Below are 144,179 nucleotides of genomic sequence, written 5' to 3'. Positions count from 1 at the left end.
GAACATTCTCTCCGGCCACTAGACGTGTGTGTCCCATGTTCTGGATAACAGTCCCAGAGAAGGGGCCTCCACGGGAGGCTGGTCACATTTCCAAAGATAGGAGAGCTTGAGAAGGAGCAAGGAGAAGCCCAAATCCGTCCCCACAAACACACCCTGAACTTTCCATGCACTGTAAGCAATGTCTTCAGGCGCTAACTTGTGAAAGCTGTGAGTGGAAGAACCTAGAAGCCCTCTCCGCCTCTTCCATGGAGCCATGAGAGGGGCTGGAATCCCGCGAGCTCTCTATAAACAGTTCCTGCTGGCAGCGCTCACCACTCCCTAATTGACTGTGCTGAAAATTATTCCTGATGCCCCCAAAGTGAGCTTTTATCTTATCACAGCTTGGTAAATATTATGATAAGTTGTGGTTTTTATTACCACAGAAGTATACATGTTAACTTTTTCATTTATGAGAGGGGTGGCCAGAAAAATCTCTGTGGCGAGCACTTGAAAGCAATTACATCCTTGTTATTTGGAGATTTGGCCAGATGTCAAGGGAGTTTATAGCCAAACCACTACTTTGGTGGTGTTTTGTCCCCCAAAGTAATCCAAAAATTAATGTACCAGAAGGAAATAATATGTTTGTATAGCACATTGTGGGAGCTGAGGCTTGCTCTTAGAAGGAATACCGTGGAAATTCTTTTACCAATAAGGAGCAAAGGTACATTTTGGGAGTGTGTTTTGACTTGGGTTAATATGTCTTTCTTCAGTCCATAATACTTCTGAAACAGTAGAAAGCTCAGAAAAAATGAAAAAATACTATGCTATGTGTGTTTGTGTGTGTGTACAGATAGGTAGCTATCCATCCCCCGAATTAATTAACTGGCTGGCATCAACAAGAATAAACTGCTCCAGTAAAACTCAATTTGAGAAAACAAAGTAAGAATTTCTCTTTCCCAATTCCCCTACAACAGCAGCCTTGTGGTATGTAGCCGTGTGAAACCTCTGAAGACAGGAAAGTCTTTGGCCTCATCAAGTCCACTTTGATGTCACTGCTGGACTAATCCCAGCAGAGAAAATCTGGGTATTTCTGGAAAGAACCCATGTGACAACCATCTCCAGAACCTATGAAACCTGTAGAACTTTAGTACATTGGAGAGGTTCTTCTTTACACCCAAAGATGGCTTCTTAAACAACAAGGTCCAAAAGCTGATGAGATTTTAGCTAAACTCAAGTAGCTTGGTTTGCTTTTCTCACATAGGTAACTTGTGAGAAAATGTGGCAACTTGTCCACAACCTGTCAGACACATTTGCTCTGTTGTGATCAAGGACCTCTTTGCATTTTTAAGTTTGATAACTTAGTTAAAAACAAGAACAGTGAATAAGTCCACAAAGTTGTGCACACAAGATGTTTGTTTCTTTGTTTTTAACTAATAAAGACAGATTATAAACAACTAAAATCTAAGAGACAGATTAAATATTCCATTGTTGTTAAGAAGATAGGTCGTTATGCATTAAAATGGAAAGCTATTCACCAAGTGGAAAGATAGTACTTCACAGAATAGTCTGGCTCTCTCTTCTTCCCTTCTAACCATAATATATAATATTCTTCTAACCTAATATATATATTCTGACAATATATATATATATATATATAATTCTAACCATATAATATATATAAAGTAACCTTCTAACCATATATATATATATATAATATGTTCCATGAACATTAAAATATGTATAGTTTTGTATATTCCCATATGCATAAAAGTTCTGGAAGAGTGATATGATATGAGCCAATCTTAGGGGGAATTTGGATCATGGAGGGATTTTTCACTTTCTTCATATTGCTTGATTTTTTTTTTTTTACAAAGTGCTACACATTTTCAAAAACATTTTAGTTGATTTTTTTTAAAAGAACAAAATGATGGTCACTTGGTGAGGGATGAAAAGAGAGAACAAATGGAAAAGAACATCTTTATGTGCTATCTTCCATTCCATCAACTGAGGACCCATTAAGGAAATGGAAAGAAATGAAACCCAGAAAGATCATATCAGACCAAAGACTCTTCTGCTCTAGACTTAGCTGTCACTTTCAGATCAAATGCTGCTTTGCTTAACACAAAACCTTGGTCCTTGGTTACTCAGCCAACTGATGAATCTACAGAGAAACTCAGACTTAGAAATTCTCCTAATGTGTAGTCAATACCGGTGGCAGCAGAGACCACCAACTCAGTCTCTGGCTTGATGGAGTCTGCCATCAAGTCAATTGATCCAGCAAGCCCAAGCTCACCTAAAATCCCCCTTCTTGGAGCATCTATTTGCCTCTGGAATGCTCTGGACATTTCATTTTCATAACAGCTGTCATTTATTAAGCACCAACTATGTCCCAAAGACTGTGCTAAGATTTGTGTGTTACCTTTTATCTTCACAAAACATTTGGAGATGGAGATTATTATTTCCATTTTACAGATGAAGAAACTGAGGCCCAGGGTGCTTAAGTAACTTGGCTAAAGTTATAGGCTCACAAGTGACAAAGCCTATACCTCAATCTCTGCCTGCCTGCCTTTATTTTCTAATTTTCAGGCTATTTGATGCAAGGCTTCAAGTCCTATCTACCTAGTGACTGTGGAAAGCTACTATCTCTGAAAATCTCCAATGTAACCAAAGACTTACTTATTCACCTGCAATATCAGTAAATTTTTCCCCTTGGTTTGTACAAATTGCTGTAGCAATCAAGATGCATGCATCCCATTGTTCTTTGACATTTAGATATTACAAGCCTTGGATAGTTTTTTAACTAAGGCAGCAAAATCTTTTCACAAATGAGTTCACTTCAGGGAGAAAAATCTGTTGGCAAGGAAGAAACTATAACTTGTCAAAGGCATCCATACTATTTTTTTGCTAAATTCATGTTTTCCCTTGTCAAACAATAGACAAGCATAAAGACTTTTATAATACTCATTTTTTTGTGATTCACTAGCGATATCATTATGATATAATAGTCTCTTGGCAATAAGGAATAATTTACAGATTTTGAGGATGAGGCTTTTAATGATAGTGCTTATAGGATGTTGACTCATGCAATCTTTTTCTGAGTTAAATTCTTACATCCTTTTAATAAAGTTAAATCATAGTAGCATGCAGTAAGTGCTTTGGTGCTCTCTCAAACATCCACTGCTCCCTTTTCCACTGTGCTGCAGTCAGTGCTTCAGGAGGTGACTCCAGCTCCGGGAATGGACTCTGAGCAGTCCGAACCAACCACCAGGGGAGCCCTTCCCCTCCTGGTTTAGAAATTAGGAACTTAGGTATAACCCAATCACAGACCATGGCATTCCCCTAGCCACCCGAATTGGTTCTGGAATAAACATGTGATTTCATTTGAACCCATAAGAGATTTAAAGAAGTCCATGGGGGCTTCTTGGAAAAGTTTCCTTGCTCTTACGGGAGACCCACAGAAAAAGCCAGTCTTTTGGTCTCTGGACATTGTCCTGCCTAGGATGCAAGGCTGGGAATAACTGTAGCCACTTCAATAACACCCAGAGAATGATACTAGGATGCAGAAGAGGACTGAGGCAAGAGAATATTAGAAAAGAGGAGCTGAAACTGCTAGATGAAACCAACCTGAAGCCAGCTCTGCCTTTGGGTGTTGTTACCCATGCCAACACAGTCCCTTATTATGTCAGCCATTTTGCATTTCTGTCCCTGTAGCTGAAGCATCCTAACCAATACCGGCCACAACCATTTCCTCGACATAATTCCCACTTTACTGTGATACTGTCACAAAAGTCTTCAATAAGTACCGCCTATTCAGAAATAGACCATCAGCAGCCATTCAATTCCATGAACTAGGAAACTAAGACCCAAATCAAAAAAGGCAGATGACTTAAACCTACCCAGAAATGTGACCTTATTTGGGTTTCAGCTTTCTTGCTTTCTCCATGAGCCTAAGTCACAGCCACCAAATATATTCAAAGAGGGTTTCTAAAGCATTGGTAGCCCATGCAGAAGAGTACAGGCATTGATTTTGTGTTCAGCCTAAACTGAGGCCAAAATCATGCAACTTCCTATGCTGAGCCTATTGATGGAGAATTCTAATCCCAGAACCTTATTTCAGATGGCAAGCATAAAGCACTTTTGTTCTTGAAGATCTTGATAAAGCATTCAGTATTAAAGGCATCTTCCTTTGTTTAGTAATTTATGTGTACTCAGGCCAAATCCATGTCCCAGGTCTTCTACAGCTCAATGTAGCCATGAACTAAATTTTTACCAATGGGATATGAGGAGAAATGATAATATGTAATTTTCAAATCATGTCTTTAAAAGGAAGCACTGGAATCTTAATGATTATTCATTCTGGATGACACATATATGTAGATAAATTTTTTCTATTTTGTATATGTTTGGAATTTTTCAAAAACTTTTTTTTAAGAAAGTTGTTTATCTTCTATTTCTTTCCCCTTTCTGCTTGCTGGAATGGGGACGTGAAGCTGAGATAGCTTTGACCATATGGTGTAGGGAGGGACAACAGAGGATGGTGAAACAATCAGAAAGAAGAAACTTGATCCTGGGAACATATTGAAGGCAAAGCTACCTCTCTGGAGCATTGATTGGCCTGGAATTCTGCAGCAGAAACACAAAAATTTCTATTGTTTAAAGACATGGTTATTTAAGTCTTTATTAAAGCTAAAAGACAAATATCAGAATTAATCATCAGATTTCTCCATGCCTCACAAATCTAGGAGTACCAAAAGAATTTCATTGTGAATAATGCCCAAATGACATTTGCTTCCACTTGCTACTGTAGAACTGGCCAACCATATCTTCAAGATTTCCCAGAAGCATCACAAGTGTGTACAAACAAGATAGGCCAGCTCACCTGTCAGTGATCACATGCTGTCTCTCTATCTGCTACTTCTTCCTGACCCTCCTGCTCCCAACTCCTTCCACTGGGCACTGCTCCCTCCCCACAGGCATTCTAGCTCAGTTGAGGCAGAGACCAGAGTTACAGAGTTCTGTTCAAGATAGGAGAGAAAGCTCCTATGCCCCTTTCATGTTAAATTCTTCTAGGGGTCTCCAAAGCAGGGCTGCTTGAGCCCTAATTCGTGCCAGAATGTTTCTCTGGCACGAATTAGGGCTCAAGAGTTACTTCTATTCCTGCTCTTCTCCTGGGTTCTAAGGCATGTATTTGATGGGGCACAGATGACAAAATCAATTGAGCAATAGCTCCATGCTTTATTTTGCATCTTTTTTCTGATGACCTAGTCTTTGCCTCTGGGTCCAACTTGTCTATCTCATTCCTTCTTCCCTGTGATGCCTTCTCTCCCAGGAAGCCACTCATTTCTTTTGCAAAGAAGTCTTTGGGAGATTCCAGCCTACCAACTGGACAGGAATTCCAAAAACCACTGTTACAGAAGCAATGAGAAACACTAAAAATAGGGTATCTTCATAGTAGAAGGAAGAATGAGCAGACATCAAGGAGGATTTGTGTGTTTGAAAAGGATGTTCCCTTGAATATCAGTCCTAGGTAATATTCAAGAAAGAAAGGGGAGAGATATGGTGGCTCACACCTGTAATCCCAGCACTTTGGGAGGCCAAGGTGGGAAGATTGCTTGAGCACAGGAGGCTGAGACCAGCCTGGGCAACATAGTGAGACTCTGTCTCTACAAAATAAAAAATAAAAGAATTAGCTGGGCATGGTAGCATGTGCCTGTAGTCTCAGCTAATAGGAGGCTCAGGTGGGAGGATCACTTGAGCCTAGGAGGTTGAGGCTGCAGTGAGCTGTGATCATGCCACTGCACTGCAGCCTGGGTGATAGAGCAAGACCCTGTCTCAAAAACAAACAAATCAAACAAAAACAAAAAACAACAAAACAAAAAACAAGAAAAAAAGTTCTGTGGTCAAATTAGTTTGGAAAACACAAATAACTACAGTTGTTCTCCTCTCATGCCTACTGGCCCTTTGCAGTGCAAATTAACCCGATACAATCTCTGAGAAGCCCTGCAATAGCCTGTTTATTTTTATTTGAGCCATTATTTCTTAGGCACATTTGAGCACAGTCTCCTCTTAGGCCCCTGCAGTACCTATTAACATTTTGGGAAGCACCCTTGAGAAAAATGGCAGTTGTGAATTGGAGCAATCGCCTTTTCAACTCTCTGCATTGTGACTTTGGGGATGAGAAAAGAGTGTGTGTATGCATGTGTTAAGCTATCACTTGGGGTGTCAGTGGCTGGTTTCAGTAGCAGCATTAATGTGGCAGCTCTGAGTGGCATAATCCTCCAAGTGGAGAAGGATGGGAACAGGTCCCTAGGGCTGGGAAACACACTGAAATATTTCCCCCACCGCATGCCAGGGTTTCAGTACCAAGAAAGTTGCCAGGGTAAGCTTTGGCACAAATAGCCCATCAGACAGAATTGCTCCTTTTTGGAACTGAGGAATTCACACCCACTCTGAGGCTGGCATGGGCACATGCCTCTCCCAGCTGGTCCCTTTGGAGGAATCACAGCTTCCAGAATGTTTGAGCTACTTGAGAGATACAAGAATCTCAGCGATGCAGTGAAACTGTTCTTGAAACAACACAAATCCATGTTGAAGGCATTTTAAGAGAGAAAATGAAGCACCTGAACCTCCAAGCTTTCATTAAAGAGGCTGTGGAAACCAGAAACTGCAGGAGGATCCCACAGGAAGAATTTCCCCAATCTACATGCCTATATTTGGCCACTAAATGTGAACACTCTGTTAAACAATAGAGGCACCAGGGTTTTCTGGTCAGAAAGAATGATGCAAAGAGCAAGGCAAAGGCTGGCAAAAGCAAATGTTTTGTCCCCTGGGCATCATAGATCTCCCGAGACATGATTCTAAAGAAAGCTTAATTAAATTTAACGAACAAACCTCTCTCCGTGCTAGGAGGCATTTTAATGTGGTATTTCGGTTCTGGGTGGACAAAAATCAGTCTTCCTTGCCTCACTGCTCTCTCCTTTAAATGAAACAAACTTCCTGATGAGTCTCATAACTCTCATGACTGCTCCGGGTCCTCCTGTCTGATGATCCTCTATACAGGGCACCTGACAGGGGGCTTCTCACTAAATCTGCAGGACGCTGGCCCACATAAGTCAGAAGAGAGTGTCCCACGTGAAGGAGAGTGGCACCTTGACCCCCAAGGTACCTCCAGTATCCAGCACAAAGTCTGGTGTAAATAATTTTTTTTTCTTTCTCTTTTTGGAGACAGAGTCGCACTTTGTTGCCCAGGTTGGAGTGCAATGGTGTGATCTCCATTCACTGCAACCTCTGCCTCCCAGGTTCAAGCAATTCTCGTGCCTCAGCCTCCCAAGTAGCTGGGATTACAGGCACGCACCACCATGCCCAGCTGAATGTTTTTGTATTTTAATAGAGACAGGGTTTCACCATGTTACCCAGGCTGGCCTCAAATCCCTGAGCTCAGGCAATCCACCCACCTTGGCCTCCCAAAGTGTTACAATTACAGGCGTAAGCCACCGCACCCGACTGCAAAGAATATTTGATGAATAAATGAAAGGAAGAAATAAATCAAGAAGGAGAGGGAAGAAGGGGGAAAGAAAGAATGAAAGAAAATACATTGAACTAAGAAGAGCTGTAGTGAGAGGAAGCGTCCCAGGCATAGCCCAGTGAGAGGGCAGGAAGGTGAGGCTGTGTTTATTTCTCAGACAGTACTAACAGAACCGTAATACTCCTACTTTGATCAAGTAATACTTTTTCCCATCCCCTATTACCCTCCTCTCCATCTCCCCTGCCATCCCTGTGATTCAGAGAAACTGACTCCACTCCCAGGTGGGTCTGATTGGCTGAGGCTAACTCCACCTTCTTGCCAGTGATTGGTTCAGGAATGGTTGTATGATCCAGTTGGGTCAATAGAATGCAAAGTTGGGTTGCTAGAGGTTTCCAGGAGTGATCTTGCTCTGAGAGAGACCCCGGAAGTGACTCTTCCTTTTTTTGAGGCCCAGAAAGTTTGCTACCATGCTGCTACCAGACTGAGTGTGAGGTCGACACATGGAGGAGAGTGGATTCAAGAGAATCACAGGAGGTAGATGCCACTGGATGAAATCCTCCTCCAAGTCCATCTGACTCCTTGACTTCTAGCTACAGTTCAAGGTTTCTGGATTGGTATTTACAGTAAGAGATACTTAAAAAGAAAGATCTTCAAAGAGCTACACCTGGCTCTGCTTCTGACCGTGTGACCTTGAGCAAGACACTTAGCATCTCAGAACCTCAATCTGCTCAAAGCTAAAATGAAGATTGCAAAAGATTTCTATCTCAAATACTTCTCACAGAATTTTTGAGAAGATAAAATGTAAAATAATGCAAGGGGTTGCAAATCTCAATAAAGATATTATTATCTTTATTTGATCTGATTTTCATTTTTTTCTATCTCCCTAGTCTGCCCACTGGACAATGCTAATATTTGGTAACTTAAGTCTACATTTAACTTCATCATATAGTACTTACTCCCATTCAACCTGTATAGCTATTATTTACACCTGCCCACTTCCAAAATAGATTTGGGGTAGCTTATAATAAAAGCCCCAATAGAATAGAAAAAAAAAAAAAGAATGCAAGGAAAAGGATCAAGTAAGGAAGGTGAGGAATCATTGTCTCAGAAAATCCAAATGCAGAGCTCCTCTAACTGAGCTCAAAACCTTAGTTCTGAGCTTCCTGTCAACCAAAGAAAAAGGGGAACTTATTTTAAAAGCTAATATCATGCTAAGCATTGTGTCAGGCTCTGTGTAAGTTACAAAAATAAATAAGACATGGCTCCTGCTCTCAAAGAGTTTGAAAACAGTAAGAAAAAAAATCCGCCAGTGGAAATAGTAATACAGGCATATTAGATGCACTACAAGTATTGGTAATTACCATCTAGAGAAAATCCATGGGAGTAATGAGGGGAAAGAGATTAATTCTAGCTTTGAAAAGGTTTGTGGGAAGAAATAGTATTTGAAGTGGGCCTTAGGTGGGGTGGGAATCTAATTGGGATTGTGGAGGGGCATTCTGGCATGAGCAAGCATGTGTGCACACACACATTCATTTGTGCATATTAGGGAGAACAGGAGATAAGATTGGTGAAAAGGTTTGAGGTGACTTATGACAACCCCTGAATGTCATGCTCAGGAATTTGAACTTTATTTTGTAGGAAATGAAAAGTCACTGAGAGCGTTTCAGTAGGAAAGTGACATGATCATAGTTGTTCACCAAATAATATATTTTTGGTGGTGTTTCCCCCCCAGAGCTCAAAATTTAAAGTGCGGTTCTGCTATGAGCTAACATATTTCCATCAGAAACTTATCCTTCTCCTGTGCCATTCTGTGTTCACTTGACAATTTTTCATTACATTGATTCTAAGTCAGTTATTCCCAGAGAAAAGACAGAAATTCATCATCTTTCCCTTTATGATTTCCTCCTCTGTCATCAAACACATCAGCAGGCATGAGTTTTATCATAATTCAATTCCTGCCTTCCACCCACCTTAATTACATGCATTTCTACTTGATAATAATTCACTGGAGTATTCAAGAAGATTAGGAAGTTAAACTTCTCTTGGCTTGGCAACTCTCTTGGGAGAGTTCCTACAGCAATGCACAGGACAGGAAACTCATGAGCAAGAGATGATAGGTTTTGTGGCCTCGAAGCCTTGGCATTTCTCCACTTGGGGGAACCATGGAATTCAGCATTGGAGGAGGCTTTAGGAATCAGTGCTTGGGATATAGTAACCAGAAGAAGCACTGATGATGGTTTTTTGCCCACAACCAGCACCAAGAAATTTGCTTTCCCTTGCCCAAGATAATAACCTTGATATCAGTCATTGCCAATAAAGAACAAGTGAGTTGAAATTTGTTGGTAACGCAGGATCAGAATCCTAGTGACCTGGTAAGATTCAAGTTTGCTCATTTTTCCCATGAATACTTAATGAACTGCATTACGTGAACAGCCATCTGATCTAGAGTTAGATAAATGTCTCTAAAGGCCTTCCCTGATTTCTCCCAGCTGAGCTGGATGCCCACCCCACTTCCTCTGTGCTCTCATATGATGTTATGTGCATCTCACTATATGATATCATGTGACCCACACACTGTTATCTAACATTTGGGTACTTTGATGTACACCATAAATATTGCATATATTATTTCATTGTCTCCCTAATGACCCTGTGAGATAGATATTGTCATTATCCCTGTTTTAATGATAAGGAAAATGAAGCAAGGCATGGTTAAGTGACTTTTCCAAAGTCATATAGCCAACAAGTGCTGGAAGTAGAATTTGATATCACATGGTCTGAGGTCAAGCCTTGCTCTGAAGTTCTTTGCTACAATGTTATCATTATTTGTTTCTGTGTCTATGACTCTCCACTTTCTCCTGGCTCTGCTCCCAACATGGGGGCAGGAGAGGAGATTCCCTCCTGTGCATTGGTTTTCACCCCTTCTCATATCCCCATTGCCCAGCATAGCACATAGCAAATGGCAGGTGCTCAACCAATGAAAGGAAGCTACATGGATGAAAACATGAGAAAGTCAAGTGGTAAGTCTTCCTCCAGGGACTCACTGGTTTGTATGGATTCTGTATTTTAATTCTGGTTGATGACCTGTCACATCTTTAGGGAGGAAGCAGAGGGGTCCCTCTGCATCCCTCCTAACTGGGAAATTCCCCCACAGACATCTTCCCTATAAGTCAGGCAATCCAGATGTGACACATTTTCTAGACTATAATGCAAAGAAAAGTTGAAAAAAGAGTTTTCAAAATACTTTTGTCTAAGCTTCCCCCCAATACATGTTATCCCCAGCCAGAGTTGACACATGCAGTTTTATTTGTTAAATAAAAAGGACGCATTTCTGAAACCACGTGTCCAAATCTTTGCACGAGTGAGGATGCCTCCTTGTCTCCAGCCACACTGTCCTATGCTGGCCTCCCCATGGCACAGCAGGGTCCCAGTCCTGGGATCTGGCCTTTGGCAGGACCCTCACTCCCATGGGTAAATCCAAAAAAATTCTGGCCAGAATTTCCTTCCTATTTTGTCTGGAGTTTCTTTCCAAGTGGTACCCTAAACTGGGGGCCAGGGACCAGACGTAATCCCGAGGCATTTATTAGGCTGAGGCTCCAAGGAGACATCTGATCTCAGAGGACAAATGGCTTCTTCCATGTGAGATACAGGAAATACAACAGCTGAAGAATGACCTGTTTTCCAAAGAAGTCCATGGTGAATGACACTGAGAGTCTCAGAAGTTCAGTCAAAACCAAGGGAGCTGGACAGTGTTTTGATCCCCACCTCATGTCCCCAAGATGCCAGGGGCTTTCCTGGCAGAGGGCAGTGCCCTTCAGTGTACTGCTTCATTGTTTCTGTGTGATGACAGAAAACCCAACATGGTAGTTTCAACTATGACAGCAGAATTCCTCCCAGGAAGAGGGAGGCAGATAGGCTTTGAGGATGAAGTCCCTGGGCACAGCAGGAGTACGTGGAAAGGAGGACAAAGAGAGGACCAAGTGTTCAATCCAGCAACAAACAGGAAGCTGGGAGCTGGGAGGAGATGGAATAAAGAAAAGGAGGCTGTCATCAACACAGCAATGGAAGTGAGCTCTTCTCCAGGAACTTTCCAGTAGTGAGAACACATGCAGTACTTTATTTTTCTTTTCTTTTCTTTTTCTTCTCCCTTTTTTTTTGTTTGTTTGTTTTGGAGACAGGTCTCACAATCATAGCTCACTGCAACCTTGACCTCATGGGCTCAATGGATCCTTCCACCAGACCCTCCGTAGTAGCTTGGACCACAGATGTGTGCCACCATACTGGGTTAATTTTTGTAGAAACGGGGTTTTGCCATATTGCCTGCACTGGTCTCAAACTCTTGGGCTCAGCCTCCAAAATGCTGGAATTACAGGCATGAGCCACCACGCTCAGCCAAAAAATGCTTTTAAGAATAAGGTCTAACATTTCCTTTTAAGTTTTTGCTGAGATGTGAGGTCATTGCCTCAAACCTTTGGGAAGCACTTGCTGCCTCCAGAGCCTTGAGTCAGGAGGATCCTGGGGAAGGGAGACATTGGGGTTGTGCCCAACAGAGTGATACAGCACAGAAAAAGGGTGGTAGACACGGAAGGCAAAGAGGAGAAGAGCTGTAGGATTCAGCAAAAACTGGCATTCAGATTGGAGATGTCTGTGGGAAACCCGAGTCACTCCAAGAATCACCAGGAGATATTGAGAAGAACACTGTGTTTCCCTCCATAGACGGGTGAGGACTCTAGATGAAAACATCTCGGGCCAGGCGTGGTGGCTCACGCCTGTAATCCCAGCACTTTGGGAGGCCGAGGCGGGTGGACCACGAGGTCAGGAGTTCAAGACCAGGCTGACCAACATGGTGAAACCTCGTCTCTACTAAAAATACAAAAATTAGCTGGGGATGGTGGCACATGCCTGTAACCCCAGCTACTCAGGAGGCTGAGGCAGGAGAATTGCCTGAACCTGGGAGGCGGAGGTTGCAGTGAGCCAAGATTGTGCCACTGCACTCCAGCCTGGGTGACAGAGTGAGAATTCGTCTCAAAAGGAAAAAAAAAAAAAAAGAAAAGAAAACATCTCAAAGACCAGTCCCAGCAGGCTGGATGACTTGGGAATATCCATGTAGCTACATTTGAATTTAGCATGCATGACATAATCCTTAAAAATGCTATGGGCATTTTTTTCCTTTTAAATATAATATTGGTAATTTTTCTGAGAATAGAATAATTTTAAGCCTCCTTTAGAATTCCAAAATGCCCAAGGGAGGGTGGATAAGAAGTGCATTTGTATCAATTTTTTTCCCTATAAGAAGATTCAGTATTTTTTTAAAGGAGAAATACTTGACTTAGGAGAATCTTGGTTGGCTTCTGATTATCTGGAACAGGAAGTCACTATTAGTCATGACACATTTAGTGATTTACAGGTCAGCTTAAATCAAATCTGATCCATTTCATGTCTTTACTTGTGTGTGTGGTAGGGAGAACAAAGGGCATAAAACACAGAGCTGAGAAACAGAACAGTCAAGGTTCCTGCCCAGGAGAAAGCTGGCACCACATAAGGGGTCCTTCCCATGCTTGGCCCCCTCTGCCACGTGGGCTGTGCTTAGCTTGGGATGCTTATCTCAATACCTTCCTCTGCAGCCAACGCTGTCCACGTATTTGGGTGGAGAGAGGCATTAATGAAGAGAAGCAGAAGAAACCAAACACCTGGAAACAAGTTACCTTTTAGGGCTCAGATGCTCATGAAACTTTAAGAGTGAAATGAAAAATGACAGATTTTCAGGGACTGGATTTTCTCTTCCCTCTAGGACCCCTGAGACACACACACACACACACACACACACACACACACACACGCACACACAGGATCATCCACTAGCCAACTCCTACTTGGCTATTTGAAGTCATTTGCTGACCGCTGGAATTCTGGACTAGCTGAGGCTGAGACAGATAGAAGACACGATAAACATTTCAAAAACCATCTCACAATGTGATCATCAATGTGTAATATGAGCTGGGGGGTTAGTTAAATAAAATGGGAAAGTCATATTAATGACCCTTCTGGCTGTCCAACATAGCATTTCATTTTCCTTTCCAAGGAGGATAACAGTTGGGCCAGCGAATAAATTATAGATGAAACCCCCATCATATGTTTATAAATACACTAACATTAGCATTTTACTTCCTCATAAATCTGCAGCAAATACTCAGGCACAAGATAGAAAGCCCTGTAAAACAATGATATATTCTCTGCTCGCGGGCATTGACTAGTGGCCCATTCACTCCCAGTGCTGTTCTTCAACCACGCTCCCTCCGCTCATGCCCCCTCATTTAAAATCCATTTTAATTTAAAGATGCGCAAGGCAGTGCTCGTGGTACATTTACTCATCCTAGTTATACATCATGGAGCAAGGAAAAGAAAATTGTTTCATCTAGAGATACGGTTCAATGTGGTCACCACTGAACAGTGGAGTAATTACCATATCAGGCCCACTCAAAATGCACTCAGGGTGTTCTGTGACCTATCATTTGCTAATCTGCATAGTGAAGTATAGCTTCATAACTATAAATTGCTGACTTAATTAAAACCAGGACCTTTCTGTCATTTAATTACAGGGAGAAAGGTTATTGCTTAAATGCAATTTTCCAAATGTGATTTCTTAACAGTTATTAACTGCTTCACCATCATTTATTGTTTCAGATTTTTCAATTTGAAAATACTCCCTGTGACAGAAGTAATGACTTCATGAAAAACTCAATCTAGAGGGAGGCTAGCCAGCCCATTTGTTTCTCATAAGTGGAGCCGACAGGAAGCTGGAAAATGTCAGCGAAGGATCCTGGGATGGCTCTCACTTTCAGGAAGTAATTAAAACCCAGAAGCTTATATCAAAGATGGGGAGAGGTTGTGCGCAGACATTTTAAAGGTGGTCTGTCTTTCATATCCTAGCCGGCAGGTGTGTTTGCCTGGTAAAATATGAGGGTGGCGGTGGTGAGGTGGTGGCAGGGAGGAAGAACTGGATTGTGCTAAGGCCAGCAGATAGCAGAGGGACCTGAAAGGGAACCAAGGACTTCACTTTGGGTCTGTCAGTTCCTGGGCACCCATTTGAATGTGTAGGTCCTCTTTGGAATAGTTCTGCATCTAGAATTTCTTCTCCCACAGAAGGTAGAACCGCTACAAGTTTGGACATGGCAGATAGCCACACAGGGAAGAGAATAGTCCACCTTTTCTTCCATCCCCTGTCTTGCTCTAATCCTTGGATAGTTGTGTCTTTTCTTTTTCTCCATGTTTTAATAGGTAGCCCAGAGGCTACGCAGGTAAACTAGAGTGACCAGTATGTGGGTCAATCTAGATAGCCAAGAAAATTTAGCATCCACCAAAGCGTTTCTTTAGTAACAGGGGATTTAACTGTTGTCTTAATTCTCATGTGTGCAAAATGGAGACTCATGCAACTGGTTAACTTAATGCTTCAATTCATGTTGTAGCTCAATCTGCAGCAGAGAAGACGGGACTTTCACTGTGATGGACAATCTAGTCTTTTCTGAGACCCTGACAGCTCTGTGCTAGAAAATTTACAAAAATGGACAAATGTGCTTCCTGCCTACAGGGACCTAAATGTCGGCTCCAGACAGGAGCTGCCTTGCTTACTGGTTAAGGAGAACACTCTTAGGCTCCATTTTCACTTTAGGACTTAAAATTACTCAGATGAAGAAGTGAAAATCCACCCAATTTCTCTCTATGTTAGCCACTTCTTTTGGCTTTATTCATTGTGGCAGATACACAAAAATGACTAATGGGGATTTCATAAAATCTTAGTCAGATTGTTAATAATCCTGTATGTTCTCCATCCGCGGCGTGCTTCAAAGTTTTCAAAGCATCTTCACACACTTTACCAATTTCAGTTCAATTAAGCAAATATTTCAGTAACACAAAGATTAGAAAGGCAGTGCTGCTTGCCCACATTCAATCAGGGGAAGTCATCTGCACCTTCTACAAGGCAGAATTACTGAATTCCTTACTGAAAACATCTTCCTTGCTACCTTGTAGAATCCAATTCTATAAGGTAGCAAGGAAGATGTTTTCAGTAAGGCTGCACTGTAGCCTCCCTCCGCCTTTTTTTTTTTTTTTTTTTTTTTTTGCAAGAAACAGAGACACACTCAAACATGATCAAATTAAGTTAACGTGAAGCTCAGCTCAGCATAAACATTTAGAGACCTCAGGAAATCCAAAGACAGCAACCAAACTATACCGATGCTTCAAGTGAGCTAGAATCAGGAAGGCTGAGATCCAAGGCTACTTAGTCTCAACAGACCACATGGTCCGTCCCCTCAGTTCTACTTCTCAATGGCTTTCTGCTCTTACTTTTCTCTTTCTTGATCATTTCCCCTTCTTCCTCATTTCACACAAGGCAACAATCCTCACTTCTCAGTTTGACCATGCACCACTGTGATATTGTGAAATGTCTGTTTCACAGTAGATAGTGTCAGAATTGAATGGAGTCAGAGAACAACCTCCTGGCCTGCTGGAGAATCTGCTGCAGAATTGGTTGCTGGTGGAGAGAAATCCCCACTCAGTTGTTGGTGACCACAGTGACATGCTCTATGTTGAGTGGCTTTAGCTGTGTAGGAGCAGGAAAAAGACCTTGGGCTTTTCCTATGTATCTCTTAGAATCACCAATGGCCAACATCCTTGTCTCAGTTCAAATTCCTGGAAGAGGTAATCTGGTTGTCTGAGTGCTTCACTGTTTACAAACTAACAAATCATGGGTTACTGGCTAGCTGTGCCTTTGGACAGGGCGAGCAACAATCAACACATTTAAGATGGCAGATCAAGAATTACAATCTTTTATCTGAGAGGTAAGGAAACTAAATCTTGCCAAGTTAAGCAACCTGCAAAGGTTCACATGACGTTTATGCAGCTGAGTCTCATCCACATTCTCCCCCTATCAATCAGTGCCTCTCCCGAGAGCTAGAAATATTGAACTCATTTAAGTAGGAGATGATTATTAGACATATATGTACAACTATAGGTCTTTATATTTATGTTTCTTTTTAGCCATTGACACTTTCCTTCCTAACAATTGACAAGAGTACAAATCTTCCAATTAAAGGCAAAATTGCATTGGCTTAAAGTACGAGAATAAATTATTTCCTTTTGTTAGTTAATACAACTAAAGCTCTCATTTGTACCCTATTAGTGAATCTATTGACTATTAATATCACTTAATCAGAAAGATGGTGGAGGAGAGTAACAATGACTAATACACAGTCAAGATTTTAATTTGGAAGCAGAACACTACATTTTTTTTACATACTAAATGCACAATAGTGACAATTAATTTCATTCTTGGTGTGAGTGCTTTATGTGGAACCCTCATATTGGGTCTAAAAATCTGGCTCTATCATGGACAGAATCCATGGGATGGGATGGTACCATAGATGACTTGCTTTGCTTCTGGGAAGAGGAAATGATTTACATCCCCTTCACACTATCATCACCACCACCACCACCAGAAATGAGATAATTTTATAGAAACATGACCATACATCTTGTAAAATGACTGGTTGCTATAAAACATTGTCCAGGATGGGAATATGCAATTTGCAAAGAGGCCCGGGGAAGACCATTTCTGGATGTGTGTGCAGCTAACTTTTGTGTATTGACAGCCCAGTTTGGTCCACCACACTGTGCCTGATAGCAATGGCTACAAACACAGCAAGCCGCAAACCAAGCCTTGCCCAATCCTGCAATTTAAAGAGATTGCTCATTCAAACTCTCTATAGTTAGGAAACTACACTGATTCTAGACCAATTCCTTTCCCCTCAATGTGTCAGGGTGGTTTTGTTTTTGTTGGCTTATTTATAACAGCTTTTATTACTCACGTACCATAAAATTCACTCATTTAAAGTGTACAACTCAATGGCTTTTAGTATATTCACAGAGTTATACAACCATCACCACAATAAATTCATAACATTTTCATGAACCACGAAAAGCCCATGTATCCCTTAGCGGCCACTTCCCAGCTCTCCTCATATGAGGCAATCACTTGTCTACTGTCTGTTTCTAATTATTTGCCTATTCTGGACGTTTCATACAAATGGAATCATAATATGTGGTCTTTCGTCACTGGTTTCTTTCACATGGCATAATGTTTCCAAGATTCATCTGATTCATGTTGTAGCATGAATCAGAATTTCATTTATTTTTATGACTGAATAATATTTCAGTGTACAGGTGTACAGTTTTATGTATCCATTCACCAGTTGATGGGACATTTAGGTAGTTTCCCCTTTTTGGCTATTCTAAATAATGCTGCTGTGAACATTCATGCACAAGATTTTATATGACCATATGTTTTCAATTCTCTCCATATATTTTGAATTCCCAGGAATGGAACTGCTGGGTCATGTGGTATTTTGGTCATCTTGGGTTGCTATCACAAAATACCATAAACTGGATGGCTTATCAACATCACAAATTTATTTCTCGTAATTCTGAAGTCAGAAATCATACTGATGTGATCAGGTAATGGTGAAGGTTCTTTTTTAGGTTGTAAATGGTCCTCTTCTCATTGTATCCTCATATAATAGAGAGAAGACAGAGAGGGAGAAAAAGCACACTCTCTTTCCTCTTTTTCTAAGGTCACTAATCCCGTTTGTGAGTGTTCCACTTTCATGATATAATTACCTCCCCAAGGCCCCACCTCCTAATGCCATCACATCAGGCTTTAGAATTTCATAAGATGAATTTTGGAGAGCAGACACAAACATTCAGTTCAAACATTCAGCATATGGGAACTCTCACGTTATTCTTAAGAGGAACTTCCAGACTATTTTCCAAAGTGGTTGCACCATTTTATACCCCACCAACAATTCAGTATCTTTTAATAAGTGGATTTTAGAGCTTCCAGCAGCAGTCTGTCCATCCCCTGGCCTTTTTACACTCTGGGAAGCTCATAAAATAAATCTTTATGAGTCCTGAGTAAGACAGGTACCTGGAATCCCTCCACCTACCAAGAGCTTTCAGAAGGAACCTTAAAGAGTACCTAGTCCAGTGTTTTTCAAAGTGTGTTCCCAGAACACTGATTTCAGGGAATGTTACTAACAAAGAACATCTCTTCTTTTTAAAAAAAAATGGTGGTTCTTACCTTGCCATGTATGTACCTGTGCAACAGTCCTGCATGATCTGCATATGTACTCCAGAACCTAAAGTACAATAAACAATAATAATAATAAAATTAGACATAAAAAAGGGAAATACTAAATATAGGTTGAAAAAATTTCTTTTGTTTCTTTTGTTTTGTAATATAAGTAGGAAAGCAAGTAAAACCGAGATATCTGAAGTAGAATTAACATGGAAAGTTTGACGAAACTAATAATCCTTCTGTTAACAACAGTTTAAACAAACCAAACCAAAACTCAAAATATAGCAAATAGGAAAAACGGGAAGCAGGTGGGGAGGAAAAGATTATTATCATTTCCACTTTTCTAATGAAAAATGAAACTGACTTTACTTCCTCTTTAGCAGAAAAAAAAAATGGTGGTTCTTTGCTCAGATGTATTTGGGAATTACTGGGCTAAACCAAGTTAAACAGACTCTTTCCTTCAGGATTTCTCAGAGCTGTTAATATGCTAGTATACAATACATTTCCAAAAGGCAAATCGAGAGTTTCTAAGCAATATTTGACCATAGGATAAAACATTTCCCCCCTCTCGGAGCAGCTTCTAGAAACTGTAATCCTCAGAAGACACAGGAATGTTGGTCTGGTCCCATACCTCTCTGCAGCACCTGCCCTTTTTTAGGAGTCGCTAATAATCATAATCCACTTTGCTTCACATACATTAATTTGAATGATCCTTTCCAAAATTACCTCAAAAAAGTTAAGAAAAAAATCCTTTAAAAAAATCAGAATGGTGTTAGTCCCCTCTCATAGATGAGGAAACTGAGGCTCAGAGAAATTGAGCAACTTTCCTCCAAGGTAGCACAGCTAAACGGTAACAGCACCTGGACTTGAATCCCGCTCTATCTCTCTTCAAAGTCTCCATTTTGACTACTACGCCGCATCCTGGGGACTGTACTCCATATTTTTCTGCTGGATTTGATACCAATTTAAAGTAAGGAATAGCAGGGTCAAGCCAGAGGCCAAACTAGAAATTTAAATATAAAGGTCAGTAAATAATTCTCGAGAGATAGCCTAGGTATTGGCAAGACTGTTACTTCCTTAGACTCATACCCAGCTTCTTACACACACATACACACACATGCACACACACAGCCACACACTCACTTGGACTAATTACTTGTCTTTTCCAAATGGCTGTTTAATCCATAAGTGTAGATTTTTTTTTCAACAAGTGCAAAAATTAAGTACTGAGATATTTGGAGGAAGTAGACACTAGAAAATGCAACCAGGTCCAACTCAACTGCAAAATTACTTCCTTACAGAGCAAAATGACTGGCTCCGACACCCAAGTTGTTTGGTGGGACATAATGGGCAGAGTGAAAGAGGCATCAGTGGGCTGTGGCCTCTGAGGATAGCCATGAATTCCTCTGGATTGTAGTTGCCTCACGTGTATAACCCTTAAAAATCCAACTCACCACATGGCCTAGTATCTGCAAAGAAATAGAAATTTGACATTAACAAAATAAAATCAATTTAAATATTGTCTGCAGTATCTTAAGAGTCAAGATGAGAAGGTACATTAAAAACACTTGGCCGGGTGTGGTGGCTCACGCCTGCAATCCCAGCACTTTTGGCAGTTTACGCCTGTAATCCCAGCAGAGGTCAGGAGTTCAAGACCAGCCTGGCCAACATGGTGAAACCCTGTCTCTACTAAAAGTACAAAAATTAGCCGGGTATGGTGGCTGGCGCCTGTAATCCCAGCTACTCAGGAGGCTGAGGCAGGGAATTGCTTGAACTCGGAAGGCGGAGGTTGCAGTGAGCTGAGATTGCGCCACTGCACTCCAGCCTGGGTGATAGAGCAAGACTCTGTCTCAAAAAAAAACCTCCAAAACAAAAAAGCACATAATAAGGCTGGACATAGTGGCTTATGCCTGTAATCGCAGCACTTTGAGAGGCAGAGGCAGGAGGATCTCTTGAAGCCGGGAGTTTGAGGCTGTAGTGAGATATGATTGTGCCACTTACTCCAGCCTCGGAGATAGAATGAGACCCTGTCTCTTAAAAAATAAATAAATAAAATATAATGAAAACAGAACAAAACATCTTGAAATGATTTTTCCATAACTCCCCCTCTTTCTTTCTACCTCTCACATGTACAGCAGGGCTTTCAAAGGTCTTCCCTTTCCTCACTCTAAGGACCCCAAGAGACTCTGTCTAGAACTCACAGCTTAAAAAGGCTTTTTCTTCTTCATCCTTCTCCTTTCCTTGTCTATTCCTTTCCTCTGGCCTGTAGTTCCCTGTCTTTCCCAATTTAAATCTTGCTTCCTTGCTGGCCTATTTCCCCTACTCCCGTTTACCACTGACGCAGTGAAAGCTGAGGCAGGCAGGTGATCAGGAGTGTACAGGTGTGTCTGTGTCCGTGTGGGGTGGGTGTGTGTAGGAGGTGGTGGGGGTGGACAGTGAGGAGAAAAGACCACAGATACTATAATCAGGCTGCTTCGGTCACTGCTAACATTGTGATGTGTCTGAACACAAAGCCAACTCTAAACAGACGTTTTGAAAAAGTAATACACACTTAAGGCTCCCACAGGACTACCAAAGGAGAGCACTAAGCCTGACCTCCAGCCAGTGTCATAATGAGTCTCTCAGCAGAGCCAACTCAGCCTGACAGCTGCTCCCATTTCTGGCCTCTTGGCCTCCTTACAAATCTGTGAGTTCTTTTGTTGTTGTTGTTGTTGTTGTTTTATTTTGTTTTTGAGACAGGGTCTCACTCTTGTCACCCAGGCTGGAATGCAGAGGTGCAATCACAGCTCACTGTAGCCTTGACTTCCCGAGCTCAGGTGATTCTCCCACCTTAACCTTTCAAGTAGTTGGGACTACAGGTGCAAGCTATCAAGCTTAGCTAATTTTTGTATTTTTTGTAGAGACAGGGTTTCTCCATATTGCCCAGGCTAGTCTTGAACTCCTGGGCTCAAGCAATCCTCCTGCCTCGGCCTTTCAAAGGGCTGGGATTACAGGTGTGAGCCACTGTGCCAACCCTGTGAATTCTTGCATATGAAGGTCTTGAATGCTATCACATGAGTAAAATAATGACGTTGGGCTTAACAGTCTCTTCCACCTGAGAAGCCAGTGATTTTATGAGATCTGTGTTCTCAAAGTCTAAGTTCTTTACAAGGGGAAATCCATACCCTGAATGAGCTGAACTATGGAAACCTTGCCTTTTCTGTCTCACCAGCCCTAAATCTTAGGTCTGGGGTAGTGTTCTATCCAGGGTGAAGAGGTACCACTCAGATCTGTGAGCTCTGCTCTTAGACTGCACCTAATTCTTCCCTTTGGGAAGAAGACACTATCATTTTTATCTGCCCAACATTGCCCATGTCTCACCTCTTCTAGAAACAGATCTTGCTTTTTTGGTGCCAGTCACAACTGCTGACTGGTTACAATGGCTGACCAAAGAAGCTGGCGGAATGACTCAAGGCCCACCAGGGTGTATCCCTGGGGATTTTTCCAAATATAAGCCGGGGAGAAAGAGCTCTTTTGCATCTTTGGTAGGAAGCTGTAAGTATGTAGGCCTGGAGTGGCCCAAGGCCATGTCTCCTATCACTTGGCAAATCTGGTCCAGGGAAATAAAGACAACAGGCAGGGAGCCACAGAAAGGAAATGGGAGAGCATCCACCTGGTGGTGGAGCTCAGGGATCCCAGCTTCTCCCGCCCAGCTCCACTCTACACTTTCTGCAGTTTGAATCTGTGAATTAATGAAGCCCCCTTTTTTGCTTAAGCCAATTTCATTTGAGTTTGGGCCACTTACATCCAAAGAGCAGGCGCATCTGCAAAGGGTTTGGAGGTTCCAGGGACATGCAATGCCCTCTTCTGTTTGTTTGCAAAGTGTAACATGGCTCTAGCTCTTCATTCCTGTGTCTCAGCCTTTTCTGGATGCTTAAATCAAATATCAAATAATCTTGCGACCTTCCATCTCTTCTCTGTCCAGTTTCTGGAGAGCAGCCTCTGCTTGCTTATACTGGGAGCAGCTCTTCCAGGTGTCATTCACTGGTCATGCTCCTCAATCGGAGAGACCTTCGTCTACAAGTTAAAGGACATTTGTAACTGCCACAAAATGCAAATTCAGACTGCTTCCCTTCACTTTCTGGTAACATTACTTAATGTTTGCATTTCTTAGATTTTCACATTAGCCACGAAGTGGTCTACCAGTTTAAAGAAGGTAGAAACTGCAAAATGACTTTTTAAGACCAGGTGATCTGAGAGCTCAAAGGCATTCTTAAGCATGCTTGCAGTCCTTGAAATGTATTCATATAGTATTCATATTGCTTTTACTTATTTGTGCCCAAGGAGTTTTTTTTAATTTAAACAAGAAAGGTGTTAAATCCTCTGCTATTTGGGGAGAACTACAGTGCCAGAACACCCACCTTCTCTCTCTCTCTTGAACCTCAGTGGTATTAGATGGGGTTTGGGAAAGTTTTGTTAGCACTTCTTATCATGACACGGCGACAGGAGAGAAAATGGATTCAAGCTCTACCAGGGTCCCAATGTTAAACTTGGAAGGTGCTCACAGCCACACTCAGCATTACTCTAGGATACTACCTGGGTGAGTCTACTACATGCCTTCACTCACCTCCTACCACTCTTACTGGGTTGCATTTCAGCCTCGCCGGCCTGCTTTTCTTCCTTGAACTTGCTAAACACATTTCTGACTTAGGATCTTTCCACTGTTGCCTTTGCCCAGAATATTCTTTCACCCCTGGCTCCTTCATGATACTGAGGTCTTCAGCATAAGCGTCATCTCCTCAAAGAAACCTTCCTGAACCACCCTGTTCCAGGCTGTTATTGTTGTATAAAAGACCACACAAAGACAGTGGCTCAAAACATTAATAATTATTTATTTGGCTTTGGAATCTGAAAGAGTGGGCTCTCAGCTTAGGAGTTCTCACTCCGGGTCTTTCTTGTGGTTGCTGTCCAATGGGCATCTTGAAGTTTTTTCTGTCATATATCTGGGCTGGGAAGATTCAAACAAGTAGGTGCTGTCAATGCTGCTCAGGCAACTCTCTCTCTCTCTCTCTCTGGTTCCTGTAAGTAATCTGTCCACATGGTGGCCTCATGATATCTGGACTTCTTACATTCAGCTGAAGGCACCTAGAGTGAATGTCCCAAGAAAAATCAGCAGAAGCCACATGGCCTTTTCACACTGAGGGCCACTTCCTTTGTGTCCTATTCTTCCAGGTAGGTACAGAGGCCCCTCAGGTGCAAGGGGAAGGGACATAGACTCTACCTACTAACGGAATCCAAGTATTGAAGTACCTGAAGACTTGCTTTAAGACCACCACACACTACATACTTTATGAAACAGCCTCCCAAGCACCATATCACTTCACTTTGTTATAATTCTTTGCATAGCACATAGTGCTATATGTAATATTTTCTTATTTGTTTATTTTCTCTTTAACCCCCAAAAGAATACAAATTGTGAAAACAGGGGCCTTATGTATCTTATTCACTACTGTTTCTTGGTGTTTAGTGGAGCAGGGCCTGGTACTTAGTAGATAATAAATATCTATCAAATATTAACAAATGAATGAAGGATAAATGGCAAGGGCTATTCTGAAGGGGTATCTCATGGAGATTGTTATTGTGGCCTTCATTTTGGATGACCACAGACCCTTCTCACAACGGACCCTTCTCACCTTCTTTTTTCTACTTCCTTCTTTTTACCTCCCTTCCCTCCCTCCCACAAAATAATTTCTAATCACTGATGTCAGCATTTCAAACCTGGAGTCCTTAGTATAATTGCGATCCACTGGATTCAGCTTTCACCACCTTGTTTTTGAGAACAAACATACTGAAGCATGCCAATTTCATCATTTGAATATGTCAAGGATACTTACACAAGCCTGCACCTTGCTTATTTTACAAACCATAGGTTGACTTGAATCTGTCTTTTGTTTCTTAGAGGTTTTTTTGGTTTGTTTTGCTTTGTTTTTTTTTTTGCTTTCCTTCCAGCCAGATAAGCTGAGATCTGGTCTGTTTCTACCGAGGGATAGTCATCAGTGTACACTTCTCGACATTTCTGTTCCTGAGGTTTAGTTACAGATTTCACAAGCTGTAACATTCTAACTACGTGTCATTGCCACCATTGTCTCTTGTCACAATCCTAATTCTATGTTCTGATAATAAAACTTCATTAGTGTCTGCACCTCCTTTTCCGTACCTTTGAAACACTGCCTTTTGCTGAAACAATTAGCAGCGCTCTGCGTCAGATCACTCGACTGTCTGACAGCCATTGTGAGTGAGCTAAATTGTGAGAAAATGAAAACTTCTGACAATTTCCATTATCATCAAGTGGAGATATTTACTTGTACAAATATTAAAGGTTATTTAAAGATGTAAACGGACTTCATTTCATTAGTGGTATGCATCAGGTAATAATTTAAAACAACTACCCAGCCTCATTCAAATAAATTACCAATTCATTTTCTGAAAGAAAAATGTCATTTCTGTAGGCTGTGTTTTTAACTGCTTGCAATGATAGAAGATGAAAACAAAAACCTATGAATATTTCAGAATAAGAAATGTTCTCAGTCTCATATTTAACATAAACCAGACAAAGGGCTATTGTTCTGAGAACCTGACTGAGATCTGCCCAACCAGAGGAGACAGTGAAAGACCAGTGACATCAAAATGGGTCTAAAAAAAGGAATAGTAGCAATGGTGATTAAATCCTCCTGAATTCCAGTTCTAGAAATTTACTAGAAAAAAATCAGGATGTATGGAAATACCTACCTACAAGGATGTTCATCCCAGAGTTATTTATAATGGCAAAAAAGAAGGTAGGAAATGAAAAAAATATGTATACAAGCCTAAGGGATTGCAGGTGTTCAAGACCAGCCTAGTCAACATAGTGAAACCCCATCTCTACTAAAATATATACAAAAAATTAGCCAGGCATGGTGACGGGCGCCTGTAGTCCCAGCTACCTGGGAGGCTGAGGCAGGAGATGCTTTCATATAGGCATACAATGTGAAATAATCACATCATGGAGAATGGGGTATCCATCCCTTCAAGCATTTATCCTGTGTGTTACAAACAATCCAATTACACTCTTAGTTATATTGGTGATTTTTATTCTTGTGCTTTTATAATGAGAAATATGACAATAATCCAATAACCATTTGCAACTCAATGATGATAGGGCAAGTTACTCTTGCTTAGCTGGGTCAGCTCCTCTTTCTTTCTAGTGCACTGGAGAATATTCCTGGGAGACTCGGTGCATTAATGGTCGTACTATGGCTATTGGCAAAAGAGACATGGAGTGAGTTGGTCTAATGTTATACAGGAAGATGTTTATGCTTTCAGGATTTGGCACCTTAAGGTCAGTCCTTCCCATTATGACCTTCAATAGTAAACCAGTAAAATACTCTCTAATATGCAAATTAAAGTATTTCTTATAGAACCCTCAGGGATGAATTAGTAAGTGCATCGCAGCCCTCCTCTATCTCCTTAAGCTTTACCTTCCCTAGAAAATAATGTCCTATAAAAGATGGGAGTTTTCTCCCTTTTAGGAAGTCCAGGGCTGGTAAGGCATTCCAAGGGGTCAGGGAATTTAGCAACTTCTATCTTGTTGCTTTGCTCAGCAAGATTACTGATTGATTGATTACTCTTCATAGTCCAAGCACCAGCCATCATAGAATATTCCAGCCAGCAGGAAACCAGAGAGGAAATGGGAGTATACCCCAAGGTCACGGGGCAACACTTCTGTTACACCCATTGTCCAGAAGCTGGTCTCATGGCCTCTGGAAGACAGCATTCTGGAAGCCTGGGAAATGTAGTCCTTACACCATATGGTTCGGCTAAAAGTTGGCAGTTCAATTTTTAAGGAAAAAAGAGAAAATGCCCTGGAGAGCAAGCAGCAGCTTCTGCCACAATCATACATGTGGGCATCACAGGGAGACATGAGTCAGAGAAGACAAACCAAGTATAACAATTTGGATCTCTTTTGCATCCACTCAACCTAGAAAGCATTTTCTGGTGCTCACACTTATTTGAAAACACTCTACATACTACAGAATTCTGAGATGTGGCCTCCGGGGAAGAAATAAAACAGCTGCAGCAAATAAAGCAGATGGGAATTAAGAATGCTGGAGGAGCTCCAAAATGCGATTCCATTGTCCACTAAGTGCCCACCCTACAAAGAATGTGTGCTCCAAAATAGAAACTTTATGAAACTTTGAAGCATTTGATTAATGTAAGCCTTCATGAATAATGCAAGGCGGTGTGCCAGGGTTTCATGTGAAGCTGAGAGAGGAGAAAGATTAGCATGCTCATCTTGGCTTTAAAAAAAATTAAGAAAAATTCACAAAGGGAACTCAAGCATTTGGGGGCAAGAGGTGTTACTACTAAAATGGCTTCTGCTGACGTGCTCCCTGCGGTGATGGAGGGTGGGGATTGCTCTCCAGGGAGATGATTCCCTGTCAGAGGGTAGGTACAGTTCCCCCTTCTAAGGACCCCCCCAGGTTCAGTCCTGTATGCAGTTGGGTAAGCCAGTCATGCATGTGGCTGCAAGCAGGCCCCAAAGTTTCCTCTTTCCCCTGAAAATATCTTTCCCACCTACAGGTTTCTGGAACTAGATCTTCCTCCCTCAGACATTCTTTATGTTATTGAATTGTCTTCTGTTGAAATGCAAAGATCTTTCAGAAGGGCTGTACACAGAGATCACTTCGAAATACGACCCTTTCTATTCTGCCTCTAAAACGTGTTTTACACATTTTATTAGGAAATATTTCAGACTTACAAAAGGTATGAAGAATTTTTCATGGTCATAAGTTAAAACTGAAAAAGAATATGCATAGTTACCCAGCTTAATATGTAAAATATTACCAATGGAGTTGAGGCGCCTTTGACCTCTTCCCCAGTCACAATTCCTTTCCTGCTCCTAGAAGTAGCCGCCATCTTGAATACAATGTGCATGAATCCCAAGCATGGGATGTTGCAGGAAATTATGATCTGCTCACTCACCCCCATACATCCTGCTCTTCTACTGCTTCAGGCCATTATCATTTTTCACCAAAGCCATTCATTCAGCACACATCGAGAACGTACTTGGGCCAGGCACCATGACCACTGTCTCCTACCCAGTGTCCTTGCCTCCAGTGTTTCTCTCCATCCAACTTACCTCTCACATTGCAGTCACAATATTAGATCTCTGCTCAAGAACTTCAAATGGCTCCCTATTGCCTATATGCTAAAGTCCAAGCTCTTTAACACAGCATCCAATTCTACGTGAACAGATTGCTAGAGCCACTCCCAGAGCCTTGGAAGGGTTAGGGTAAGGATTAAGGTGGGGTTAGGGTTACCATTAGTTTCACAGTAAATGGGCTCCTGTATACATTTGCATGGCTGCAATAATACATTCCTGTGGTGCATCTTCTCGTTTTAGTGGAAGAAATTTAACAGACTTGTTCAAATCCCAGCTCTTCTTTTGCCAGACCTTGGGCAAATTGCTTTGTGCATTAGTCTGTTCTTATGCTGCTATAAAGATATTACCTTAGGCTGGGTAATTTATAAAGGAAAGAGGTTTAATTGGCTCACAGTTCCAAATGCCTGGGGAGACTTCAGGAAACCTTACAATTATGGTGGAAACTGAAGAGGAAGCAGACACCTTCTTTCAAGGCAACAGGAGAGAGAGAGCATGAGGTGGGGAACTACCAAACACATTTAAACCATCAGATCTCACAAGAACTCACTCTCTATCACAAGAAGAGCATGGGGGAAACTGCCCCTATGATCCAATCACCTCCAACCAGGTCACTCTCATGACATGTGGGAATTATAATTCGACATGAGATTTGGGTGGGCACACAGAACTAAATCATATATCACTTTGCCTCTGAGTTTTCATTTCCTAATGGAGATAAGAACATCTATGAAAGAGACTGTTAACTAATCACCAAAATCCCTTTTGTCCTTCTTCTATAGGTCTAAGATTGTAGCTAGGACATTGCTACCCAGGTAGAGACCCTATTTCTCAACTTCCTGCCAAGCCTGGGATTTGATTCTACCTTATTTAAAGCTAATATGTTAGCTTCTGACTGTTTCACTGGTGCTAATGGAAGATGCAAGACCTTAAGTCAGAGACAAAGGAGTTTAGTGCTCATGACACATCAAGCAGCAGGAGCATCAGCATATTTGCATTGGTTCTTCTTGCCCCAGGTCTCACAGAGGATAATGTGATGGCCCCCGATGGATGTTATGCATGCAGTGGGTTTGTGCTGCAACTGAGGAGCACCAAGCTTGGGGAATCCATCCCTTTTATAGTAAGCAATAAGCAAGCCTATTCATTGTCCTTGGTGGAGTATGTGTTGGAAGGAATGATGAGTAGATGTAATTTCATTTCCTAAGGTAATTGTCTGCATACACAACCCTAAGAAATGGCCTGGGTAAAAGAGCAGTGAGGTCCTTGAAGTTCTGGTGTACTCAGCAAGAAATGTAGGAATCCAAGAGGTCCAAGGAGGACTCTCTCCCAACAGCTCCTTTGAAACTACACATGACCATGTCACTTAGATCTCTATATTAGAATATGAGGCAAGATACGTGTGCCTTCTGGAATGACACCTTAAAAGCCAGCTATGCCTCATTTAATTCGTCTTTCCCCTTCCTGTTGGCTGGTTAATGCAACAACAAGAGAGATTTTGGAAGATAAATATCAAAAAAGCTGCCATCAGCCTGAGTCCGGAATGACTGTGCACAGAAGAGTTGCCCATCAACTTAAACCATTCACTTCAAATTGTCACATGAAAGAGACATACACTTTTTATTCTGCAGGCTGTCTGGAGACGTCATTTGTTAAAGTGACTCAGTCTACCCTTCGCTGATAAAACATCTAATGCAGAAGTGTTGTGAGGATTAAATGAAATTCCAATGGCTAAAATTTGGGCCATGTTTTTGCTAAAACCTTGAGTATGTTATTTTATTAAATAATCACAATAATCTTTCAAGGTAGATGTCATCATCTCTATTTCATAATTGGAGATCAAAGAGATTAAAAAATATTCTTAAGGTTCAAGGACGAAAAAGTAGGAGAACTGGGACCAAATCCAGGGCTGACTGATGCCAAGCCTATGATTGTCTTCCGTGTGCCACACATTTTCCAGGGTTTCACTTTTAGGTTCCAGGTTCTCTCTCTTTTTCTCTCTCTTTCTCTCTCTCTCTTTAGCCATCTCATCTATGGTTGATCCCCCATCTTCTTTTTTTTTCTCATCCCCCCATTTCTTAATATTGATTTATACTTTTGTTCCAGATAGCATACTGTAATGCAAAAAGTATTCAAGTCAGGAGATCCGATTTTTGGTTTCAGCTTCTCCAAGTCCTAGCTGTGTGTACTTGGTCAATCATTTCATTTCTCTGCGCCTCAGTTTTCTGGTCAGAGTTAAATAGATAGATCAGTAATAGTTGTCTTACCTATCTTACACAATAACCAGAAGGTTCAATTAAAATACATTGCATCAAAAGTCTTTACAAATTGAAAAACATTCTAGAAATGGCAGGTGTTACTCTTTACCCCCATCCCATGTGCCAGTAGTTCACAAAGTACAGTCCCTGGACAGCGGCATCAGCGTCACTGGGAACTTGTCAGCAATGCAGATTGTTAGGTCCCACCCAGCCCTGCTGAATTGTGAAATCCGGGGGTGAGGTCCGGGAAACTGTGTTTATCAAGTTCTCCAGGTGATTCTGATGCACACTGAAGTTTGAGAACCACTGTCACATGTGCCAGTACATGCATTCACAGGCACACATACTCATATTCAGGTAAAATCAAGTTAAAATAGATATTAGATTAAAAAGGTGCCATCTAAGAGCAGCCTGTGGATGGTGCTCGGGAGAAGGATGTGGTGAGTAGTGCTAAGAAGAGTCCTGGGAGGAAGGAGTGAGATGACGGCCAGGATCAGTGTCAGGCCTCTCAGTTCAGTGGAATTTCTCTCCTCTTCCCCTAGAGCTGGGGCTGTGAGCCCTGCTATAGCAATGGGAGGAGGAGCAGGAAATGTGGGTCTTAAGGAAATAACTCAATATTTATTAGGACTCTTTCTGTTGTAAATAAGGGAAACCCATCACAAATAGTTTTGGACAAAAATGCACACTTACTGGCTTGCACAACTGAAAAGTCCAGAGGTAGACTGGCTTCAGGCATAAGCTACATTCTGGGTCTCAAATATTGTCATTGGAATCTGTTTCTCTCATTTTGCTGCCTCTAATTTTCCCTGTTATTTTCATCACTCTTGGGGTCTTCTCTTGCAGTGGTAAAAATAGCCAAAAGCCTTCTAAGGCCCATGTTTGAGCTGTTTAGCCACTCCCATAGCAGGAGTGCCTCTTTTCCCATGGTTTCAACAGAAATCCTAGACTGACTCTCTTTGATCCTGCTTGGGCCACGAAACCATTAACATGACTCTGATTGGCCAGACCTAGGGCATCCCCAGTTCTGGAATCCAGCAAGGCCACATAAACTGGGTCCTGAATTATCTGATGGAGCAGAGAGACCTTGAACTGCTCACTTTAGGACTGCCTAGTGAGAGATACATAAAATTTCTCTTTTATTTAAGCCTGTGTGTTTTTGGGTTTCTTTGTTCTAGCAGCTTAGCCTGCATGCTAGCAAACCCTTAACCAAGGAAGCAGTGTGGGAAAATGGACTGGTTGTTTAGAGATCTGGGATCTCATTGGTTCTACAATTTGCTGTGATGTGATCAGTTTCTTCTTGTGTAAAATAAGCCATGTGAATTGAATCTGGGATGCAGGAAAATGGAATTCAGGTTGAGCCAAATGTGGAAATAATCGTATTTATAGTCACTTCTCTGTATCTGTGGTTCTACATCTGTGAATGCCACCAATCATGGATCAAAAATATTCGAGAGAAAAACAATAAAAAATACTACTACTACTATGAGAAATAATAAGTAAAGAACCAACATAGTATTACATCTACTTATATAGCATTTATGCTATATTAGGCATTATAAATCATGAGACTTACATAGAGATGATTTAAAGTATACAGGAAAATGCACATAGGTGATAGCCAAATACTACGTCATTTTCTATAAGGGACTTGAGCACCTGTGGACTTGGGCATCTGTGGGGAACCTGGAGCCAATCCCCTCATGAACACAGAGACATTATATTTCATGGGGTTGTGAGAATTAGAGGAGCTAATGCGTAAACCACACTTACCCTAGAGCCTGGGACACAATAGATGCCCTGTAAGCATGAGCTGTAATCATTATTATTAAGGTCTGATCTGACCGACTGCAGGACGCTGCCTGGAGTGCTGTGTTGACCAGCCTATGAGTCCCCACCAGGACCACATCAGAAATGAGCACCACTGTCACCCAGCAGTATTCTCATGGGCACAGGGGGCAGTTCCTCGTAATGAAGGGATCCTCTGGATTCTTAAGGCCCCTTCCTTTCCAACTTTAGAGAATGGTGTCTATTTATACTAGGCCAGCATAGAGTGTCCTCTTTTCCCCTTTTCCCACACCACCCACACCACCAAGGGCTTCAAGTAAAACACAAACACAGGAACTCCCAATGGCCTTTCACTCTCTGGCAGGACTTTTCTCCACCTACTTTCTCATTTTCTGAGCCTAACCCTTGAATCTGGAGACTTCAGTCTTATGAGAGATGCCTAGACTTCTCAGGCTTCTTTTTTTAAATTGTTTTTCCTTCCCTCTTGTTCTGACTCCAATCTCTCAGAGACTGGAAATTGCTGTGTTAAATGATATTGTCAGCCTGATCTTCGAAGGATGCGTTTCAAGGACCGTGGTCTCTCCACAGTTCCAATTCCATTTGGGGTGATTCCGCCTCTGCTGGCTCCATTAGCCTATGAAGTTCTGGGTCCAAAGAGGAGCCTCCGTGGGGGTTCTGATCTGCTGGAAACCCAATCATTAACACAATTTCGAAAATAACCGAGTCAGAGAATCCAAATCTGAATTTCCATCCCCAATCCCCAATTGTTTGCAGGGAAATGTCGTATTCTGATCATTTTCAAAAGTCACAGAAAGTGGAGAAGTGATGCATGAGTAGGGGCTCAGCTGAAGAAAATAGAATCTACCCTGGAAAATAAAATCCACCTAATTTAAGCAGGGCGTCGTTTGTAGAGGCCAAATCCACTCCAATGGCCCTATTCTTAAGTCTTTAGATTCCTTCTATACTGGAGTTGGCAAACTATGGCCTGCTTTTGCAAATACTGCTGCCACCTGTTTTTGTAAGCAAAGCTTGACTGGAACACAGCCACGCCCATTCGTGCACATACTGTCTATGGCTGCTCCAGCACTTACAACAGCGGAGTTTAGTTACAACAGAGACCTCATGGCTCACAAAGCCCAAAACTTTTACTGCCTGTCTTTTTTCGGGGAAAGTTTGCTAATTTTCCCTGTTCTATATCAATTTCACTTAGCACAGGCCACCATCAGCCAACAAAGCTAGCAACTGCTCCCATCTGCCCATGCGTGTGCTCACTCTAGCAGCTCTGGAAGTGGCACCCATGGCAACGAGTTCAGTCCGAACTGTAATTATGTTCCTCCCTCCGTGGTCTAACATCCTCCACATCCATTTCCACACCCATGGATAGGAGAGAAAGGTGGTTCTTTTGGGGCAGCCATAGACGCATCCTGGTTCTCAGACAGAGTCAGGAATATACAGCTCTGAGCCTGTCATTTTCTTTTCTTAAACTCTCTTGTTTTATGAGTTGAAGTCAGTGTATCCCATAGTGCCATTGGCAGTATGGAGTCCTTTCCTACCATTAGAAAATGTATGAGAAGGGGAGACCCTGCAACTGGAGAGCCTGTACTCATGCAATATGGACACTGTTACTCAGCTCCAGCTAACGGTTGTTACAGGGGAAGGCAAACCTGTGCTGTCAAATCTTCCAGTTTGTTTTGTTTTAATAGGAAGTCATTGCACACTGAGGTTTAAGGCTTTTCTAGCTGGTAATCTTGGACAAGATCATGTGGTTTTTTTAAGCTTGGTGTCCTAAGCTGTCCAGTGAAAGGAAGGAAGGAAAGTAAGAAGGAAGAGAGGGAGGGAGGAAGGGAGGGAGGAGGGAGGGAAGAAAGAGAGGGAGGGAAGGAGAAAAGGAGGGAGAGAGGAAGGGAGGGAGGGAAGGACTATACCTTGCAAGGGTTTTGTGATACTTATGTGTGATAATTCATGTCAAGTTCTTACAATGGAGTCTGGCTTGTGCACAGTACCTGATCAGCAATTGTTAGCCTCCCGTTTTTCACTGGGCACTGGAGAAGGCACTAGATTGGGATCCCATCTTTCTTGTCTATCTCTATCCAGAGGGCAGAATGTTCTATTTTTGTGGCAGGACAGCAAAGCCCATCCAGAAGAGAGCTCCAGGGTCCAAGCGCAAGTCTCTGGAGCTCCTTCTATGAAGGAGTGAGGCAGACAGACCCAAGGAACCTTCCCAAACAGCATCCAAGGCAGATGTTTGTTAGGGAAGAGAAATAAAGAAATAAGTAAAGAGAAAAAGAAGAAAGTAAAGCAGGAAGAAAGGAGAAGGAAACAAAGAAGAGGAGAAAAAGGGAGGGGGGAACTAGACTCAGTAAAAACCAAAGCACAGAAGCATTGTAATTAATATGTAGGAATAGACTCTAGATTTACGGTATAGAAATATTAAAAAACTACTAAGCAAGACTCATATTGCAGATTATAATTAATAGGTAAAGATAGATTTATTGTCAAGCTTAAAAAGCAAACTATAAAATAATATCTATTAAATGATAAAATAATGTATATTAAATGATGCTAATAATGTCTATGAATTTACGTATATCTAACTAGAAAAAAGACTGGAAGGAAAGCCAACAAAATATAAACAATGGTTATCTCTGGGTGACAGAATTATGGATGACTTTTGTTTTGTTTTACTTCTATAAACTTCCTAAATTGTTTTCAATGAAACTGCGTAACTTGTGTAATAAGACAAAATGGGAATTATGAAAAATAATCATTTTGAATGTGAAGCCACTAGTTGAACCTTGAGTTTCAAATTCTTTTTCAGTCTTCCAGCAGGTGGCGCAATGGCAATGTCCGCCTCCTTGGCAGAATTTCACTCCACGATTAACAGAACCTCAGATCTTAGCCCAGGCTGGCCGTAGAGCAGAGAGCCTGTTCTCTGGCGGGGAGGGGAAGCTTGAAAGGGAACACTCAAACCCAGAGGCTGCCTACACTCCGATTGCCGGCTCCATGGCTCAGTTCTTCCCACAGTGGGAGATACAAGGTTTTTGGGTAAATACAATGATACAGGCAGAAGAAATAACGTTTTCTCTTCCTCCATTACCCTCCCTATCCCCTGTAATTTGGCCCTAGGCAAAGTTCAAATTCGTCTTTTTGATGGGCATTTCTAGACTGCATTGGATTTGCAGCTCATTCAAGCCCTAATGGTCAGTGAGAGTTTGGGCTCAAAGCGGAAGGAAAAAGCAGACAATCGTCTTATCTGTAGTGTTCTCTGGTCAGAGGATCTTTAATGTAGAGCATACCTTGTGCATGAAGATGGTGGACACGCTGGCCAGCCATCAGCTGTGGGGAGTGCTGAGACAAAGGGGGACTGCAGCCGGGCTAACCAGTCTACCAGGGGTGAACGAGACAATCTCTCCAGGCCTGGACACTCTATGGGGATGTGCTATTCGTAGCCAGGGCACAGCTTGAGCTTGATCTGGAAGCGGAGAAACCCTCAGAGAATTCAGCCACACTTATCATTTTGAATTTTGTTTTAAATCTTAAATTTCCCCACTCCCAAGAAAACCACTCCAAAGGGAATCCAGCAGGGGAAAAGCCACAAGAGTCCACCAACACGGTCCACATTCCCCGCAGATGCACAGGCACGGATACCATCTGGAAACAAGGAATGCTCTGGGCCCTCACTGCTATTCCTTATAGCTCTTCAGTAAGCCTCCAGTGCCCTTCTCCATGTTGAAATGGAAGGGGGCAAAAAGAAATGACGGAAGGAAGAAAGGGAGGGAGGGAGGGAAAAAAAGGGCCATCACAGCTCATCTTGGCAGAAAGAAGCTAGCAGTCTCCTCCCTCCTTTCCCAGAAGTTTCCACTTACTGATTCATCTCGATTGTGATCTAGATGCCTTGACAGAGGCCCTGCTTGCACGGGGCACTCACCTAGGTTTTGAGAAAAGTCAGTCAAAGCCCTTGACATACAGTAGTTTTCTATTTCAGAGAATCCAGATGATCAGAAGGAACCACATAAAATGACAGGGAATAGGGACCTGTCAGTAACTACCTGTGCCTCTCCCTTCATCCTACAGGTGTTCATTCAAATTCTCTCTCTCTCTCAGACACACACACACACACACACTCCCTGGGGTGCTACAGTAGTGAGTATCCCATGCTATGGGTTAAATTTGTCTCCAGGGTTCATGTGTTGGAAACAATCCCCAGTGCCACTACAGTGTAGGTGGTGGTGGGAACCTCTAAGAGGTAATTAGGTCATGAGGGCACTGCTCTCCCACTGGATTAACGTCACTTTCATAGGAGTGGATTTGTTATCAAGAGAGTGGTTTGTTACAAAAGCGAGTTCATCCCTCTCTTGTGCTTTCTCTCTCTCCCTCTGTCTCACCCTCTTGCCCTTCACCATGGGATGATGCAGCAAGAAAGTCCTTCTCAGAGGCCAGCACCTTGTTCTTGGACTTTCCCACCACTGTGAGAAATACATTCTTACCCTGTGAGAAATACTCGCATTTCTTTTCTTTGTAAATTATCCAGTTTGTGGTATTCTGTTATAGCAACACAAAACAGACTAAGACATCACACAATAAAAACAGCAACAAAATAATGAACACATATAACACTATATATGAATCAGTTTAGCTTAAAGGTTAAGCACTTTGGAGTCCCCCGGCCTAGGTTTAAACCCAACCCTGCTGCTTTCTAGTTGAACATCTCAAACAGACCACCCAAACTCTTTGAATCTTAGTCTGTACATCTGTTAAATGATAATAATAATAATAGCTACAAGTCACACTATCACAGAGAGGACTCAGTGAGATCTTCCATGTAGAGCCCTTGGTGCAGTGCCTGGCAGTGAGCAGCACTCAGTATATATAGACTATTGCTGTTTTCTGAAAGCATATTGATAAAGGGGCAGTCTGGGATTGCCAGGCTGGAGTTTGTTGATGGAAGGGAAATTTTATCAAGGGCAGTGATGCCCAGTGACAAGACTGTTTGGCACTGAAACCATTTTACAAGGAGCTTCCGTATGCCTTAAAATAGAACCCAACACATTGTTGCCACAGGTGTCTGAAGTGGCTATCTGTAAAAAGCAGTGTGATTAGTTAGCTGAAAGGGTCAGCTGCTCTTCAGACTAATAAACCAATGTGGCTCAAGAACCAGCCAGTCAGAAAGAACCCTGGCTCTAGAGCCAAAGCAAGCTCCTGGACATCCTTGGGGTGCCAGGTCCCTTCTCTTGGATTGCAGGGAGTCCAGGGGATCCAGGGAAGGGGATAAGCAGCAGTGACACAGGTGGGCATTTGGCAGTGGCTACTGACCAGCTGATACAGATATAGTTCATTATTTTAATAACCTGCATGGACATGCTGGTGTACCCTGGCTAAACATCAGCTGTAGGTCAAGATATGAGTTTCATCCAGGCACAGTGGCTCATGCCTGTAATCTCAGCACTTTGGGAGGCCGAGGTGGGCAGATCACTTGAGGTCAGTTTGAGACCATCCTGACCAATGTAGCAAAACACTATCTCTTCTAAAAATACAAAAATTAGCTAGGTGTGGTGGCACGCACCTATAGTCCCAGCTACTCTGGAGGGCTAAGGCAAGAGAATCACTTGAACTCGGGAGGCTGAGGTTGCAGTGAGCCGAGATCACCACATCACACTTCAGCCTGGACAACAGAGTGAGACTTCATCTCAAAAAAAAAAAAGATATGAGATTCAATCCCACCCCTACCTGAGAATCTCTTAGTCCATTAGCCAGGGATGACACAGCAAGAAAGAGATCCGTGGAGAAGGTTCAAATTGATTCAGTGGAAAGAAATCTCTCCCTAATTCTGGAAGGATAACTCAATGTCAAAACGGTACATGGTTGGTTCCTATTCTTGTGTAGCTGGTGGGGGCTAAAGTATTCAGAGCCCCACCTTCTAGCTGCTGAGAGTCCAGGAGAGAGCTGTTTCCAGTGAGGATGAAAGGATTGCCCACTAACACACAGGGATCTGTGGAGGTGGGCTTGGTTCACAGGGGTGAGGAAGATGAGAGGAAGGAACTCCTGACCTCAAGTGATCTGCCCTCCTCAGCTTCCCAAAGTGCTGGGATTACAGGCATGAGCCACCACGCTCGGATGAAACTCATATCTTGACCTAGAGCTGGTGTTTGCCAGGGTGCACCTGCAGGTCCATAAAGGTTATTAAAATACTAAAATATATCTGTAGATGCTCATGTGCATGGAGAGAGGATACATGGAAGCCAGTTTCCATGGTCTTGTATGTGGGCTTTCAACAGAGAGGGGCTACCAAGAGAAGCTGGAAGAATGGTTTGCCCACACATTCTTCAAGAGACCCTGGGAGACTAAGGCAGTTGTTCTTCAGAACTGATGAGAATGGGAAAGATCACTCCACCACTGCCAGGTGGCCTCAGTATAGCTGACACAGTGTGGCCTCAAAGCCAGCAGCAGAATGGAGCCCTAGCAACAGGAAACAGAACCTGACTTGGGAGACTTACTGGGCTTTGGAGGCCACACAGGGGCTGAGAGTCCTTGTTTGGTAGCATTTCCAAGACTTTCCCCAAGGTTTTTTCCCAAAAGGTTGCAGGGCTTTGAGCAGGGAACCGGAAGACCTGCCACAGCAGGGAGGTAGGCTAGAGGAACATCTGTCACTCAATGGCAATAACCTCCCATATCTGAAGAGCATAAAGAACAAAGCTGGAGGCATCATGCTATCTGACTTCACTATACTAGAAGGCTACAGTGATCAAAACAGCATGGTACTGGTACCAAAACAGAGATATAGACCAATGGAACAGAACAGAGGCCTCGGAGGCAATGCCACACATCTACAACCATCTCATCTTTGACAAACCTCACAAAAACAAGCAATGGGGAAAGGATTACCTGTTTAATAAGTGGTGTTAGGAAAACTGGCTAGCCATATGCAGAAAACAGAAACTGGACCCCTTCCTGACACCTTACACTAAAATTAACTGCAGATGGATTAAAGACTTAAACATAAGGCCTAACACCATAAAAACCCTAGAAGAAAACCTAGGCAAAATCATTCAGGACATAGGCATAGGCAAGGACTTCATGACTAAAACACCAAAAGCATTGGCAACAAAAGCCAAAATAGACAAATGGGATCTAATTAAACTCCAGAACTTCTGTACAGCAAAAGAAATAATCATTAGAGTGAACTGGCAACCAACAGAATGGGAAAAAATTTTTGCAATCTACCCATCTGACAAAGGGCTAATATCCAGAATCTACAAAGAACTAAAACAGATTTACAAGAAAAAAAACAAAGAAACCCATTCGAAAGTGGGTGAAGGATGTGAACAGACACTTTTCAAAAGAAGACATATATAAGGCCAACAAACATATGAAAAAATGCTCATCATTACTGGCCATTAGAGGAATGCAAATCAAAACCACACTGAGATACCATCTCATGCCAGTTAGAATGGCAATCATTAAAAAATCTGGAGACAACAGATGCTGGAGAGGATGTGGAGAAATAGGAATGCTTTTACACTGTTGGTGGGAGTGTAAATTAGTTCAACCATTGTGGAAGACAGTGTGGTGATTCCTCAAGGACCTAGAAATAGAAATTCCATTTGACCCAGCAATCCCATTACTGGGTATATATCCAATGGATTATAAGTCATTCTATTATAAAGACACATGTACATGTATGTTCATTGTGGCACTGTTTACAATAGCAAAGACCTGGAACCAACCCAAATGCCCATTGATGATAGACTGGACAAGGAAAATGTGGCACATATACACCATGGAATACGGATCTCTTTCTATGCAGCCATAAAAAACGATGAGTTTGTGTCCTTTGTAGGGACATGGATGAGTCTGGAAACCATCATTCTCAGCAAACTGACACAAGAACACAAAATCAAACACCACATGTTCTCAATCATAGGTGGGTGTTGAACAATGAGAACACATGAACACAGGGAAGGGAGCATCACACACTGGGGTCTGTTGGGGGGGACTAGGGGAGGGACAGAGTGGGGTAGGGAGGTTGGGGAGGGATAACATGGGGAGAAATGCCAGATATAGGTGACCGGGGGATAGAGGCAGCAAACCACATTGCCATGTATGTACCTATGCAACAATCCTGCATGATCTGCACATGTACCCCAGAACCTAAAGTGCAATAAAAAAATATATATATAAAGCACAGTATCATTCCTAACTCTTCCCAGCAGAGATAATTATTCCTGTTGTGTAGACAAGAAAACTAAGACCTAGAGAGGTAAAGGGACTTATCCAAGGTTAGTCATGGCAGAGTGGCAGAGCCTATACACACTGGGTCATCATTCCATGTTTTCTGACTGTCAGTTCAGTACTCAATCAGAGGGGGAAACAGGGGCAGATGAGGTGCCTGGGGTGCAAAATGTAAAGAGGCCAGGTCCTTTAGCGTGAGGTGGCCAGGACACAAAATTTAAAGACACTCACAATCCCGGGTCATGAAGCACCACACCCACCTCCAGGCCTTGCTTTAATTACCACTCCCATTCCACGCCAGCGTTGAGGGCTTCACCACAGAAGCCCACTGCTGGCATTGCACCCTGGATACCTCTGGCCCCCATTTGCCTGTTGAGCAAGCCTGGGGCTTCACCACGGGCTACATCCTTCCTCAGAAGCTGCCTGGAATCTCCATCTGTTCTTGTACTCAGGAGAAGGGGAGTGAAGGAGAGTCTTGCCACCAGATATGCCGGGCACCACAAACAAACAACAAAAAAGATTCATGTGTTCAATGGAGCTGAATTTTAATTGATACTTTCTCAAACAGTGGTTCTGAACCAACATCCCTCAGCCCCCAAAGATGATGAAGGGGGTGCGGTTTAATGCCACAATTAGCAGACAACCCCACAACAAATACAGTAAACATTAATCATATTAAATGTTGAATGCAGACTTTGGTACGCTTGAAGAGCAATGGGTTTTTAAAATTTTATTTTACAGAAGACAAAGCAATGATTGTGGAGGAATTATTCCGATGTCAGCGCTGAAGGGAAATAATGTAACATTCTGGAATTTATATAAAAATTACAGCTTTGTTGTGTTTCACACTATATATAGTAATTTAATCATTTGCAGCTGATTAATTTCAGTGAAGGAAAATGTAGCATTATGCATCCCTAATGGAGTTCCAAGGTTTGAATTCTAATCGTGAGTTGGACACAGTTTAAGTCTAAATTAGCAATTAGCTTGGGCAAGGGACGTTTAGGTTGAACTGAAGTCATCTGTTGACATGTCCTGAGTCAACAAGAGAGTAACAGTGAAGATCTTCAGAAAAATGCTTGCCACGGAACACTCTCTGCTGGCTTATTAATTACCATGCCGAACATTAGCAGAGCGTCGTTCCACTTTAGAAAACATTTTCCTGTACATCAATCTCATTTGCTTTAGTCTTCCTCTAGATCTGTGAAGTGGGTGTTTGTGCTCCATTTTATAGTAAGGAAACTGAGGCTCATAGAACTTAAGACCACATTGAGGAAGAGCACCTCGTGGCAGAATTTGAATCCGTGTTCTGGCTTCAAAATCAGTATCCTTTCTACATCAAGATACTTTCTGGGGACAAATTTGACCCATCTTGAGGTCCTCCAGAGCTAAGTGCAAAGATAGTAACAATGCCAGTGAAAGCAAACCTTGGTGAAACTCTCAGTATGTACCTAGCAAGGTGCTAAGCACCTTACAGGTATTAATCAACTTGGTTAATCCTCAAACACAACTAGAGGTGGGTACTGTTCACATCTCCTTATACAGAAGCCTCACGTGAATCAAGTTACTTGTCCAAGGATGCAGCTGAAGTTGAAAAACACAAGGCTGAGGCTTCTTGATCTTGTAGCCCACTTGGGATTTGGCATGTTTGGGTGTGATGGCATATTTTGGGCTAGGAACTAAGGAGAACTAAGGCACGTTTTGGATATTCTCAGATCCCTCTCCCCAACTTCTCCACCCTGCGCTGCTCCAGGAAGGAGGAACTAGGTGGATCTGTCAAGTCTGGTCAGCAGGAGCAACAGCAGGAGAGGAGGTAGAGAAGCCAGTGGTCCCAGTGTTTCCTCTGGCTTTCTCACTGCAGGGCAGTTATGAGTCTGCTGTGCCCCTTACCCAAAGGTCATGGCCACTCTCACTGCCCCTTCAGATCCAGGTGGTCACGGTGCCACTATTCCCAACCCCGCAGAGCTACGCACTCCCTTCTTGTCTTTTTCCTCCAGCCTGCCCTCCCCTTTGTAACTCATTCCTCTATTCAGAAATGCTGACTGATCAACAGACAAAAACACAGTACAAACCCCACCCTTCACATCAAAACTAGAGATTTGGAGTGAAACTTACCAAATCAGCTAGAGTTCTGGCCGGAAGCAGAAGTTTTCAGATAGGTTAAAAAAGAGATTTCCTTAAAAAAATGAAATGACTATTTATAAAGGTGTGGATAGGGTTAAGTGAACAAAGAAATATCCAGGCACCCAGACACTGGAAGAGCAGGAAGCAATTAGTATTCCTAAGGCTGAAAGGGCTGAAGTTGGAAGCCAGGAGGAGCTCCTGACTACTGTCTCTTCCTGCCCTTGGAAGTCTTGCCTGTACCAAGCTCTCATGGGTGACACCCAGCCAGAAACCTGATTGCAGGGGAATGTGGATGGTGCAGGGTTCAGAAGCACCCTCCCAGGGTACAAAATAGGACAGATAAGGTAGAAAGTGAAATGCAGTAGAAAAAGAGGGAATAGCCTATATGTATGTCTTGTATCTTTGCCAAGGCTGGAGGTTAGGAAACATGAGTACTTAAGAGTGTCTTAGTTTTTTACAAGAGAATTTCTTAAGTATTTCATTCCCACAAAACAATGGACTCAAGCAAGGATCATCAATAGATGCTAAAATGATGGAGTGAAAAGTTGGTCAGACAACAGGATATTTACATGATCTCAAATCATCCTCCCAAAGATTACTTGTTAATTATGAAGAAGTAATGAGATCTGTCAGATACTGGCTTAACCAAGCGATCAAGCTTAGCATCTTCAATAACAGGACAAACTATGTGTCCCATCAAGAGATACAGTGGGAAGCACACAACTTCACCTTTGTTGGATTCTTGCCAAAATGCTTATGCTGAATCTAACCAAGAGAAATGATCAGACAATACAGATCCCAGCGCATTCTATAAGACAACTTTTCTGATGCTTCAAAAAGTCAGTGCCTTGAATAGCAACAGCCACAAAGACAGAGCTAAACAGAAAAGAGAGAACTACACAGACAAACTTGGACAAACCTGGCAAACATAATGTTGAGCAAAAGAAGCCAGACTCTAAAAAGAGCATATAAAATGTGATTTCACTTGCATCAAGTTACAAAACACAAAAAACCAATTTAGTCATTAGAAGTCAGACTAAATGGATATCCCTGGGAGGTGTTGTCATAAAGGGCACCCAAGAGAGATTCCAGGGGTGCTAATGATGTTCTGCTTCTTGATCTGAGTGCTGGTTACAAGTGCATACTTTGTGAAACCTCATTATAACCAACACACGTGTGTGTGTGTTGTGTCTGTGTGTGTGTCCATGTGTTAGAGAAGGAGAGAGAGTATTAGTGTGGTAAAAGATTAACAGTTGATGAAACTAGCAAGGTGTTGGGTATATAAATATTCAGCATCATTGTACCATTCTTGTAACTCTTCTCTAGGTTTAAAATTTTCAAAAATAAAAAAATGGAGAGATGATATAAAAACGGTTCGAATCATTTTTGTGAGTGTTGAATTGCATAGAATTGGCCAGCACACTATGTACTAGCAGTGGCCTCTCCAGCAGTTTCCCCTCATTTATACACTTATTTAAATATATGCAAACTATTCACACTTAACCAACATAAAACAAACAACTCAAAACTATTTTGCATTCATCATGGTCCCTAAACACAAGCCAAATACCTCATTTGGTGCTCAAACACAGGCATAGCAAATCTGTTCCCATGCTGAGAGAAAAACGTCTGTTAGACATACTAAGCTATGGCTTAGGATCCACAAAGCCATATCCATGGGACTTTGAATTCTCAAGGGTTATTTTAAAGTGAGGCAATTTTACTAAGCTCACTGTCTTTATTTTTATTTACCTTTTATTTTAAGTTCAGGGGTACATGTGCAGGTTTGTTATATAGGTAAACTTGTGTCACAGGGATTTGTTGTATAGATTATTTCACCTCCCAGGTATTAAGCCTAGTATCCATTAGTTGTATTTCCTGATCCTCTCCCTCCTCCCACCCTCCACCCTCCGATAGGCCCCAGTGTGTCATTCCCCTCTATGTGTCTATGCATTCTCATCCTTTAGCTCCCACTTGTAAGTGAGAGCATGCAGTATTTGGTTTTCTCTTTTTGTGTTAGTTTGCTAAGAATAATGGCCTTCAGCTCCACCCATGTTCCTGCAGAGGATGTGATCTCATTCCTTTTTATGGCTGCAGAGTATTGCATGGTGTATATGTACATTTTCTTTATCCAGTGTATTGCTGATGGGCATTTAGGTTGATTTCATGTCTTTGCTATTGTGAATAGTACTGCAATGAACATACACATGTGTGTTTGTAAACAGAACGATTTATATTCCTTCGCTGACTTTAGAATTCAACCTGTCTAACCTGTGACACCACTGGCAAAGTTGACCAATACTGGAACCTCATTTTGCCTTCAAAGCACACACCTTTGTTGCGGTAGAAGGGAGAAGAAAACTCAGCTCCCTATTCTCTGGTGTTTTCAGCTCCAGGCATAGATTTTTAAAATCCCAAAAGAGGGCAACAATAAAAACAAAAACAAACCAGGAAAGACAGAGAAGCTCTATTTATTTTTGTCTACTCCTGTTCCAAAATGGCACAGTAGCCAGGCAAGCTACAGAAACCCTGATGTAAACATCAGATACAATGAGAAGCAATAGTCTTTCCTCTCAAAGACCACAGTTGCAAAATTCTTATGCTTCTCCCCACCCTCACCCACCCCTTTAACTGCCAAGGATTCAGGAAGGCCGCATGCACTGTGGCCTCCTGGCATCCCTGGTCTGAGAGAGATGCAGATTCTTTCCCCCAACTCTTCAACTTTTCACTGCCAACTGAACAGACACCTTTGGTTCAGCTTACCTGCCAACCACCTGTGAGCCACTCTCTAGCACAGTGCTGGAACGTAGTAGATGCTTGATAAATATTTGTTGAATGGGTGAACTATGGAGAGAAGAGCTGTGGAAGAAGCAGAAGTGGTTTTCATGTAGGATTCTATAAAACTTGGAGGGCTTTTCCCCCCACTTTTGCTGAGAACCCAGCTCTGGAATCCTCAAGGGTGCCATCTCGGGATCGGTACAGTCCATGTGTGGCATGGACTTTAGTATTCTCATCTTAAGTGGCTTGGCAGGCAATTGACATGTGTGATGATCCAGGGTAAGAGAAAAATACCATTGCTGTGTAGCAATTGCAGAGGACAGGCTGATTTCCAAGTTCATGTGTGATACTCCTTTGGGACTCCTTGACATGACTGACTGACTCAGCACGTGTAGGGTGCTGAGGCCCTGAGGCAGCGTAAGACAGAGAGAGAGTTGGTGAAATTTCCGGTATTATTACAATGAGTTCAATTTTGTGCTTAAGAATCTGTATTGAGATGCTATACTAAGTAAATACATTATTTTATTTAAATCTGTACTAGATGCTACACTAAGTAAATACATTATTTTATTTAATTTTTGCAACAACCCAGTTAGATATCTCATTTTACAAATGAAGTGACTAAGACTTGACAAGTTAACTTGCTTAAGTGTGATGGTCATTTTATGTGTCAATTTGACTGCTGTACTCGGTGCCTTGATGTTTGGTTAAACATTATTCTAGGTATTTCGATGAGAGGGTTTCTGGATGAGATTAACATCTGAATCAGTAGACAAAGTAGAGGAGGTGGTCTTTTCCAGTGTGAATAAGCCTCATCGTATCCCTTGAAGACCTAAACAGAACGAAAAGGAGGAGTGAGAGAGAATGTGCTCTCTCTGTCTTAAAGCTGGACTATTGATTGATTCTCTCCAGCCTCAGGACTCAGACTGTTACTCTACCATCTGCTTTCCTGAGTCCCCAGTTTGATGACTACAGATCTCAGGACTTCTCAGCCTCTATAACCTTGTGAGCCAATTCTTTATGATAGATAGATTGATGACAGATAGATACATAGACAGAATCATAGATAGATGACAAATAGATTAGACAGATAACAGATAGATGGATGGATAGACAAATGGGTGGATGGATAGAAAATAGATAGATGATAGATAGATATGGATAGATGAATAGATGGATGGATGGACAGAAAGATAGATAGATAGAAACAGATATATATCCTATTGGTTCTGTTTCTCTGGGAACCTAGACTAATACACTAAGATCCTGCAGTTATATAATAGACACTACTGGCTGCTTGCCTACCAACAATCATGAGACATCCCACTCCCCGCTGCTGGTAGGACTCATCCTCCACTATGTAGACTTAAAATGTCAAATACTTCCCTTCCCAGCTTTCACTGCATTCAGGGCACAGATGTGCACCCCAAACCTTGCTGTGTGGATTTAAGGAGAGTTTGCTGGGGGCTACTGGGAAAGAATTTCTCTCCTTGAAAAAAAAAAAAAAAAGCCACACAGGAGAAAATGCCTCCCTCTAACTTTGTGGAAGATTGTGTCTGCTTTGTGTGGGAATCAGAAACTGCAGCAACATCTTGCAACTGAGAGGGAGAGATTGCCTTCATGCTTCGGAAAGCAGCGGCAGAAAGAAAGAAAACATTTAAATTCAAATAATATTGTAGAGCTGCTGAATTAGCCAGTTCTGAAACCACTCTGCCTCCAGACTTCTATGTGAGATAACAGATAACCTTATTGTTTAAGTCCCTTCTATATGGACATTTGTTTTCTGTGCCCAAGAGCATTCTAATTGATCAGTTGATTTAATTTTCACTGTAAGAGCTCACATCAATGGAAGTCATTTATCTAGTCAAAGGTATACTTATTGTATAAGTTCACTTAATATTCTGTATTATTTATAAATAGTCGAATGAAATGCTAAATATTTCTATTTACCTATGCCCATATCCATCCCTTCATCCATCCATTCCTCTGTCTGTCTGTCTACCTATCTATCTATCAATTGATCGATTGACTGGTTGATTTTTCTGTGGTCAAAAAAGTTTAGGAAATTGCTTCCTACTATTACATAACCCCTTCTGGAGAGCCTCTGAGAAGCTCCTACAGTAAAACAAACAAACAGACAAAACCCAAAACAAAACATAAAAACTTTAACTCAGCACTTTCCTGAGACTTTGTTTAATCCCTTTTTTGGGCACACATTTTTAACAGCAACCCATTTTTGGAAATGTGCATATGACTGGGTAACTACCTCCTATGATTCCCACACACACATTTTTAGAGAGCAATTGTTCCCTCTGAAAGCAGTACTTGTTATTCTGAAGCACTGAAGCGAAGCCACCAGCACACAGAAGCCACTTGGATGTTGCTTAGCAGATGTTTACAGATAGCTTGATGTTAAGTTCTACACAAAAGATATATTTCTGGACTATTGCCTTATTGTTTATGATTCACAACTAAATTCCAGGACTCTCAAGTCTGGCCATCATCCTGCCTGAGCTAACCATATTTGACACAAACAGTTTCCATTCATAGTGGCCACATGCCCTGTATACACCATCCACGGCCCAAGAGGTAATTCGGAGCTTGTGTTTTAACATAAACTTCAAGTCACATGCATACTAACACTACTTCATGAGCAAGAAATTACCACGTCTGGTTCATTGACATTTACTTCTGGGAACCATTTCAATCAGATTAATTCATTTATCTAAATAATCTTCCACTCACTTCACAGCATCAAAACTCACCATACATTTTCTGTTGATGCTTCCAACTTTCCTTTTTGTAGAATGAGATGCAAGATTAATTTTTACCTGGAGTTCACAGATTGAGCCCTTATTAGTGTGTGAGGGAATCCAAATAATAACAAAAGAGCTCAAGAAAAGGGAAAAAGAGTAGGTCAGACGGAGATGCAAATGTCAATCTACTACTGATAGGCTGCTGGATAAAGTGGCTTACATGCGCAGCAGCAACCGTAGGCCTTGTGTTAGACAGGAGAGGTGGCTTACGCAGCAGTAGTAAACAATGCAGGAGTCTTCTTGGCTAATAACAAAGGTTTATTTCTCTTTCATATTACGGATCCACTGTAAGCCAGCTGAGGATCTACTCCATGGCACCTTAACTCGAGTCACAGCAGTTGGAGCAGACTCTATCTGGAACATGGTCAATTACCATGGAGGAGAGGGAAACATAAGTATGGTGAGCCCCACATCGACTCTCAGAGCTTCCACCTAGAAGTGACCGCATCACTTCTGCTCAGTTGTCTCTGGCCACGTGGAAGCTCTCCTACCACAGGCCCCCAACATTGAACCCCAGAGCTAATCAGATGTGTTCCCCTAGAACAGGTATCACTAGAAAAGCTACAGCCTCCATCCCAAGCACAAGGACAAAGCCTATACTCCCACGTTTACCCTGCAGCCAAGAGCAGAGCCAAGCACATGCTCTCTACAAAAAAGCAGACCCCAAAGGGAATGGATGATGGAACTAAATCTCCCCACTTAGGTGAGAGGACAGAGAGTCATCAGGCAAAAGCAGTCAAGCCACAGTAAGATTTTTGCAAAACAGGTTATTCCACTTACTCATTGCCTTCTTTTTAAAATTCGCCACTTCACTCTTGACCCTCTTTATTCTTCAACAAGTTCTACGCCTTCATCATCTACATCTCCATTATCCTAGCCTTCTTTGTTCTCCTCCTCTAAAAAACCTGATCCCAACTCCACGGCTGGATGCCTGACCACATGTGCCAGCAGTCTCGTATCTGAGCTCCAAATGGTAAATCTTTATATTTAGACCAGTCTGAGAAAGGGTTCCTCTGTGATCGCCACCATAGGCTTCCAGTGGGAAACCCTGAGGACGTGGGTGAACAAAGAGATAATGTGCAGCATTCAGAATCAGCAGTTGCTGGTTCAATCTGAGTTTCTCCCCATCAGCACTTTTGCTGATGCCGGTCCCCTCTCGTGGCATGCCCTTTCCTTTTCTTTTCCTTATCCAAATCCCAACTATTCTTCAAATGTCGAGCTCAGGTCCCACCTCCTCTGGGGCACATTCACACCTCTGCAGCCACCGCATAGCCACACCCAACCTACATCCTTGTGCTAACACTTGGAGCTCACATTGTTGTCTGACTTCATGTGTGATGATCTGACTCTACAAGTCACCTTGGAGGATGGGGACAATGCTTTATTTGCTTTCTGACTCCCTGGCAGCACCCAGGCCAGCATTAGGCACACAGCAGCCTCTTGACTGTTTCTGTTTCTGATGCATAGGCTATGTAAGGTGGTTAGTGAGGTCTGCTCCCATCACAGTGAATGGGGAAGAGACTGAGAATCCACCTTTGTCACATAGACATTCGATCATGCTGGTAACACAGGTCTGTGAAGGTCCCGTATTGTGGTGCTGCTGAGAGAGACCCCAAGTTCTAGAAAACATATCACAGATGCTAAGGGGGTATTTCTCAGGTAAAATTGGTGAGAAAGTAAAGAAAAGAAAACACAATTATATTATAATCATTGTATTATTCAGTTCTTCCAGACTTCGGGGTTGCTTGCTTATTTGTATTAACTGTATGCTTTTTACCGGGTAAAGAGGTGGATTTTTGCCCTGTTTATTAGCTAGTAGTTGTACTCAATTATGGCTTGACGTCAGTGACCTTTAGTGACATCCTGATGGTAAACTATCTCTCTTGCCTAAGTTATTGGATGTACCAATAGTAATAATAATAGTAATAGCTAGACTTATGATGAGCCAGTTACTGTTCTACGGACTTTATTTATATTGATCAAATACCTTTTCATAAGAACTCTCTTGAAGTAGGTGCTATGAATGTCGATGTCTTAGAGTCACAGAGAAGCTGAGTTACTTGGCAAAGATTATGGAGCCTGGAGGTGAATCAGAGTCTGAACCCTGTGCTCTGCCTCCAGAGGCCAGGCCCTAAACCTCTACCAGGGATGTCCAATCTTTTGGCTTATCATCTTTTGTCCAGTCATTGGAAGAATAATTGTCTTGGGCCACACATAAAATACACTAACACTAGTGATAGCTGATGAGCCAAAAAAAAAAAAAAAAAAAATCGCACAGCAAAAAAATCTCATAATGTTTTAAGAAGGTTTATGAATTTGTATAGGGCCTCATTCAAAGCCATCCGGGGCCACAGGTTGGACAGGTTTTCTCCACACTAAAGAGCAGGTGAAGCAAGAATGGGAGCATGTGAGTCTTCTAAAACCAGTCACGTGGGGCATGACTTTTGCAGCCACACAGACCTGGGCTCAAATTCTTGCTTTACTGTCTTATTTTAGACAAGTCACTTCACCTTTCTACGCCTTAGTTCTTTCATCTATAAATGGGGTTAAGGAAGATTAATACTATATAATGTGTCTGGCACACAGTAGATTCTGAATAAGTGTTAAGCGTGGAATTGTTCACCCATTGCCTGGTCTTTTAAGATAGGAATCATTAGATCATTGAGATTGCACACCATCTGTTCACTCTTTTCACTCAGTTCCGTGACTAGCAAACACAGGACAAAGCAAGAAACGTGTCAGACAGAGGAGATTTTTAGGTTGGTCAAGCACTGAGTAGACAATCAGGCACCTCTGTTCAACCTCTGTACTCATCAGCCCTCGAGTCCCCTAGTAGACACCAGATTCCACTGGTTTCAGCTTGGAGGAAAGGCCTGTGGCTGAGAAGAAATCCAGTTCCTTGGCATTTATTGTTGTCCCTCCTTAAGTGCCTTCCTTCCCTTTCCCGTCTCTGGTAGACAGATATCCCCCTTAAGTAGATATTTCAAATTTTTCAGTAGGTCCCGAGTCCAACCACTGAGCTACAAACAGCAGAACAAACCTGTGTTTCTTCGTAAGTCCATCAAAAAAAAAAAAAAAAAAAAAAAAATGACAGAGGCCTGGCCTAGCTGCACAGAGGGGTGAGCTGGTTAATTTAGCTTTCACTTCCAAAACTATTTAAGGCAATTTAATAGCTTCATGCAAATAGCCATGTCTGGATATCAAATCATCCCATCCTTGATATGAACCATGGTTTAGTCTGTTATCTCTTTAGCAGGAGAGCTGGGTGGTCAAGTGTGGGCTTGAGGGAGTCTGCCTGGGTTCAAACCCCATACTTGCTGCATGACCTTGGGCAGGTCATTTACCCTCTGTAGTTAAGCTAAATAATGGCCAGAGGTATCAGGTCCTAATCCGTGCAACTGGGATTACTTTATATAGTTAAGTCTCTGAAGACATTATTAAATTAAGGAGTTTAGATGAAGGGGTTATTCTGGTTTATCTGGGTGGGCCCTGGATGCCATCCCAAGTCCCTAAAAAAAGGAGAGGCAGGGTATTGAGCGAATGTGTTCTCTTTCCCGGTCCACGAGGGGGTGTAGTTTTAAGAGCAAGAATTTCCCAGCGCCATGCCTCCCTCTCATCTCTCTCCGTCCGGGAGATTTAACAGTTTATGTTTGAATTTCCTGGGCGCGGGAAGAAACTAAGAGTCAATCACTCCACCGGAAGTTTAAAGGAACTCCTTTCATTGGCCAGAGGAACTTGGGAAGGTGGGAATTTCTTCCAGGATAAATTCCCCTGCTCCTTCACCCATGCTGGAATTCCAGCTTTCTGGAATCCCCTTCCATACTCTTCGTGGAAGTCTTTCTCTTCTCCTTTTCTTCTCTTTTCTCTACATAAATAAAATCACCTTTCTGCAGCACTTCTTGGATCCGATATTTACTTTACGAGCTTACCACGCACCTGCAGTGGTCCCTTCTCTTATTCTTAAGAGGGCAGAGACCAAGAACCTACAACATTCTCTCGGAGGAGCTGTGCCTCACCAGCACCCAAAAAACAAACCAGGTTACAGTACAGGGCTCACCGGATCGGAAGGTGTTTAGTGATGATGGAAGTAGAGAGAAATTTGAGGATGCTGCACTGTTAGCTTTGGAGATGGAGGAAGGGGCCGCAGGCCAAAGAATGTAGCTCCAGAAGCTGGTAGAAGCACAGATTTGCCCGTCAACACTGCAGGGTACAACCCTGCCAACACCTTGATTTCAGTCCAGTGACACTGATGCTGGGCTTTGGGCCTCCAGAACTGTGAGAGAACAAATTTGAATTGTTTTAAGCCACCAAATGCATAGGAATTTGTCACAGTAGCCCTTAGAAACTAGTACACCCTCGGCCGGGCGCGGTGGCTCACGCCTGTAATCCCAGCACTTTGGGAGGCCGAGGCGGGTGGATCACGAGGTCAAGAGATCGAGACCATCCTGGTCAACATGGTGAAACCCCGTCTCTACTAAAAATTCAAAAAATTAGCTGGGCACGGTGGTGCGTGCCTGTAATCCCAGCTACTCAGGAGGCTGAGGCAGGAGAATTGCCTGAACCCAGGAGGCGGAGGTTGCGGTGAGCCGAGATCGCGCCATTGCACTCCAGCCTGGGTAACAAGAGCGAAACTCCGTTTCAAAAAAAAAAAAAAAGAAAAAAAGAAACTAGTACACCCTCTCCAGGTCATGGTATCCATGACTCCAGATGGGATGGGGGCAGGGAGCGCCAGTGACTGAGGTGGTGAAAAATGAGATGGGGAGACTCTAACCGCGAAAACCACAACTGAGCAATTTCCTAGGGACACAGGGCAGGTGTCCACAGATGCATTCCTCGTGTGCAAGAGCCTGGGGTAACTCTCTACGCAAATCCCAGTCATATTTGTGACTTTGCAGTCAAAATCTCATCCTAGAGCAGGTTATTTAGCCCTTCAAAGGCTCAGTTGCCTGAGCTGCAAAATGTGTTAGATGAGACAACAGGCACATAGTAAACACAAGGCTGGTTTCCTTACGGTCCTCTCAAAGAGTGAAGAAGCAGGAGGGGCTTCTCTCATCTTGCTCTCCACTCCCTTCCATTTGAACACTGATGAGGTAAGAAAGTAATGCAAAGTTGACCCCCATAGCTTCACTCCACACTGCCACCACGGCCCCTAATGTCAACCTGCAGACCAGGATGGGTCCTGGATGGAATTCCCATCAGCCATTCAACATCCATTAAGTACATATTTATTGAGCACCTACTAAGTGCCAGGCACTGGTCAAAGCACAGCCCGCATGAAATTTTTTAAAGTAGAACAATGTAGTGCAGGGCCGCTGCCAGCTCTGAAACTGTTTTGCACAGATTAGAGAAGGTTGCCCTTTCTGGGCAAACACAGCCCTGTCGGTACACAGCTTGGCAAACAGGGAGAGCTTTTGTGTAAAGAAAAGCAAGCCTCTTCATCCGAGTGGACAGAGCCTGTGTGGGGTGGGGGGGGGCATGGCTTGGCAAGCACAGTGAGAACTGGATTCGAGCCTTGCGTGCCCCTCATCCAGGTGTGCCAGCTGTGCACAAGCGCCCAGCGAGACAGTATCCCTGAAGTTATGCATTTTTCTTAAAGATAAATGGGTTCTGTTTCAGGGCTTCTCTTTTATTCTATACTTTCAGACTGTGAAAGTGTCTTTTCTTTCACAAAATGAGGGTGAGAGTAGATGGTAGTTGTTTGTTTTACCTCTTTTGTTAAATGTCCTGACTTAGCAAAATAAAGAGTCGACAACTTTCTTCCAATTCTCTATTTCGGACATTTTACTGGCCCATAAAATTCAAAATTTGGGGAATGAATTACTGACTGATGGGAGGTATGACATGGTAAGAAGCCCTCTGTTCAAGCAAAGGAAAAGTCACCCAAACAACATACACCTAGGCAGGTACCATATTCCATCGGTGTTGCTGAGCTGCTATGATCTGCACGACATAATCTTGCAGAACCTGCTGGGTTGCTATGGTTATTTCACCATACCTTTGTGACCCATGAGGTTCATACCACATTGATATTCAGAAAGATTTCTGTGTGTCTCAGAAATGAGCATGCTAGCAATAAATATCGTTGCTTGAATGCAGCTGCATACACACATGAAGATATTTACGCACATAGAAGAATCATTATTTCTTGCATGCTTTGGTGACTCATCTGAAGTTCACATAGCTGTGGAATGGGCAGACCTTGGCTCCAGAAACAAATCTAGATTTTCTCTCTTACGTAGGATCCTTTCAGTTGCCAGAGAACTGGTCTTGGTAACAAAAGGTGAGGATGGGATGGGGGAAATGCGTTGCCTCATGTGATTGAAACATGAGGTGTTTATTTCAGGTACAGCTTGACCCAGGGGTTCAGGGACAGACACTATCTGGACTGAGGTTTCTCCTACCCCTATGCACTCTGCCTTCCCTTGTACTTACTGACCACAGGCTCTTCCCTGGTGAGGGCCCCACCATGTGCTCAGTTGGCTGCCAAATTTCAAACCTTGGATGGAGAGATTAACCTTCCCAACACTTCAAAAAGTTCTGTGTCTCATTGGCTCAAATTAGATAATATACCTATCATGTGAGGGGGACTGTTAGTTCTCCGGAATAAAGTCAGGGTGCATGGCCAGGGTCAGGGAATGCTGCCAGCCAAGCTGAATTTCACTTCAAAAAGGAGTGGGTATAAGAAATTAGTCCCCAAAGCCGGGCATGGTGTTGCGCGCCTGTAATCGCAGCACTTTGGGAGGTCGAGGCGGGTGGATCACAAGGTCGAGATATCGAGACCATCCTGGCCAATACGGTAAAACCTTGTCTCTATTAAAACTTCAAAAATTAGCTGGGCATAGTGGCGCGCACCTGTAGTCCTAGCTACTCAGGAGGCTGAGGCAGGAGAATTGCTTGAACCCGGGAGGCAGAGGTTGCAGTGAGCCGAGATTGCGCCACTGCACTCCAGCGTGGTGACAGAGTGAGACTCTATCTCAAAAAAAAAAGAAAAAAGAAAATAAATTAGTCCCCAAATAGACATCTCCATGTGGCTCTGCCTCCTTCTGCATCCATCCCACCTCCTCCCTGATCTGTTCTCCACTCGGCTCCACCTGCTCTGTGCTCCGAGATGCTGAACCCCAAGGACTTTAACACCAGGCCCCTTGCCAGCTGTCCCCTGACTGGGTCAGACAACGGGAGGCACAAGCAGGAGATCTGAAGGAAGGAGGAGGAAGAGCTTGGGGTATTTCTTCCCTGCATCATCTTTGCCTTAGTACCTCTCCGGAACTCACTCCCTCTGGGTGTTGGTCACACCATGTCTATCAGCCTTTGAGGGAGTAATAGCTTCCTGCTGCTGCTAGTCTCTAGACATCTCAGCATCCTGCGTTTGTTCCTTTGACCTTGACCAGCTATCTGTACGTTGTCCCTTATGTCTTTTCACTTAAACCAGGAGTTAGTAAACTTTAGCCCACAAGCCAAATACCGTCCTCCCAGTCGCCTTTTGCAAAGAAAGTTTTACTGAAACACAGCCATGTACATTGTTTAGGTATGTCTAAACATACCTGTGACTGAAACTACATGTGACCTGCAAAGCCAAAAATATTTACTATCTGGCCCTTTATGGAAAAATTTGCCAACCCCTGAGTAAACCACCTGATGGATCTGGTTTCCTGCTGGGACCCTGTCTATTACATCTTCTTATAAAATGCAAGGAGAGAACACGGCTTCTGCTGTAGGATTTGTATGTAAAGGTTGGGAGATACTAAAATCATGGGCCTAGCTATCCTGAGACTCAAGGGAAAAACCACACAGAGGAAAGACAAGTTTTCTTTTTTTAAAATACTGTGAGCACTGCTCTCTCCTATCCTTGGAGTTGAGGGATCTCAGGGCAGAGAATGCACCCCAGTGCTCCTGTTCCTGTCCCATGCTGATTTAGACAGCACCCCTGAGTGCTCTGACTTCATCAGGGCATGCCAGTGAACAGGAAAATCAATATGTAAAGAAACAAACCAAAACGCTGGATGAACATGGCTAGGTTTAGAAAATAAAAATGTTCTAAATAGATAAACAGTAAGCAAAGTGCTTTGATTTGTACTGTTTTCCAGTCCATAAAACCCTAATATCCGCCAACGTTTCATTAAGAGCTTCCATGCCACTCGGCATGCCTACTGTGGCTTGAATAGATCGCTGCAAAAATGTTATCCGAGCTGCAGACCCAATCTTTTGCAATGTTTTACATGGGTGCTAAATGGGGGAGAAGTCTGATCAATCACAAACAGAACGCCAGTTTAGGGGAGAAGTAAATGTTGGCGTTAAATGAACAATATCTATCATTCTGCAATGTGGTTCCTCCAGTCAATCAAAAAAAAAAAAAAAAAAGGTAGGCAAAGAGCATTTATTGGAGTGAAGAAAAAAAAATGAGTGATGAACACATGCAACCGGATCCTTCAGCTTTCAGAAAGAGAGGGTTTGTGTTTTGAATAATACATAGTGAAATCAATGTTCAAATTATGTTGGAAAATGGTTCATTTGGATTCTTAGCCCCTTCCAATCTCTAACCCGAATAATACTCCAGTTTATGAAATCCTTTCCTAATATATCAAAGGCTCTTCACCTATTGTTGCATTCATTCCCTCAGTGGCCCCTCCTGGAAGCTTGCTGAGCAACCAGCCAGACTGGAATGCGGGACTCTTTTCTTTAATGTCCTCCATTCCTGTGGCTGCAAAGAGGAAGAAAGAGCCCTGGTTGGAAAATCAGCACCTGGAAGTGGATTGTGAGCTTTGAAGCTGAGAGGCCTTGAGCAAATGATTAAATCACTCTCTGAACCTCAATTTCTTTATCCGTAAAATGGGCCCAACACCTCTCACCTGTCCCTACCCCAGGTTCTGATAAAGTCATTCGTCCCACCCCAGGTTCTGGTAAAGTCATTCATTCCATTTGGTGAATATAGCATAGTTTATGTATCAGGAGGGTGCTGGGTGGACCAGGAAGAATTCTGGGAGGAAGGGGTCTCTAAATGCATTCTGAAGAATAAGTTGGTGGGGAGGAGTACAAAGGAAGATATTATCACCACAGGGAAGAAGAAAGAGAATGTGACCCTTCAGAGGAGGTACTGAAAGCATTTTTGCACGGCTAAGTCACAAGATTCAAGGTAGGGTGAGATTCAGGGCAAAAGCCCTGAAAACAAACGAGAGCTAAGTAGGACCCAGATATCAAGGGCCTCCTGGTTCTGTTAAATAATTTGGACTTCCCCGCGAGGACAGTGGGAAGCCCACTGAAGGGTTCCTGTTGGGGACGATGGTCTGCCTCCGTATGTTTTAGGCTACCCCTACCAGTCCACCCCAATAACTTCCAGGTGGAGAAGGAGTTACAGAGGGCCAAATGGAGGCTTGGCATCCAGTGAGAGATGTCAGTGGCTCAGTAGGAGAGAGGAGGCAGGGGTAAGAGGCAGCATTAACAGGACTCCATCCACTGGGGAGAAAAGGGAGAGAAGACATCACCAAGGAAACCAGCGTTCTGGCTTGGACGAAAGGGCAGATGCTAATTCTATTCACTGAGAGGGTGCATGCTTGAAGGTGGTGCCTGGTGCAAGGCAAGGTACACAGTAGGTGCTCAGTAAGTGTTTATTGACTCAAAGCAGAATCTTTAATCTCCTAGCTTCATTCTCCTCCTACCTCTGTTAACATCTCAGCCCCACAACCCCGCCCCAGCTCCACCCCCACCTCATCCTGCACATCACTGCCTGGTAAATCTTCTTAAAACACCAATTTGTCTGTCAGATTTAAATGGCTCATTTAAATGGCTCAGGATTTCCCCAGACACAAGTCAAAGCCCCTATGCTCAGCAGCCCCCACACCCAGCCAGCCTTGCTTCAGCTCTGCTTCTGTCATTGGCCACATGACCTACGCCCCTCAGGGCCTCTGCTGGGGCAGTGCTCACGGGAGCACCCGCCTTTCCTTCATTCTGCCACTGCAAATTTGAATCAGAAAATCACAGTGGGGACCGGAAAAAAAAATGCAATTCCCTCCTGACTCCTGTTGCTTCTGCTAATTCAAGGCAGGCTTAATTTTTTGACATCAGGCAACTCATCAGGTCTGTGGCTGAGGAAGTTGCAAGAGAGAAGAAATAAGAGGTAAATGTATCTAGATTCAAGAGAAATTGGCAAACAAGCTATGTCTTAATACATTCTTCTAGCATATCCCAGATTCTTGGAGTCCTTTTGATTTTGAAACGTTTTTAAAGCATGAGTGGATTATGATTGTCAGAAAAAAAGCAGTTTCTTCCAGGCCTTAAGCTATAAAAACTGCTATTCCTGTTCTCTTTGCAAATGAGCCCACTTTAGTATGCCCTGCTGGGAAATGAAGGCAATTGCTTTATTCCTGGGAATTACCAAAGATTTACTTGAAAGTGCTACCTCACTCGCAGTGGGTAATAAGTCTAAATGAAAAGGAAAACAATTAGCCCAAATATGCCAACCTCAACAGTGTTAATTGGTTGGTTGATTTTGAAAGCTCAATTTTATTTCTAGAATGAAAAATTGCAAAAACAAACAACGAAACCCCCAGTCGTTAAAGTCTGTGCATGAGAAGTCCCTAGGGAGAGCACAGACGGGGCTCCTTTCAGGGCCACCCACATTTGTGCTCGAGCTCACCTAGGACCCTGGGAAAGGTGCCCACTTGGACAAATTGCGTCCCCCAAATTGCAATCCATCAGGCCAAGAAAGCTACAGAGCCACCAAAAATAACAAACAGATCCATGTTCTCTTGTCTGTCCTGCATGCTTCCCATTGGAAATGACAGGCCTCCAGCTCCAAGAAGCCGGCTTCACTGTCCATCCAACCACCAGGCAGCATTTCTCAAGGTATGGTCTAAGAACCACATGCACCTTCATTAGAATCACCTGGACTCCTTATTAAATACGCAGGTGCATGCTACCCAACCCACACTTACCAAGTCCAAATCTCTGGAGGTAGTTCTTTCTTTTCTTTATTTTGAGACGGAGCTTCTCTCTTGTTGCCAGGCTGGAGTGCAATGGTGTGATCTCTGCTGACCGTAATCTCTGCCTCCCAGGTTCAAGCAATTCTCCTGCCTCAGACTCCTGAGTAGCTAGGATTACAGGCATGCGCCACCACACCCGGCTAATTTTGTATTTTTAGTAGAGACGGGGTTTCTCCATGTTGGTCAGGCTGGTCTCAGACTCCCGACCTCAAATGATCTGCCCGCCTCCGCCTCCCAAAGTGCTGGGATTACAAGCGTGAGCCACCGCGCCTACCCAGCTGGAGGTAGTTCTATTCTTCAGCATCATCAGGGTACCCACACTAGCAACACCTCTTTTTCCTCTCAGTCCGTGGGCTTTTTCCTTCAATTGTTCTCAACGTATCCAGCTTAAGGTCCCCAGTCCATTGTTTCAATAACAACCCTTGCTAATATTCTAAACTTCCTTGCAATTCTACTGTGTTCCTCCAGTAAACACGCTCCCCATCCTCCTTAATAACTTGGTCAAATCTTTTCAAACTACAATTTCCTAATTGCCGATCCCCCAACCTTCTTCCACTTGGCCTCACTTCTACTGCTCTGAGATTTCGAGGCTACCAAATGAGATGCCTTTCCTCTTCCAGACACCAACACTTGTACCCCTGTCTACATGGGCCCCTTCCTTCACCTTAACTCAGGATCCCACCCCAACTCCTTCTTGACTATCAACATGTCTCCTGTCTTCTGGGTGTTCAGTCACCTCCTCTCTATCAATCCTTCCCTTTGGCTCTTTTTTTTGCTTTGTAGAGTATCATTAGTGACAATTAGTATAAGTACTCTCTCCAATATCCCAGGAAAAGACTCATTACATCAATGAAGACATACTATATACCTGGCTACCACAATTGAATGTTAACCTGATTGTTATCTATACATCATTTTTTAATGTGTTTCAGTATAGTTTTTAAAACTTATTATAAAAATTATAAAAATTTTCAAATACATTCAAAAATAGAGAAAGTATAATGAACTCCTGCTTACCCATCAGAAAGCCTCAACAATTACAGAATTTTATCAATGTATATATTTATTTTATTTTGTAGACAGAGTCTTGCTCTGTTGCACAGGCTGGGGTACAGTGACACTATCTTGGCTCACTGCAACCTCTGCCTCCTGGGCTCAAAGATTCTCCTGCCTCAGCCTTCCAAAAATCTAGGATTGCAGGCGTGCACCACCATGCCTGGCTAATTTTTGTATTTTTACTAGAGACAGGATTTCACCACTTTGGCCAAGCTGGTCTTGAACTCCTGACCTCAGGTGATCCACCTGCCTCCGCTTCCAAAAGTGCTGGGATTACAGGCGTAAGCCTCCTTGCCTAGTCATATTTTAAAGAAAATTCTGTATATTGGACCATCATATCATGCATCTCTAATTGATAAGGGCCAATTTTATAAAACATAACCTCCAGGCCATTATCAGAGCTAAATAACTGTGATTCCTTAATACCACCTAATTGTCAGTCCATATTTTATTTTCCCAATTGTCTCCACAGGATGTCTACTTATAGTTAGGTTGTTCAAATCAAGAGCCAGACAAGATTCTCATACTGTAGCTCATTGTTTTGCCTCTTAAGTTGTTTTTGTCCTCTAATAGTCTCCCTGCCTTTATATTTTTAAGATGCCATCGATTTCTTGGGCCATTTGTTACATAGAGTGTCTCACACTCTTGATTTGGCTGATCACATCCTTAAAGTGCTGATAACTTGTGTCTCTATCCCCCATATTTCTGGTTTTTTTTTTTTTTTTTTTGAGACGGAGTCTCGCTCTTGTTACCCAGGCTGGAGTGCAATGGCGCGATCTCGGCTCACCGCAACCTCCGCCTCCTGGGTTCAGGCAATTCTCCTGCCTCAGCCTCCTGAGTAGCTGGGATTACAGGCACGCGCCACTGTGCCCAGCTAATTTTTTTGTATTAGTAGAGACGGGGTTTCACAATGTTGACCAGGATGGTCTCGATCTCTTGACCTCGTGATCCACCCGCCTCGGCCTCCCAAAGTGCTGGGATTACAGGCTTGAGCCACTGTCTGGTTTTTTTTTTAATCAAGAATACTTTTAAACATACTTATGTGATAGAGAGCACTTTCAGAAAAACTCTCCATCATCCTCACATCCTCTTCCAGCTACCAACTTTCCTCCTCCCCATCCATGGCTAAATAAGTCTCCAGAAAGCTGCTACGTTTGCTTTCTTAATTTCTTCAGCTTTCACCCTCTCTTCAACCCAGTCAAATCTGGCTTCTGCTCCTGTCACACCCAGGAACTGTGATGATCTCCATACCTTCAAGTCAAACAGATATTTCTTTTATCAATTCCCATCTTATTCCAATTATAGAATTCAGTAGCTTAAGGCAGGAATTTATTTTTACCTCTTGTAGCTCCATGGATTGACTGGAATCAGCTGAGCAGTTCTCACTTGGGGCCTCTCATGGGGCTGGTGTCATCTGAAGGCCTCACATCCCAGATGGCTTCTTTCTTCACATGGCTGCCATCCAGGTTGGATCGCTGGAACAACTGGGGACTGGGATCTCTCCCTCTCTCTCTTTGCCCTTCTGTAGGGTACCTTCACATGGTTAGCTTGGGCTTCCTCACAGCATGGTGGTTTATGGGAAGATAGACTTCTTACATGGGGGCTGGCATGGCACTGAGCAAGTATTTCAGGAGACCAAGGTGGATGTTGCAAGGATTTCTGTGGCCTTGATAGTCACGTAGTGTGCCCTCTGCTTCAGTCTAGTGATTGAACAGGTCCAGCCCCCATTCAGTGTCACTACACAAAGGTGTGAATTTCAGGAGACAAAGTTCCCTGGGGCCATCTTTGGATGCTATCACACTTCTCCTTTGCCTTTCAACAATTATCAGCACCTCTGTGAATTATCTAATTTTTGAAATACACTGACCCCTTGCTCCCGTAACAAGCCACTTTTCTGTTCCCTTTCTACCTCTCTGACAAAAACCTCTCAGTGGTCTGCACAGGCCCCATTTTCCTCTGCCCAGTCCTCCAGGCCTGGTCCTAGGTTTCTTCTCTTCCAAGTCTCTTCTCTCCCAAAACCCTTTCACATGGAGGTCCATGATTTCAATTAATTCCTAAAATGGGCATAACTAAAGTATTACTCGCTCCAACCCAAACCTGTCCTCCGAGCACCATATCCCACCTTCTGGAAACCTCTTCTTGAATATTCCAAAGGTATATTAACATGTTCAACTAAACTCAGAATCGACCCCTTCCCCAAAGTGGGCCCCTTCTGGATTTCTTCATTTCACCTAATGGCATCCTCACTGCCTCCAGTTACACAAAAACTTGAGGGTCCTCTCTCTCTCTCTCTCTCTGATTGAGTCTATTTATTCTATCACCAAAATATTACTTCTAAAATGTTTCTTCCCACTCTTTCCCACCTCCACTGCTGTCACCCTCTATCCAGGCCACCCTCTGGGGCTATCCCTAGAAGAAGATGGGACCCATAGCAACTCAAGCCAGTGCAGAGTTTATCCAAAGTACTGGCCCTTAAAAGGGTGCCACTCTGTACTGGCACTGGCATCTTTTATTGGCTCCTGGAGATATTATTAAACATAGAAACTCAAAATTGAATTTTAATGATGGTTCATTAAAAAGATATTCATTTTGCAGCCTCTCACCTCAAGTGTGGGGCCCAAGGCAGATATTCCATATTCCCTTCCTGAAGGAAAGGCCTGCTAACAGGTCTCCCTTCATCCACTCTTACCCTTAGAACCTGCTCTCCACACAGCAGCAAGAGTAAAAATGTGAATTATGTCCTCTGCTTAAAACTCTTTCATGACTTTTTATTGATTTGGGGATAAAGGAAAAAAAATCCTTAACATAGCTTACAACATAAATAGGAAATTGTATTAGTCCGTTTTCACACTGCTGATAAAGACATACCCAAGACTGGGTAACATATAAGGAAAAAGAGATTTCAGGGACTCACAGTTCCACGTGGCTGGGGAGACCTCACAATCATGGCAGAAGGTGAAAGGCACGTCTTACATGGCAGCAGGCAAGAGAGAAAATGAGAGCCGAGTGAAAGGGGTTTCCTCTTATAAAACCATCAGATCTTGTGAAACTTATTCACAACCACGAGAACAGTATGGGAGAAACCACTCCCACGATTCAATTATCTGCCACTGGGTCCCTCCCACAACATGTGGGAATTATGGGAGCTACAATTCAAGATGAGATTTGGGTGGGGACACAGCCGAACCATATCAGAAACACAGTCTACCCTCTTCTTTATTGTTACAGCATTTTGATGCAAGTAACAGAAACTCAAACTCAATCTTGCTTAAATAATAAGGAATTCTAGTATGTCATAAAACAGAAGTCCTGAGGTAGGGTGGCAGATTGATTCAGCAACCCAACCATTATCAAGGAGAAAGAGTCTTTCCATATCGCTATTCTGTCATTCTTGGTGCTGGCTTCCTCCTGAGAAGGGAAGATAGCTGCAGCAGGCCCAGGCTTCACATCCAGATTTTACAACACTCAGGGGAACATATAGGGGCCATCTTTTCTTGTGACTTGTTCTTAGGAGTGAGGAAACTTTTCTTGGAAGTCCCCCTTAATTTCTCTTTTGCCAGAATTGGGGCCTACCCTTATAACTAAACCAATCACTGCGTGATATGGATTGGCTGTGTCCCCACCCAAATCTTACCTTGAATTGTAGTTCCCATAATTCCCATGTCTGGTGGTAGGGATGTGGTGGGAAGTAATTGAATCATGGGGGCAGGTATTTTCCATGCTGTTCTCATGATAGTGAATAAGTCTCATGAGATCTGATAGTTTTATAAAGGAGAGTTCCCTTACACAGGCTCTTCTCTTGCCTGCCGCCATGTAAGACATCCCTTGCTCTTCCACCATGATTGTGAGGCCTCCTCAGCCATGTGAAACTGTGAGTCCATCAAACCTTTTTTCCTTTATAAATTACCCAGTCTGAGATATGTCTTTATCAGCAGGTGAAAATGGACTAATACACTGGGAGAGGGATTACTACCTGGAAGTGGCAGTGAAGTTAGCATCTCCCGATGCAGAAAGATGTGTTGGAGGACATATGGATTCCTGAACAAAACAAGGGTTCTGTTGGAAGGAAGAAGGGTGTCGGCACTGCTGGGGAGGCATGTCCAGTGTCCCTTACCTTGTACCTCTCCAATGTGATCTCACCCCAGCTTCCCCGGACTCTCTCCACTGCAGCAGCAGGAGCCTTCACATCCCTGTCTGCACCTGCTTCCTTCTATTACAGTCCTTGCACATGCTCGTCCTGCCCCAGGAATGCCTTCCTCTAGGGAAATCCAACTCATCCATCTGTCTGGGAGGAAATACAATCTCTCTTTAACCCTCATAAATTTGTAGTTGGGACAGACTCCTGTTAGCAACAGATTAACAAGGGGAAAACAAGCAAGTTTATTAACACGTGCAGTGCACATCACACACAGGAGAAACTTCAATAAAAGGTATCGACCTAATGTAACTACAAGGCTCAAGATCCAGTTCAAGTGAGTTAAGTACAAAGTGTGAGGGTGGCCATCCCAGGACACATGGACACTGAAGAATAGTGACCGCTGTTCTCAGTGTAGGGAAAAGTGAAGATCATTTGTACAGACAAAACTGGAGGCACTGAACAGAATTACAACATTTTCCACCCAAAGGCTAACATACAGATATAAGATTGACTGGCTACACTCAATTACACTTTAAGGAGTTTGCTTAACATTCTGCAGAGAAGAGGTCACAGTCACAAGGGACTCTGTCTCTGAAGTCATTTAGTCTAGGTTTGAAAGAAGAACAGAAAGTCTGGCAAAATCTAACTCTCAACACAAAAGTCAGAAAGAAACAGACATGCATCAGAGAAGAAAAACAACCGTGTTACATGACTCCGCTTAACTTTTCCCTTTGGCATAATCAATTTTGCAGGCCGTGGAATTTTCTGTTCACAAAGGTCACTCCAAGCAGTGGCTTAGAACTCTGGCTTATACAACATCTTCAACAAAGAACAGTAAATTTTAGAGAAATGACAAGACAAAGGAAAGCAGCTGTAGGTTTCCAGAGGTGGGAAACTACGGGAAGGCAAATACATGGAAGTAAAGTAATGGAGTAGGGTTTGTTTGCAGATCACTCCTGTGCCATATCTGAGTGGATAACAGCTGTTCCCAGTAAAGAAGAATTTATATCCTGTCTTCAGGTGGAAAAGCGAGGGAGGATAGAAAGAGCTTTTCCTCTGTTTGCTGCTTCTTAATTGCCTTTTGCTCAAAAATATTTATGTCAAAGCGGCATATTTTGGGACTACATATTCTAGTTTCTTTCACTTCCAATCTCAGCTGAATGCCTTCCCTTAGGGAAATTCAACTCATCCTTCTGTCTGGGAGGAAAAGCTGCTAGAATAAAAGCAGGCAGAAGAACACGGAAGGACTAGACTTGCTGAGTCTCCTGGCCTTCATCTTTTTCCTGTGCTGGATGCTTCCTGCCCTTGAACACCGAACTCCAAGTCCTGCAGCTTCTGGACTCCTGGACCTACACCAGTGGTTTCCCAGGGGCTCTGGGGCCTTCAGCCACTGACTGAAGCCTACACTGTCAGCTTCCCTACTTTTGAGGCTGGGGGACTCAGATTGGCTTCCTTGCTCCTCAGCTTACAGAAGGTCTACTGTGGACTTTACCTTGTGATCGTGTGAGTCAATACTCCTTAATACACTCCCTTTCATATATACATCTATTCTAATAGTTCTGTTTCTCTAGAGAACCCTAATACATCATTCTTCACCCCTCCTGTGTTCACATTGTTTGCCCCATAAGTCCACTCTGTCACTGGCACATGGCTTGCTTCGGCCAACAGGATGTGAGCAAATGTGATACAGCAGATCTTTATTAAAGCACTTACATATTTCTGCTTAGGCCTTGCTCTCCTGAGTAATCATGAGCACATGCCTGGGCTAGCCTCCTGGAGTATAACTCACCTGGGACAGCCAAATTGTTCTTGTTATCCCAGCTGTGGCCATCCTAGCAGAGCCAATAGCCAACCAGTCCCAAGCTTGTGAGTGAGCAAGTCAAAATGAGGAAGACTGCCCAGCCAACAGCAGCTGACTGCAGAAGCATGAGAGAGCCCAGCCCAGCAGAGATCAGCCAAGCTGAGCCCAGGTCAGCTAAGACCCTGCACACTTGTAAACTACACAGTTTATTCTTGAATGCCGATGAAATCATTGAGATTGCTCATGACAAGGGATTAGCGTGTCAATAGATATCTGATAACAAATGCGGTTTAAACATCCAGCAGTGGAGGAATGGTGCAATACCTTGCAGCAATTAAGAAAGCTGATCTAAAGACTTTACTTCCAGGGATCATTCCTATCGTCCATTACTAAAGAAGTCTCTCTGAACATGTAGAGCACAGGACACCACAAGGAGGAGGCACAACATTCTCCCTGGAGCCTGAAGCCAGCTTTCAGAGGTTGAGGCAGGCAGATCATGAGGTCAGGAGATCGAGACCATCCTGGCCAACATGGTGAAACCCCATCTCTACTAAAATACAAAAAATTAGCCTGGTGTGGTAGTGCATGCCTGTAGTCCCAGCTACTCAGCAGGCTGAGGCAGGGGGAATCACTTGAACCCAGGAGGTGGAGATTGCAGTGAGCCAAGACCGGGCCACTGCACTCCAGCCTGGCGACAGAGCGAGACTCCATCTCAAAAAAAAAAAAAGAAACAAAAAAAGAATTCTGATGCAGATGAATACTGACTGGACTTGAAAAGTTCACAATAGACTGATAAATTGTAGGAGGAATGGGAAGCAGGCTGCAGAACAATGTATGTAATATGATACCTTTTTCATAAAACATATATTTATACATTTGCATATGAATGAGTTGGGTCTGATACGCAAAATGCTGAAAGAGGTTATTTCCAGATGGTAGGATCTGAGGTGATTTTCATTTGTTGTTTATCTGTGTTTTAGAGTTATTGTATAGAAACATGTATCACTTGTACAATTTTCAAAGGGGAGAAAAAAATCTTTTCCGTAGAGTACAGCATTTAAAAAACTTAAAATCCTTTGGCTTATCCATAACAACCCTGAGTGTGTTTCTAGTACTTTTTGTTGACGAAGCCATCATCAGCTCTTGCAGCACCCTGTGCAGCAGACTTGGTAACATCGGCTTGTCCAGGAATCACTAAGGATTGCAGGTAGCAGAACCCACCTGTCTGATCCCACTGGTAACTCTGAGCTCTGTGGATGGCAGTGGCTTCATCTTTTCAGCCCACACAGAGCCAGGGAAGCGTTAAAGCTCCTCTACCTCTAAGAAGGGTGACCCATGAAACTTCAGAAAGCAATGCAGAATCTTTATGTCAATTTTTAGGTGAGAGTCCCTGGCTTTCTTTTAATTTCCAAAGGGCTCTATCAATCTAGGACAGTGCTTTATCAGTTACTCTCTCTTTCTTGCGTTTTTAGGCTCCCTCCCTTTCAACTGGTATCCCCTTCTCCATCTACACATAACCTGGGTGTACCAGGGCCATGGACAACTATGAAATATAATTACCAGGTATATTCATCTGCTCTGGCTGGCATACCAAAATACCACAAATGGAGTGGCTTAAACAGCAGAAATGTATTTTCTCACAGTTCTGGAGGCTGGAAGTTTGAGATCAGAGTGCCAGCGTGGTTGGCTTTTGCTAAGGGTTCTCTTCCTGGCTCGCAGATAGCCGCTTTCTCACTTTCTCACAATTTCCTCACATGCTCACATGACTTTTCCTTGGTGTGTGCATTTCAGGGACCTCTCCCTCTTATAAGGACACCAGTCCTATCAGACTACGGTCGGCCCCACATTTGACCTTTTTTTTTTCTTTTGAGACAGGGTTTTGCCCTGTCACTCAGGCTACATTGCAGTGGCATGCTCATGGCTCACTCCAGCCTCAACCTCCCAGGCTCAAGCAATCCTCCCACCTCAGCTTGGCGACTAGCTGGGACCACAGGTGTGCACCACCATGCCTGGTTAATTTTTTGTATTTTTTGTAGAAATAGGGTTTCTCCATGTTGCCCAGGCTGTTCTCCAACTCCTGGGCTCAAGTGATCCTCCTGCCTCAGCCTCCCAAAGTGCTGGGATTACAGGCATGAGCTGTCATGCCCACCCGTTTAACCTTAATTACTTCCTAAAGACTGTCTCCAAATACAGTTACATGGGGCAGAGGGGAGGTAGTGTTAAGACTTCAACATACGAAACTTGGGGCGACACAATCCAGTCCAAAACACCAGAAATAAAGATAACTTGCTTTAAGATATCAAAGTTGCTATCTTTGTTACACTGACAATAGTCTCCTAACTTACCATTTTTCTCTGGCTGCTTTTAAGATCTTGTCTTTATCACTGGTTTTAAGCAATTTGATTATTCGATGCCTTAGTGGGGATTTCTTCACGTTTCTTGAGCTTGGAGTTTTTTGAGCTTCTTGGATCTGTGGATTATCATTTTCATAAAGTTTGGAAATTTTTGGCATCCTTTTTTCAAATATACATATTTTTTGCTTCCCCTTCACAGACTCGAATTATATATATAATTCCAGGTGGCATATCTCACTTCCTGGGTTCAGTGGGATAGTTCTACCTCCCTGGAGACCCTACCAACCAACACATCTTCAGCCCCTCCCCGCTGCGGTGGGCACAGCAGCCCAAGGAAGACAGAAATGTAAGTGTGTCACAGAGATAACTAATGCTCTTTAATTTTTACAATTCATTCTTGTCTGAGTCTTTTATTTAGGCCAGTTTCTATTGCTATGCCTCCAAGTTCATTAATATTTTCTTCTGATTGTAAAGACTGGGGGACCTCTTTCTTAATGTCCAGTGACCTTTGTCTTAAGATTTGGTGCAATATATCAGCAGACCTAACGAAATGAACATCTAACAAAAGGAAGTTGAAAACTAAATGACTGTTACCTTTCTCTTTGAAATACTGTAGGAATGAAATTTAGATACACTTTCTGATTTCTACAAGACACTGACCATTATACAGGCTGTGATTTTTCTCAGGGCAAGATGCAAGGTGAGCTGGCTCACTGAGAAAACGCATACTAGGGACTTCACAGTTTCTGCTCTGCATGATGATATGGACTAGAAGGAAAGAGACGTTTGCATGAGGGATTTCTGATCAGGGTCAAGCTGTGTTCTGGTCACTGCTGATTTGTCAGCTCGCGGGATTGACGAGCAATGAGTAACTTTGGTTACAAACTATGCTGTACTTACTAATTGTGAGAACTATACTCACAGGAGTCAACAGTAGCAGTTGATGGCAAGACGGCACTCAGAAATGGCATTGACATAATTTAGAACATGAAATCATAAGTGAGACAGCACATGATTAGAATAAAGGGTGAATCGAATTGGCAGAGGGGGTGAACTTGGGAGGAAAGGTGTGGATATAAACTGTTGCTGAAGAAGGTAAGAAGATTGTTCATGACACTAAGACTTTCTACGATACTACAGTGGAGGAGATGCTCATGCATGTGGCTGACCTTATTTAATTCCTAAGTAAGAGAGTTTTGGGTGCAGTGCTGGCTGTTGCTGAATAAGTGATCACAGTGTGCATTGTGCTTCTCCCTTTGGCAATATTTGAATCTTGTCTTAATGCTCAAAATGGATGAGATACAGAGTTTGATAGCAAAGTGACATTAGTCATGAGCTCTTGTGAAGAAAGTCATTGGTTTTTTATCTTCTTTAGACTGTGAGAGTAGACATAAAAGATGGGTTCTGTAACATCTTTCCTTCTTAGAAATTTATTTCCTAGTCCTATGGAAATGGTTGCATTAGATGTTCTCTGTCATTTAATAATATACTTGTGGACTAAAAGATAAAAATGCTACATAAAATAAGCCAATTATGTTAAACAAGCATATCTGCCTTTACTGCATTTGTCATTAGCCTGAATAGAAAGGCCTTTAAAATTGATTTTTTAGAAAGCGTTTGAATGCATTATTGCTATTGTATTTATTCAATAAAGTATTTAATTAGTGAAAACATATTATGTTCTACAATATCAAACCTTCTGTTAATCTTATATGGTATATTTTTCATCCCAGATTTCACAGTTTTGATATCTAGGTTTTCAATTTGTGTCTTTTTTGTATCTTCCCTGGCTCTTCTGAACTTTTAAAACATTTAATACAATTACAGTAATTGTTTTAATTTTCTTCTCCGTTAATTCTAATATCTGTGTCAGTTCTGGGTCAGCTTTTACAGACTGATTATCCTCTTCATTGTGTCTTTCTGCCTTGTTGTGTCTTTGATTGGAGTATAAAAATTGTGAATTTCATTCACCTTGTCAGGTGCTGGATTTTTAAAATTTATTTCTATAAGTTTTCTTGAGCTTTTCAGTCTGCCTTTGTGCTTTGAGAGGCATTTTCTGGAGCAGTGCTCAGTCTAGGGTTACTTATTCCCCACCACTGAGGCAAGGCCTTACTAAGTACCCAGTGCCCCACGATTGATGAGTTTTTTCAGTCTGACCGGTGGGGACAGGTACCATGCCTGGCACCCACTGTTCCTTCTAATCCTTTCAGATGGCTCATTCCTCAGCCTCACATGCAGGCACTGTTCACCACTTGCTGTTGGCCAAGGGGATCCTCTGTGGAGCTTTGGGATTCTCTCTCTGTGCAGCCATCTTCTCTCTGGTACTCTCTTAAGAACCATGACTGACTTGGTCTCTCTGGACACTCACCGCTGTCTTTTCAACTTAAGGAGTCTGCCAGGATCCATCTTTCTCCCTTTCTGCACGGTGGCCTGGCAACTCTGCCAAGGTAATTCTGGGGTGATCCTAGGACTCAACTAGTTTGTTTCCAATGTCATTCATTGCCTAGTGTCCAGTGTCTTGAAAACTGTTGTTTCATATATTTTGTTTGTTTGTTTGTTGCAAATGGGAGGATAAATCCAGTCTCTCCTTCATTCCATTCTATTCAGGCTAATGACAAAAGCAGTAAAGGCAGATATGCTTGACCAGAAGCAGAAGTTGGCAGCTATTATTAATTTATCATTCATTCAAGATATTTGGGGACACCTATTATGAGCCAGGTACTGTACTAGGTTGAGTATACAGTGGTGAGCCAAAAGAATATGGTCCTGACCTCCCAGCAAATCTGTCTTATGGTGATCAGCTTCTGCCAGAAGGCAGTAAATATGCTAGGCCCTGGATTTATGATCATTCCTCTCAAGGAATTCAGAATTAGGAAGGAAGAAAAATTAATACAAAGCTAACTGTGAAAAGTGTATGAGATACAAAGGCTCTGGGCCTTTGTATTTAACAAAGAAGTAATTAATTCTGATTTAAGGTATAAGGGAAAACTTCATGGAGAAGGTGACCTTTGAGTTAGGACATGGAAAGTTCATGTAATTTTGAATGGTGGAGAAGCAGAAGGGAGGTAGAGATGCTCAAAGTGCTTTTAAACATGTGGCAGACACGGCTATCTGGCTTGTTCTCCCTGGCCCACAGAACCCTAATCATGTGCTTCAGAGGATGCTGTATATAGTACTTTCCAGCCCCTAGGAGTGAGTCTTGATTGGTTAAAATTGACCATGGAATTTCCATTCCCCTTGCCTGTCATTGGATCCAGTTTAGGCACATGACACAATTCTGGCCAATGAGATATGAGGAAAAGTCTACTGGGAAAGTTTATTTTCCAAATAGAAGGAGAAAACATTTCTTTCCCCCACTGTTTCCGAAGGAGAAACAAAAACAAAAAACCCTGATTCCTTGATGATGTCCTGAAAACACTGGAATTAACCAATCTGAAACTGATATAACTCATGACTTCTTGTTACATGGGATGCTAAAGTTTTCTTCTTGTTTCAGTAACTTCTTGTTGGATTCTTGTTGTCGATGGTGTTACTTTCAGTCAGATGCAGGAGACCAGCATACCCTAAGCTGATCAGTTAACCCATTTGCAACTAACTTTTCCTTTTCACTGATTCAACCTTCTGCTAAATGTTACTCCTCTTGTTCTGCTTCCTCTGCTTCATCAAGAAGGGAGGTTAACCTAAGGCATAAGACATGAGGATGCACTTAGTCACTCTCCCCAAGCATGCACATGGGGGAGATGTCAAACAACTCTGAAAATGAAAGTAAGCAATTACACAGGACAATACCTTGACTATTCTGTTCCATCACTCTTCCTGATCCTTTGGTTGGGAGGAATTGAACTCTCATGGTAGGGTGGAGGATGAAAATAAATATAAAGGAAAAGAGTGTAGGCAAGCCCAGGGGAAATTATGTAAATTCTTCCGGATTCACAGCAGTGCTAGAATACTCTGGTAATTCCCACAGAAGCCAAGACTACCTCTGGAACAATCTAACTGTTGGAAACCACCAGTGTCTGGCAGGAAGCCAGCTATAACAAGGACAAAAGATAAGCCGTTCCGGAGAGCCTGAACCGATCCCAGGGACCCAGGCCAGCCTGTGGCCAAAGTTGTGAATATGCAAAAACTGTCACCACTCTCCACTCACTTTCCCGTTCCCTTCCTAGTCCCCTTCTTTTTCTAGCCCCAATCGATCGTTTTCTCCCTGTTCCTCCTCCCACTCCTCCTTCTCCTCCCTTACTCAACAATTCAAATCCTGCTGGCCTGATGAGCACAGAAGGTACTAAGCCGCCTACCTAAGAACACTTGCAGCTCAGCAGGGAGCTCTTACACGCCCAAGGTAATGCTTCTCTGTTGCTAGAAATTCAGGCTTCTAGACTGGCTGTGGGAAGCATGTCTGGTCTCAGGCACAGTACTTCTTGTCCCATGCAAAGTCAGCTGGTGGGGAAGCGGGGAGGCTCCAAGGTCTGGATTCCCAGGTCTCACTGCCAGCCAGTGGGGATGTACAGGGTCACAAAGACATTACCTCAAACGTGGAGCTGTCTTCTGCTAGCTCATACAGGACCTTATCCTTCTCTCACATAACTATATCCTCCCATCTAGCTTATCCTACTTACCTTCAGTCTCTTCCTCCAGGAGGCCTTCCCTGATTGATTCTCAAGTCTGGATCGATTCAGTACCCCCAGAGCACTGAATGCCTTTCTCTCTGAGCACTTGTCATGCTGATTTGTGATCCATGGATACTCAGCCAGAATCCAGCACAGACTGACATTTAGCAGGTACTCATTTTATGAAACGAAGGAATGAACAAATGAACATCTGTTCATATACACTCTAGCTCTGCAGACACCATGACTATCTTGTTTGCATTGTGCCCTCGGCGCCCAGTCCAGTGCTTAGGCTGTAGTAGGAAGACAGTAACGATGTATTAATTGATTGAAGGAGGGCTTCACAAGAAAAGGACTTGCATCTATGCTGCTATGATGCCTTTATTACAAGGGCAAAAAGCACATCCCAGACCTTTTTGAAAACATCAGGGATGGAGGTGGGAGGCAGAGCAAGATGAAGGAAATTTTTGGGAGTACAGCAATTCATCTGTCATGGTGGGTTTCTCTCTTCAACTATGGTTTCAGTTTTCTAGGGATTTTATTTATTTATTTATTTATTATTTTTTGAGATGGAGGTTCGCTGGAACGCACAGGACCACTCCCCTTAGGTTAGGGGACTCTGGGTCATATAGAAGTTCCCCGCTTGACCCTCCTCGACGATTGAGTGTACGGCCCGCGTTTCCAGGGGACTTTGCCCCTCTTGGTCTCCTTCCAGGCTCGCATTTGTAACTAGACTCCAAATTTTGCTAACTGGAGTTGAACTGGGTTTGAGAGCACATCTTAGAGCAGGCTCTGGGGCTGAGATTCGGGGTCTCAGTTGGAAGTTGCGGAGGGGCAGCGCCTCAGTTTTTCGGAACTGTAGGAAGTCAGAGGGAATTTCATCCTGAACATCTGTTGCTTGACAAAGAACTTCTTCCCAGTCCTCCTCCGAGCCCTCCAGTCCCCAGCCCAGTTCGCCCGGGCCCGCCCCCAGCGACGAGATCGCTGGGAGGGGCCGACACGAAACCCGAGCCCAGAGCCCCGCGCCCACCGCCCGGGCTAGCGACGTGGCTCCGCGGCCCCGGCCTCCCCCGGCAGCGCAGCGGCCAATGGGCGCGTGAGCGGGGCCGCCCGCAGCTTCCCAGCCCGAGGCCCCGGGCGCGCCCCTCGGCTCGGGCGCTGGGCGGGCACTGGCGGAGGGACTGGCCCGTCCCCTCCTCCGCGCCGGCCCCAACCCCGCCGCCGCCGCCGCCGCCGCCGCCGCCGCCGCGCTCCAAGCCCCCATTCCCGAGCTGCAGCTGCTGTCGCTCGTTCGGCGCCTCCCTCCCAGCCGCCCTCTGCTCGGGACGATGGCGCGCGGTGGCCGCGGCCGCCGCCTGGGGCTCGCCCTGGGACTGCTGCTGGCGCTGGCGCTGGCACCGCGGGCGCTGCTGGCCAAGCCCACAGTGCGCAAGGAGCGCGTGGTGCGGCCCGACTCGGAGCTGGGCGAGCGGCCCCCCGAGGACAACCAGAGCTTCCAGTACGACCACGAGGCCTTCCTGGGCAAGGAGGACTCCAAGACTTTCGACCAGCTCACCCCGGACGAGAGCAAGGAGAGGCTGGGGTGAGGCCGCGGCCGGGGCCGCGCGGGGGGCGGCGCAGGTGCCCAGGGGCCGCCCGGGCGGGAGCCACGCGGGATACCAGCGCCAAAGCGAAAGCGAAATCTCGCGCGCGGCCCCTATGGCGGGGGACTGCCTGGCTCGGCGCCGGAGCTCGGGCTAACTTGCTGGAGGGGGCCGGGACCCCAGCGTGGAGATCGCCGCCGCGCCCCGGCCGGGGTGGCTTCCCGCGGGTAGGCGAGAACGTGGCAGCTGCCGCCGGAGCCAGGACGGCGAGTGCCCGCCCCCTCCCCCGGGTTGCATCAGAAGGGAGGAGAGAGAGTGCACAAAAGAAGAGTTTGTCCGCAGGGGCCTGTTAGTGACATGAGTTGCTCCCCACCCTCTCGCAGTTTCTCTCTTATCCCCCGACTCCCAGGGAGAAGGGCTTGAGACACTCGCCAAGAAGGTCTCGGGGATGAACATAAATGGATAAAAGATGAGGGGGCAGGCGAGGGGCAGGCGAGCGACAGGCTTGCTTCCTGGTCTCGGCCGGGGTGGTCTTGCCTTTTGACTAATCACCCTGGAAAATCTAGCATAAATAGGCCGGGCGTGGTGGCTCACGCCTGTAATCCCAGCACTTTGGGAGGCCAAGGCTGGCGCATCACCTGAGCTCAGGAGTTCGAGACCAGCCTGACCAACATGGCGAAACCCCGTCTCTACTAAAAATCCAAAATCACCCGCGTGTCGTGGCGCACGCCTGTAATCTCAGCTACTTGGGAGACAGGCAGGAGAATCGCTTGAACCCAGGAAGCAGAGGTTGCAGTGAGCCGAGATTTCACCACTCAACTCCAGCCTGGGCTACAGAGTGAGACTCCGTCTCAAGAAAATGAAAATAAAATAAAATATAGTGTAAAATCCGGTTGAGAAGGGACACTTAGTTGGAAATCAGAAACTCGAGGGAGAGGGAATGGAAACGGGTTTCTGTTGGCAGCAGATTCTGCAGAAGCACACAGTTCTTTGGCCACTGGTTTGTTGGTGGCAAAAAGCTAGAGGGTGCTCGCAGTGGTGGTGGATTTTGACTTGGGCTGTTAAAGGCAGTTGAGACAGGAACCAAATCCGGAAAACAAAACTTTGGTGCATTTCAGTACACCCTCCCCAAGTCCCCCTGAGGAGACACTTGGGCAGTGTGCAGGTTATCTGGGGATCCTTGCACAGAGAACCCAGCAGGCAGCCTGGTCCCAGATGGAAGCAGGGCTGGGGAAGAACCCAGCAGCCCTGCTTAGTGGGCACCAGGTCTCAGATCTCCCAGAACCTGATTCCTGGGGGTGGAGGATCTTCATGTTCTGCCACATGAAAGAGAACACAGCCATCCCTGTGTTCCTGGGGGCCTCCAAAGGCCAAGGAGTTTCATTGGAATATGAGGATAAATTCTACCTATTGTGTAGGTGCACCATCTGCCTGCTCTGATAAAAAGACCTTTAAACTTCAAAGTCACCTCCAAACAATTACCTTTTATCTGGCAGAGTATTTTCTCTTCCCGTTTAGGACTTAACAATGGGGGCCATTGATGATTTCAGTCTATTGTATTGCTTTGAGGCACTTGGAGACTAATTTATCCTGGAGCCCTGAGTGGTAGTCACATTGCACTGGAGAGGAGACAGGGAGAGGTTTTGGGATTTGGAAAACTTTATAAGATGTGGTCCTACAGCTTCCAGTTAATGCCTTTATCATGACAGTTTAGCCTCATAGTGAGAACAAGTGATAGTGCAGTTGGTCTGGGTTTGATCCTTGTATCAACACCTTGACTTCATTTATTCATGCAACAAACATTTGAATGGCTACTGTGTACCAGGCCCCAGTTTAGATAACTGGCAGGTACAAAGACGAAACATTATGCTCTAGGCATCAAAGTGCTTGTAAGCAAATGTGGAGGAGAGAAGCACAGACAGACCAGACGTTATGCATGATTGCTGCAATGATGGCCCATAAAACCTTTGGTGAGCACATCCAGGAGTAGGAGCCCCCAGGGCTGCAGGTTACAGAGAGGGGATTGGGGCTGTCACCTGATAGAGAGTTTGTAGGATGACTTGAAGGTTGCCAGGTGTACAGCAGGGGAATGCGTTCCTAAAGAGAGAACAGCCCATTTCTAAAGGTTTTGAAAAGTATTCTGGGGAATGAGGGGTGGTGAGTCTGCAAAGGGGAAGGAAGAGAAGTGGGAGGTAGGAATGGAGGGGAAACCAAGGGCAGGGCAGGAAGGACCTTGGTGAGATGGAGATCAGTGGTTGTCCTGTACGTTGTCAAAATGTCATAACCCCTAAAACTCATTGGCAAAGTCAGGATGGCAGGAGGACAGCACACAGAGAACGTAATCGAGGCAGAGACTAGACCAGTGGCAGGGGAGAGGAGGTGAATGCCGAAGGGGCTTGGCCTCTCTGGATTCCAGGGGGGTATGAATCTAGACACCAGTGGGAAGTAGAACTGGCAGCGCTTGCTCTTGACTCAACGAGGGGGTGAGGAGGGAGGCAGGAATCATGGGGACATCGGGGTCTCTGGACCGAGCCACTAGATGTGTGGTGGATGCACCATTCACTTGTAAGTTAAATCTGGGGTTGAGGCAGAGTGGGAGGTGCTGGAAATTATGGGTCCAGTTTGGATGGGGCTGAGTGTGAGAAGCTGCCCCTCTGTCTAAAGCTTCTGTTTCAGTGGTCCCCTCCAAGACTGGCTGCTGAGAATGTGGCTGGATCTAGGGAACTTTGTAACCATCGCTTGTCAGTTCTGAAACTGTGACAACTCTAAGGCCCCTGAAGACACCTGGGCCAGAGGTTTGCATAGTGGGAACCCGTAGGCTGCATACATTCACAAATATGCCACACAGTCTTAGAAAAAAATGTAAATTACTTGCCGACATTTAAAGTTTGGATGATTTCATATACAGACCCCCATATCTGGTTTCTCTTGACATCTTTAGTCCCATGTGGCAGTCATCATTTGCAGCAGAGTCCGCCAGCCCTGTTTGGCAGCTAGCAGGGTACCTCCAAGTGGCCATCAGTCCCATCGAGAGGCTTTGCTCATTCTGTTACCTGCTGGTGTTGAGAACAAATGATGATGGAGTTGGTCTGGGTTTGTTCCTTGTTTCAACACCTTGACTTCATTTATTCATGCAACAAACATTTGAATGGCTACTGAGTAGCAGCTACCATCTGCCCCAATCTAGATTATTGTCTTTGGGGAGGAAAGGCATGCATTCTCTCCTTTATTCCTCACAACATTCCTTATGAAGTAGGTGTTCAGTTTACAGATGGAGAAACTCAGAGAGTCAAGACATTTGCCCAGGATCATGCAGATAATGGGGACCAGAGGCAGGACGAGGATCCGGGTGTTCTGATGAAAGTGTTGGGCTTCATCTCCATTCTGGCTGCCTTTCTCAGGATCTCACTTGAGATTGTTAAAGAGAGAGGTTAAGATCTTCTTTATTCTTACGACAAATATTTGTTGAGTCCCTACTATGTGTCAGGCTGAGCTGTGTCCTAGATGTTTATTTGGCATAGATTAGATGCTGTCCTTTCCACAAAAGAGGATTATAGAGTCTGATATCGTTAGCCTGAGATTCTGTTTCCCAGTTGGCTTCGGGTAACCCACTGGCATGTCTCCACGGTGTCCCCAGGACTGGAGCAGTGCTTGGCATGTAACTGGGCTCACCACAGCACAATGTTAAAAGAATTCTACTGTGTCTGGCTATGATTTCCTGGGGGAAGACATCTTTTAGTCTTTTTCTTTTCTTTTCTTTTTTTTAAAGACAGCGTTTGTTGCCCAGGCTGGTTTACAGTGGTGCGATCATAGTTCTCTGCAGCCTCGACCTCCTGGGCTCAGGCAATCCTCCCACCTCAGCCTCCTGAGTAGCCAGGGATACAGGCATGCACCACCATGTCTGGCTAATTTGTAAATTTTTTATAGAGTCAGGATCTCACTATGTTGCCCAGGCTGCTCTCAAACTCTTGGCCCTCCACCTCAGTCCTCCCACCTCAGCCTTCTAAAGCACTGGGATCACAGGTCCAACCTATCTTTTAGGATTGAGACCTGTTAAGCTGGCAAATAAAAGGGCACTTTCAAGCTGTTAGTGATGTTTACATCCTGAGAAAGAGGAGCTTGGACATTGGGTTCAGGTAGGAGGTGCGGACATTGATTATTCACTCCTCCCCTTCTCTTCTATACCCTCCCCCCACCTAAAAAATGTTATAGGAGATTTTCTCTATGAAACTAGCAAACTGTACCGATGAATTTGTTTCCCACTTTTTATTAATCAAAGATTAATTGCCAATCAGAATGTCTGTTGACAAGTAAGAAAGTTTGACCACTGAGGCTGATAGAATTCCAGCCCGAAACAAAGAAATCTAGAGTTAGCCTGTATGACCTCCTCCCAGGTAAATGGACTACAAAGGTGAAACTTTTTTAAACAATGGAAATAGCTTGTGGGTGTTTTTGAAGTTCCCTATTGGGATGCTGTCCTGGTTTGGGACCATCTGGTCTAGAGACTACGAAAGTGAGTTTCCAGCCTGAAGTTTGCTCTGGGCCAGCATTTAGGGTGCCTCAGTGGAGTCCAGTGGGAAGTTTCTGAAACCTAGGCCAGCTGCGGAGCTGGTATAGGAGTCTCTACCCTAAGAGCAAAGGATTTAGGCTCCTAGAGCGGCTCAGCTGGTCAAGTTTCATGAATAGATTCCATGATGTCAAGGCTCCTTCAGCGCTGACATTTGTGCTGTGTCCACCAGCTGGTGGTCTCCTGCTTTAGGTTTCAAGTCTTTGAGTCCATGGTGGTGGGATTGAAAAAAAAAAACAACTCATTTGTATCTTTTGATTTACCTAAAAGTTTCCACTTTTTGCATTGAACTTAAGCCAGAAGACCTGAGTTCTCACCTCAGTTTTACCAGATACTGGCTATGTAATCTTAGAAAAGTGATTCCATTTCTTTGGGCCTCAGTTTCCATTACTCCAAAATGAGGGAGTTGGACTAGCGCAGAGAAGATTTAATAGGTTTCATCTTACAGATCAGCTCTGATCCATTGATAGTGGCCATCGCCAGAGCACCGTGCTGAGAATTCAGAGAGCTCTTCTAGGTTTATCAGGACAGAGGGGAGCGATCCATTAGCAGTGTCTGCCCTTGGCACTGGTCGGGGTAAAGCACATCAACCATGGAAGGATAAGCTTGAAGATTTCCTTCCAGCCTCCTTGGATCATTGATTCTGCTGTAGTTGTTTGTGCATTTTAGATTGTGCAGGTGTTTGATCTTTTGCTGGACCAGGATCACACAAGAGTTGATAATAGCCTTGTGCATGTGTGTGGGTTTTATTTTATTTTTTTGTACTGCAGGAAGATTGTTGATCGAATTGACAATGACGGAGATGGCTTTGTCACTACTGAGGAGCTGAAAACCTGGATCAAACGGGTGCAGAAAAGATACATCTTCGATAATGTCGCCAAAGTCTGGAAGGATTACGATAGGGACAAGGATGATAAAATTTCCTGGGAAGAATACAAACAAGCCACCTATGGTTACTACCTAGGTAAGAGGTGCTGCAGGAGCAGTGACACAGCGGGGGCCCGGTTCACAAGCTTTTTGTAGACTCTCTCCTCTCTCATCATACCCACTCCCTTCAGGGAGATGTCACAGTCTCCTAAGTAGAACCGGCTTGTGTAACACCCTCCTCTGCAAACTCAAATGTACTGGCTCGCTTACGCTGAGTGAAGATACAGGTGGGAGGGAAGGAGTGTGAGGGCTAATAAAAAAAATCCTGGCCAGGTATGGTGGCTCACGCCTGTAATCCTAGCACTTTGGGAGGCTGAGGCGAGTGAATCATGAGGTCAGGAGATCGAGACCATCCTGGCTAACACGGTGAAACGCTGTCTCTACTACAAGTACAAAAAATTAGCTGGGGGTGGTGGCACGCGCCTGTAGTCCCAGCTACTCAGGAGGCTGAGGCAGGAGAATCGCTTGAAGGAGGCAGAAGTTGCAGTGAGCCGAGATTGTGCCACTGCACTCCAGCCTGGGTGACAGAATGAGACTCCATCTCAAAAAAAAAAAAAACCTCCCTCAGATTGCAACCCCATCTCAACTTCATCTCTGATGCACGCACGGAAAGCAGAAGGGAGGTGTGTCTGTGGTACACTTTCAAAATGCTGCCTAATTCTGGAGAGCAAGGATTGAGTGGGCCGGAACAGTCAGGGAAGGCTTCCTGGTGTGAGTGGTTTGGAAACGGGGGCCTTAGAGAATGGATTTATATTTGAAGAAGGTGGGTCAACTGGAGGGGCAAAGATGCAGCAATGCATGCAGTCATAAGAAGGGTTTGGATCCAAGACGAACAAGATGGAGGGAATGAAGGAGAAGTGGGATACAGAGGCACCGGGTGCAGACCTGCTGGGTGCATGGTAAGGACAGCGAAGAAACAGGCCCGAGGAGAACCAAAGATGCACGCATGCGGCCAGAATCGGGGAAATCTTGAAAGCCAGGCACGGTGTTGAGACAAGATGTTGGGGTACCAAGGAACCATGTTCTAGATCAAAGAATGAGATGATGAAAGCAGAGTTCTGCAAAGAGAAGTATGGCAGTAGTGTACTCTAAAGCCTGCGCTCTTAACCACATGCAGTAATTCCCCTAATATGCCATGAGGCCTAGCATATTAGGGGAATTATTGCACGTGGTTCCCCTACAGGGTGGCTTGAAGGGACTGATATTAGAGGCATTCTGACATAAAATGTTTTCAAGAACTCAGTAGGTCGGGACCTTTTTTCCCTATGTGTACCATTTGAGCATGAAGGATGAGTGGTCTGGCAGGAAACGCCTCTCCTGGCAGCACAATTTCAAAACATTTCCGCATATATACATCCTGCAGGAAACCCCGCAGAGTTTCAGGATTCTTCAGATCATCACACCTTTAGAAAGATGCTGCCACGTGACGAGAGAAGATTCAAAGCTGCAGACCTCGATGGTGACCTGACTGCCACTCGGGAGGAGTTCACTGCCTTTCTGCATCCTGAGGAGTTTGAGCATATGAAGGAAATTGTGGTTTTGGTAAGATAAGTGAAGAGCCTGGGCTGGAAAAAGACTGGGGAGAAAGCTGCCTTCAAATTTTGACTCTTCCAAAGAGAGAACATTTTTCAGCCTGAAGGGAATTGCAGAAGGACTCTGAAGCGGGGTGTGTTGGAATACCTATCTACCCAGTCAATTAGGCAAGGCAGGCTGGCTGCTGTAACAAATAGCCTCCATTTGTAGCCATTTAACACCATCAAAGCTTGTTCCAGCCAGATGGATCTCCTGGGCTGTTCTCTGAGCACTGTTGGGTGCCCAGTTCTCCTCTAAGCACTCCTGCTTGTGCTCTGCCGTCTTGTAGCTTCAAAGTCATCCTGGCAGCTCCTGGCTGGCTGACAAAGGAAAAGAGAGGGGATGAGAAGATACAGTCTTTCTTTACTGTTCTGGCCAGGGAATGACACATCCCCTTCACTTATGTTCCACTGGTCCTTCCTAGATATGAAGAGGTTGGGAAATCTAGTTTAGATATGTGCCTAGAAAGGGCAAATGGGTTAAGTGAGCAACTAGCTAGTCTCTGTCGCATTTTTCAGTTTTAAGGGAATTAGAAAAAGACTCAGAAATGGAATGCATGGGATTGTTAAAACTGTATGGGAACGTAAAGTAATAATTATGGCTGGAAGGGCTGCTACCCTTTGGGGGTGGGTCTTTGGAGGGTGGGTGGATCAGACCCTGGGCTTTGAGGGATGACTATGCTTGTAAGGCCTCAGAATGTAGTTGCTTGCCATGGTGTTTTGTTGGATCCCAAATGTCTTCATTTTCCATGACAAATAAATGCCATCACCTGTTTTACTGGGCAGATGCACCAAGCCAGTTCCAACTGTTTCAATCCTGGGAAACAGATGGCTAGAGCTTTTGTTTACATGAACTGTAGATGGTTTTAGTTTTCTAGGTGGTGGAAGGGTCCACTCATGCTTCATCCTCATGATCGCCATGGCTGTAAGAGCTGGGCGGTGGCTCCAAGAATCATTTCTCTTTACCACCCAGCATCCATGTAGTGATAGCTAATGCGGCAGAGGACAGTGCAGGTGGGGAATGAGCCACAGTGAATTACAAGCCTTTGGGAGTGGCTCTCTGCTCTCAGGTTGGCTCTTTGTTTTGACCCAGGATGCCACTGAGTTGCTGTGCCAGTGGACAGTAGACTCATTTAATTACTGACCCAATCAAAAAACCTAAATAAGAGGTCAAGTAGGCAAAATATAGAGCATAATACATTAAAAAGTCAGATATACTTTTTTTTTTTAGTTGTCCACTGTTTCACATTTCTCTGACACCAATATTCACAGTCCTGTTAGTGCTGGAGTCTCTTCTTGTGGTCATCTAATCCAGTGGTTCTCACGCTGGGTTTCTTACACGTTCCCCAGCGGGTGTTTTGGCTGAATGGTGGAGTTGGTTGGCCTGGCAGGGCCTCCTGATATTGGCAGAGCACCTCTGAGGTTACAGGTACATCTCACTTTGAAGCAAGCACTCTGCTCTTGAAATTGGGGTGGGGGATTAGGAACAGAAACTATTGCCTGTTTTTTTCAGAGAAGAAACTAGTTCCCAGGGAAGTAATGAGATGAGCCAGATGTCACCAAGCATTTAGCCATAAAAGCTGGATAAAGGAGGGCAATAGAATTCTCAGGCTTCCTTAGAGCACACGGCCATCTTGCATTCTGTTTTACCCTTTGCTTCCTAGGAAACCCTGGAGGACATCGACAAGAACGGGGATGGGTTTGTGGATCAGGATGAGTATATCGGTGAGTGCTGGCCTGGAGTCTTGCTCAGCTATCCCAGTGGGGCCACATGCCTCCACCCACACGTCTGGCTTCTTTCCCCAGACGTCTCTTTTAGCAACAGCTGCAAGTCTGTAAGTCACTCCTGTGAACTTCCAGCCTGCTTGTCACATCAGCCCTAGTGGAGTAGTATCAGGGAAGTATTATTAGACCTCATTCAGTGGAGAAGAGATGAAAAAGCTGGCCCTACACTAGGCTGCCCAACAGTTGGCCCCATGACTCTGAGAGCTGCCCTTTGTCACACTGCCTGGTTTTACCTTTGGAAAAGGGCATTGGAGATCCCATAGACTTACAGTAAAGATAGAGGAATCAGTGTCAGGGCAAAGACTCTAAAACTGGACTGGGTCGATGGGGCCTAGAAGCTCTGAGTAGATACGGCTGTGACTAGCAGAACTGTTTATGTGTCTGAGCTCTGCAGAAAGGCCTTCTTCTTAAGAGAGATAAATGCTTTACAGAGTGCACAATTGCCCAATAATACAGTCATTTTGTGCCTGTCATTTTCCATCCTTCAGTCAGGAGTCCCATAGAGTTAAATGAATGTATTTGGGTCTGAACCCACCATTGCTGGTCAGAGCCCTTCCCGGTAGCCCCAAATCCCCCCCACCCCAAGCCCCGCCAGAAAGGGCTCGAGCAGGCAACAAGGACAGTTCTCTCTGATCCTCACCAGTCGCTATGGCACGTGGCTCCAGCTGCAGGCCCCCTTCTCACGACAGCCCTTTTCCCAAATCTCAACAAAGTAGAAGCTGGGAAATCATTTGATTTAGGTGTTGACCTATGAAAAGAGGAATGAAATATATATACTTTTTGTATAGATTTTTAATCGAAGCCCCTATTACCTTTAAATGTAAAACCCAGAGCCCGAGTTGCCACCCATCTCTGGTTTTGTGGTTGTATTACTTTGCCACCCTAGACACGAGAATAAGTGCCTTCAAGAAGGAAGAGCAAAGTTTCCTCTATTCATTAGAAATTATATTTGATCCTGAAACGAACACTGTTCCTTGTGTGTCATTGGTAACAGACAGGTAGCTCTCGCCACAGTAATTAAAATGATCTTGGTGGCACTCCCCTGATAGAATAACAGATGCTGACAGCTCCCTCATCAGAACAAGCAGCAGAGCCATCCTCTTGCTGGGTGCACGTGCGAGGGTGAAGTTCAGAGGCGTGGACCTCTCACGGTGGCCGTGGGATGGAATGAGACTGACAGCAATGGCTGCATGATTAAAACGAACAATGTAGTGCTTTTGATTGAAAGTGTTTGCTCTGCCTGGCCCTCTAGAACCGTGCATTGAAATGGTGTAAAGTCAGGGGCAGAACTCTTTGAGCGGCTTTGCCTAAAAGAAGCATCTCATTCTTTATACTGAATAAAGAGAGGGAGGTGGAGGCGCTGCGCTTGAAAATCAAATACTGAGTGACTTGCAGTCCGAGAAACCCAATGTATTGACTTGTCATTTCACTTTTTGGGGAGGCTTCTCTTCAGGTGGCAACAAGTGGAAAGCGGATGGTGGGAGGTGTATTAGGAAGGGCACTGGAATTAGGAGCCCTACCTTCTCCACTGATGAGCTGTGTAACCCTGGGGTAATCATGTAATGGCTTTAAGCCTCAGCTTCCTCATCTGTAAAATGGGAAAAAAATTGAGCCCATTCTTGCAGAACTGGATGAAGCCCAAATTAGCTAATACTTATTACAGCTCTTTCCCAAAAACAATGTAGACATGTCAGTTAGGGATCTACCTTGTAGTCAAGGGTCTCGTCTCTTTTTTTCCTTCGCTCACTACTTGCTCCCTTTACCACCTGATTATTTCCAAGCTCTGCTTCCATTACAGAGAAACTGCCCACAGGGTTTCTCTCTTTTCCAAGAAGAGCTAGTGACACACAAACAATGCATAAGCATTTCCTTTTTCTTTTCCTTACCATTTTGTACAATGGGTGATAATGACCCATCTTGTAGAATTGTTATAAGGATGAAATAAAATGACAGTGAAAGTCCCGTGGAAATGATATAAACAATAGGAATACACACAGTAGTTAAGACTCTGGGTTGAAAGCAGAGTGCCCATGTTCCTGTGTGGCCTCCAGCTCATATGAGCTGTGGGTCACTGGGTAAGCCTCATTGTTTTCATGTGTAAAATGGGAATAATAACAGCACTCACTTGATAAGGTCGCTGTGTGAAAAACAAATGAAAAAATGTGCGTAGAGCACTTTATACAGTATCTAGACCATAGAGTTCGATGTTAGTCTTTATTATTAGTTTTCGCTTATGTAGTGCCAGTTTGGGTTGGAGAGGGCTTTTACATCGAAATGGCGCATTTGATCATAATAGCCCCGTGATTTATAAATTATCATCTCCATTTTACAGACAAGGAAACTTAAGGCTCAGTCACCAAACTAAGTCAAGAGCCGGGATTTATCTTTTGGCTTCTAAACTCCGGTCTTTCTACTCTACCACGTGGCCTTCATCAAGGATAAATTATTGCATTATTATCCCTAAGAAACTGCCTACCATCTGTTTGAGTTAGGTCTCTTGATTGGTCATCGCCTTTCCTAAAGCTCAGGAGGCCAAGTTTTTTTGGGGGGGTTTTACCTTCCCACTTTTCTTTGTAACCACCAGCAACCTTCCCTTCTAGCGGATATGTTTTCCCATGAGGAGAATGGCCCTGAACCAGACTGGGTTTTATCAGAACGGGAGCAGTTTAACGAATTCCGGGATCTGAACAAGGACGGGAAGCTGGACAAAGACGAGATTCGCCACTGGATCCTCCCTCAAGATTATGATCATGCGCAGGCTGAGGCCAGGCATCTGGTATATGAGTCAGACAAAAACAAGGTATTTCCCATTCTTCTGGGATCACTGATGGAAGGGAGACAGTTTAGCAAAGATTGGTTTGGTTTGCTTTCTCAGCGATAGCATTGACTCATGTGGCCATGTCTCTATTGACTTTTCCTTCTTGTCCCACAGTGGAAACCTGTAAACTTGAGCTAATACCATGATAACACACAATAAGCTTATTGGGCCTCAGCTTTCCTGGAAAGTCAGCTATGAGCCACAGACTTACATTAATCACATCTCCTGGGATTCCAGAACTTTGTGGGCAGGACACAGATTTAAGAAGTATGCCCCATGTTGCCCTAGGATGAGCTTATCCATTCATTGTCAGCAAATATTTATCAAACATCTGTGATGTGTCAGGAACAAGGAAGTCCCTCCCATTAAAGCCCAGACATCCTCAGGCAAGCTCAGGTTTCTGGCTTTTAATGCCTAGTACTTCAGTATCTATTGATAAACATCCAAATAAACAAATCAGTAAATTTAGAAAATAAGTCCTGCCTATTCCCCACTTTGCTGATTGCCCCTACATTGTCAGATTATGCCAATAGTCAGGTTAGTCAGTGAGGCCATAAGAAGGAAGTGGTATTCTTGAGGGCCAATTTTGGGAAGACCAACACTGCTTGTGGACATGAATGGATTCTAACTTCTGAATTACTCGGGAACTTCCCTGACACATGTTAGCACAGTTTTTATAGCCAGAGGCTGTTCCGATTTGAAGTTTTGCAGTGCAGTCATGGTAGATGAAGGAGGTGCCCAACAGCTTCTGAATTACTAAATATCATATTTTAAATGTTGCATATCAATGAAATGACATGAATATCATGCTGAACTAGTACAGTTATCAGAGCTTCCATGACAGAGTTCTTTCATCTCTTCTATAGGATGAGAAGCTAACTAAAGAGGAAATATTGGAGAACTGGAACATGTTTGTTGGAAGCCAAGCTACCAATTACGGGGAAGATCTCACAAAAAATCATGATGAGCTTTGATAGACACTCACCAGAATATGGCAGACTGTCACAGGCATTCTGTTATTGTCTTGGATGGTTGCTACCAATGTCTAATTTGCAACAGTTGTGTTCCCACAAAAAGCAAGTTTATATCTCAGATTGGGGTATAAAAATTGTTTTTCACTCAGTATTTACTGGAAAATGGACATCACTATTCTTTCAGTAAGATTTCTCTCAAAACACATGAAAACCTTGGAAAATTGCAGTTCTCTCTGGGGAGATATTGGTACAACATGACTTTTTAAAAGTTTTTTTTTTCCACTGAAACTTAAAGGGGAACAAAACTTGAAAATGGGGGAGACAGTAGTATGAAGAGACTTCTGTGTATTTTAACTACCAGATTTTTTTATATTTGCCACTGTTAAATAGTTGGAAAGGGGAAATTCTGATTAAGCAAAAGTGGTATCATCCTAGGTAAGCTTATTTCCGAATAGTCTAATATTTCAGATTCTTCCTTCTTGACTTTATACTCTGAGCTGTTATTGTAAAGCGGGTATAAAACCTCATGCATTTTCTGGTATGGATCTGCTAATATGCACAATAAATCCATGTCTTTGTTTGTTTTTCTATTAAAAAGCAATCAAGAAAGATGATAATGTGAAAAAGAAAGGAATTTAAAGGTAGGAAAAGATGAATATCAGACATTTGAAGAACTATAGGAAAATGATAAACACCAAATATACTTGAGAGAACTTTCTTGATAAGCCAGTAGGCCTGTTCTTTGAAATAGTGAATAGGAATACAGTGCATTTCCTCAATGATCACTGATTAGAATGAGGTGGTGGGATCCTTGCGAAGCCAAACATAGCAGAGTTCTGGGTCGTGTCCCATCCAGTCCACTGATTCCATGACCCTTGGACCCGGCCCCCTAGAACAGGTTATGCCAAGGAATAAGGACAAGGTGAAATTCTGAGCCGTGCACTGAACTGGCAGACACAACCTGTACAGATTGAAATTTCACTTTGTAAGGAGGAAGTGAATGAAATAAAGGATCCCCCTAAAGATTTTCTACTGTGTCCTGTGGTGTTTGACTTCACAGATGCTGTTTGTGACATTATTATTTATATAGCATAGAACAGTGGGGTTGGGTCCCATGAGTATGATGGTAAAGGTTCTGGGGTTTTTTTCATCCAATTACTAGGATGTTCAGAATAGACTCAACATTTACTAATTTAATATATGTATATACTTAATGCCCTTTCTTCTCTAGGTCATTTTAACTATAAAATCTTCCTGAAAATGTTTCCACTGGAAAATCTGGACTTCTTCCCTGGGCTACGAGGCCCAGTAGGAGGAGGCCTGTGGGATCTGGCCCTACTAGCATCATCATCATCTCCTTACCACTCTCCCTTTCACAGCCCCTATATTCTGGCCCCACAGACTGTCTAGTCCTCAGACACACTGAGGTCATTCCCAGGTTGGGCGATTTGCACTTGCTGCCCCTCACATTCAGAATACCCATCTCTCTCACCCTCAGATAATGCATGAGACTTCCTCAGGTAGGCCTTCCAGACCCGACTATTTAAAGTAATCCCAACTTGAATCCATGTCTTACATCCCCATTTTATTTTCTTCTTGGTATGCATTACCATTTATATTCATTTCCATGCCTTCTATCCAAATTGCCACAAAGTGGGGGATTTACAGTGACAGAAACTTAACTCACATGGTGCTGGAGGCCAGGGTCTGAAGTCAGATGTCAGCAGGGCTGCTCCGCCTCTGAAGGCGCTAGGGAGAATGCCTCCTCGTTTCTTCCAGCTTCTGCAGACTCCTTGGAGTTTCTTTCCTTGTGGCTACATCACTCCACTGTGTCATCTCTGCCTCCGTCTTCATAAGGCCTTTCTCTCTCTGTGTCTCTCCTTGGTGTGTCTCTTATAAGGACTCTTGTCATTTGATTTAGAGCCCACTTGGATTATCCAAGATGATCTCATCTTGAGGTCCTTAATTATATCATCCTTTTTTCCAAGTAAGATCACATTCACAGGTTCGGGGCGTCAGCAGGCGGATATATCTTTTGAGGGGGCGCCATTCTGGCTATGACACCACTTGACATCATATTGTTTGGACATTGCTCTCTTTCCCAAGCTAGAATATAAACCAGGGGAGCAGCAGTCTCATTTTCTGGTTTACTGCTGTTTCCTGGGACCTAGAACAGTAGAGTCTAGCAGCAATCAATGCTCAGGAATTATAATGAGTGAGAGGCTGATGGCTTTAATCAAAGGGAATATCCCTCAGGGAAAAAGAATTAGCCACATTGAGATATCATCTCATGCCAGTTAGAATGGCCATCATTAAAAAATCAGGAGACAACAGATGCTGGAGAGGATGTGGAGAAATAGGAACGCTTTTACACTGCTGGTGGGAGTGTAAGTTAGTTCAACCATTGTGGAAGACTGTATGACGATTCCTCAAGGATCTAGAAATAGAAATTCCATTTGATCCAGCAATCCCATTACTGGGTATATACCCAAAGGATTATAAATCATTCTATTATGAAGAGACATGCACATGTATATTTATTGCAGCACTGCTCGCAATAGCAAAGACTTGGAACCAACCCAAATGCCCATCAATGATAGACTGTATAAAGAAACTGTGGCACATATACACCATGGAATACCATGCAGCCATAAAAGGATGAGTTCATGTCCTTTGCAGGGACATGGATGAAGCTGGAAACCATCATTCTCAGCAAACTGACACAAGAACAGAAAACCACACACCACATGTTCTCACTCATAAGTGGGTATTGAACAATAAGAACACATGGACACAGGGAGGGGAACATCACACACCAGGGCCTGTCAGGGGATGGGGGCCTAGGGGCGGGGTAGCAGGGGGTGGGGGGATTGGGGAGGGATAGCATTAGAAGAAATTCCTAATGTAGATGATGGGGTGATGGATGCAGCAAACCACCCATGGCACGTGTATACCTGTGTAACAGATTTGCACATGTACCCTAGAACCTAAAATATAATAAATACATTTTTAAAAAAAGAAAAAAATATTAAAATAGCTATCAATTGCTGAATGGGAAGTTGAACGATTTGCCCAAGATTCCACAATGATTAAATGGCAAGGCAAGACGTCAGCTCTGAGTGTTCCTGACTCCGGAGTTCTCTTCTGTTTAGCTTTGAGTTGTGCTGCTCCAAATCTCAGAATTTCATATGTTTTTTTCTTTATTTCTTTGCTCACCCACAGTATATGATTATGTGGTAAGGAAATGAGAATAACTCCTCTTTACTAAAAATAAGCAGATGGCTTTTTAAAAAAGTTTTTAAGGAATGAGAAGCTGTTTGAAGCTATTTTTTTTTAATGAGAAAATAATATGTGTAACCTAATTATAAGCACAACAATTTAAAAGGAGATAACATTATTTTTCACCTCCAGAAAGGAATATAGTTGATTTATTAAGTTATATGTAGTAAGACATTAAATATATTTGGAGCATTCAGTTTTTCCTTTCAAGTCAGTGCACATAGGAAGACTAACCCTGAAAGATACCAGCGCTTCTGGGGCTGAATTTAACACTATTTAAAGAAAGAAAACCTTAGCTAGGGGACATAACTGTTAACATGGTGATTTGTAAAACCTTAGATTTCTAATAAGGTCTGACTGTTTCAAGGAAAACATATTTTGTTTCTAGGTAACATTTCAAGTCTGATTATGAACAAATGCTACAAAATTGATCTGTAATGGGAAATACTGTAATGTCACAAAGCATTATTTAATGCTTAATGTGACTGAAAGCATTAATTGCTAGGAGCCATAGTCTGTCCAAGCAAAACATGAACACACATTTTGCACCTCTTGTCTCCTACTGTAGGTTTTTGAATGAATACAAGTGTCACAAAAATGTAGTTAGAAAATCTGCAATACCTGAAGGTTTTCTTCACCTGCTTGGATTATGGTAGTTGTTCCCTTGTTAGCAAATGTATGAGTCGTATCTTCTCAGAAGTACCCAGCAAACATTTGCTATGTGGCTGCTTGTTAGCAGCTCAGCTAAAATGTCTCATGGAGTGAGGTAGTGAATGACTGATGGGATTTTTTTTTTGTTTTTTTTGTCATTCTAGATTTATTTTGTCACTTTCATAATAAAATCTCAGGTTTCTCTGAGAGCATGCAATTGAGATTCGGCTGTCTCTGTAGTATTAAAATGAGTTTATAGCACTAGAATTTCCCACTAAAAACCAGTAAGTGCTGTAATGTTCACCATTTTGGCTCACACGGAAGTATTAAAAGTCTGAGCACTGACTGGAAAGCTTGTGTCATTAGCAAACTCATGAGATTTACATGAACTTGGGGCTATTTCCAAAGAAGCCATCCCCATCCTCAATTCTGGTCAGTCCCAGGGTCTGCGGCTGGGCACACATACCCTAGATGTAATGTGTCCCACCATCCCATGTGCTTTTAGTACCTCTATCATTTTTCTTATGTAAAATAGAAAATGGAGTCTGATTCTCCCATAGAAACCCATCAGAGAAAATGGCTGTAAGGATTGGCTACCTTCTACCTCGAAGGTGTTTGTGTAGTGAGTGTGCTTACTCATTTCATTGCTCCTAGGATAAACACTAATAGCTCTGTACCAGGAACTATGCCAAGCACATTCATTCATATATTTCTTTCTCATGTAACCCTCACAGCAGCCTTCAAGATTGATACTTGTAGGAACGAGGAGAAGCTAGGCTATGTTGCGGTAACAGACAACCCTAACACCTCAGTGGTTTAAAACAACAGAGGTATAATCTTTGCTTTTTGCAAAGCCAACTGTGGTCTGGCCAGCTGTCTGTGGTGGCTGTGGTGTGGGGGCTCAGCAGGGCATCTCCACAGGCACCCATATCCACTGAAGATCCCACACAGACAATCCAATGCTGCCACCTGAAAGTGGCCCCTGTCACACATGCTCGTGGCATCAGTCAGTCAAAACAAGTCATCTAACTTGTTTTGAAGTTGGTGGCCACATCTAACTTCAAGGGAGCAGGAGAGTATAATCCTACTGCTGAAAGCACTGGTGAGCAGCATCTGTGGTTACCACAGAACTAGAAAGGGAAGTAATGCCCAAAGCCACACAACTCACAAATAAAATGACTGTATAATTGATTATCCAGACAGGGACACCTTTGCCAATGAAAGGGAGGAGTTTTAATCAGTATCTTCCTGAATCCTGGACAGCCTGCTCTGCCCACTTTGGAACTTGTAAAGACCCATTCCACCCCTCCTCTCGCTATGTTCCTCCCCACAGGTTGAGAAGTCCATGGGCCAAAGGATTTTGCCCACTCAGAGCCAGTGCCACCCGCTTTTCGACCATGCTCCAAGTTCCCATATGATTTCAGAACTTTCTGCCCAAATGACCTCAAGCCTCTTCCAAAGCCTGGGTCAGCCTCTTCCCCAGGTGTATCTTCCAAAAGGCAGGCAATGTGGCAGGTGCACCCATTTCTAGTCCCAAAGGATGGCCAATGGGCAGCTGTTGGGGGGGTGGACTCGATGTGAACCTGCAGGCTGGGGTGTTCACACACACTGCTACGGTTTGAATCTATGAATCACCCCAAAATTCATATGCTGAAACCTAAGACCCAAGGTGATGATATTGTAAACCAAAAAGTATGTTTCAGGTCTCAATCAATATAGAAGTTTATTTTGCCAAGGTTAAGGACATTCCTGGAAGGAAAAAACAAAACAAAACACAGAATCACAGAAACAGTCTGTGGTCTGTGCCTTTTTCCAGGGATGATTTCAAGGGCTTCAATATTTAAAGGGAACAACAGGCTGCAGGGGAAAGAGAGAGGCTATGGAAATCCACATGTTGCAAGGAAAAAGGAGCAGGTAGGGGAATAGTCAATTGTGTATTCCTCCCCTGCTCAGTAAATCGGTACTTTACTTACAATAAGGGGAATATAAAGTAGTTACCTGTGGAAATATTTAACCTTCATCTGTAGGTATCTGCTTAGGAGCAAAGGGAAAGGCAGCTTCTTGCATGACTCAGCTTTCAGCTTAACTTTTCCTTTTGGCAGAGAGAATTGGGATCCCAAGTTTTTATCTTCTTCTCACAGTATTAAGAGGTGGGGCTTTTAGGAGGTGATTAGTTCATGAGGGCAGGGCCCTCATGAATAGGATTAGTGCCCTTATAAAAGGCCTAAAGAGAACTAGCTAGGCCTCCTTTTTTTCCCTTCTGCCATGTGGGGACACAGCAAAGGTACCATCTTGGAAGCAGAGAGCAGCCTTCACTAGATACCAAACCTACCAGGGTCCTGATCTTGGACTTGCTAGCCTACAGAGCTTCAAGAAATAAATTTATATTCTTTATAAATGACCCAGTCTAAGGTATTTTGTTACAGCAACAAAACACACACCTACATGGAGCCCATTGGTAGGGAGAACAATAATAGAGCGACCTCCATTTTTTATTCCCATGATGAGGCCCACAACTATTAGGGGATGGCCTGCCATGATGCTAGGACAACCAGGACTGTCTTGGGTGAACAGAGACATGTGGTTCCCCTACTTAGAAATGGCAGGTAAAGGATACAAATACAGGTTTCTCTAATATAGACCCTACTCTGTTAATCGCTCCACTCTATTGCCTCTCATTCAGGAGCCTCTTAGTGGAACCAACAGGGCTATCACCACCATTTTTTAAACTGGTGGGAAAGCATGGTGCCATTTGAAAATTCAGGACTACTGTGATGAGATGCAGAGTTGGTAGCACAGAAAGACAGGTCCAAAGGCCTGGCTGAATTTGAGTTCTAACTCTGCCACTCAGGAGTGCTGTGATCTCAGCAGGTCACCCTCTTCCAGAAGAGCCTGTTCTGTTGTAGAGTGGGGATCATCATCATAACACCCAGCTCCCAGAGTAGCTGTGCAAATGAAGTGACATAATGCATGTGCAAGGAGCTCAAGGACTAAGAAGTGACACACAAATAAAAGGATTGCCCCCTGTTGCCCCTACTGAGCAGGTCAAGTGCCAGAGGTCTGGTAATCAATGCCTGCAAACACCAGCCTGCTGGTTAATCATCTTTCCACGCTTTAGAATTATTACATGAAGCATTTTTAAAACCTCAAAATCAATCTATTACTAGGTTGAACTGAATGGCGTCAATGACAAAGGAATAGCAATTGGCAATTGTTTTTATCATGGTGAGAGTACTTCAAAGATATTTATATGTGGCAGAGATTTGGAATTCAATTCCATAGCAGATGAAGAGTCTCCATACAGGCAAAAAGCATTCAAGAATCTAGATGGAAAAGGCCACTGGGGATCATGTTTTCCGAATCAGCAAACTGAGGCCCAGAGAGATTAAATCCATGGTTGTGGCACTGAGGTGGAGACAGACCTTGGACTAGAACCTGATTCAGTGTCCTCTTTAAAACCTCAGCATTCTCATCTGGAAAATGGTGATAACAACGCCTGCTGTATAGAACAGCCATGGTGATGGATTGAAGCAACGACCATAAAGCATTTTGTGTCCTCAGCATTCAGCAAATGGCAGCCATTTTTATTATGACCCCCAAGTATGGTGCTTGTGTATTTCAGCATCAAAGATTTATTTTATTCATAGTTACTTCTAGACTTCAACTGATGGCATGAGTGACTGATTGAGGTTATGGATTTAATAGAAAAGTGTTAAAGGTTTACTGGTTTGTTGTTTTCAACATATAAAGAAAGCTGGCTTTACCGCACCAAAGTTCACATCTTCTGTAAAAGGGAGGTCTGAACAGTACCTGCCTCATAAGGTGGCTGCAAGGGCTCAGGGAGGAAAGCCCTTAGCCCCCAGCCCTGATGCAAGCAGGCACTTGATCAATGGAGCTAGATGACTCTGTTATAAAAAGTTTTAATGACTTGACCATCATTTTAAGGGCAAAAATATATGCAAAGGAATCAAAAGAAGTTGTCTAGAAAATAAACTATTTTATGACATGCACAATTCCATGTACAGTATGTATGATTCACACAGAAGCTGGCCTCATCAGCTGCAGGAGGCCCCTCCAGAAGTTTTCTGAAAGGCTTGTTGGCTTGCCGGTGGCTGGATTCACAAAGACATGAACTGGAGAACCAGTGGTACAGACCAAAGCATCAAACTGTGCCAACATGGGATGGCTGAAGAAAAAGCCATCACTGAGGTCACGGTGATCCATTGAGGGCAGTTCCTCAGTGGGCTTAGGTGGAAATAGAGCAAGGAGGTAATGCACACTGGAGTGGCCCACTTTTTCCACAGCCAAGGCAGCCACTGGGATCTGAGGAAAGCCGGTAGGTGTGTGGTAGGTACACCCATTGGCCACCATCAACCCCAGCATGGAGAATGACTGCAAGCTGGTTTTCAGGCCACAGCTCCTAGAAGATTAAATCACAGTGCTTATTCTGGGTCACCATGATGCTGTCTTCCAGCCCACAGGGACCTGTTTCAGTGGCAGAGGTCTCTGGCCTCAAGGGGCCTTGGTTCAAGTCCCAGCTCCGCCACTTAACCTAATTACCTTTGGCAAATTACTTAACACCTCTGTACCTTTGTTTCTTTTTATTTGATTTGATTTGATTTTTTTTATTTTACTTGCTCTGCACTTCCAGAGAAACCTCTAGTAATGAACTATAGAATGATCCCTTAAAATATAGCCTATCTCAATTTAACAGCATAACCTACCTCACAGGCTGACTGTGAGAATTAAATGACAAACATATACCACTTAATATATTAACAGTTCCTAGACATGGTAAGTTCTCATTAAACATTGGCCATTATTAATATATTAGGTTGGTGCAAAAGTCATTGTGGTTTTTGCTATTCCTTTTAATGGCAAAAAATACTTATGTCCATCTATTTCTTTAGCTTCTCATGATGAAAAGTCAGGCACTTTTATGCTAAATGAGAAAGAAAACTCATTTATTATTGATAATAAGTTATTGTGTCTCTCATTTCTGCTGCTAGATATTAATCTCAAAGAACAGGGGCTGTGTCTTGTTCACTTTTTAAGTTTGTCTAATAGGAACAAGGTGACACTTGAGATAAAACTTGGAGGCTGAACAGAAACAGAAATACAAAGCATCGAGCTGAATTACAGCCTCCGCTCCTCTGCACCAAAGAGGCCCACAGATGATTTAAACATTTTAATCATGTTGTCTTCCTGTCTTCTTCTCTTGATAAAAATTATCATTGACTATGAGAATTCATTGTGAAGGAATAATTACAGGTTGTATAAAGTTTGACTACAGGCCAGATGCGGTGGTTCATGCCTGTAATCCCAGCACTTTGGTTGGCCAAGGTGGGAAGATCACGAGGTCAGGAGATCGAGACCATCCTGGCTAACAACAACAACAAAAAAGCCAGGCATGGTGGCATATGCCTGTAGTTCCAGCTACTTAGGAGGCTGAAGCAGTAAAATCGCTTGAACCTGGGAGGCAGAGGTGGCAGGGAGCAGAGATCAACCCACACTGAACTTGAGCCTGACAGAGCAAGACTCCGTCTCAAAAAAAAAGAAAAAGAAAAAAAGTTTGACTACACAAAGTTATTCAGTGATGCACTGTTCATGGAGGGGAAGCAGAAACGAGCTACAAGTCTCCACTCAGGGAGGGCACCTACCATGAGTGTCACGTGGCCAGCCCCACTCAGGGTATACCACTGCCACCCACGGTGCCAGGAGATACGTCCGCTGGCTGACATGGAAAGATGTTCAATGGAAAAGATCAGGTTATGGAACAGCATGTACTGCCCAAGTGATCTCACTCATTATATAAGAACGTATTAGTCTATGTACATATTGCCTAGAAAAAAAGTTGAAAAGCTAGACTGCAAAATGTTTTCAGTAGTTATCTAGCAGTGGAATTGTGGATAATTTTTTTCTTCTTTTTGCTTACTTGAATCTTCCCAAATGAATATGATTTGCCTTTGAAATAAGAGAACATGTTATTTTTTCAATGGCTGAATGTGAATTTTATTTTTAAAAAAGCACTAGAGAGATAAGCAGTGGGATAAATGTGGCTCCTTCTTCCTTCCCCCAAGATCCTACCCCTACTTCCCTGGCTAGGTTCATTAACCCCCAGACTCAGCCCCAGCCCAAACTTGAGGACCAATGAGTCTCCGAGGCAACCATGGCTCAGAATAAGACCAGCAGTGCCTACGATCCCAGCCTGACTTTGTATCCAGCTCCAACCATGGGGCTTGGTCTTATCTTCTCCCCTTTTCCCAAGTTCCCACCTCCTTCCTCGCGTCTATAACTAGGTTCTGCCTGGACCCCTGTGTTGAAGCCCTCCTTTGGTGCCTTCTGAAGCCCTAGGTCCCTCTGGAGCAGGAGGCATGCACATGATGGACCCAGTGCTCCTGGGTCTGTGTGAGGACACAGTCCTGCCTCCTCCTGAGGTCAGGAGAGAAAGTGCCTGTCAGCTGTAGGAGGCCAGTGGGCAGATGGCACAGGTATGCCTTTCGAAGGGGTGAGGCAATTTTTGTCACTCTATAAATAGCATAGAATGGGCCACGGCTTGTGGTCAGTTACTTGGAATATCAGGGCAGGATTCTGGCAGGAAGTCCATCCCCATACTCCCCTTAAACCAGAATAAACACGGGCTTGGCAGCATAAACCTTTGACTGTGCAGAGTCCTCAAGGAGCATCGCATGGGCAGCTGAAGGGTAGTTCAGGCCTTGGGACCCTGCACAAGGAGGCCTCTGACTGTGTGGTGGTAGCAGATTATGTGGTTTTAAGGAGAAATACTCACATTAAGAAACAGAGGCTGGGTGTGGTGGCTCATGCCTGTAATCCCAGCACTTTGAGAGCTGAGGTGGGAGGATCACTTGAGCCCAGGAGTTCAAGGCTGCAGTGAGTCATGATTGTGTCACTGCACTCAAGCCTGGATGACACAGTGAGACACTGTTTCTAAAAATCGTTGTTTAAAGAAAAAAAAAAAAAGAAATAAAAAATACCTTAAATGGGAACAAGTATAAAGTTAAAAAAGATTAAGATGAAACTAGCACTTAAGATTGTACTCTCTGTATCTTTATGAAAATAATTTATCTTCAATCAAGCCTATTTTAATATTGTCACCACAGAATGATTCAGGTATACAGGGCTCAGGAAGACTAATGGAAATAAATGATATGTCAACCATTTCTATTACTGGCATCATGCAGTACAGAACACTGGTTAAAAGCTTAGGGTCATTAGATCTGAATTTGATTCATGGCCCTGTTGCTGTGTGATCTCAATAAGTCACTCAATGTCCCAGAGCCTCAGTTTTTCTCATTTTTCTTTCCTTGAGATGGAGTTTCACTCTTTTGCCCAGGCTGGAGTAAAGTGGCGCAATCTCGACTCAATCTAACCTCCACTTTTTCAGTTCAAGCAATTCTCCTGTCTCAGCCTCCTGAGTAGCTGGGATCACAGGTGCCTGCCATCATGCCCAGCTAATTTTTGTATTTTTAGTAGAGACGGGTTTTCACCATGTTGGCCAGGCTGGTCTCAAACTCCTGACCTCAGGTGATCCACCTGCCTTAGCCTCCCAAAGTTTTAGGATTACAGGCGTGAGCCACTGTGTTCAGCCAGTTTTTCTCATCTTCAAAATGGAAATAGTAACATACACTTGAGTGGATTTTTGTGACAATTAAGGCAATGCATATTTTTTATGTCCTGGCTAATTTCTGGACCCTAAAGATTTTTATGGTTATTGTTGTTTGCTTGCTTTTCAAAATTTGCAAATGGTTTTGGTCTCTATGGGTGGAGACTTATATTTGCCTTTGGGCCAGATTTTTCCCTTATTTAGGAAGATTGCTTGTATCGGGACCCTGGTAACCAGCTAGGGTGTGGATAGTGGTGATTATCAATAAAGGCCACTGTGTTGTTCCTTCAGGTGGTGTCCAGTGTCACAGACATCAAAACTAGGGAGCAGGGCAAGAAGGAACAAGCCAGAGGGATGAAGGGTGGCAACCTTTACACTTTAGAAACCTCCAGGAAAAGCTGAGGGATGCTTCAAAGGGGAGAGGGGACCCGTTCAGCCACAGAGCCAGAGGAAGATTAAGCCAATGAAATTAGCATGGTAAATATTATAAGATGTAACTAATTTTTACTGCATTGTCATAACAGGAATTTACTCAAGAGGTACCACCAGAAGTCTCGCTTGGTCTCTTGGTGGCAATGATTCAAGCATAATCAATTTGTGGAACTAAGATCTCCTCAACTCCTCAACAGAAACTGGTAAATCAATCTAGACTTTGACTTCAGTTTTACCAATTTTAACTGATATAGTTTGGATATTTGTCCCCTCCAAATCTCATGCTGAGATGTGACCTCCAAAGTTGGAGACTGGGCTTAGTGAGAGGTGTCTGGGTCATGAGGCAGATCCCTCATGAATTTCCCCTGGTAATGAGTGAGTTCTCAGTCTATTAGTTCACATGAAAGTTGGTTGTTTAAAGAGACTGGCACCTCTTGCTCTCTCTCTCGCTCCCTCTCTTGCCATGTGATGCCTCCTTGCCCTTCACCTTCCACCACGAATGAAAGTTTCCTGAGATCCTCACCAGAAGCAGATGCTGGCACCATGCTTCTTGTACAGCCTACGAAACCATGAGCCAAATAAACCTTTATTATTTAAAAAATTACCCAGTCTCAGGTATTCCTTTAGAGCAATGCAAATGGACTAATACATTAACTTTATCCTTGGATTTGGTGCTGGTGATACCATCATGTTAAAAGGTTCTCTTCTCTTATACCCTACACTAATCAAAGAGAGACAATACTGAACATTCCACCACAAATTAAATGTGAGTATTCTACAGAAAGGCTGTATACAGTTGGCTCTGCATATCTGCTAGTTCTGCATCTTCAGATTCAACCAACTTCAAATAGAAAATATCCAGGAAAAGGCTGGGCATGGTGGTTCACGCCTATAATCCCAGCACTTTGGGAGGCCAAGGCTGGTGGATCACAAGGTCAGGAGTTCAAACCAGCCTGGCCAACATAGTGAAACCCCATCTCTACTAAAAATATAAAAAAATTTAGCTGGGCGTGGCAGTGCGCACCTATAACCACAGCTACTTGGGAGGCTGAGGCAGCAGAATCACTTGAACCCAGGAGGCAGAGGTTGCAGTGAACCAAGATCACACCATTGCACTCCACCCTGGGTGACAGAGCAAGACTCTGTCTCAAGAAAAAAAAGAAAAAAGAAAGAAAGTATCCAGAAACAAAGGAATAAAAAAATTAAAATAATACAAATTTTAAAAACAGTATAATTATTTACATAGCATTTACATTATATTAGGTACAATAATAATCTAGAGATGATTTAAAATATACAGGAGGATATGCATAAGTTATATGCAAATACTATGCCATTTAATATCAGGCACTGGAGCACCCTTGGATTTTGGTATCTGCAGGGTGTTCTGGAACCAACTCCCTGCTGAAACTGAGGGATAACTGTATATGGTTGTATGAGATGCAATAACAAAAGATCCTGACCTAGACAGAGGCAGGTGGGAGCAAAGAGCTTCTGAGGAACCTAAACCATTGAGGCCCTGTGGCTGGACCACAAGATTGGAAGGGAACAAGGTAGCAGATGAGGCAGGAGAGGGAGGCTGGGCTAAATCACATAGGAATTGGATTTTATCCTAAGGGAATGGGAAGCTTTTCTGTTGGGGGGAGGGAGAGGCATGACCACTTTTTATGTCAAGATCAGCACTCTAGGAAATGGATCAGTGAAGTCAAGTGTGGGGGCAGAGACACTAGTTAGGAAACTACTGAGACACAGAACTCAGTTGAGTGGCAATACTGGAAATGAAAATTGTGGCTTTCAGAGATATCCAAGGACGGGCTCAAAGGACAGATACCTGGCCCTCTCCTGGCTCACTGGCTTCCAGCTCTCACCAAGGTCAGTATTTGGTAGCAGTGGCACCTACAGCAAAAGCACGTGCCTCCACCAACTCCTTCCAGGCTTTGAGGCTACTGATGAAACTTAGGGTTCTTCACTATAAAAAACCACCACCCTCCCTAGGTAGATTTCTGCCTCAGTTACCTATTATTCTGCATGGCTATGACTGTAAACTTGTCCCATTTTCCATTTGAGTATAATTTTAGGTCTAGGTTTTTCAAGTACTTCTAAACCTAGAAGAGATGACCACATAGGTAAATAAATTTATTTAAAACATATAAGCTGTTTTGCTTCCCAAAAAAAATTGCAGAGGCCATTAAGACAAAAATGGAAACAGATAGTTTCTGACAGTCTCCTATTTTGAAGAACCATGACCTGGAGAATGCTGAGTTTTTCCTTTGATTAGCTTTCTGTTGCTTTTTAGCTCATTTGACTTTATTTTAAAGGACAAATGATGTAGGTAATAAAAACAATTTCTCAGAACTCAATTCTAGCAACATGTGAACTTGAGCAAATATCAAAATAAGACTTTACCTCATGCTATATATATTTTGCCACTTGGCAGTATACCAATATTAAAAATGATATTTCCAAACCAAGTTGCCTATCTGTAAATCTAAGAAGCTAATATAACGAGCTAGCAAGAGTTCACATTAGGAAAAAGCCCAGACCCACTTGGCTGCAGATCGCTGCTCCTTCACATTTCAATGTGCATGCACTGGGCTCCCAAAGCGAGGAAAATAAAAATAATGAAAATCATCTACTGTCAGAGCAGAATAATTTCTTTGCTACAGTGTTCTCACAGGAAGTTCATTCTGGTAAATCAGTGTCAAAATGACAAGAAAATCCAACATGTCTCCAGAGGCACAATGTATAACAAGCCAAAGATTCTAAATCAGTATTCGGAAATTGAATGTTAAAGGAGCTAATGAAAAATTCAAGACAAAAAAATGATGGATGTGAAACAAATTCATTAAAACATTTTGAGTAAAAATAAGAAGACCGTGACATTATGCTCAATTAAGAGGAAAATACAATCTTAAAGGGTAAATGTGGTAGATAATGATCTGCTTTTTCAGACATCAAGAGTGGAATCAGCCATTAAAGATGGCTCTGAAAGAGAGACTAGATGAGATAAAAATTGAATCTACACACTGCTGATATCACAACTGTTGTGCTTTTTGCCTTGGCTAGAGTTGCCCTCTCAGCAACAGATTTCCAAGAAAGCATCTCTGAAAAATGATTACTGGATAGTTCAAGCCTCAAAATTAAGCAGGTCAGGGATACAGTAATCATTCCTGGGCACCTGTTGAGAAACAGTGAGAATAGAAGCTTAGAAGAGTGTGGTGATACTTCCCACACCCACAGTGCTCAGTGAAGTCCCCAGTGTCCAGCATCTTGCAATTAGTTATGGACAAGTCCAGGAGAACGTGCACAGCAGCAGTGGAAAACTCTATTTCAAATCACCAGTGTCAGAAAATACTTAAAATCCGTGGAGAACAATTTAGAATACCAAATGTGCTAGAAATAACTGAAGGTGGCAAAATTGGAGGAGACAGAGGATGGTGCATAAAGAGTTTTTCTTTCTTGTAATCACCACAGAGTGATTTGTGAAGTTGAAACAACTTGAATCTCTGCCCCAAGAGGTTACTAAATAAGGCAGGTACCCCAGCTAAGAGGGTTCCAACATCAGTCCAAGCATTTGCGTGGCTTTAAAGCTTGTTTATCATTTGTTTCTTCATGTTTTTTAAATTAACTTTTACTACATAATTAATGCATGCACACTGTAGAAAAGTAGAAAATAGAGGTAAAAAGAAGAAAATTTATGTCACCCTTTATTCCATAAGTCAGAAATAATCAGAATTAACATTTTGGTGTACATCTTTCCAGACTTTTTTAGGACAGAAGATTTTTGTTTTGTCCTAAGGAAGCTGAGATCATATTGCAACTTGCTTTCTTCAATCAATTACATATCATGAACTCATTCCCATGCCAGTAAATATATTTCTTATCATGACTGCCGAATATGCCCTTGTATGGGCAGAGCGTCATTTATTTAATCAATCCAAAGGTAATTTTTAAATGATTTTATTTTTATTTATGTGTTTTTTAAATTTGTTTGTTTTGTTTTGTTTTTGAGACAAGGTCTCTCTCTGTTACCCAGGCTGGAGTGCAGTGGTACAATCATGTCTCACTGCAGCCTCAACCTTCTGGGCTTAGGTCATCTTCCCATCTCAGCCTCCCAAGTAGCTAGGACCACAGGCACACACCATCATGCCTGGCTAGTTCTTATATTTTTTGTAGAAACGGTTTTCTTCCGTGTTGCCCAGGCTGGTCTCAAACTCCTGGCTCAAGCAATCCACCCACCTCAGCCTCCCAAAGTCCTGGGATTACAGGTGTGAGCCACCATGCCTGGCCTGATTTTATTTTTAAATACTTTCAAACTGACAGAAAGGCTTGCAAGAACAGTATGGTGGACTCCCGGGTATCTTTTATACAGTCATCCATTTTTAACATTTTGTCACATGTGCTTTATAATTAACTTTTATTATTTCTGAACTATTTGAGAGTAGGTTGTGCATGTCATGCCACTTTCTCCTAAATATTTCAGTGTGTATTTCAAAGAACAAAGACAGTTCCATAACCACCCTACTGAACTATTTCTAAGAGCCCTTTCTGCACCAAACTGCTGTAATTCTTCATAATAATAGTTATCCCTTTCCTGGTATCATATTTAGATCTTCAAACAACTCTTGGTTCTACTTTGAGCAGGACTCTATATTGGATGTCAAGAATTAAAAATGAATAAAATAATAGTCCTCCCCTTGAGCCACTTACATTCTATTATGACAGACACAAGTAGGTACTTATAATGCAATGTAGTAAAGGTGATGTGATGCTCTGGGCATAGAGGAAGGCCCACAGAACATTGGAAACACAGAGAACTAGCAAATCTCATAGCTGGAGTCAAGACTGATGGAGGTGAACAATGGTGCGGGTGGTGTGCTTCTGCATGTGTGTGCATGCACGTGTGTGTGTGTGTGCTCAGGGAGCATGGAGGGAGTATGTTTTGACAGGTAAAATGCCCGGTTGAGAGCAGTGAGAGATGAGGCTGGAATGGAAGTGAGGCAGAGCCAGAGCCTGAAGGGCCTGGACACAAGATCTAGAGCTTGGACTTGACCCTGCAGGTGATACAGGGTAAGCTGAAGAGAACATGACCAACAAGGTTTGATGGGTCACCCTGGGGGCAGCAGAGAGGTCAAGTCTGAGGACAGCAAGACCCTGGAAGCAGCAAATAAGTTAGTAGGGTATTGCAACCATCTAGGTGAGAGAAGAGTCTGCTTTGAACCAGGATAGTGGGGGTAGAAGCAGTGAGAAGACAAAAGATTCAAGAAATTTCTAAGAGGTGCCTGAGTGTGGGGATGATGGGAAGGGAGGAACTGACTCCCAAGTTTTCAACTTTTCAGAGAAAAAAATCATAAATAATATTACTTATCTCAAGTTGATCTTTATAACAACCCTGTCAGATAAATGGAGCCAACAGCAATTATCCTCATTTTACAGACCTTTAAATTGAAATTCAGAAAGTCAGAGTGACTTTTCAAAGGTCACACAACTAGTCAATGGCACAGCAGAGATACCAAGTTCATCCTAGTATGAGTACTAATGGATGATACAAAACTATTCATAATGCCACAATTGGAGAACCACATATGGATCCGTACCTCACATCGCATGTAAAAATTAACTCAAAATGGATCATACATCAACACTGAAGAGCTAAAACTTTAAAAACATACAGAAGAAAATATAGGAGAAAATCTTAGTTGCTATGGGTTTAACAAACATTCTTAAATAGGACACACAAAAGCACAAGCTATAAAGGGAAAAATCAACACATCAGATTTCATCAAAATTAACACCCTTTTCTCTTTGCTATAGTCTGAATATCTATGTCCCCCTAATTTATATGTCGAATCCTAATTACCAAGGTGATAGCATTAGAAGGTGGGCCTTTGGGAGGTCATTAAGTCATAAGGGTGGAGCTCTCATGAGTGGGGATTAGTGCCCTTATGAAAAAGGTCCTCCTCACATTATCCTTTGATGAAAAAGAAAAAAGGGCCCAGAGAGCTGCCTTGCCCCTTTTACCCTCTGAGGATGCAGCAAGAAGGTGCCATCTAGGAAGCATAGAGAGCCCTCATCAGACACCAAATCTCCTGGCACCTTGATTTTGGACTTCCTAGCCTCCAGAACTATGAAAAATAAATGCCTGTTGTTTATAAACTATTCAATCTAAGGCATTTTGTTATGCCATTCCAAACAGACAAAGACACTCTTCAAAACCCTTTATTGCAAAAATGAAAAGACAAGCAACACACGAGAAGAAAATACTAGCCAAACATATCTGACAAAACACTAGGATCTAGAACATATAAGGTGCACTCACAACTCAATAATAAGATATACAGTACAATTTTTAAATGTGCAAAAGACTTGAATAGGTATTTCACCAAATAATACATACAGATGGCAATAAGAACATGAAAGAGTGTTCAATGTCATTAGTCATTAAGGATATGCAAATTAAAACCACAATGAGATATATATTATCCATCCACTAGAACATCTAAAATTAAGACGGTAGACAAGAAGATGCAGCCAGGAAGAGCTTCTCCTGCTGAGAGAGACCAGAATATCAAGTAGACAAGCATACTCTGAACAGATCTTCTGAGAGGAAGCACTGAGAGCGGATGAAGAGATGATGGAGACAATGGGCCCAAATGGGGAGGAAGCTGAGAACCCTGCGCAGGGTTGCTGAGTGCTGGGGCTTGTTCCTGGCACTAAGTAACTCCTAAGGAAACAGTAAGTGAAATAATTTCAGGGCAGCCCACTCTCACCACAGACCTGCAGGGTCCTAGCTGCAGTAGATCCCACATCACCATGGACATTTAAGTTGGCATGGGAGTTGCCTGCAGAGTTGACAGAAACAGATTCTGAGTCTCTTTGGAGCCCATGGAGTTTGGCATGGGGACAGAGGCAAAGGGACACAGCCAGAGGTGCCCATCCCCCAAGGCTCTCCTTATTCCTCTAAGTGCATCTGACCTTTGTTATCTGTTCGACCTGAAGACAGCAAGGCCATCTTTCCCACAGGACTGGAGTGAGTCTGATCTGTGCATCCCCCATACACCAGCCCCTCCCAGGGTCCCTGCCTGGCCACTCCCATGGGAGCAGGCACATAGCACAGCCTCCAATGCTCTGCCAGAATGTTTATGCCAGCAACCACCACCATAATACTTTTACTGGTGACCCCTGCCACTCTGCCAGAGCACTTTCACTGGCTCCCACCACTGCCCTGCTAGAATACTTTCACCAGCAGCCCCCGCCACCCAAATGGAGCACTTTTGCTACTACCCCTAATGGAGCACTTTTGCTAGCAGCTTGGGAGCATCTTGTCCCCCACCCCACCAAACTCAGCCAGTGTGAGAGGACAAAGCTGTGGGCCTGGTCCAAGTCCTGCTGGGTTAGAGCACATAGCCCAGGAGTGCCAAGCTGAGTATTGGTCCTCTGAAAGCATCCTGAAATGAAGCCAATCAACTATACCCAACTTATACCACAGTCAAACCTTCCAGGGAAATAAAGAACATAAAAACAAAAAGCTCCAGCCAAAGGACAGCAACTTCAAAGGATAAAGGAATACCAGCTCTCATAGATAAGAAAGAACCAGCACAAGAACTCTGGCAACTTTAAAAGCCAGAGTGTCTTTTTACCTCCAAATGACCACACTAGCTTTCCAGCAATCGTTTTTAACCAGATTGAAATGGCTGAAATGACAAACAAGGAATTCAGAATCTGGATGGCAAGGAAGCTGAATGAAACACAGGAGAAGGTTGAAACTCATCCCAAGAAAACAGCAAAATTATCCAACCATTGAAAGATTGCATAACCATCTTAAGAAAGAACCAAACTGAATTTGAAGAACTGAAAAATTCACCACGGGAATTTCATAATACAAATGGAAGTATTAACAACAGAATAGACGAAGCTGAGGGAAGAATCTCAGAGCTTAAAAACTCCTACTTTGAATCCGTGTAGGCAGACAAAAATAAAGAAAAAAAAGGATTTTTAAAAAGCAACAAAAACCTCTAAGAAATATAGGACTACGAAGTGACCAAACCTATTGACATTTCTCAAAGAGTAGGAGAAAGATTAAAAAGCTTAGAAAGCATATTTGAGGATACAGTCCACAAAAATTTCCCCAATCTTGCTAAAGAGGTTAACATGTAAATTTAAGGAATTTACAGAACCCCTGCAAGATACTATGCAAGACAACCCATGGTCATCAGATTCTCCAAGACAATGCAAAAGGAAAAAATTAAAGGCAGCTAGAGATAAAGGGCAAATCACTTGCAAAGGGAACCCCATCAGGCTAACAGTGGACCTTTCAGCAGAAATCTTACAAGCCAGATGAGATTGGGGGCATATTTTCAGCATTCTTAGAGAAAATAAATTCCAACAAAAAATTTCATATCCTGCCAAACTAAGCTTCATAAGTAAAGGAAAAATAAAATCCTTTTCAGACAAGCAAATGCTAAGGGAATTTGTTACCACTAGACCTGCCAGAGGTCCTTAAAGGAATGTTAAACATGGAAATGAAAGAAAGATACCTTTCACCATAAAAAACACACTTAAGTACATAGCCACTAGCACTACAAAGCAACTACACAATCAAATCTAAATAACAACCAGCTAACATGATAACAGGATCAAATCCTCACATATCAATATTAATATGGAATGCAAATGGGCTAAACACCTCACTTAAAAGGCAAAGAGTGGCAAGATGGATAAAGAACAAGACCCAACTATACGCTGTCTTCAAGATATCCATCTTACATGCAAAGGCTCAAAGTAAAGGGATGGAGAAAGATTTATCATGCAAATGGGAAACAAAAAAGAGCAGGAGTTGCTATTCTTATGTCAGATAAAACAGACTTTAAATCAATAATTATCAAAAAGGACAAAGAAAGGGCATTACACAATGATAAAGTGTTCAATTTAACAAGAAGACTTAACTATCATAAATATGTATGGACCCAATATTGGAGCACTCAGACTCATAAAACAAGTTCTTAGAGGCCCAAGAAGATACTTAGATAACCACACAATATTAGTGGGAGACTTCAACACCCCACTGAAGTGTTAGACAGATCATTAAAGCAGAAAGCTAACAAAGATATTCTGGACTTAAACTTGACACTTGACCAATTGGACCTAATAGACATCTATAGAATACTCTACCCAACAACAGAATATACATTCCTCTCATCTGTACACAGCACTTACTCTAAGACTGACCACATGTTCAGCTATAAAGCAAGTCTCAACAAATTCAAAACAGTTGAAATCACACCAACCATACTTTCAGACCACAGTAAAATAAAAATATAAATCAATACAAAGAAGATCTCTCAGAACTATACAATTACATAGAAATTAAACAACTTGCTCCTGAATAAGTTTTGGGTAATGAATGAAATCAAGGCAGAAATAAAAAAAGATTCTTTAAAATTAATGAAAACAGAGACACGATACACCAGAATTTTGGGGACACAACTAAAGCAATGTTAAGAGGAAAGTTTAAAGTGCTAAACACCTACATCAAGAATTCAGGAAGAGCTCAAATTAACAACCTAACATTGCATCTGGAAGAACAGTGAAACAAAAGCAAATCAAACCTAAAGTTACCAGAAAAAAAGAAATAATAAAAATCAGAGCAGAACTGAAAGAAATTGAGATGTGGTAATCCATACAAAAAAGATCAATGACACCGAAAGATAGTTCTTTGAAAGAACAAACAAGATTGATAGAACATTAGCTAGACTAACAAAGGAAAAAAGAGCGAAGATCCAAATAAGCACAATCAGAAATGACAAAGGTGACGTTACAACCAACCCTACAGAAATACAAAAAGTCCTCTGAGACTATTATGAACACCTTTATGCACACAAACTAGAAAACCTAGAAGAAACTGATACATTCCTGGAAACACACAACCTCCCAAAATTGAAGCAAGAAGAAATTGAAACCCTGAACAGACCAATAATGAGTTCCAAAATTGAATCAGTAGTAAACAAATCTACCAACCAACAAAAGCCCTGGACCAGATGGATTCACAGCAAAATTCTACCAGGCGTATAAGAAGAGCTAGTACCAATCCTACTGAAATTATTCCAGAAAATCAAGCAGGAGGACTCCTCTTGAACTCATTCTATGAAGCCAGCATCACTCTATTATCAAAACCTGGCAGAAATACAATAAAAAGGAAAACTTTGGGCCAATATCCCTGATGAACATAGATGTGAAAATCCTCAACAAAATACTAGCAAACTGAATCCAGCAGCATATCAATAAGTTAATTCACTATAATCAAGTAGGCTTTATTCCTGGGATGCAAGATTGTTTCAATATATGCAAATTAATAAATGTGATTCACCACATAAACAGAATTAAAAACTATATGATCATCTCAGACACAGAAAAAGCTTTGGATAAAATTTAACATCCCTCATGTTAAAACTCCTCAACAAATTAGGCATCAAAGGAACATACCTCAAAATAATATGAGCCATCTATGACAAACCCCCAGCCAATGTCATACTGAACAGGCAAAAGCCAAAAGCATTCCCCATGAGAACCAGAACAAGACAAGGATGCCCATTCTCACCACTGGTAATCAACATAGTACTGGAAGTCCCAGCCAGAGCAATCAAGAGAAAGAAAGAAAAAACATCCAAATAGGAAGAGAAGAAGTGAAATTATCTCTCTTCATAGACGATATGACTCTATACCTAGAAAACCCTAAAGTATCTGCCAAAAGGCTCCTAGAACTTCAGTAAAGTTTCAGGATACAAAATCAATATACAAAAATTAATAGCATTTCTATATGCCAATGACATTCAAGCTAAGAGTCAAATCAAAAACACAATCCCATTTATAATAGCCACAAAAAGAATAAGACACCTCAGACTACAGCTAACCAAGGAGGTGAAAGATTTCTATAATGAGAATTACAAAACACTGCTGAAAGAAATCAGAGATGACACAAACAAATGGAAAAATACTGCATGCTCATGATTAGGAAGAGTCAGTATTGTTAAAATGGTCACACTGCCCATAGCAATTTACAGATTCAATGGTATTCCTATCAAACTACTAATGTCATTTTTCACAGAATTAGAAAGAACTTTTCTAAAATTCATATAGAACCAAAAAAGAGCCTGAATAGTACGACAATCCTAAGCAACAACAAAAAAATGACAAAGTCAGAGGCATGACACTACCAAAACAGCATGGTATTGGCACAAAAACAAGCACACAGCCCAATGAAACAGGACAGAGAGCCCAGAAATAAAGCCACACACCTACAACAAAGCTGTCAAAAACAAGCAATGGGGAAGGACTCCCTATTCAATAAATGGTGCTGGGATAACAGGGTAGCCATATGCAGAAGATTGAAACTAGACCCCTACCTTTCACTGTATACAAAAAACGAACTCAAGATGGATTAAAGACTTAAATGTAAGACCTAAAACTATTAAAATCCTAGAAGATCTAGGAAACACCATGCTGAACACTGGCTATTGAAAAGAATTGATGACTAAGTACCAAAAGCAATTGCAACAAAACCAAAAATTGACAAGTGGGGCTTCATTAAACTAAAAAGCTTCTGCACAGCAAAGAAACTATTAACAGAATAATCAGACAACCTACAACCCTACTTTAAAATGACCAAACGACATAAATAGACACTTCTCAAAAGAATACATACATGCAGCAAACAAATATACGAAAAAATGCTCAACATCACTAATCATCAGGGAAATGCCAATCAAAACCACAATAAGATACCATCTCACACTGGTCAGAATGGCTATTCGTAAAAGTCAGAAAATAATAGATGCTGGAGAGGTTGCAGAGAAAAGGAAAGGTTTATGCATTGTTGGTGGGAATATAAATTAGTTCAGTCACTGTGGAAAGCAGTTTGGGGATTTCTCAAAGAACTTAAAGCAGAATTACCATTTGACCCAGCCAGCCCACTACTGGGTATATTTTCAAAAGCAAATAAATCATCCTGCCGCAAACACATGTGTACTCGTATGTTCATCACATCACTATTCACAATAGCAAAGACATGGAGTTATCCTAGATGCCCATCAATGGTAGATTCAATAAAGGAAATATTATACACACACACACACACACACATATATCGTGGAATACTATGCAACCATGAAAAGGATGAAATCATGTCCTTGAAAGCTATATGGATGCAGGTAGAGGCCATCATCCTAAGCAAGTTAATGCAGGAACAGAAAACCAAATACCACATGTTACTTATACATGGGAACTAAACATTGAACACCCAAGGACATAGAGATGAAAACAATAGACACTGGGGACTACTGGGGGGGATCTTGGGGTGGGGGGCAGTGAAGGTTGTAAGACCATCATGTACTGTGCTTGCTACCTGGGTGATGGGATCATCTGCACACCAAACCCCAGTGACATGCAATTTGCCCATGTAACAAACCTGCATATGTACCCGCTGAACCTAAAATAAAAGTTGAAAAAAAAGTGGAACTGGAAATAAGCTAAAAAAAGAATTTAATAAGGTGGAGTATACCAAGTATTGACAAGGATGCTGATATGGCTTGGTTGTCTCCCCACCCAAATCTCATCTTGAATTGTAGCTCCCATAATTCCCATGTGTCATGGGAGGGAACTGGTGGAAGATAATTGAATCATGGGAGCAGGTCTTTCCCAGGCTGTTCCCATGATAGTGAATAAGTCTCATGAGATCTGATGGTTTTATATAAGGGAGTTCCCTTGCACATGTTCTCTTGCCTGCTGCCATGTAAGATGTCCCTTTGCTCTTCTTTCATCTTCCACCATGATTGTGAAGCCTCCCCAGCCATGTGGAACTGTTAAGTCCATTAAACCTCTTTCCTTTATAAATTACCCAATCTCGGGTATGTCTTTATTAGCAGCATGAAAATAGTCCGATACAGATGTGGAGGAATAGAACCCTCATACACTGCTGATGAGAATGTAAAATTACACAACTGCTTGAGAAACTACTTTGGCAGTTTCCTAAAAAAGTAAAAAATACATTTACCATGCGACCCAGCCATTCTACTCTTTGTATTTATCCAAGGGAAAGCATATGTCTGCACAAAGGCCTGTAGAGGAGTATTCACAGTAGCTTTTATCCATTATTTATTTATTTTTATTTCAATGGTTTTGAGGGTACAAGTGGTTTCTGGTTACATGGATAAGTTCTTTAGTGCTGATATCTGAGGTTTTAGTGCACCCATCACTTGAGCAGTGTACACTGCACCCAATATGTAGTCTTTTATCCATCACACCCTCCCAAACTTCCCCCCCGAGTCCCCAAATTCTATTATATCATTCTTATGCCTTTGTGTCCTCATAGTTTAGTTCCCACTTGTAAGTGAGAACATAAGGTATTTGGTTTTCCATTCCTGAGTTATTTCACTTAGAATAATGTCCTCCAGCTCCATCCAAGTTGCTGCAAAAGACATTATTTCATTCCTTTTTATGACTGAGTAGTATTCCATGGTATATATACGCTACATTTTCTTTATCCACTCAGTTGATGGGCACTTAGATTGGTTCCATATCTTTGCAATTGTGAATTCTGTTGTTATAAACATGCAGGTGCGTGTGTCTTTTTCATATAATAACTTCTTTTCTTCAGGGTAGATATCCAGTAACGAAATTGCTGGATCGGATGGTAGAGTTTTACTTTTAATTCACCAAGGAATCTCCATACTGTTTTTCATATTGGTTGTACTAACTACATTCCCACAAGCAATGAAAAACTGCTCCTTTTTGACATCCATACCAACATCTATTGTTTTTTGACTTTTTAATTATGGCCATTTTTGTAGGAGTAAGGTGGTAACTCATTGTAGTTTTAATTTACTTTTTGGAATATCCAGAAACAACCCAAATGTTGGTCTCCAGGCTCAGAAACAAACTGTGGCATATCCATACAATAGAATACTACTCATCAATAAACAGGAATGAACACATAACAGTATGTAAAATTTCAAAATAATTATGCTGAGTAAAACAAGCCAGACCAAAAAAAAAAAAAAGAATGCATAAAGTATGGTTCCAATTATATAAATTTCTAGAAAAGTCAAACTAATCGCTAGTGAAAGAAAGCAGAAGCGTGGTTACCTGGGGGTAGAGCAGAAGGGAGGGATTACAAAGGGGGCACTAGGAAACTTTGGGGTAATGGTAGTAATGTTCACGATCTTGATTGTAGTGATAATTTCACCAATCTGTAGATATGCTAAAACTCATCAAATTGTATACTTTGAAAGTGTGAATCTTATTTTATGTCAGTTACACCTCAATATAATTATTTTAAAGAAAGAACAGAATGGAGAGGAATATACCAATATCTTAGCAAGTAACAAATATACCAATATCTTAACAAAATTAGTCTCTGTGAGATTATTAATGATGATTCTTTTCTTCTTTATCCTTTTCCAAGTTTCCAAATGAACATGTAATAATATCAAAATCATACAAACTACTTTTTTGGAGAAAAAAAGAATTAGATGAACAGAAAAATTTGAAGAAAATAGTCTGTGCTTATGAACCTTAATACCAGTGGATGAAAAACATCAAAGACATGAAACTTTTCAAATGACAAAAGATCCTCTCTTCTTTCAAAAGCCATGGTGAGCCAGAAGGCACTATAAAAATGTTTGATAAGTTGCACCAGAACATATATAAATCTAAAGAAATCTATGGAGAAGCTATCATATTAGCAAAATGCATCATTTGGTTATGCTGTCCAGCTCAAATATCTTTCATATGCATCAGTGAGAGACAGTTGCAATAAAAAAAAAAAAAAGAAAGAAAAATAAAGAGACAGCGCTAGGCAGCAAAGGAAGGTGAATTTTTTCATGATGTCAGGACCCATCAGTTCTGGAATCCACCCAGGAATCTAAGGATTAAAGAACAATGCAATATAACTGGCAAGTGACTGGCATCGTATGTCCTTAAAAAGAATAAATACTGCAAAGAACAAGCCAGGCCACAGAAAATGCTGTTCTCCATCTGACTAAATATGGTCAAGTCTCATGAATCTGGGTGTCCACTCTTGGAAATATTTGTTAAATCTGTGTGCACTGGGCTGAGGTTTCACTCTGAATTTATTAGTGGTGGAAGTAGTAAGTTTTAAAAAGCTTTCAGAGACATATTTAACCCATTTAGATGATAAAACATTTTAAAGCCTTCAGGGCATTATTTGTATATCAAATATTGATGTTTGTCAAGTAATTTTTATATTCATTTATTCAAGAAAAAGTCACTAAGTGCCAGCAATTGTGCCAGGTCCTGGGACACACAGAAGCAAACACAACCCATAACCTCATGGAGCTCTTAGTTTGATGACTGATAAACCTACAAACAGTTGCAATACAAGGTGTCCTTGGCTTGGGAGAGTGAAAAGGAAGTCAGAGAAGCCTACAAAGACAAGGTAACACCTGAGCAGGATCTTGAAAGCTATGAAGGAGTTTTCTGGCTAGGAAAAGAGAGACATTCTAGGCAGAGAGGACAGCATGGGGCAGAGAGGGAGAGGAGAAAGGGAGATTATTTGGCAAATGGCAAGAGCTTCTGTGAAGATGAGGAATATAACACACCTGGAGGGGACAGGCCCTAAAGCAGATGGAAGCTCTTTGTCCATGCTGGAGAAGTTCAGGCTTTAACCTACATAAAATGAGGAGGTGTGTTGGTTACAACTCTGCTTTAAACCAAATGAACTGGCCTAAAAGTGAGAAAGATGGTCTTCAGTGTTCAGAGAACTCAAGGGCTTTATGTAGTCAGACCTACAAAGAGGCTGAAATTGGGAACTGGAAACTGGAAAGCTAAAGAAACTTCTCTCTCTCTCTCTCTCTCTCTCTCTCTCTCTCTCTCTCTCTCTCTCTCTCTCTCTCTCTCTCTCTCTCTCTCTCGCTTTGAGACAAGGTCTCCCTGGGTAACCCAAACTGGAGTGCAGTGGCACAATTTCGGCTCACTACAACCTCTGCCTCAAGTGATTCTCCTACCTCAGCCTCCTCAGTAGCTGGGACTACAGGCTCCCAACATCAGGCCTGGCTAATTTTTTGTATCTTTAATGGAGATGGGGTTTTGCCAAGTTGGTCAGGCTGGTCTTGAACTCCTGACCTCAAGCAATCCACCCACCTCGGCCTCCCAAAGTGCTGGGATAACAGGAATAAACTCCTCTATCTTTTATCTTGCCCCCCCCCATCTATTTTCTATTAACCCATTATTTTGGTCATAAGTGACAGAAAGATAACTCAAAATAGTTTCAGCCAGAAAGGGAATTTATTTGCTCTCAAAAGTGGGAAGTCTAGGCACATGCTATAACAGGGGTTAACCTTGAGGACATTTCACTATGTGAAATAAGCTAGTCACAAAATGACAAATACTGTATAACTCTACTTCTGTGAGGTACCTATGGTACATTTACAGAGACAAGAAGTAAAAGGGTGGTTGCCAGGGGCTGGGGCCAAGGAGGAATTGGGAAGTGTGGGAAGATGAAAATGTTCTGCAGATGGATAGTGGTGACAACAGCACAATCATGTGAAGATACCTAATGCCACAGAACTTTACACTTAAAAAATGGTTAAAATGGTAATTTTTTTTTGTATAGGTTACCACAATTTTTTTAAGTGAGGCATCCAGAAGTATAACAGATACAACTCCAGGCACTGCTAAATGCAGGAGTTCAAGTGCCATCATGGAACTCTTGTCACTATTTTCTTCTTCTTTCCTCCTTATTTGCTTCCTTTTCAAGAAGAATCTCTTTACCTGGTGGCAAAGATGGCCACCCTCATCTTAAATCATCTATAGAGCTCATGATTGCTGCCAAAAGAAAGTCTCTTGCCTGTCGGTTCCAGTGAAAGCTCTGGGAATAGCTGATTAGCCTAGTGTTGGGTCATAAACCCACTCCTGAACCAATCACTGTAGCCAGAAAGCAGAGTACACCGATTGGTCAAGCCTGGGTCGTGTGTTCAACCTCAAGCCAATCACTGTAGTCAGGGGAGCAGAGTTCTCTGGCCATTATGGGTCTACACAGTGGAGCCAGACTCACCTGAATGGTGGACTGAGAACGAGGAGGGTGATTTTTCACCACCATACTGGACAGTCAAAACATGTCCATCACAGCTTCTTCCTTCTTTCTCTGTGGAGCAGTTTTCTGTGTTTTCAGTCAGTATGGCAGGAGAAATATTGCTATGCGCAGCTCAAGTTCTACTTTCTCTCTATTCAAGAGCATTTAGCTCCAATTAGAAGTCCCGGGGAGACTCTGACTAGTGAAGTTCATGCAATTAACTATGATGTTGGAGATGAGGATAGTCTTAGAGGTAATACGGTTGCAACAGACCCATCTCTATGAATATAAAGGTGAATCACAGGGGCCATTAGGAGCAAGACAGGTATCTCAAAAGGTGTCTTTTACAACAGATGATAGATATGCTTTCAAGAGAGTGGTGTGAGCACATTGTATGAAAATAGTTCTGGCTGCTAAATATTGGATAGGTTGGAGCAGGAAATGATAGCAGGAAGGCTAGTCATAGGGATGTTGCAAAAAGAGGGCCCTGAAATTTCTAGATTAGGAGGATGAGAAGATGATGATGTCATCCACTAAGAATGAGACTATAAAAGGAATGTGGGTGGTCCAGGGTGGGGTAGGAAGAAAAGAGTGATAAGTTTAGCTTCTGACGCGTTTCCTCCAAGATGCCTGTTGGACATTCAAGTGGAGAATTCCATTAAGCAATGGAAAATAGAAGCTTAAAACCTGAGAAAGAGAGTATGGCTGGGGACAGAGATTTGGCAAAAATTGGTATGTAGATGGATATTGAAGCCACGAAGTGTATGAGACTGCACGTGGAGAGCACAGAGAATAGAGGGCAAAACCTGCATTTACAGGATTGTGACAGAAGCCCTCAGTGCCCTGCCCAATCTGCTCAGCACTCACTGTTTCCAAGCATGCCAATGGCATCCTACTGCAACTCCATCCAAGGGCTTTCTTTTAAGATGAGCTTGGTGCAGGCCAGAAATGCCAGGGCAAACGGCCCTCAGCCAGTGATGATGGGACTCTGGTGGGACAACTCAAATGTGTTCCACACTATCTCACAGAGGTCCCAGTGGGATCGAGCCCCAGTTGCTCACAGCAGCTACCTCCTCATGACTATACCCTGTACTTGCATCTGTCATTTCCCTGTCTCACTTTCATTTCCCTGCCTCTGCTGGTGTGCCCTGTGATCACTTCCCAGATAGATGACTCACACTCAAATCTTTGTTTCAACATCTGCTTCTGGGAGAACTCAAGAGCACACAAAGAAGGATGCTCCAGGGAGAATGAGACCAAGAAGTCTGGTCATGGGAATAAAACCAGGAGAAATGATTTCCTTGGAGCAAGGAAAGAGAGAATTAGAGCGGAGCTGGGACTCCACTGAAAATACTTGAGAAGTAAGTAATATACCCTTAAAAGTAATAAAATTCTAAATCTATACATATTCCAGTTCCCACAGTTTTTAATTATTATTATAGCAAGGACTTTCCTTGGATATTACATGTTCAGAAAGACCATTTGTAAGAAAAGAAGCCAAAATTATAATCTCTTTAAAAGGAAACCCCAAGGGTGCAGAACAGTGACCTTTGATGCCTGGAGAAGCAGGGGGACTGAGAGCAAAGCAGAGCCTTAAGCAGCCCTGTTTGGGATCCCTGTGTGTACCCCACATGGGAAAGTGTCATGCAGATGGTACCAAACACTTAGGCTTTGTAGAGGATTGATTCATTGCTGATCCTGATTAGTGGCCTCCTATATTCATGACCCTTGCCTGTAACTTCATTGTCCTCACCCACTACAACTCTGGGCAGGCCTTTGACTTGCTTTGGCCAATCAAATACAGTGTAAGTGATGTGCAAATTCCAAGTCTAGACTTCAAGAGGGCTTGCAGTGTTTATGCTTGCTCTCTTAGATCCTTCTTCTGCCATGAGCACAAGCCCAGGCTAACCTGTTGGAGCATGAAACCACATGGAACAATGCCAAGTCACCCCAGTTGTCCCAGCCAAGACCTATACATGTGGAGTACAGCCAAGATAATAAAGATACCGAACTGACCACAGGTGTAGGGCAAGTCCAGCTCTGACTAAAAGAACTAGCTAGCAAAGAAAAAAGACTCATGAGCAAACATTAATCATCATTTTTTGTGTGTGAATTTTAGTAAATTTTGAGGTGAACTGTTACAAAGCAGGAGCTAACTGAAATACAGACTTCATGCCAACCAATGCTCAGTGAGTTACTTGGGCTGGATGCCTTTTGTGCATCTGGAAGGCAAGGCAAGTTACTTTGGGATTGTATTGGTCCATTCTCACACTGCTGTAAAGATACTACCTGACACTGGATAATATAAAGGAAAGAGGTTTAATTGACCCACTGTTCAGCATTGCTGGGGAGGCATCAGGAAACATACAATCATGGCAGAAGGCAAAGGGATAGCAAGACACCTTCTTCACAAGATGGTAGGAAGGAGAGGTGCCGAACAAAGCGGGAAGAGCCTCTTACAAAACCGTTAGATGTTGTGAGAACTAACTCACTACCTCAAGAACAGCATGGGGGAAACCACTCACATGATTCAATTACCTCCACCTTTTCTCTCCCTTGACACATGGGGATTATGGGGATTACAATTCTAATTATACCAGGGACCAACACAATAAAGGTGAGGTAGCTGCCTTGGAATAGCAGAGAGGAAAAACAGGCAGCAGACTGGACAGATGCTTATTAAATACCTATGCTATACTAGATGCCTGGTATGTTATTATTTCACTTTCTACTCAGAAACACCCTGTGAGGAGGTATTGTTGTCTCTGTAACCAGAATGGCTCTGGCCACCAAGCAATGCTCCACTCCAGTGCCTAGGTGGCCACCATCACCATTCCACCCTAGACGACGGTGCTCGCTGGCTGCACTGTAAGTACGGAAGCACTCTGCATTTATCTGAGTCCCATTGACCTGGGGGGTCCCCCAGCAAAGCTGATTCGTCCTGAGATCTTTCAGCTCTTTTAGGTTTACTTACAGCCCCCTTCTTAGTTAGGCATGCAAATTCTGCCAGGACAACTGGATTGGGTGGATTACAGCAACAGTTGCCTGGGGACCCATAGGCTTATCTCCATTGCCTGGGGACCCATAGGCTTATCTCCATCGATTCTCAGACACGTGCTCTTCAGGAAGAATTCTCTTTAGAGGAGTCTACTCTGCTTCTTTGCTATTTGTCTGCTGTTGGCCTATACCCTTCCCCTTGCCCACACCATTTCTAACTAAATCACTCTTTGTATTTCAAACCTTAGCATAGAAACAGTTCCCATTTTTCCCCAGGAGCAGGAGTATGCTGTAGCTGGTGTGTACCAGCTCACAACAGCCAATTGTTATATTCTCAGAACTTTTTATGAGTTGGTTAAAGGTGGTCATGATTAAAAATTAAATAATATAGATTGACAATTAAAGGAATTATATTAAAACAAAGTAATACTCAAAACATCATTCCTAATTATTTTTGACATTTTACTATTATCTATGCTCTTTAGCTTATTTACACCTATTGTATCTGTGCAGTGAGGATATTATATTCTGTCAATCTCTTTCACACTCTGCATTCAGTGACATAGAGTTAGAACTTGAAATTTGCCATGGTGAGACTATTAATGCCAAGGAAATCAGCAAACACAGCAAATTTATTGATTACATGTGTTATTTTATTGGTTGTAGGGACAGGGAAGAAGGGTAAGCAAACTTCTCCTGTTAAAGGCTTTGTGGGCCATCTGGTCTCTGTCACACCCACCCAACTCTGTTCTTGTAGCATGAAAGCAGCCACAGACAATAACTAAAGGAAGGGACGTGGCCGTGTCCCAATAAACTTTACTTACAAAAATAGGCAGTGGGCCAGATTTAACCCAAGGGCCATACATAATTTGTTGATCCCTGAGCTAAAGACTTGAGAGCATATTACAAATTGCAGATGAAGTTTAAAAGTGCATCATGTCTACAGCGTAAACAGCACAAAAAATTGAGAAGTTTTTTTAGATATTATTTTTTTTTTTGAGACAAGGTCTCACTCCATCACCCAGGCTGGAGTGCAGTAGGGTGCATGGCTCACTGCAGCCTTGACCTCCCTGCCTCAGGTGGTCCTCCCATCTCAGCCTCCCAAATAGCTAGGACTACAGGTGTGCTCCACCACACATGATTAATTTTTAAAAAATTTTTTATAGAGATGGGGTTTCACCATGTTGCCCAGGCTGGTCTTGAACTCCTGGGCTCAGGCGATCTGCTTGTCTCAGCCTCCCAAAGTGCCGGTATGAGCCACTGTGCCGAGCCAAAGGAAATATTTTTTAAGTATTCAAAAACTATTATCTTTAGCTCACAACATACTTCTTACTCATTAACATGCACACAATAGTATCAATGAACATTCATGCCAGAAGTACAATTGTTTGTTAGCTGCAGCTAAAAGTTGGCTAAGGATAGAAGAATCCAGCCAAAAATCAATAAAGACATTCTGTGAGAACCAACTGGCCGTAAAGAGTTTTTAATAAAGAAGATTGTATATTTCATTATAATCTATAAATTATGTGCCAAGCATCTTTCTTATCAGTAAAATGCATAATGAACTTATGTATGTACATATATATATGCTGGTTGTTAAAAACTTTTACCTGCCTACCTCCCAACAGAAGGCACCTGTTTCTGATGCAACGTAACAGATGCAAATGGATCCGAGGGGAGGGAACTGTTGCCAAATACCTCCTCTCACACTGTCTGGGAAGCCTAGGACATTTCCATTTTACAGATGAGAAAACTGAGACTTACCCAGAGTTGTATAACTAGTTATTAATAGTAATGAAATCCAAACATAAGTCTATTTGACTCCAAAGTTCATCCCTCAAGGTTGCCTCATTAGAAACCATGTATTTGATTCAGAAGAACACAGGGAAGCTGTTAATGAGGCTCGGCTTGGAAATCAGCAAAAGGAGGCTTGGAGAAATTCCAGAGGAGTCAATACCCAGCTGAAGGCTCCGCAGACCTAAGGGAAGGGGAAGCTGCATTGGAGGTACACCCACAGGTACAGATTACAGATGTGGATGAGAGCAAACATGTGGGCATGGGGGTGGAGATGGGGACTGCCTGTGTCAGAGCTGCATGGTAAGCACATTTCACCTCATCAATGATGGTCTGTACTCATGAAGAAATTGTGAGTGCAAGCATCTATAATCCAATTAAATGGTTTTGTGATAGGAAATGAGGCATGCTTTTCAAGCAGTATGCAGTCAGAGATTAATAGCAGGTGCTAGGCCACGGCTGCGAATGGTGCTAGTTGATCATAAGGTGCACTGCATTTTTGCTAATATTACAGCTTTGGAAGTGAGGGTGGAAGAGAGTGTAAGAGGGCCTCAGGGCTCATGCCTACTTTCTGGAAGATCAGTAGCAAGGGACATCACTGTGGCAGTACCACTCTTCCAGGGAGCCTTTTGTGATCTCCAATGGCTGAATGGCTCTGGCTGGAAGGGGTCATTGCTGGGACCTGAACTACGCCTCATCTAGGCACCTGACTAGGGGAAGCTGAGTCTCTGTTTTCCAGCCATGCACAACTGTGAGCCAATTAAACCTCTTTTCTTCATAAATTACCCAGTCTTGGGTATTTTACCAACCCCAGGTAATTTACCAGTCTCGTGTAAATTACCTGGTCCCATCTAGTTGGAAGGAATAGAAAGCCAGCTCAAAAATCTTAAGCAAAAAAAGGGAATCTATGGCTTGAGTAACTGGGGAGTCAGAGTGGCCTCAGGAACTGTAATGAAGCAAGGTTCTCAGATGAAAACTGTCTGGCTTCCTCTTGATCTGTTTCTCTTTGCCCCTGTAGACTCTTCCTTTGGCAGCAAGTAGAAGACATGACTGAGGCAACGCAAGTCTACATGATCCCAGCTTCACAATCTCCCAAGAGAACAAGAGCCTCAGTTGGCCAACATCTGAACATAAATTCTCATCGGTCCACCTTTATAAAAGCAGACAGGGAGGGTCTCCAGGGATGACAGGAATTTAACCAACTTCAGCAATCAGCCTGGTTTACAGCCTCCTGCCCTGCAGCCTGTTCTTCCACAAACCCTGTGTGGAATGCAGTCACCTTGTTGGTTTAAACCAGCTCCTGACAGACCCCCAGCAACATACAAATGAACTCAATGAACTTTCTCATGACCACGCTAAAGTCTCCACCCTGGGCAACGCTATAGCTTCATTACCATGGCAATGCAACCTATGTGCTGACATAATGACTCACTACATCTGTGCAACTAGACCTCTCCTCAAAATGCAGTGATGCTCCCTCTCTCCTCTCCATCGCCCCATAAAACCCTCCTTGGAAGGACACTGCTTTGGAGAATACTGGCAGTGTCATCCTTACTTGAGTTAAGTAATAAAACCCCTATTGAGCAAAGCCTGTGTTCTTGTGGAGAGTCATTTGTTACCCACGAGGTGATGAACCCTGGTGTTTTTTGGATAACAAAGCTGGTACCCCAGGTGGGACTGTGGATTGAGCTCTGACTCAGCCTTCCTTATAGGATCCCAGCAGGTGAAGCAGCGACCTGTGGATGCTTGGGCTAACTCACTTAAGTTGCCTAGAGAGAAACTGGAGAAGGGCCTCAGGACCCTCCTGCCTGGTGTCTGGTTGACCCACAGGTGCCACAGGACCTCCCGGGGAGGCAGAAGTGGCCACTTGGACCTTTTCATTCAGCACTCTTTTGCAGCGGTAAGTGGTGGCAGTTCTGTGAACCGACTAAAAGGGTAATTTCAGTTTTGATCATTAGGACTCTGGGTTGTCAGGGTTAGGACCTAGGTCAAGGGATTCAGGTTTCTTGGGAAAAGGAAGGACTCCCCTTCAGGTCTGGGAGATTGAGAGACATCTCTATCCATTTAACAAGGGGAACTCCCAACATAAAGACTGTCATTTTCAGGATTTGATCCCGTCTTGTATATCTGTAGGGCTAAATGTTTGTTCATCTTTGTCAACGTTTGTTTGTCTTTGTCTGTGACCTGAATGACTGTGAAGCCTGGGTTCCCCCACCCCACTTAGTCTGTAGCAACCCCTAAAATATTAAGTTTCCAATTTGCAGCAGTCACAGAGAACTGTTATTGGTTTGATGGGGAGACCCATTTTTTAAGGAGGCAGTTTTGTGGGGTCCTGATCCCCGGAACTAGAATGCAGTGACATGAAGGATAGGTGAAGAAAGAGAGAGACAGTGTGTGTGCCTTCTCCTGAGGGTACATCTCACTTACCTGATTGATTTACCTACCTCCACACCACCCAAGCCCAACCCAGAACTACTCCAGTGGCTTTGTGAGACCTCCTGGAAGGCTTCCCAGACCACACACAATCCAGGAAGAGGCAATCCCTGTTATCCTCACATAGTTTCTCAGGACGTCTACTCTAGGATGGCCTGGGTATGGTATCAAGCAAGGAGAGAAGAAATATTCTGAGGGCCAAAAGTTGCAGGATTCGTGTCACCACTAACCTTCAGTAGAAGTACCTTGAAGTGTGGAATCAGACTCTGTGCAAAGACCCTAGAATATGGGGAACCAGATGTCAATACCAAAAGAGAGCCCACTAGGGTGCTTCCTCTGACAGTGGAAACTGTTTGGGTATCTATCCATGACCAAAATGCAAATGATATGTCACTATAATGCAGCCTGGCCCCAGTACTGCCTAAGGGATTAGGAGAGATGGGCTGAACATGAGTCACTTATGATATAATTTTACAATTGGATTTATTTTGCAAGAAACAACGTAAATAGAATGAAATGCCCCATGTACAATGTTTTGTGGCCTTCTATATAAACCCAGCCCTGCAGAAGAAATATGAGAAGTAGAAATTGGCCAAAGGGCCAAAGGTAACCATGCTGCCAATTCTAGGCAACGCTGGAGAGGAAAAAAATAGTCATGTGGGGACCTGTAGGGAAGATAACAGGAAGAAGGGCGTCTCTACTTCCCTCCAAGAGAAGAAGCAAGGCTCTCTAACCCCACCAAGGACTGGAACCTTTGCCAATAGAGGGAAGAAATGTCCCCCTTCTTCCTCAGGAATTGAACCCTCAGTGGCTCCACAGGAAAGCAAGCATCCTCCTCCACACTTGCTATATTAATCTGTTCTCATGCTGCTGATAAAGACATACCCCAGACTGGGTAATTTATAAAGAAAAAGAGGTTTAATGGACGCACAGTTCCACATGGCTGGAGAGGCTTCACAATATGGTAGAGGGTTAAACGCACATCTTACATGGCACAGGCAGGAGAGAGAATATGAGAGTCAAGCGAAAGGGGCAACCCCTTATAAAACCATCAGATCTCATGAGACTTATTCACTACCACAAGAACATTATGAGGAAATCACTCTCATGATTCAAATATCTCCCACTGGATCCCTCCTACAACACGTGGGAATTATGGGAATTACAATTCAAGATGAGATTTGGGTGGGGACACAGCCAAACCATATTATTTGCTGGGCCCTCCAAACTCTGAGGAGTTGGCTGTAGCTCCCACTATGGCAAGAGCAGCCCTCCCTGCCTGGGAGCACCACTCATAGTGAGAATACATATAACCCTAAAGGGGGCTGTTCCCACTCAGGCAGGTGCCTGATGGACATGGAGGTTTTGCTTAGGTCTGTGTGCCTTTTACAGCTGCTGACTTGTATAACTGGAAATTCCATACTAAGGTCTTATGGGTGAGCCCAGAATAGTTCATAACTCTCATAAGGGGAATATTCCCCACACAGAACCCCATGTGGCCAGATATGGAGACCTTAATGGCAACCCTGAACAGGAGGTCCTTCTGACTAAGTTTGGGGCTACAATTGCTCTATATCAGGACAGGATAGGGTGGAGTTTCTCTGGGCCCATGGTGCCAGCATCCTGTCCTGATATAGAGCAATTGTAGCCCCAAACTTAGTCAGAAGGACCTTTCCCAAAAGGAGAATGGGGCATCAAAGTCTTGGATCCCCTATACCAACCAGAGGATCCAGGAATCTTAGAATTTCTTTTAGCAGACATACTTGTTATATTATATTCCCTTTTGTAGAGGGGTCCCCTTTTAGTGGTCAATACAGAAAACGTAGTCCCAATGTCAATTAAGAACTCAACTGGCTGTCCCCCTACTTCTAGGGTTACCCAGGGACTCTTGGGGGGGATATGGATCTTGATGAGCCAGGTGGGGAGCCTCAGGACCCCATCAGTCAGTTTTCTCTCCAGTTACAGGGAATTGGTGCCTGCGTTTGTCCTCTTTCTTCCCCCTCTGGGGAGTATCTGGATACTGCCTTGTCCTGTGTCCCTCCTGCTTACAGTAAGCACATTGTTTGGGTCGAAGCTAAGGCAGCCTCTTAGTCCCTATAGCACTCTTATCTTGTAAGTCAAAAAGCCAAGAACTGAAGACTATTGGCTTGTTCAAAATTTATAGGCCATTAATGAGGCTGTGCAAGATATTCACGCAGTTGTACCCAGTCCTTATAACATTATGACTAACCTTCCAGAAGAAAGCAAATTTTATACCATGCTAGATCTTAAGGACACCTTTGTCCCCCTGAGCCCAGAATCCCAGGAGTTGTTTGCCTTTGAATGGGAAGATCCTGATTCCAGCAAAGGCAACAACATTGCTGGACAGTCTTGCCTCAGGGATTTAAGAACTCTCCCACTATTTTGGGCCGGGCGCAGTGGCTCATGTCTGTAATCTCAGCAGTTTGGGAGGCTGAGACAGGTGGATCATGAGGTCAGGAGTTCGAGACCAGCCTGGCCAACGTGGTGAAACCCCATCTCTACCAAAGATACAAAAAAAAATTAGCTGGGCATGGTGGCGTGTGCCTGTAATCCCAGCTACTCGGCAGGCTGAGGCAGAATTGCTTGAACCCAGGAGGCAAAGGTTGCAGTGAGCTGAGATCATGCCACTGTGCTCCAGCCTGGGCGACAGGGTGAGAATCCATCTCACAAAAGAAAAAGAGAACTCTCCCACTATTTTGGGTAATGTGTTAAGTAAAGACTTGAGATATTTACATTTAGAAAAGCGTACTGAGTGCAGTGGCTTACACCTGTAATCCTAGTACTTTGGGAGGCCAAAACGAGAGGATCACCTGAGCCCAGGAGTTTGAGACCAGCCTGGGAAACAGAGAGACCCTGTCTCCACAAAAACAGAAAAAAAAAGTGTGTATAAAAGAAAGAAAAGGTAACTATCTTACAATATGTGTATGATATCTTGGTTGTTAGCCTCTGTAAAGAAGAATCTGATAGAAATACTGTCATGACCCCAAACTTTCTAGCTAAAGGTAACTATAAGGTATGTAAAAAGAAAACACAGATTTCAACGGATCAAGTTAAACACCTGGGCTACTTAATTCCTCAGGGACAGAGCAGTCTTCCTCAGGATAGGAAAATGGCTATGTGTCAAACACCTCCTCCTCAGAACCAAAAGCAGTTACACGGATTCTTGAGAATGGTGGGATTCTGTAGAATATGGATTCCCAATTTTGCTCTCTTAGCAAAGCCCTCATATGAAAAGCTACAAGGGCCAGAGCCAGACCCTTTTGAATGAGGTGGGCAATGTAACCAGATCTTCAACAAACTGAAAGAAGCACTGATCACTTCTCCTGCTTTAGCCCTAACTTGGCTAAACCTTTTGACTTATTTGTCCATGAAGGGCAGAAAATGGCTGTGGGTATGCTTACCCAAATGCTAGGACCACTGAGAAGAATGGTGGCTTATTTTTTCAAAACACCAGGGGATGGTCCTTATGTCTTAGGGCAGTGGCTACAACCTGCCTGGAGAAGCCCCAGTATCCATATCAAGGTGTGCCAGATCCTTCACCCTGCCATGCTCCTGCCTTCCTCCCAGAAGCCTCTCCTACATGAATGCTCAACCACTACTGATAAAATAGATTCCAGTCAAAAGGGCCTAGAAAGCGAACCCCTTCAGAACTCTAAAAGGTCTGGTTTATAGATAAGAGTAGCTACACAACAATGGGCCAGCAAAAAGCAGTGTGTGCAGTGATGTCTTTACTTGGGCTTAAGGAGGCTAACAGCCTACCTCCCAGGACATTGGCCCAAAAGGCTGAGATAATAACCCTGACCGAAGCCTTGTCCTTTGGGCTACGCAAGGCCACCACCCTCTACACAGACTCTGAGTGTATTAGTCCATTCTCACGCTGCTATAAGGACACACCCGAGAATGGGTAATTTATAAAGAAAAGAGATTTAATTAACTCACAGTTTCACAGGGCTGGAAGGGCCTCAGGAAACTTACAATCATGGCAGAAAGGGAAGCAAACACATCCTTCTTTACATGGAAGCAGCAAGGAGAAATGCAGAGCAAAGAGAGGTAAAATCCCTTATAACACCATCAGATCTCATGAGAACTTACTCATTAACATGAGAACAGCATGGAGGTAACTGCCCCCAAGATTCAATTACCTCCCACCAGGTCCCTCCCATGACAGGTGGGAATTATGAGAACTACAGTTGAAGATGAGATTTGGGTAGGGACACGGCCAAACCATATCATTTATGCCTTCTCTGTACTCCATGCCCATGGAGCAATTTGGAAAGAAAGAGGCCTCCTGACTGCAGGTAATAAGTAGATAAAGCATGCAAAAGAAATATTACAGCTATTATAGGCAACCCTGGTCAGCATGAAGAAGTTATAGAAGAGTGACCTCTGACCCTGGCCCCTGAAGAATGAGGATGACATATCTCTAGGGGGAAGATTTGTAAGCAGACAGGGAGGGTCTCCAGGGATAACAGGAATTTAATCAACCAGCCATCAGCTTGGTTTACAGCCTCCTGCCCTGCAGCCTGTTCTCCCCCAAACCCTGGGTGGAATGCAGTCACCTTGTTGGTTTAAATTAGCTCCTCAACAGACACCCAGCAACACAGGTGTACTTGAGTGAACTTTCTCATGACCATGCCAAAGTCTCCACCCTAGGCGGACCTATAGCTTCATTACCATAACATGCAACCTATGTGCTGACATGATGCCTCACTGCATCTGTGCAACAAGGACCCCTCCTTGACATGGAATGATGCCCTGTCTTCCCTCTCCACCGCCCCATTGAATCTTCCAGTCACTTTCCCTCAGAGAGACACTGCTTTGGAGACTATGCCCAGTGTCATCCTTACTTGTGCCAAGTAATAAAACTCCTATTGATCAAAAGCTGTGTTCTTGTGGAAAGTTGTTTGTTATTCACCAGGTAAGAAACCCTGGTATTTTTTGGGTAACAAATCTGGTAAAGCCAGGTGGGACAAAGTCAGGTGGGACTGTAGACTGAGCTCAGACTCAATCTCCCTTATGGGCTGCTGACAGGCGAGGCACTGAGTTGAGGAAGCACGCTCGGGCTAACTCATGTATGTTGCTGAAATGAAATAGAAGAAGGGCCTCAGGATGCTCCTGCCTGGTGACTAGTCCACCACCCTGGTAATTTTCAGGTAACACCTTCGGTCATGTTCCCATCTCTGGTCCAATCAGGGAGGCCAGGCAGGTGACTTGTATCATTCCCCAGGCCTGGGGTGGTACTGAATTAACAGCATCGTCAAGACCACACTGGAAGAAAACAGCACTGCCCTCCAAGTAAAAGGGTGTTGTTTTATGTAAAGGAGGTGTTTGGGATCGGAAACCAAACCCCCCAAATATGATGCTTGACATAATCAACTGAAGAAGCCTCAAGGTCTCTCTGACCTTCCCACCTGAACCTAATCGTCTCTCCCAAAGAAGCTGAAGTTCCTTTATCTCCCTAGGATCTAGACCTACCAAGGAGAACAATTGTTTTTTTTCCCCTTCCCTGAAATACCAACAATGTAACCACACCTGAACAGACCCTTTCACTGTCAAACAGAACTACTTACAAGTGAGTTTCTGTTCCACTAATGAGTGGATTGCTAGGGATCCACTCATTCTCCCTAATAATCCTTTATTGCCCCTCTTCTCCACACCCCTCTCACAACCTGTGTTGCCAGGATGGCATAAAAGTTTCTGAATCCTGTTGAAGGAAAGGCAACCACTGTGATTTTCCCCATGTACCTGTTAAGTAAGTTTATATGCTTCTTCCCCCAATTAATCTGTCTTTTTTGAGTTGATTTTTCAGCAAACCTTCAGAGGGTGAAGGGGAAGGTTCCCTTGGTCCTTACAGAGGAAAAGGATGCTGGAAAAATAAAAGCTAGAGTCCCTTGATCAGCAGTATTTTCCAGAGGATTCTCAGAGTCAGAGCAATAGCTAACTCCAAGGCTCCCATTATGAAGGGGCCAGGCTCTGCCAAGGGAAAAAGAGAGCATGGTAGTTGTAAGATGACTACTGTTTCTAAAGGCCAGTCCTTGTTGGTACACACTACTTGGTCTAATTTTAAAACTATATCATCCTCATTTTATAGATGAAGAAACAGATGATCAGGACAGTTAAGTCATTTGCCTAAAGTCATACAGCTAGTAAATGTCAGAGCTGGTAGAGGGAGACACAGGTCTCCATCCTCCATCAGGGAGGAAAGGGTTAATTTCTGGGGTCCTCACTTAGTGTACCTCACTGTCAAAGCCTTAAAAATTTTTTTTGACCCTTCAACTAGATTTTCTTTGGACGCTTTCCAAAGCTCAAATGAAGCAACTATCTTCCCTTTCATCTCTGATTTTTGGAGAGCAGGATGTGCTATTCAATGTCCCTGGCTAGACACACAAAAAAGGTATGGGAATGGGGCAGAAGCTAGCATTGTCCACACTGCCCAAAGAGTCACTGGGTCTCCAACCACATTAACTAGCATTCAGCCTGGCTGTTGAGTTTTCCCTGTTCTCACATCTTGTGCAACAAATAGCAGGGATGTGCAGAGTCAGCACATCAAGTGGAAGCAAGAGGATGGAATCTGTCTTACCTTGTCCCTAATTCCTGCCTCTGACGCTCACCAGCTGTCCTCTAACAAGTAACTTAACCTCCTTTAGCTTCTGTTTCCTCCTGTGTAAAATGGGAAAAATCGTACCGTTTTTAAAGATGCACCAGCAGACATCATTATCCCCATTCTACTTGTTCCATCCACAATTCCTGTCCCTTCTGGCCACAGCAGACAAGGGACATATTCCTGATTTGAGGGTAGAAAACCCACTGGCTGATAAGAAACCACTGACATTGTATAGGGAGCATCAACTAAGAAGTGGAGAGTCCACCAACCAGTGGTAGACACTTCAGGTGCAAGGTCCTGGGCGAAGGGGGTTGGAATGGCTATTTGGGCCCAAGCGCAAAACAAATGAGCAGAGGAAGCCAGTGAAGAAAAAAGAGAGCTGGAAGGAAAACAGATTCGAGAGAGAGAGAGAAGCAGAATGAGTACAGTAACGTGGCTCCCGAACGACAGAGAAAGAGCAGGGAAGAGCCTGCCATTGGTTCCTTCTTCCTTAGCTTGAGGTCACAGTCTCCATTTCACCAGAGCCAGCCTGAGGAAGTTTCCATTCCTTATGTCAGAACAATGCAACAAAAAACACTGAGGGGGTAAAAAGACCATTGGGAAAGTTCTTTTCCTGGCACATAGTAGGTGCTCAATAAAAATCCTCAAAGTTCTCTTCCTAGACTTGACCGAGGAAGATAAAACACATTCAAACTAGCCCTATGTGACTGCAGCCATGTCTGTATTTGAATCACTCTCCTTCTGCCCTTCTATTCCAAAAACCATGGCCAAACTATGTGAGATATACTGCATAATTAGTGCATACCTCTTAGCCTTGCCTAATTACCTCTATTATCAATTAAAAATACTTTCCCATTAAGGCGAGGAGTCGAGAGAGGGAATAGAGTCACTTCCCTATTTCTAAAGCCTCTGAAAAATCCAGCAAGATAATGTCACTGATTTGGTTAATTTCAGGTGCACATCGGGCTATTCAACCTAGGTGAATTTAATGACTCAGGACAGGTCGGGCGATGAATGTCCCTGTAAATCATTTATAATTGCAAGCATAAAAATTAAAAATCAGTCTGAAGAGCAAGATAACGTAATGGTAATGACAAAGAGCAGTAATCTGAAGATAGAGGCTCCCTGCTTTAATCAGGCCCATTCGAATGACAGAGCACTCAGCCTCTGGGGGATTGTTCTAGAAACAAAAGGCTGGGAAACTACTTCAGTCTTTAATGACTCACTACGATAAAAGAAATTAACTGAATTTTCATATTATAATTATAAAACTTAATAGGGAATTTTTTCCCCTTCATACTCTTTATTTTTCTTCTAGTTGAGATAAACCAACAGACAGCCTATTCTCCTTACAAGGATGACTTTAAAGGCCAGTGATGCTCAGTCATGTCACCCTGACAAAGTCCAGCTAATAAATCATGCCCAAAAGAGGCACTGCCAGTGCTGTAACAGAGATAGTTTCTAGAGGCTTTGAGAAATTTTAAAAAGTGCTTAGCTTATTTTCAATGTGCGTATGATATTGTAGCCCTCCAAGTCAGCCAGATCAAGGAGGAGATAAGTAATAATGCATCAGACTCTTCTCTCTGGTACTTGGGAACCACAGACTGAACTTTCTCCTTCCCTTGCCTTTTCTGCCTGGTGGACATTTAGTCATAGTTCCAGTTCTAATTTAGGTGGAACTTCCTCTAGGAAGCTTTCCCCGATTACCACCATTCCTTCCTCTTTTCCCAGAACTTCCCCCATCCTGACGGCTCATCATTCTCTCTTCTGAGTTCCCTCTGAACCTTAAGCACAGACCTAATCCTGGACTTACCACACTGTGTTTCTTACTGTCACAGGAGTAGAATAATTGCCTTCTCTCCTACAAAGCTATCAGTCTTCTGAGGGGAGACTATGTAGGAATCATGACCAGCTGACCCTCCAAACACATGGCACATTGTAGGCACTGAATAAATATTTGTTCGCTAATTGAGATCTATCTTAATTCCAGATTTGACCAGGGAGAAACAAGTGAGGGCAGATTCAAGAAAACACCAAGCCCTTAGCACTGAAGAATAAAAAATATAAAGAGAGATAAGGGGTAGGGACAGTCAGTAGATAAGTTTCTTTAAATAGACACACAAATACACAATTCTTGCTCTTGATAATAAGAAAAAAATCATGAAGTATTTTCTCTGGCGCTTTTAAATATTTCCAAGAGCCCTTGATAAAATTATAGTATTTTCCTGAGCAGCTGGGGTGATATTGCTCCATATAATTTCCTCTCCATGTGAATTGTATTGTGAAATGAATGAGTAAGAATTTTTCAGTTGCAAGCAACGGAAACTGATTTCAGTCAACTTAAGGGTGGTGGGGAAAGTCAGAGGTAGATTTTGTTATTAGAACATAAAAGCGTCTCACTAAACCCAAGGACAGGAATGTGGCTGGGCAGCAGGAGGAATAGGAACTGGGAAGTGGGAAGTTATCTCTTCCACAGGAATTCCCTCTCTCCATCCCAAACATCATATTTCCTTGAGTGTCTCTCACCCTCTATGCCAACCTTAGTGAACATCAGAATCACCCAGAGGACTTGGTAACTGTGGGTTGCTGGACGCCTCCTCCGAGTTTCCAAATCCATAGGTCTGGGGTGGGACTGAGAATGTGTCCTTCTGACCAGCTTCCAGGTGATGTTACTGCTACTGATCTGGGTACCAACTCTGAGAACCATTTCTCTATACCAGTTAGTGCCCAGGGCAGGAAGAAAGTCAATGGAGCTGCCATATTTGCAGGTCACTGCTATAGCCACCAAGAGAGACTGACTCTGGTCCCACTTTCAGCTTCCTGGGAGACAGAACTCATTGGCCCAAGTGGATTAAGAATCTACCCTGGGCCCATCAGCTCTGGGTTGACACACGGCTGCCTCCTGAGCACAATGAGGCATTCCCAGGGAACAGGAGCTGGGCAAGCCACCCAATGTGACTGCCATAAGACTCAGAGTCTTGCATTTTTACTGAACTGGTGGAAGCCCAGATACCTTTATGACAGCAGAAGCTCAGCACTCAGGAAACTCACTCATCTGAAACAAGACTCAAACTATTCCCATCTCTGCAAACAGCAGCTGCTGTCAAGTGTGTGAGGGCAAGAAGGAGGTTGGGCTTCCTTCCCACGTGACACTGTGGCAGAGGGTTGAAGAGCTTGGTCTACAGCAGTGGTTCTTAAACAGGGGTGATTTGGCCCCCAAGGGATACTTGGACATTTCTGGAGACAGTTTGGATTTTCACTACTTGGAGTTGAGGAGTAGGGCTGCTACAGGCATCTAATGGATAGAGACCAAAGATGTGGCTAAACATCCGACAATGCACAGGACAGTCCCCACAACAGACTTCTGCAGCCCAAAATGTCAATAGGGCCAAGGCTGAGAAATTCTGGTTGAGAGCCTAAGAGATCCTCAAAAAAAAAAGTTATGGTCTTCTCCACACCAGAGGTGACACTGTTCCACATAGTTGAATCCCAGTCCCACCCACTGAGCTGGGGCTCTACACAGCTGCTTGCTGGCTGCGGGAACTCAGGCAAGCCATAGTCGCTCTAAGCCTTAGTTTCCACATATGTCAAATGGGACATTAGAGCTGTTGGAGGGAATTTAATATATTAATACCTATAAAGAGGGCCGGGCACGGTGGGTTACACCTTTAATCCTAGCACTTTGGGAGGCTAAGGCAGGCGGCTCACAAGGTCAGGAGTTCGAGACCAGCCTGATCAACATGGGAAAACCCCGTCTCTACCAAAAATACAAAAATTAGCCAGGCATGGTTGTGCACACCTATAATCCCAGCTACTCAGGACGTTGAGGCAGGAGAATTACTTGAACCCAGGAGGTGAAGGTTGTTGCAGTGAGCCGAGATCGCACCACCATACTCCAGCCTGGGTGACAGAATGAGATGCCATCTCAAAAAAAAAAAAAAAAAGCTATAAAGAACTTAGCCCAATGTATAGCATACAGTAAGCACTCCATACACGATGGTTAGGTATCAATGTTATTATTACTGTTGTTATTATTATTGTGTATCTGTGATTGGACTCATGGGGGAACTCTGATATTCCTCCCTGACTTGGAATAGATAGCTCAATAAATTCAGGAATTATTGTGAGGGTGGGAAAAAAGGAGGCTAAACTCTCATGGAAAAGAATAAACAGGGTGGCAGTGGGGTTGGGAGGAGTCACGCATCTTAAAGAAAGGAGACGCTTGAACCTGCATGTGACATAATTCTGCATCCTCTTTCCCTCTCACAGAAAAGTGTTTTTATGTTGACACTTTTCATACTGAATTAGGGAAAGTGAATATTAATAGGAGATGATACTAATCACCCATGACAGAAAATTCCCATTCTGATCAAACTTTCATAACATATTAGGAACAAAGAGCCCTCTCCTGCCTCTTACAGGCCAATCTCCATGTTGCCCATACACGATGGTAATCACAAGCATCTGTCCATCTGCAAAAGGCTCCTTAACACAGGCCAGTGACCACATGCAAACCGAGAATGCACTGCAAATGCTCACTGCCCAAGTGCCAAGGCCAGCCTCCAGCATGTGGTGGGTGGAACCACAGCATCCTTGATGCTCCTGAATGCCAGCACAAAGCTCTGCCCAAAAAGATCACATCCAGGGGAATCACTAGATATTGGCATTTTAGAGTTAAAAAGACCTTGGATATCTTCCAAACCAATTCACTCACATTTAGGCTATCAGTTCATGGAAAGGACTAGATAAATTTATCTAACCACAAGGTACTAAATCTTCTGTAGGAACTGGACATTAGGTGGAGCGGGGGAATCATTTGAAGAGCTTTCACTTCTAATACGGTAGACAGCCCTTTAGGAGAGTTCTGGGCCAATATCTAGCTGGACATTTTATTCTTTAGTTTGCTTTCATTCAATCTGATAGTCTCTGTCATTTAATTGATTAGTTACATTTCTTGAGGTACTGAATTATTTCTGCCATCTTATTTTGTGTGTTTCTATTGGCTATCCACTTCTTGGCTTCTTTCCCCTCATTTTCTGGCTTCTTTTAGATTGACAAAGTTTTCTGTAATTGCTCTTCTTTACATTGTCAGTTTGGAAGGTATAGAGTGTATTTTTAGTCTTCTAGTGGGTATCCTAATTTTTTTTTTTCTTTTTGAGACATCAAAAAAATGAAACAGCATCTTATTCTGTTGCTCAGGCTGGAGTGCACTGGTATGATCATGGCTTACTGTAGCTTCAACCTCCTAAGCTCAAGAAATCCTCCCTCCTCAGCCTCCTGCCACTACTACAAGCTAATTTTTTTTCTTTAGACGCAATTGCACTCTTGTTGCCCAGGCTAGAGTGCAATGGCGCAGTCTCAGCTCACCGCAACCTCTGCCTCTTGGGTTCAAGCGATTCTCTTGCCTCAGCCTCCTGAGTAGCTGGGATTACAGGCATGTGCCACCACACCTGGCTGATTTTGTATTTTTAGTAGAGACGGGGTTTCTCCATGTTGGTCAGGCTGGTCTCAAACTCCTGACCTCAGGTGATCTGCCTGCCTCGGCCTCCCAAAGTGCTGGGATTACAGGCAAGAGCCACTGCTCCTGGCCTCCAAGCTAATTAAAAAAAAAAAAACTTTTGGTAGAGCCAAGATCTCACTTTGTTGCCCAGGCTGGTCTCGAACTCCTGAGCTCAAGCCACAGTGCTGGGATTATAGTGTGAGCCATCGCATTCTGCCGTCTTTAATATTTTAACCTACCTACTTAATTCTACATTTGTGCAACAAAGTCTCAAATTGCTCAGTATTTCTGTCTTCCTCCCAAATATGCCATAAATCTTACAGGACAAAAATATTCACATGGCCCTGAAGCCTAAAATGTTTACTCTCTGGCCCTTTAAGAAAAAGTTTGCAGGCCTCTGCTCTAGAATAATAGTTTAGTGGGGTGGAAAAATTATAGGTTGACAGTTATTTTTTCTCAACACTTTGAACATATTCCTTCAGTGTTTGTTGGCCTTTCCTGTGCCCATAAGAAATTACACTTTATATATTACAGTTTTACTATGATGTGTCCAGCTGGGAATTTTTCTTTGTATGTACTGCTTGGAATTCAGCATACACTATACATAAAGTGATCATGCCTTTCTTCAATTTCTTGTCAGATACTGTTTCTCTGCTATTTCTTACAATGGAGTTCTTGATCTATATTTTATATCTCTTAACTTTAAAAAAATGTATTGTTTGTTTTTTAAAATGTCCTTTCTGTTAGTGCTGCATTCTACGTTAACTCAGTGCTATCTTCCAGTTCACTAATTCTCTCTCTAACTACATATACTCTTAAGTTTATACTATTGCTTTTCTGGTTTGGTGACTATATTTTTTATTTTTGAGATTTCTAATTGGTTCTTATTTCATTTGTTGGTTTATTTTACCTTTTATTTCTTGCTTGACTTCCTTATTTGACAGCTTTACCTCCACGAAGATCACCCCACAATCAGATCTTCCAATGGCATTTCAGGGCTCCTGTCCCAAGTATTGTTGGGAAAATCATAGACCCAATCATGAGGCAGTGGCCAGTTTAGTTGAATTTTTACTTAAGAAGCTCTGGGTTCTCCATTAGAAAAAAAACTATAAATTCAGAAAAGGAGAAGGAGAATTTATTTTTTATAAAGGGTTACAGCCCCAAGGTGGCCATCCAGCAGGCTGGGAAGCACAGCCTCTGGCCAAGACCAGAGACAGGCACTTCAAAGGAGAAGGGGTTAGGGCAGGAGCTTTATGCTGAAACATACACATTCAACGGGCTATAGGAGGATCCATGAATATTCATGAAAGTTCTAACACATGCATATTGAACAAACATGTATGTAACACGTTTGCTTTGGGGTAGAGACTTAACATTTAAATGTATTACATCAACTGGGCCCTATTGGTCAAAAAAAGGTCTTTTCAGGACACAAAGGCATGCAAGCGTTCAGCCTCTATAAACTGGCCATAACCAGTCCACGGTGGGTGGTCTTATCCGGAGGAATGTTACTGAAGTCAGTATCTTGTCCAATCAAAACTGTAGTTCTGGCTGGTAGAACAGGGGTTCAGTTAGTCAGTGTCTATGAGCTTAATGAATTTTAATTGTTTTAATATTGCTAATCTCAAGGCCAGTGCTTGTTTAGCTGCTAGGAAAAAAACAAAACCCTTGCAGCAGGTAGAACATAGCTTATTCTTAAGTGTTGTGGTTGGCCGTGATGTGTGACTTAACCCTTCCCTGCCATGGCCTTAGATCCTGTTTACGATTTGGTCTTTTATGGCCACAAAGAGTCTGTTCTGTCTTAGGATCTCTATTTTAACATTAATGCTTGTCAGTTACCGTGTCTAAATTCCAAAAAGGATAGGGCATAATGTGTGTTTGACCTCTCACCTGACACGGCCAGGAACTCAGAGATAAGGTTTTTCTGGGGTTCACTGGCCACAAGGGGGTGCATTCAGTCAGCAGGGGTTGCTCAGGATTTTATTTTAAGTTTATATATAGATATTTCAACTGGGATGGCCTGCAAGAGATCAGTCTATTCAGCACTATTCTTGGAACCAGTAGCTCAGAGTTTCAATAACTTGCGTTGAGGTCACACAGCAAGGATGGGACAACGGAACCTGGATCTCAAGTCTTTGGCTCTCAAGACAGCGCTTCCATGATAAGAAGCTGCCCCTGGCCAAGGAGGTTCTTATCCTTCCTCATGATTTTGCTACTGCAATTAAAAAAGACAGCTTTTCCGATGCCCATTGAAACAGTTCTCCGTCTTCTCGCCCTCGTCAGATGGTTGGACTAATGACTGCATTTATGCATTTATAAATTGAGCACACATTTAAGAAACAACAACCCATCAAATACATCAGCTTCATTGCAGCTCCATTAAAAAAAAAAGTTTTAAATGACCAGGTTACAAAAAAAAAAAAAAAATGTCATTTTCTACTGTATTATTGCCTGTGAAACATTACAAATGTGAAATGTAATTATGTTAATGCTATTTTTGATATCATATCAGCAAATTATGTGAGTCCCCACTGTGACACTTCTATCAGGGCAAGCATTATCCTGTTGTGAGAGTTGGTCCCTGGGGAAAATGAAGTCGCTCAAACGGTTTCCATGCTCCAGCAATTAGCCACCCCGAGACTCCGAGGCTGCCAGGGAAGGGTTGATTTCAGAGCCACTTATGGAATGTTTAACCTGTAAACATCTAGGCCACTTACCTCCCGTTTGTTTTTTCCCAATTAAGCCCCAGAGAATCCTCTTTATATAAGCAAAGCATCATTTTATGTAATAAGAATTGTACTACTTCTTTTTCCTTCTTAATCATCAGCAAATCCCTTTCTGCTATTAAAATACACACCATGCAAAGTGGAAAAAGAGCTGATAAGTATATATTGTGCTGAGGACTAATACCCTAATGCCATGAGGAAAAAAAAACACACACAATGTGATATGTTGGAGGATTAGCTATGTTCACGCTGAGCAAACAAAAATAATAACTTCAAGCATCCTTTGGAGACCAGTGATTTGTTTTCTGAAGTTCAGAAGCTTTATTAGAAGATTTAAAGTGATGCAAAAAAATTAAAATCCACACACTCAAGCTTTGTAAAATTCCCATTTACTTTGGGTATAAAAACACTATGTGCTGAAGTCAGATCCAAATTATAGGTGGGAAGAAGCTGTCTGGGCAAAAATGTCCCTCTGGGCAAATATCATGTAGAATTTCAAGTCATTTTTTCTACCAAAACAAAGGACTCCATCTTTGCCTCACTCTTACTGAACTCTATTAAAAATTAACTGGAAAGACCTTGCGATATAAATAGTAAGTTGTTAACATAACTTAGACCTCTAGTTGAATTCTGTAAAAATTAAAGTTTTGAAGCTGGGGATTGTTCATAAAAAACTATTTCAGCCATAGTGTAAAACCAACCTCTCCGAAAAGGAAACAGTTCCCTCCAACTCAGCAGCTGCAAGGAAGCTTAGCAGCAATGAAGAAAACATTAAGGTCAGTTACCAGATCTGGAGCATCTCTGTATTTTCGGTTCTATTTTAGGTAGAAAACCATCCCTCAGGCTGCCATTCCATTTGGAAAATGTAATTAATAAATCATCGGTTCTCAGCTCTGCACACTGCCTTATAGAGCTACAAGAAAGAGAAGGGAAATCTCAGATCTATTTATTACATATCAGCCCCTAGCTCTGCCATGGATGCTTTCTAAAGTACCCTTTGGATCTCTAGGAAAACAGGTGCTCAGATTTTCATGGGGAAACTCAGCCCTCTCCTCTGATGCATAGAATCCCCTGCTCTTTCTAACAATCGAATCTGCAAGCCTGGACTTACCATACATACAGCTCAACCTCATTCTCTTGAAGCTGGGAAGAGGAGGCTGAAGAAGAGAAACACCTCAAGGGGCCTCCAGGACCTATGGAAAGGCACCTTTCTGCAATAACGACCTCAAGAAAGCCCAGTGAAGTTGGGGCGGGGGACGCAGCTACCGATTCAGGTCCCTGGGGAGCAAAGCAGTTGGAGTCAGATTGAATAGATTCAAATGCAGGCTCTTTCTGGCTGTGTGAATTTGAGAAACTAACTTAACCTCTCTAAACCTCAGTTGCCCTTCAGAATAACCATTTAACTCTTAATTATTACTATGAAGTTTTCAACTGAAAACCCGGAAAACATCTGCAAGTATTTTTAATCATAGTTTTTTGTTGTTGTTGTTGTTGTTGTTGTTTTTAATGAGAAAAGTGATGCACAGAGATGTAAATGGCCATGCCAAGGTCGAGATGGTAACTCCAATTCATGGTGTAAAACTCTGTCCAAGACGCCAGGGTCCCATCCTCATGACGGCTTTACTCTTTCTACATAATCTGAGTGTCTCTCTTGTCATCCTTAGGCCAGAAGAACTATCTGAATGCTACATTAAACCTAAAAAGCATACTTTAAAAAGAAATCACAGCCCTTATAAGTTTTGATTTTACAATATTTACTCGCTCTGCATGCAGCCCTGATTAATGGCTGATTTCGACCACTGCGGTAGTGTGTATATATATTCTTTATATATAATTCCAATCCTCCACACCTAACTGGAGTGATGTCTCGGCTTCTGGGTTTCTGTGCCTCCTTGCTTCAGAACACCAGGTATTTGGGATTAAATCCAGCCTGAAATGTTATTTGCTCTGTTTAGTGCTTTTATGATGTTTCTCTTATTATCTGCGTGTGCTTCAGTGCTAATTGTACATTACAATGGTTGTCAGCAGGCAGCCTGTGAGCCAAACGGGAGAGTGTGGGGTTTGGAACAGCCGATGTTTAGGGTTCAGGCAAGGGAAGTGCCGGAGGAAGAAGGAAAGGAAAGGAAAAAGGGTAATTTTATTTTGGAGTTATCTGAAAACAGGACCCTGTGGTGCCCCAGGGCCAAATTAACTGTTTCAGGATATTAAGCAAAATGTTCCATCATGAAAATCTGTAATAGAGAAAAATTAGTGCTTTCCCTAAATCCTATGTCTAAAATCCTATGTCTTCAGATGCTGGAATCCATACGTGACTATATCCAAGGGAAGTTAAAAAGGGAAATATGCAATTTAAGTTATAAAAACAGTCAAAAGATTTTGATGATCGTTGGCATACCAATTTAAGCAAGATTAGATTAGCCAAATAATAAATTTCCAAACCTGAGTTTGAAAAGAAACTTGACAAATCAGCCCTCTGATATTTATGCTAATATAAGAATTTACAGAAAAATTAGGCTCCACCCTCTACAAAGGCATTTCCAGGAGCTTAGAAATAACAATGACCCCCAAATCGTGATCTATGGTGCAATATTCTAATATTCTCCACATAGTTTGCAAGTTATTTTGAAAGACCATATATGGCACTAAAATGCATCTACAGATGAACGATAAATTACACATGGAAAACAAATTATGTAGTAGTTCTTGGCATTTTTATTAGCTTAAAAATGATTTTAGCATTGACATTTTGCACAGTGTAATGAAACACAAATTATAATTAGAAACATCTTGGTGTTCATTCTTAAATTCATCTTTTGCAATTCCCAGTTTTCTGACAAATGCTCAGGCACTGGAGATGAGGGGCAATCCAACGTTACCAGCCTTAAACTTAACTTGCACACAGTCTCTAGGATTTCAGCTCCTTGCACATTTCAGGATTATCAGAAGGGGCAGACTGGTGTGAGGCTATTGAAACCTAAGCTGCAGTGCCCTTCAATGGCTCAAGCCCCTTTTAAGGTCCTAGACCTAATTTTGTGCTTGTAATTTTGTCTTCTTTTTTATAAATAGGTCCTCTCAAAAGCATAAATATCAAGCCCCACCCAAATTGCTCCTCGGTAGACCAGATGAAACTTGGTTGGCATCTGAGCCAAGCCATGGATAGTAAAATGCCAGCCTGCTGAGTCCCTTCACAACAGCGCAATCAACAAGGGCACGACTGCCTGACATCATCAGACTGGGTGGTGAGCAGCTGACACTCTGAGTGACAGTGTCAGTGGGTGATTCTCCTTGCACAATGCAGGCAGATACCGTAGTATACGATGGTTTGAGATGAATTTTCTTTTTTAAAAAATAAGTATGTTGGCAATACTTTGCTAGTCTTTGTTTTTCATATGCAATGAAAATTTGCAAATACCTGTGAAATGAACCTGAGTGTTCCCAAACAAGGATTCCAACCAAGTTTCAGTAAGTTACTAGGCCTTTAAAAAAAATCAGGCTTCCAAAATAGTACACAGTTTGGCTTTTTGTCTAAACATTTGAAGTTTCTGTAGAAATTCCCCTCCTAATTTTACTTAAAATTTTGATTTATGTAGCACAGCTCAATCCAAAACTGCTTGCAAACTCCATAAAAATATCTAAAATATCTAGCCTGGTTTTTATTTTCTTTCAACTCAGTAATTAAGAGTTTGTAGATTTCACAAAGTAATTCATTCTCTAAAGACTGCCTGGAGTTTGTCTTACTATCGTCTATTGCATCTTAGAGCTTTTTATGAATACAACATGAAGGAAAGGGGTGAAAAGATCTAACCTTATTGATCACCTGGCCCAGGTATTGGCTAATATGATGCTAATGTAAACCTCAGAATAATTCTAGGAGGTAAATACTATTATCTTCATTTTATGGTCATGGAAACAGAGGCTCAGAGAGACAAAATGACTAGCCCAAGTCTGGTCATGTGACTAACTAGTATCAAAGCAAGTATGAAGTCCAATCAATCCTATTACATTAGACAACCAAACGTTTAAAGACGCACATAACCATGCTCACAGCATACATTAGGGTAATCACTAAGAAAAGTGCAGAATTCATCACCAGTTTGTAGTTCTCAAAAATAAGTATACATAGTTTGGCTGGGTGTGGTAGCTCACACTGTAATCCCAGTACTTTGGGAGACCAACGCAGTGGATCACTTGAGGTCAGGAGTTCGAGACCAGCCTGGACAATATGGTGAAACCTCATCGCTACTAAAAATGATGGCAGCCGCCTGTAATCCCAGATACTCAGGAGGCTGAGGCAGGAGAATCACTTGAACCTGGGAGGCGGAGGTTGCAGTAAGCTGAGATTGCGTCACTGTACTCCAGCCTGGGTGGCAGAGTGAGACTGCGTCTCAAAAAAAAGGAAAAAAAGTATATGTAGTTTGAAAACTCCAAAATAAAAAAGATGGGAGTTCACAGGAGGTGAGAGCTTATCCAGGATAAAGAAGAGTGAAAGATAAAGACTATATACAGAATAAATATTTTCCAATTCTGGTCATGCATTATTATGTAACAAACAGAAATTATGAAGTCATAGGTGAAGATAACACAATATTCTTTAAAAAAGAGTGTCAAAATTCTTGGGCTACGCCTAAAAAGTGATCAAGGTTACCCACACTTGCATCCTAGAAAGTATGCCTAAGGCTTGAGATTTAAGAAAGAGAACTCTTAAATAGCAACTGAGACAAAAAAGCTGGGGAAATTCTTCATAAAAGATACTGAGCTTATCAAGTTCCATTCCACATTTAGCACCAGACCACATACTTTAAAGAAAAGAGAAGAAAGTATCAGGATAGGATCAAAATTGTGTCAGTTTGGAAGTAAGTTAAGGATTCTGAGGCTGTAAAACAGAAATCAGAAAACAAGGGTATTTATTCCAGAATGTGACGTGGTTGAGTTTTCTCAATGGGATTCAGTGGAGATGGAAAAGGGCCCACCCAGTTATAAAGCTAGAAACTGACAGATTGAGTGAGAAAATGGACAGAGGCTAAAACACCAAATCAAGGAAGATGGACAGTCTTTGGCAGGAGAAGAATGGGCCTCCGAAATGAATTTGGGGCATGGGTTGATTTAAGTCTTTTGGCATCGATAAAGAATGACAGCAGTGCTCGATTTGATCTTGAGAATCAATGCCAATTCCTTATTAAACTGTCAATCTTTCTTAGTGTCATTCCTAAAGATCTTGATTCGATGAATGTACCAGTGAACCAGAACGCTACAAGTTTCAACAGTTCTCCTCGAAAAGTAAACACCAGGCTCCACTCAGAGTTTCTGGAGTTTCTGGTGTCATTAGCACCACCATGACACTGATTAAGATATCAGCAACACCACAGAGATTCCTAAGAAATTACATCGAATTGTTTACTTCATGAATAATTTGCAGAAAATGTCTAATTTTGAAAAATATTTTTAAAATAAAAAGCTGGGATTGGTTTCCATTGAGCCCCCAAACAACTGAAACCTATAAGCTTCCTCAGGGCTACATTTTTCTCTCCAGAAAATTCTGGTAATAGCCATCCTGGCAAGCTGCAAATTTATTAAGACCATGATAAAATCAATAACTTTGAATCATTTCTCCCTAAAGGATAATTCCTGTGTCATCTGTCCATTTGAGTTCCTTTGGGGCTGTGGAGAAGCCAGCAAAAGGATTCAAATCTGACTTTTCCTTCAGGGACAAAATATAGGGAATTCCTTGATTTCACGGCTCCCAAGATCATGCAATGACCCAAGTCATTTGTCTACACCAAGCTTTAAAATGTAGGTGGATTCAGACAACCCGGAAAGTAAAGCCCCTATCTGTGCTCAACTGCAATTACAACCTCAACCAACAGTCTATTCCAAGTCAAAGAATTCTGAATTCAACTACGCATCATCCTTATTTTAAGTCTAAGCAAAGAAAACATATTTACATACAGGATCTCCTCAGTCTATCCCAACGAGGTAGTGAGGCAGTATTTTTTCAATAAGAACTGAACAGAGGACCAAGCACATTAAGGACACTATGGCCATCAATGCAGCTAAGTAGATGTAGATGTATTTATGTGT

The 144,179-nt window shown here is 42.9% G+C and overlaps 1 protein-coding gene, 1 non-coding gene and 2 pseudogenes across 2 annotated transcripts; all 4 read left to right on the top strand.

Moving 5' to 3' along the window:
- Positions 1–28,729: 28,729 nt before the first annotated feature.
- On the top strand, positions 28,730–69,300 carry LOC105717393 (DEAD-box ATP-dependent RNA helicase CshA-like; annotated as a pseudogene).
- On the top strand, positions 66,120–66,271 carry LOC135270361 (small nucleolar RNA U3; annotated as a pseudogene).
- Positions 68,514–68,656, top strand: LOC135270347 (small nucleolar RNA SNORA81). Its single transcript, XR_010338502.1, has one exon. It is a non-coding gene; the product is annotated as a small nucleolar RNA SNORA81 (small nucleolar RNA).
- Positions 69,301–74,057: 4,757 nt separating the features above from the next.
- RCN1 (reticulocalbin 1) lies at positions 74,058–87,982 on the top strand. Its single transcript, XM_021665248.2, has 6 exons — positions 74,058–74,311; positions 79,650–79,843; positions 81,170–81,348; positions 83,042–83,102; positions 85,763–85,962; positions 86,847–87,982. The coding sequence occupies exons 1-6, from the start codon at positions 74,058–74,060 to the stop codon at positions 86,952–86,954; spliced, it is 996 nt and encodes a 331-aa protein (XP_021520923.2). The 3' UTR covers positions 86,955–87,982.
- The last annotated feature ends 56,197 nt before the right edge of the window (positions 87,983–144,179 follow it).

Source organism: Aotus nancymaae, unplaced genomic scaffold, assembly GCF_030222135.1.
Source record: "Aotus nancymaae isolate 86718 unplaced genomic scaffold, 86718_ANA_hifiasm-v0.15.2.pri h1tg000059l, whole genome shotgun sequence".
NCBI classification, from domain to species: domain Eukaryota; kingdom Metazoa; phylum Chordata; class Mammalia; order Primates; family Aotidae; genus Aotus; species Aotus nancymaae.
The sequence above is the reverse complement of the archived record's forward strand: the minus strand, read 5'-3'. Positions and strand labels throughout refer to the sequence as shown.

What these genes read in the sequence shown, in the direction of transcription:
- RCN1 (XM_021665248.2), top strand. Translation starts at nt 74,058, where the DNA reads ATGGCGCGCGGTGGCCGCGGCCGCCGCCTGGGGCTCGCCCTGGGACTG. An exon ending in GAGAGCAAGGAGAGGCTGGG is followed by an intron (nt 74,312 to 79,649) that starts GTGAGGCCGCGG and finishes TTTGTACTGCAG; the next exon opens with GAAGATTGTTGATCGAATTG. An exon ending in ATGAGTCAGACAAAAACAAG is followed by an intron (nt 85,963 to 86,846) that starts GTATTTCCCATT and finishes TCTCTTCTATAG; the next exon opens with GATGAGAAGCTAACTAAAGA.